At 45.9% G+C, this 103,148-nt stretch overlaps 3 protein-coding genes and 1 long non-coding RNA gene across 12 annotated transcripts; 3 read left to right on the top strand and 1 right to left on the bottom strand.

The window, feature by feature from the left end:
- The first annotated feature begins 14,936 nt into the window (after positions 1-14,936).
- On the top strand, positions 14,937-56,273 carry glceb (glucuronic acid epimerase b). Of its 2 annotated transcripts, none has more exons than XM_018752512.2 (5): positions 14,937-15,000; positions 38,210-38,323; positions 44,692-45,194; positions 49,371-49,610; positions 51,396-56,273. In XM_018752512.2, the coding sequence occupies exons 3-5, from the start codon at positions 44,705-44,707 to the stop codon at positions 52,418-52,420; spliced, it is 1,755 nt and encodes a 584-aa protein (XP_018608028.1). In that variant the 5' UTR covers positions 14,937-15,000; positions 38,210-38,323; positions 44,692-44,704; the 3' UTR covers positions 52,421-56,273. The 2 variants fall into 2 exon arrangements, with proteins under 2 accessions (XP_018608028.1, XP_018608027.1); XM_018752511.2 differs by lacking the exon at positions 14,937-15,000 and adding an exon at positions 15,828-15,980.
- Positions 56,274-62,277: 6,004 nt separating this feature from the next.
- LOC108934587 (membrane progestin receptor gamma-B-like) lies at positions 62,278-70,979 on the top strand. Of its 4 annotated transcripts, XM_018752515.2 has the most exons (9): positions 62,278-63,015; positions 63,859-64,122; positions 64,311-64,438; positions 66,592-66,797; positions 67,050-67,176; positions 67,590-67,634; positions 69,143-69,239; positions 69,543-69,687; positions 69,777-70,979. In XM_018752515.2, the coding sequence occupies exons 2-9, from the start codon at positions 64,069-64,071 to the stop codon at positions 70,088-70,090; spliced, it is 1,116 nt and encodes a 371-aa protein (XP_018608031.1). In that variant the 5' UTR covers positions 62,278-63,015; positions 63,859-64,068; the 3' UTR covers positions 70,091-70,979. The 4 variants fall into 4 exon arrangements, with proteins under 4 accessions (XP_018608031.1, XP_018608033.1, XP_018608032.1 ...); XM_018752517.2 differs by lacking the exon at positions 67,590-67,634; XM_018752516.1 differs by lacking the exon at positions 62,278-63,015 and having other exon boundaries at positions 63,294-64,122.
- A 1,974-nt stretch (positions 70,980-72,953) lies between these two features.
- kif23 (kinesin family member 23) lies at positions 72,954-85,754 on the top strand. 5 transcript variants are annotated; one of them, XM_018752502.2, is made up of 23 exons: positions 72,954-73,406; positions 74,118-74,184; positions 74,405-74,533; positions 74,636-74,741; positions 74,825-74,961; positions 75,038-75,150; positions 75,343-75,513; positions 75,795-75,836; positions 76,196-76,308; positions 76,387-76,508; positions 77,181-77,283; positions 77,372-77,451; positions 77,617-77,736; positions 78,375-78,534; positions 78,719-78,880; positions 79,275-79,441; positions 79,515-79,688; positions 79,794-79,979; positions 81,811-82,044; positions 82,916-83,004; positions 83,157-83,235; positions 83,474-83,544; positions 83,703-85,751. In XM_018752502.2, exons 1-23 carry the CDS (start codon positions 73,393-73,395, stop codon positions 83,716-83,718), a joined length of 2,655 nt encoding a protein of 884 aa, XP_018608018.1. In that variant the 5' UTR covers positions 72,954-73,392; the 3' UTR covers positions 83,719-85,751. The 5 variants fall into 5 exon arrangements, with proteins under 5 accessions (XP_018608018.1, XP_018608020.1, XP_018608016.1 ...); XM_018752504.2 differs by lacking the exon at positions 75,795-75,836; XM_018752500.2 differs by having other exon boundaries at positions 76,196-76,508.
- Positions 85,755-86,060: 306 nt separating this feature from the next.
- LOC114911938 (uncharacterized) lies at positions 86,061-90,855 on the bottom strand. The gene is made up of 3 exons (XR_003798008.1): positions 89,628-90,855; positions 89,417-89,508; positions 86,061-88,790 (listed from the first exon to the last, which is right to left on the bottom strand). It is a non-coding gene; the product is annotated as an uncharacterized LOC114911938 (long non-coding RNA).
- Between the last annotated feature and the right edge of the window lie 12,293 nt (positions 90,856-103,148).

The raw sequence follows: 103,148 nt of genomic DNA, 5'->3' as shown, positions 1-103,148 counted from the left end.
AGGTGAAATGGCCCCAGAAATCCTAGTTTGTGCCCTGCGGCATAGATGCTGGTCATATCATCTGAATATTACAATAATAATATTTTCAGGCATTATTCCTTTTAATATTCCTGCAATCTGACAGCGGACCATCAGATTTGGTTTTCATTTATTCAACACTTTTCTCCAAAGAAACTTGAAATTCTTTTCTATTTATGCAGCTGGATGACTTTTTATTGGCGCAATGTAGGGTAAGCAACCAGTTCAAGGGTACTAAAGCAGTAGGTGAGCTCTGAACCTGCAACTTTCAACACTAACAGCATTATCCACGATACCATCACGCTGCAGATGTGTTTATTTTGGGGAGACACGGCCCTTGGCTCCCACCGATCTCCATCCCTTAGCAACGAATGAAACTGTAGAACAAAAAGGGAGCAGCAGGTAGCGCATCGGTTGGAGTCATTGTCTTAACAGTGGACTGATCCAGATTCGAGTTCCTGATCCTGCCTTAGTACCTCTGAACAAGGTACTCTACTTACCTGCTCCAGTAAAAAAATTACCCAGCTGATTGAATTGGGTTATTAAAAGTAAGTAGCTTACTGTACAAACTAAATTCTGAAAGACGCCTTGGAGAGAAAAGGAAAAAGAAGTAAAATACCTCTTCGGATACTTCTGACGGATCGTGCACCCGGCACCCTCGCTTCCGCTGGGGAGGCGACACGTGGACACAAGAAACTATGGAGTTTGACAGATGGTCATTAGATCAGTCACCAGTTACCCAGTTTCTTGGAGGCTGTGTTGTCTTCTCCCTGTGCTGCCGCAGACAGCGTGTGCGCGCCATTCCTGTGTTAATATTCACTTTTATTCACTTAGCTGACACTTTTCTCCAGAATGATGTACATGTGAGAGAACAATACAGAGAGAAGTGTGTTATATCAACAGAAGGAGAAGGAGGGATTTGAATGCAGACGCATGATTCTAGAGCTCACTCCATTTGTTAAATACCGTTGTATTTACCAGTTTAAATTACATGCACATGAGCAGCTGCCTATAGACTCTTTTTAAATTATTAAACAGACAAAATGGATCCATCTTAAATGTACAGAGATTCAGCAGTTCCGAGTGACAGCGGGAGGCCATTCCACCACATCGGAGCCACAATCAAAAACCTTTGTGTTTTTGGTTTTCCACTGCTTGCGTGTGGGAATATCAAGCATTCGGAGGTAGAGGAGCGTGTCGGTCTGGCTGGGATGTAGCGGCGATAGGGTTGACGAGATATCAGGGAGCAGATCCGTTGATGGTTTTATATGTCGTAACCAGAGTCTTGATTTTGACGTGGGCAGCTACAGGAAGCCAGCGGAGAGAGACGAGGGGGGAGGACATGTGAAAACGCTTCGGTAGGTCAAATACAACTTGTGTAGCGGCATTCTGTATCAGCTGGAGAGGTCTGATGGCAGAGGCCACAAGGCCAGACAGGAGAGAGTTGCAATAGCCCAGGCAGGATATCACCACGGCCTGAAACACAAGTTGCATAGAGTTTGTAGTGAGATAAGGGCGGATCCTGCACATGTTACGCAAGATGTATCTGCAGCACTGGGTTGTGCCTTCAACATCCCGAGAGAAAGACAGACTTGATTAGATCATTCCTCACGGGCTTTTAGCCGATGAGGGAGGTGAAATAAGCGAGGTGTCCAGCTTGACAGAGAGATCATGACGATCTGTGGACACTCAGTAGTCTTGGATATACAGTATCTGGAATGAAGAGGGAATGCTGGGAATCTGGAACAAACTTGTGACACTGTGGCCGAAGGCAGAGTGCTGGGGAGGATTTATGGAACCAGGTGTGCTTTTGGGAAGCAGATAAAGCAGAAAAGTAACCAGACATATGACTTGAAAGCTGCTGGACCCTGGTAACTGCTGATGCTGCTGTTGTACCTCTGAGCGAAGCGTCCAGCTTGAAATGCTTTGGCAGGCATCCGGCATCCGGCTGTATAAATAAGTCAGCCGGTTACAAAGCGAGCTTGAAGGTGCGGCCACTGGTCTCCCGGGCTCTGGACAGAGTATCTATCTGCATCCCAAACATCCGCCGGCACACGTGTGAAAGGGCCTTTGAGAGGAATGTGGCAAATGAACAAAACATTTTTAATTTTTAATTTCAAAACTGGGGGTGCGGTGACGCAGCGGGTTTGGCCGGGTCCTGCTCTCTGGCGCGTTCGGGGTTCGATTCCCGCTTGGGGTGCCTTGCGATGGACTGGCGCCCCGTCCTGGGTGTGTCGCCTCCCCCTCCAGCCTTGCGCTCTGTGTTGCCAGGTTAGGCTCCGGTTCACCGTGACCGCACTCAGGACAGGTGTGTGTGTGTGTGTGAAAGTTTTAGGGGGTTGGAGACACATATCACTTTGTTATGTTATGCAGGCATCTCCAGTACTGCAAAAAATGTTTCATACTCCCCACCCCCTCCCTCTCTTAGATTCTGAATACACGGAAGCTATTTACCTCCTTTTTTCTAACAGCCGGTTCTGACGTGCGTGCGTCCAGGGCACGTCAGAGAGACGGGGAGACGGTGCGACTGGTAGCCTCCTGCGGTGATCTGGGCCTCCATCCATTATTCATGTTAATTGATTCTGGCAGTTTTAAGGACAGAGCCCTGCAATTCAACACCCGTGGAGAGCGAGGACTTCAGCCTGCTGGACCTCATCCTTTCTGCAATAGCTGCCTTGTTCAGTGGAGATATAATCATGAGAAATACAGAGGGTCTGTTTACAGCCGAGCGCAGAAGAACGCTGAGAACAAAGGAATCAAGTTCGAAAGGTCCCCTGCCGCCCCGCAAATAACAGCTCTAATTTCGAAACAATACATCTGGTGAATATGGTTCACTCTGGCCCACAGCGAACCCTCTAGTGGCCTTTTCCCCCATCATTTGTACGGGAGGTGAAATAAACTTTTGAATCATACGCAGACCTAATTTCGCCAAAGTAAGAAACGCGTATGTAGGGCATCAGTAGGAGGCGTGGTTCAATTAATGAATGATGCAAATGGACAACATTTTCTGTGCGAGTAATTGGGAGCGCGCAGCGAAATCTCCAGAACTACGTCAACTCTGACCGGGTTCATCGTAACGAGGGTACGGATCATTCTAATGAAAGCGGGTTCTGCTGTCTTCTCTCATCTGCCTGGTCCCGGGGATCGTCGCAGAGAACAAAGATTTCACACCCCTCCGAATCCTCGCCAGTGGAGACACAGCGGTCCCCTTCTTCTCCGCCTCCTATGGTTATATAAGAACTGCAGGAGATTATTGATGCCTGTTGTTTGATCTTCTCAGCTCAGGGAAGGCAGGCCTGTTAAAGCACACGCCGTGCGCCATATATCGCAAGGAGGCATCAGGCTGCAAACTTTGGCTGCTCAGTGCTTGACTCGCTGTGCCTGGCAAAGACCTGGTACCGCAGCGCAGATCACGTCTCAGGTCAGGATGACTATTCCATGCGCCCGGTTAAGGTGGACCTGCGAGACGTCACCGAGGCCGGATCTCACGGGTCTCCAAGGAGGTGTGGGAGAAACGCAGCAAAGAGTCCCACATTGGACCCATCAAACATTTTGCACGGAAGATGAACATCGTGGGCTGCGCCTTGGCAAGGGTTGAGGAGCCGGAGCAGGGGACGATGACTAGAGCGGCCCATCTGAAAGTGAAGGAGAGGAAAGGAGAGGAGAGGAGAGGAGAAAAGGAGGAGAGGAGAGAAGAAAAGAAGAGGAGAGGAGAGGAGAAGGAGGAGGAGAGGAGAAGAGGAGAAGGAGGAGGAGAGGAGAGGAGAGGAGAAGAGGAGAAAGAGGAGGAGAAAAGGAGAGGAGAGGAGGAGAGGAGAGGAGGAGAGGAGAGGAGGAGAGGAGCTACCATGTCACCAGCAACATGATGAACACGGCGCCTCCCTCAGCCAGAGCCTACTTCAAACATTAATGAAAGTTTCACATCTCCTAGTCTTGCTCTTCTTCACTCCCTGCAGCTCCACGCTACATGTTCCAGGTTCATTATGCAGGTTTTCTAAGCTATTGAACTAAAATGCTGTTCCTAATCAGGAATATTAGCCTGCCAAGGTTGAGCAGTCATCCTGGGTAGCGGAGCTTTACGTAGAGAAGGTAATTACCGCCTGCACGCCTCTGATTCCGGTATGGTGTGCATAAGCTCCTTTAAAACCAAAAAAAGTGCTGAATTGCTACGGTCCTCCTTGAAGCCTGTCTTCCTTTACTTTAGAGCGACAGATGAGCTGCAGAGCTACAGATGACACAACTCCAGACACTGGCTACGAATAACAGGCAGCAAAAAAAGAAAGTTCAATTTGCATCCACAGCATGACGGAGGTTTGAGAAAACTCTTTGGTGGAGATGCCCACGGAGGTGACTGCGGATCGCGACCCAGCGGTCCGTGACGCATCCTCACGGGTCGTGACGCAAACCTCGTACACGGCACGGTGTTCACAGCGCCGCCCGTGTCCCGTCGTAACGGCCAATTCTCCGTCCGCGCCGCTCGGAGAAATGACACAACAACTGGCACTGAAAACGCAGAAAAGGAGAGGGAGCCGCAAATGTGGGCAGCGTCTTTGGCCGACGTTGACGGCAAACTGGCCCATCGATCCCTGGATGAAAAAACTGGAGAAGCCGAGAAATGCGAATGGGCTTAATGTAATAAATGCTTTAATACTTCTCCCGCAACAAGGGACGTGCAAATACAAGAGGAATGCAACGTCTATCAACGTAATGAGTCCAGGGGTCACAAACTCCCACGGTAGCCAGTAACAGGGTCATTTTTGTTGCTTTACTGTGTTTGAATTAACTGCGATCCCCGTTTTCTGACACGAGGGTCATTGGAGGGGGGAGATGAACAAAGTTTGCGAGAAGTCCGGGTCAAAGATCGGACTGAGGCCCGCGAAGGAATTCTGGGAATTCTGGGAGCCCAGCACCGTAGCGTGACCCTGCTGCTGGGTCACAGTCAGTGTAAACTGTGGACGGAGGGACGCCGTGGCATTAAAAGGATCCTTTTGGTTTTCCTAGTGCTGCAGTTCGTTGAGCGAAAAAAATCCAGTTTTTCCAAGGGCACGGACACCGCGTCGGTGCACGGTATCAGCTTCGTTTAATTTAATTCCACCTGAATGATTCTCTTTTAAAATCAAACATGGTAGGGGGTACAGTTTATACCGAGTTGTACAAAGTGAGACTGGATGAAGAACATCATGTACTTTTGTACATCACGGTTTCAAAGGAAAGGAATTAAGCTCGCGGATAGTGCTGCCTCCTTTCAGCTCCATTTCTTTGCGGGGTTACTTCACGTCCTTCAAGTCCCCCCCTAAACTCCAAGTACAGGTGCAATCAGCTAGACTGACGTCTCTGAATTTGTGTGTGACCGTGTGGGATCACGGATGCTCAACAACGCGTGTGCCCAGCGATAGACTTCTATCTGCTTCGAGGGCTGCTTCCTGCAGCAAGCCTTAGTTGGAAAAGCTGTTATTGAAAAGGGGTCGATGGACTGACTTGCATCAAATAAATCTGATCACTGTGCGCTTCATACTGTATCGTTATTGAGAATAAATCAGCAGGAACACACCCAGTGCCTCTGGAAGGAATATAAGTAAAACAGCTCCTTAACGATTATTGTATATGTTTAAAAATGTATCCGGATGTGGAGTTTAACCGCGGTTGCGTTACAGGGCTTCACTTTTTAAAACGGCATGTGGTATTTATTGATTTCGGTATTTGTCACCTTCTAGAAGGCCACCGCGACCCTAGAGGGACAAGCGGGCAAGAAAATGGATGGATGGATGGATGGACGGACGGATGGATGGATGGAGAATTTTTCACTGTTTCAATATTTGTCACTACGTTCTACTCTCGGTTCATTCATTCCAGTTGAGTTTAGCTTTGGGTAACGTGAAACAAAATGTAGACGCAGAGCGATGGTCTGCGGATTGACGAGGCCGTTCTCCAAACTACACGGAACCCGAGCAGACAGCTGAGCAAACGCTCGATCGAACACCTGATCCGTCACACGTCCGCACCGCCGTTTACCCGACCGCAAACGGAGAGGGCCGCCGGGCCATCTCCAGGTAACAGATCGCTCCCGCGTCTAATGATCGCGTTCATTAACTTTGCCGAGATCCCCTCGCGCTTTCCCTGTCCGCCCGGAGCGCACCGATCCCTCACGGCTCCACCTCCACACGCGGTCCGCACGCTGCAGACACGAGTCTCAAAACCGGCCTCCCTGGCAGACGGAGACGCATCTCCAGAAAGCGCGGCTCACTGTACCATTGGCAGACGACGCCACGCTGAGAATATCCCCTTTCCCACTAATCCCGTTCGAATCCGTAGAGCGCCGTAATTCATTCCGGTTCCAGCTTTGAGTGCCACGCTGCAGCACTTTGCTCTGTTGTGCAGTTATGAAGCCGGGGTTAGCTCTAGCAGTAGTGTGGCTCTGAGATTGTGAGACACCATTGTGAGACACCATTGTGAGACACCATTGTGATTCCAACGCCACCAGCACCAGTGGCACAGGGGTGAGGCTTCTGGCTTCAAAACTAACCTCTTCACCAACCAGACTGCTGTCTGCCTCGTGCACTTCTGCTTCCCCGCCTATTAGCGTAGAACCATCCTACAATGTCGTGAGCAATCGCAATTTGAATTCTGAAATATTAACAGGTTATTTGTATTTGCATAGCTTGCTTTGCTTTATTTTCATAACCAGTGTTAATTTGCATAATTATATTATCCTATGAGATTAGCTAGAGCGTACAGCATCCACATTACTTTGTTCGGTTTAATGGCTTAACCTCACAGGGCAGATCTTAAGGCGCATAAACTCCTAGTATGAATATTGCTTAATTAAGAATAAAGTTAGACTCCGCATCGTTTCGGAAGAGCGAGTGCCGCTCGCCGTCCTGTTAACGCGGGAGAGTCGACGGAGACCTGCCAAGGCTGCTCGCCGAATGTAAAAAAGGCGAACGGCCAGGCTGTCGGGGCTTCGGAGAGGGATTCCGCCGCGTTTCTTCCGAATCCTGAGCCGAACTGAATAAAACAGCTAATGTCGAACTTGATTATTATATTATTAAACACCTGATGTTAAACTTTGATTATTATATACTTCCCGAGGCACTGCGGCAACGGGATCCCGGTGTCCTGGTTACTCTCTACATCATGGAAAGCTGCACTTACATTCTTCTCATTTATGAGCCTCTGGCTGTTTTATAGAAGTCCCTCAAGCTTTGTGTACTTCATCACAGGTAATAAACACCGTTTGGTCATAATGGCACAGGAACCAGTATGATATGGGGGCATATCAAGTGATAATCATGCAGATCAATTTCACACTCCATAGGTTATTGCTCAGTGGTTCTCTGGGCCCCATCTCATTTTTCAGTTTTGCTCCTTTCTTTTGAAATTTTGCAAAGAGAGTGCGGCGTACGTTCAAGACGAGGCGCCCTATGGAAAGAAGAGAGGGATTATTTTCATCGTCAGCTGACTGCAAAGCTCATTCCATCTGGGGGGCATTTCTCTTTCGATTCTTTAATTTCCCGCCTTCATACCGATGGCTCCGGAGGATCGCGTTACGGGGTTATTTCTCCGGCTTTATTGCTGCAAGGCTCATAGCTCGCTAATCAGCATGCTGCTTTCTCATGTCCAGATGTTACAGCTGCACTAGTTAAAATCAAAGGGGAGCAAAAGACGGCATTAAACCGGCAGAGCTGTGAAGAGACCGCAGATTCCTCGCAGACCTTCAGCTCTGGTAAAATGCAACAAACCTAATTAGCACGCCTCCGGGCGATTTCTTATTTCTCCTTAGGTTGGAAAAAGATAATTTATAGCTTTCAAAGATTTTTAAATATTCGACAATTGTGCTTTAATCATATTTGATTTGATTGTTTCATCTCTTTCTCTCGGAAAATATGTGAAATATGAAGCGGTGTGAAAGCAATCTTTCTGCAACTATGTTTTTCACAGAAAATGATACCTTGGTTTCATGGGAGAAAAGCCTTCCTTATGATGAATAAATGGAAAATAAAGCACCGAAAGTACATTTTAAAAAGTCAATTTTTCAATGGACTGTGTCCCATCCAGGGCATTCCCTCTCTCGTAGCCTGTGCTTCTAGGATAGACTCTGGACTATCACGAGCCTGCATCAGAAAAGCACTTACTCATGATGGATGGATGGATGGATGGATGGATGGAAGGATGGATGGATGGATGATTTACATGTGATCCAAGCACTTATCTTCATTATTTTAATTTGCCTCTGCACACTTGACTCTGCTGCCAACAGCAACAACGTGAAGCTTGAATAAAAGAGTAAACCGAACAAAACATCTGCGAGAAAGAGTCGTTTTGTTGTTCCTTTGAGCAGCAGAAAGCCGCTGTCTGGCGGACGGGCGGCCCGCCGTTTGCCTTAAAAGACACCGGTGCTGCCGTGTTGCGCGAGTCCCCCTCCGCCGCGCAGCGCTCCGTCTCACTTTGGCGAGGAGCGCCGGGGCCGTGCCTCCGGAAGAGAGCAGGAACATTTTGTTCGCTCCTACCAACAGTGGCTACGTTCAGGGTTCCGGCGTTCTCGCTTGAGTTTCTGGGCACCGTGAATGACGCATACATATATTTGAAGGCGAGACGGTGCGTGCCGGGGTACGTAGCTTCAGTATATCACCAGGTTTTTCCCACTCTTTGCTGCTTGCCCGTGCAGACGCTTCCAGCCTGTGTAGGTAGGTCTTTACTTACAGCTCAAAGACACCATTAGAGACGCCGGCACATTATCGCACATTACATGGGGATTTATTGTTCCTCCTCTCCTCACCTTTCCTCCTGTGTTTTCCATTCATTTTCCTCCCATCAGACTGTGAGCTTGTTTTGCAGGGACGCTGTTTTTCCAGGCTGGCGGGGCATTCTGGGGGAAAGCAGGAGAGGAGCATTGTAAATATTGATAAAGGCCGCGTGGCTCTGCTCTTCGCTCCCACGCCGCTCGGGCTAAAGTACATTAACAAACAGCATGGGCTCCCGTGCATGAATCTTTCATGACCTCGGAGGCCGGAGGAAATAAAAGACAGCAGCAGACAACGGGAGAAAGTGGTGGAGGGTAGCACCGGGCGCGCTCCGCACACATTCACGCTTGCGCGCTCGCGGCAGGAGTCGATCGGCTGTCAGTTCCTGCAGGTGGCCCCGCTCCCCGCCAGCCCAAGGAAGGAGCCAAGAAGCTCGGTTGACTCCTGCCGTAGATCCTTCGCCCCCTCCGGCTTTCCTGGAGGGTGGCTAAAGCGGAGCGGCAACGGAGAGGAGAGAAAGCCCGCCGACCGGCAGCGGAGGGGGCGCATCCTGAAACGCACCGCTTCCAAGCCTGCACACCCCAGCTTCAGGCTTCTGATAGCTCAAGCCTTTTTCTCAGGAGAATCTTTGACATTGTCACACCAGCGCAACAGATGCATGACACAATGTGACAAACATCAAACGTCCACTTCCTTGGGATGTAGGTGCGCAATGTCCTGTGTTTTATGTTATTTGCGCACCAGCTGCATGTAATGTAATATAATTGTACACTGCTTTCAAGATACAATTCCATTTCTGTGTTTTACGTGTGCAGTACAGCGTGTTAATTTTGCGTTTCCTGATTTCTGTTTCCACGGTCATTTGTTTTAGACATAATTCGGCAAAATGACTTAAACTGACCTTAAGCCAGTCACCGATCATTGCGGTAGTGAAAATCACACAATGTGGTAAACATTCCACTGCTGTTGTTTGCTTAACTGCATCAGTTATTAAAACGCAGCATATGTAAATACGCTGCCTTCCTTAAAGAAGCAGTGAAAGTGCCCCGTAACTTTAGCTCTGGATTGCTAGTTTCCCTATCAGAAAGAAAAAAATCCTTTTTTCTCAGCACAGTAAATATGTAAGAACTGTCAGAGCTGCTGTTCCACATTCGTTAGAAGGCTGCCCTGACATTGCTAACGTGGTGTGCAGAAGATGCAATGCCATGCAGTTTTTATACTTCCCAAGACAGCCAACTCTAATGGCCAAACCGGTTGTTTGAGAAAGAGTCTCTTCCTTCCCTCGCCAATCCTTTCCGCTAACTCCCCGGTTCCCCGGCGCTCTCACACCGCTAACTGATCTGGGTACTCGTCGCCAACTGGGGAGAGAGTTGTCAAGGATAGATCAATAGCTCTACTTGGGTGTCAGGAAGTAAGCTCTTTAATAAGTTTGGATCAAATCGATCTCAGATGCAACTTAAAGTTGCGGCAACATACTCGGGGAGTCCAAGAGCGGTGATTTTGGTGCTGTGAAACCTTCAGCCTAACAAACGGTGCTTGCAGATGCACTGGGTCCGGCGCGTTCGGGTTAGTATTCACCTACGTTCGGATACGGGCCGAAAACAGCCCCCTGCATAATAATGCTCGCAGCGCGATATGCACGAGAATACTACGTTGCGCTCATTGTGTGTCGCTTCGGGGGAGAAAGGTCTGCTAAATTAATACGCGTAAATGCATCTCGTGACTGTCCTCTTAACAGAAACGATCTTAAGCAAGCCAGTTTTTTGTACTGGACTTGTACGTTTGCCTTCCATCGGTTCTCCTGTTGTAGCTGCACGTGGGGACCATGCCGCAACTCTCCAGCTACGCCCTTTGCTCCGTCCTGTTTAATAATCCACCCAAGACCATTCACGCTTCTGGCTCCCAGAAATCTTTGTATTGCAGTCCTTGGCGTGTGTGATTATCTGCCCTTGTTATGTTTTGTTACGGTGTGCAGCCGTACCACGGTTACTTAAAACTGACTTAAAATCCGTGTAATGTGCTCTGCGAAGCAAAGAGGGAGGCTAACAAGTGAAGATACTGCGCAAAGGCATTTTTATCTTTGTGTGTGGACTCAAAACATGTCAGAAGAAAAAATAAAAACTGCAAGCATATGCATGACAAGATAAGAAGCCCAACGTTGCGTTCGGTTTGCTTTAATGCAGGACACTAATGGAGTCTTAAGGTTTATAGGAGAAAACCGGTTTTTTCTTAATGTCGCTATCTAACGCGAGGCCTTACATTCCCTCCTCCGTCTCGACACCGTCTGTTTCGGACGACGGCTAATATCAGATAGCGATACGGAGAGGGGCGAAATTAAATCGGTGCGCCTCATCCGTTTCCGTGGCGCGAAGATGAGAAGCCACAACGGAATACAAATCGTGGATCAAAGGAGCGTTTGGCGGCGATCAACGCATTATCTCTCGCAGTCAGTCATTGTTGGCGTGGAACAGCTACAAAGGCTAGGAGAGCGGTGCTGCCTGGGCCTCGCCCCATCAGCCTTGGGCTTATGCATGCGCGCGCACACACACACACACACACACACACACACACACACACACACACACGCTCTGTCTGCGTCTCTGTAAAGAACACCTCCCAACAACCATCCCCCACACGTAATTAATCTCTGGTTAAAGGCGTGGAAAATGCTGGGGCCTGTATCTTCCTCTGGAACAGTTCTTCAAGCTTTGGAACAAATAAGTATAGATTTTTAGCACAATTATTCCACATCGATTTTTTTTTTTTTTTTTATGCGTAAACCATCATCAGACTTTAAACGCATATTGATAGAATTATTCTTAATGGCTGCTTTTTTCAATTTTGCGTATCATTTTTACTATTTTTTTTCTAGAAGGTTACAGAAGGGACAGACCATCCTAGATACGGTGTGAACTGTAGTGAAGTGAACTCAGTGTTTACCAGTGCTTGAAAACAGTACAGTTGTTTGCAGTATTATGCTGTCCATCTGGACAGCTTCGTAGTGGCAGTGTACATGGCCCCATGTTTAGTCTTTGTCTCGAGTTCCTACCCAGCGTCCACCTCCATCATCACACGAAGAGGTCGAGTCACCACCCCAAATAGGGTTTACGTGGGATTCCAGTAATGGACTAGACATCACTCCGAAGATTAGATTCCTTTTCGTTGCTTGCTTCAGTTTTAGTTCCAGAGGCATGCTGAGACCCTGTCCTAAGCGGATTGCAAAAAATTGATGAAAGGATCAATGTGGCAAGAAATACCGACTGATTCAAGGTGATGAGTTTTGGCTGGAATAACATTGCACTTACCCCAGCGCTTAAATATATGTCTGACTGTGATGAGCTTCACGGTTACAGATAAAGCTGCTGAAAAAAAAAGTTTCTTGGACATGAACAGAACCCACATCCATCGATCAAAGGAATCATGCTGTTCTGGAGAGACGCAGATGTGTACAGCACCAGGACATGAGGAGGACTTATTCCAGCTGCAGCTGCAGCTCCAGACTTTCTTAACAATCATTCCAACACTTTCGAAAAAGTTATGCTAGTATTTATGTGATTACATTCTAAAATGTTATTTCATGCTTATCAGCCTTACACTAATCTCTTCATACAGCACCTATTTTATTTATCATGTCTTCATTTCCTTTTCACCCCCAAACTCTGCTATTGGTTTCAGATTCCACTGTGCGGTGTGTGAGAAACGAAAGGAACATCTCAACCTTGTCACAGGAGACCATCTGTCAGTCAAATGCTCACATTTAATTGTTGCCACATATAGTCCCAGCTCCAAATACTGTCTTGGTTCTGTCATATCTACACACTGGTGCATCAGCGAAAGTACATTTCATGGAATCTCCAGAACATTTCTGACCAGTTTGCTTGGGAAAACACTGGATAGTCAGGCAGATTGTTTGCTAATTAGCTGGATCGCTAGACAAACACACAGACGGATGGTGTAGCAAATGTAGACACCACTACTCCCGGGCTTCTTCTCACAGATCCGCTAAGGTTTCCCCACCTACCCTGGGGAACAGGGCAGGCTGTTGACCTCGCCTGCACAGAGACTACACTGTCCTTTCTTGCCCACTGAGCTCATTACCCAAGATGTAAGGCTGTGCGGAAAGGAGCCGGCCCGTAGGGGTCAGGGTCCCTCTTCCAGCAGGAGGGCTTGCCTAGCTGGGGCCCGGTTCTGGCAAATTGGCTTAATAATGCATGGTTTCCAGCAAAAGAGCTGCACTAATGTCCTTACTTTTGCTTAATAGGTAGTGGTAGGCTGAAGGAGGTCCAAAAAGACAATGGCTTTAGAAATAAATATTCGTCACAACTCGGAGAGGCTTTTTTTTTTTTAAGCTTAGCAGTGACCCTTCTCTCCTCAGGCGTTCAGCTTTCTGCCAGGTTGCTCTGAAAAAGCTGTCCTGGCAGAAACTGCTCTCTCCATGAATCTTTTAAACATTTACTATGAGAAGGTTTACATCGAAATAGTTAATGTTTGCCTTATATAATGGACATGGATATTTGTATTTCGGAATTGGATAGAAAGCAAAATGGTACAACTGGCTTGATGTCTTTGCTAGTGCATTGAATTGCACTCTTTTCCGTAAACGAAAAAGCGTGCCAGCATAAAATACATACCCTTGATAGTATTACATTATATAATGAGACTCAGGCCAGTAAGATTGATTTCTCTGCCACACTTGTAATTCTCTGGCTGAGAACTATAGATTTAATAGTGATCAATGGAACACAATATTTAGCTTGCATAATTATTTTGACTCCAGTTAACTAGACGTTCAGCGCTACGCCGTTAAAAGGCAAATAACGCTTACAAGTTATGATGCCATTTGCTCAGTACAATCAACAGGAGACTTATGGTAATGAATTTTGACACTTGCCCTGATTCTGCTTGAATAGTGCACACAGGGCTTTGGTTTATTTTTTTCACCTTAATCCAAATCTGCACAAGGACTTGAAAACCAGGCATCCTTTAAAACAACAGTCTGTCTGGGCCAGGGAGACAAAGGGAGTCATACAGTCACCCATGAAATTGAAAAGCCCCAGGGTCTATTGTTTAAGTTTTCTTTTTCCTCTCAAGTGGCCCCGTCCTTGAATTCTTCCATCTCGCCTCTTTAAAAACATTGCCTTTAGATGACACTAGTATAGCTGGAGACCACAATAGAGTCAGTTTATTAGCGAGCTGAATGTCTGTTGCAAATAGCCATGCACAGCCTCGCGCTCTCCTCTTTAAGGTGAAAGGAGGCAGACAGGAATGCTATTCTTCTTGTGGTAGCCATATGTTGGAATTGCGCTGCAACACTACACCCACGTGAAGAACGAGTGAAGAAAAGGCACGGACGCCGCAACTTTTTTCCCCATGTGCCAAATGATTAATAATGGGTTTAAACTTGAAGCAGTCTTGGGATTTCAAACTTGTAACCTTGCTGTAACCTCAGGTAAAGTACTTGACGCGAATTGGCTCAGCAGACTTTAATCTGTGTACGTTTTGATTGGTGGTAAGACCAATACAAGCGTGACCAAGCTTAACAATTTGCAGTTTGCCTGCGATCGCTTCTCTTGCTTGTGAAGTGTTTGTTTTTCAGGACCTTTACTTTGTCATTCTGTTCGCCGGGAAGATGCTCATCCAGGTCAGCGTCCGTGGCCAAAGCTGGAAAAACTCAACGGGGGCAAGTATCCAGGGACATAGCCCAGTCCTTGTAAGCAATCGTTCGAGCCTCTTCCCTGAGGTTTTGACATTAAGCTTCACGCTCAAGGTTGCTCCACCAGCACAAAACAGAACGCCGGCTTTGGTTCCAGGGGATGAGCTCCTCAAATGCCCTGCTCTGCTCACCAGCTATATTTAGATTCATTAGAAATCAAGAGGCTATGCATATTCATTATTCATAAGCCCCTTCTTTTGTTTTGCTGTTTACTGGGTTTGTTGCGTTTAAATTATTTGTCTGCTTTCCCTCGACTGTGACTTGCTTCAGACAGTCCATGTGCAAATATTAAGAATTCCAGGGCGTGCTTCTACACATCCCTGCACATTTCATACCTGTTGTTCTCCTCCTCCTCCTCCTCCTCACCAACCAGATGAAGCGTTCCCCTGAATTCCTGTCGCAAACATGTACGCGTGATTGCTGTATGGATTCTCAGCGGATTATTAATAATTAAGACCCCTCCCTCAAGTGCATTGTGCTTATTCCCGATTCTAATAAAGAACTCTGGAGGCGGCCGTGATGCATGAGGTAAGAGGGCTACGAACCAGGGCGGCTACGACACCATCGTGACTGATTGCGATCTGGCTAATGGGGCGCATCGTTAAGCTGGTGCGATTGTGTAGCAATCAGCAGCTGTGTTGGGAGCTCAGACTGCAAAATCTGGATTGTGGGGAGGTGGGAGGTGGAGTCTCTCTCTGGTGGCTTCCCAGTGCCATCATATTCGGCCTCTGCTTCTGATACAGCCGAACAAATAATCAGAGAACAGGACAGAAACAAACAAACCTGTCACTGGGCCTAACTTTTGACCTGCAGCAGAAACTGATTACTTTTTGTTGAAATGAAGACAAATTTAAAACGTTCTGGAAATGAAGGCTATTTGATAAATACTGGGGACAGGCACACATACTATACACATACATAACAGGTATATAATAATTTATCAAAAATTCAGTGTGTTTGTACAATATTTACTGTTTATGGTCAATGAGAGCTCCTCAGACAGAGGACACCACTTAAGAAATAAGACAAGTACTAATACAATTCAACTATAAGACTAAAAACAAACGCCTAACAATTTTTACGAAGCCCTAAAGGTGAAATCATCCTTTCAACTTCGTGTTCAGGTTGACTCGCAGCGAACCGTTGATTGGCTGATTTTCCTGTCGGTCACCGAGCTCTGCGGGAAGGGGGGGGGGGAAATGGGTAAGCTGAAGGCTGATTGGAGACCGCTCTCTGCACCGAGCGTTTTAACTGGTTTCGCTCGTTCTCCGCCAAGCCCATCATACTGGCGGAGCGCCTCATTTCTCGCGTTGTCTCGCGTTACTTGCGCGAGGTCTGCCCCTCAGGCTGCAAGGAGCCACTGGCTGCCGCCACAATGTTGTGGGTCCGCCAGACTAGAACCTCTTTTATCGAGCGAGCTGCGTGAGGCGACAGCGCGCTCTGCTATCGAGGCCGCGCGGCGTCCTCCGTCGGTCCCGGTCGTGGAAGAGGACACGTTGTACGAGCGGGTAAGCGGTTCGTCTTCCTGCGTGTGTAATATGCATGTTAATAATTTTGGGTCTTTAGTTTATAATTACGGCGGTCGGGCTGTGTGACCGGCGGCGGAGGAGCAGATCAGAGAGGTGGGAGTGCGGTGCGGTGCAGCAGCAGCCTGGCAAAATGCAATTGATTCCACGCAGCCCTCCGCTGTCCAGTCACTCCATGATCGGGAGGCAGGCAGACAGAGCTGAGGAGCCCGCGAGTGCACATCCGCTAGCCGCCGGCCGGGTGCTTAGCCGCTGCCAGGCGGGCTCGTAACCCCCAAGTTCGGCGCTCACTCAGCGAGTCGTTCTCATACCGAGACTAGTATGATTACTATGTATGTAACCTGGAGCGCCGTTGAAACCCTACTATTATCCCTTTCCGAGCTTCGTGAAGGCTATTTCGGAATGAAGTTCTCCAGCAGCAGCAAGAACCGCCAGGGGAACCGAAACAGGGAAGAGCACTGGGTGTGTGGCAAGTTGCACTGTTGTTTTAATACGTGGACTCTTCATCATCGTCGTCGTCGGCGGGCTTCGTTTTTTAGCGCGTCAGTATCTAAAATAAAATCATGGTTGGCAGCGTTCTTCTGGTAGATCTAGATACTAGTAGATTTGCGCTGTAGAGAGCAGCAGGTTGAGGCGTCGAGCTGAAGACACGGCGCGGGGGGCTGCTACTAGTTTAGTGGCCGCCAGTGTTCGTTAGCAGAGAGACTGAGGGAGGAGTTGGTTGGTTGGGTGAGTCGGTCACTTTTCGCAGGCAGGGACTGACTGACACTGAGTCGCGGAGCCCTGCAGAGCTGTGTGTCGCTCGCTGTGCTCCTCGGAACCGGCTCGTCACAGGAATCGTACGTCGGAGAATCGGCATGAATGAAGGACGCGACGCAGTGTCTCGTCTCTCTGTCTGTCAGTGAGTGACACACCAGCCTGGCTGAATGACCTCGGTCCCCGACTCGGTCTCACCCTAAAGCACGTCCTCCTTTGTCTACTTTTTCTAGTTATTAGCGCTAGGAGTAAGATCTTGGTTGGTGTGTGTGGTTTTTTCTTAAATGTTTTTAAAAATTATAGTACCGATTGATTCATTAATGCTACATTTTATGTCTGTACACTTGCAATACTGTAAATAATGTCATTGATTAGCCTTAATTCACCTTAGTTAAAGGTAATCTCTTCCTTAAAAAAAAAAAAAAAAAAACCCTCTGTAAGGTGAATTCTCATAACTCGAAGGCAGTTGGTACCAAAAGTTTTCAGTGGTAAACATTCTATCCTGAGCCCTAAAATTGACACCTATATTGGCAAAATATCGCCGAAGCCATAAAATGGGATTGATTACTGTATATAATGCAATGTTCCGAGGCACCTTCTCTTCATGTACTCTGTCTTACCTACCACTATGCGACTGTCTGCCTGCACTTGACACACGAACAAAGCATGAACCTTTAATGCAAAAGACAGAAATCAATGAAAACAATACCAGTGAGTTGACAGGCAGCGAACAAGTTGATGTGGCGTCTCGTAGAACCTAGACCGTACAATTGGACGTAGATTCGATCTCCCCTCGAAAAGTCGAAAAGATATATTTCAGGGGAACTGGTGTCTCAAAATTTTGCTGCGTATGCGACGTTGCTCTGGTTTGTACAGGCAAATGATTCTAGGCAGTTTAGGTAAAGGTTTCAGTTAAACATGAGCCAATAATCATGTCACCTTGGAGAAAAGCACTTGCTAAATCTAAATAAATGTCATTTGTCCCGTGGTGCTCAGCTGGGTGGCGTGCAAAACTTAAATTGTTTTTGTAATTCAAAGATACGCCTCGTAAGCCAAACTTGGGATATTAACTGAAACTCCTCGTAAAGTCTTGTTACTTGAACCAGCGTCTTGGGGTATGACTATATATCGATTGTGTGATCACGTATCCATCATCCTTATTGTGATGAATGAGATTGTTTTGTGATAAACAAACCCATTAATGAACTTGTTTGTAAGGTGACATGGTTCTGGTCCCTCCATAGTTATAACATTGTAATTAAAACTTTAATTGCAGAGGGGAAAAACCCTTAACGTTAATTATTTTAATATGTAAAATTGTTTCTCTTAAGATCTCTCTGCAGCCTAAGAGTTATTCTAATTGTGAAATTGCCCCTTCTTTGCAAAAGAGACGTTGTTGTACTTTCCACACTAAACGGTAGTAAAACGGTCAAGTATGTTTCCATTGAAACATAAAATTCTTCTGAAAAGTTCTTAATGAAAGTTCTGTTATTAGGGAATAGTTTTTTTTTTTTTTTTTTTTAAAGAGTGGGAACTATGTACCTTCTATGCTTTAATTTTAGCAGCCACTTTCATGCATACAGGACAGGATGGACCTTTAATTTACTTATCCTTGGAAGCAAATGGTTGTAATTTGCAGGAAAGTAATCCACTTGTTTAAGGGAGGAATAAAGCAGAGAATATGTTGGTCAAATCCTGGAAGTGCAGAAATGGGTCTCACTTTGTTCTTCCTTCATAGTTTATAATGTGTAAATACTGTATGAAGTACCACATATAATCGCGTAGCTTCGACAACAGTTTTAATTTTTGTGTGTTAAAGTGCTCTAGTGATGTTTGCATGCCATAGCTGGTTGCTTCTTGAATTTTTTTTTATGATTTACTTAAATAACCCTGCTAGAAGGTATTGCTGTTCTGTTTTCTGAGACTGGAAAAAGGTTACACCTCTATCTGCTGTGTGCAAATGACTTAGCAGATACCCCTGAGGCTCCATCAATCCATGTCTCAAACATCCATGACTGGGTCTATAGTTCTACCCTTTTCCGCAAGTTCCAACCATCTGTCATGTCAGTTCCAGTTTGGCAATCTAACAGTTCCATAATGCTAATGTTTCGGCTCAAACTGACAGCATGAATGGTTATTATTTAGCTGACACCTTTGTCACTGACACCTTTGTGACTTAGAGGTTTACATAACTTTACAATGATTTGCCCATGTATACAGCAGGGTACTTCTACATTATCAATGTAGGCCAAGTACCTTGATCAAAGGCACTACAGCAGTCTTTACAGAATCTTCAGATTGGAAAGTGATGGCTCCAAGTTTTTGTTATATAAGAGCATCAGTTCCCCTTAAAATTTACCTATCAGCTTATTCCTGTGCTGTTTGATATGCTCAGACTCTTCACAAATGTAGCAGTTCAACTTTGTATCATAAAGCTTTATTTGCTCTGTTGCATTTTTTTAATCTATTTTAAGAGTGGTCTAATTTATTGTAGAGCCATTTAAATTTTGTCTTCTGCTAGAATTTTAATTTTTGACCTTTCAGAATTTTTGGAATTCTTTTGTTTTCAGCATTGATTTAAGGATGTTTACTGAGCACCTTTAAGTCCTCTGCAGTGGCCTTTCAAAAAATGAGGATTTCAATACAGATGAATTCCTATGGCGGGTGGTCTTGAGTCTTTTCAAGATCACGTATTAAACAACAAAAAATAGTGGCCACTGACTTGTGTATCTCGATTATACTGGATGACTGAGTTATTAATTTAGATTATTTTCTCCAAAACATCTTAATGTTAAGGTATTTACAATGACTAACATATTTATTCAGCAGAGCAAACGCGCACCCAGCAGATCCGTGCTATTGTTGGAGCGGGATGCAAAGCTGGCTCTGTCAAGGGTAAGATGGCAGCTCTGACCACTATGCCACCAGCTGCCCCCCAACAGGTTAAATTCTGAAGTGAAAGGTTATTGAAGCAACATACCTACAGGAGCTGTTGCATGGTGTGTGTTGTTGAGTTTCAGATAGATCTGGCCCTCAAACTGATGAATAGTGTGCCTTGGTGTTCCGTAACCTATGAGTAATATGTCACTAGCTTCGTAAACCAGGAAATTACAAGCCGACTCAGATGTTAGTAACCACCCAAGAAACCAGTGCTAATGAGCTGCTGGTGCATTCAATACAAAGCTGTTTTTCTGAGGTTTAGTCTGAATCTGCTCTGCTCATTATATTTCAGGATCCTAACAAGGAGGCGTTCAGTCTTGCCTTATGCTGATGGAATAATCCATGGCTGCCCTTTTACCACTGAGAAGAGTCACATCTGGGTAGCAGCTGGATGACATTGAGCACAAAACCGTGCATCATTTAAATATTTTCATTTACTTATGTCAGGTGCATTTCTGCTATTATGTTTGGTTGTTCTAATTGGCTCTACGAGGTTTTGTATTTTTCTTGGATAGGATTTGTATTTTACCTCTTTCTTTGGCTGTTCCTGTGGAAATAGATGAGACTAAATAGTCCCTCCAAGTCTTCCAACTGCAGCGTGTTTGTATTTCAGTTTTGGATCTTTTTATTTTTTTTTGAATTGTTTCACGACTTAAGATTTGGAGTTGAATAACGTTGAATAAGGGCATTTTGCAGCCTGTTGTTGCTAAGCGGCAGGCTTACCGCCAGCCCATATGTGTGTGCTCATTTTTGTCTACCTGAACCCTGCAGGGAGGTTCTGTGTGATGTAAAGCCCTTTTTTTGTTATGGTCTGTGAATCCTTTTTTGTTACCCTCCCATGCAGTGTTGCGTGACAGTCTTGGAAGTGGTTACACTGAGCGCAGGAGAGATTGAATCAGTCTGTCTACTCACCTGCAGATGTTGGCTACAGCATGGTGCTGGCACTGTTTTCATGGCGCATCGTCTGTAGTAGTAACACTGCTATAAACAGTACTTTTTTTTAAACAAATTGCCTAATTGCCGATACAGCGGTCTATTTGTCATATGGCAATGTAGCCTGCATTGATAAGACTGGTGGATGTTTCCTATTAACTCTATGCAAGATGCCTGTAGTTGCTCACATTTGTGAGCTCCTGGCTCCTTGGTTTTTTTGTACACTGTAATATCACGTATCTAACATACTCAAGTGTTGCTGCTGTGTACTGTATTCTGGTGTGTTGGCGATTGATATTTTTTCCTGTATCAGATTAAACCTCTCAGTTGGTTTTGATTCATGTAATTATATATAGATTATTTAAATGATTGAGTTTATAGTTTGGTTAGGAAAAAGTATGTAAAACATAAGTGGTTATTCGAGCTTGAAAGTCCATTTTGAAATGCACTGATTTTCATTCTGCTCACATGGCTTGGTAACAGTCATATTTTTGTGTCTTCTTTTAAATGTTTCATGGTTCGTAAATGTGACATTTCTCTAATTGCAGGGGATCAGAGCTGGCTTTTGAGCTAAGAATGTTAATTGAAAGGCGAACAAGCAAGCGTGCATTGGGAAGGCAGTGATTTTACGCTTTATGCAGTATGATGGTCTGGTGTGAGACTATTTTTATTTATTTATTTTTTTAAAACTGCATTGGATTTGGAGAGAGCACCAGCAGGCAGCTCTGCTCTATCGCTGGAGGCATGGGACTGTGGGTGATGTCCAATTAAAGAACTTCTGGGATCTCTTCCTGTGCTTTGTAATGGCTAGCGACATTTGTGGTTCAGTATCGTTAGGATATTAATGCAGAAGAAATATGGCAGCAGGATGTCTGTAGTTTTCCAGGTCCCTAGCGATATATCCAACTCGCTCAACTCTCAGCAAACCGCCTGACTCGATTGAGTACGTCTTTTTGCTGGTCTCACTCGGAATGACGGGCATGTAAAAGCAGGTCGGTTTGCTCTAATGCTGTCGGATTGACTGAGCTTTGTGTAGGTCAGTCACTGGCGGATGTGGGGGCAGCTTGGTACCACCGAGGGGATTACTGGAGGTGAGGTGGCTCTGGCTGGTGGTGAGGGGATTGGACGCAGATGGTGTGAGCACCAGTTCCCATCTGTGACTGCTCATCCCCTGCTCAAGCCTACCAGGAAATCTACTTTAAATTGCTTTATTTAAATGGACTGCTGACCATGGTCTGGCAGTATGCGTGCTTGGCGCACATTGTTCGGTCTCTTTTGCATGCTGACCTCACACCCCAAGTATGTTGCATCTGACTTGTTTGCTCATGCTTAGTGAGAGCATTGGAGAAGTGGACAGGATTCCTGTGTGTGCTCATTCTGACCCTTGAGAGAAAACAATTTGGGCAGGAATGAATCCACTTGGAGGGCTTCAGGGTCTCTACTGCTTCACAGACTAGGAGAAAGGCATAGCAGTTTGAAGATGTTCTTAGTGTTGCCACCACCAACTATTGTGGTGTTTGTAGTGGTCTGATAGCACTGGAATTATGACTTGGGAGGGCAACCAGTTGAAATCCTGGAAGGGGAGTACTGGGGCTCATTCTGTACCCCTCAGCAAGGTACTTAACCACAATTTGGTACTTTATTAAAAAAAAAAAAAAAAAAACCCAGTTGCCTGTAAAATTGCAAGTGGTATCTGTCACTTAGGATAAATGTGACTGCTGTGCAACGACTAAATCCAAGAACTAAATCACAATCAAATCTCCGAACCATGAAATGTCTTTCTTTGGGGTCAAAAAAAATAACATATTATTGCAAAACACTGAACTGCTCACCTGCAGTGTGCACATTTTTAATAATTTTTGTGTCCTCTTTGTAATGCCAACTGTTCTCTAGGAAAGATTTTGGAGGGTAGCTTAGAAGTCATTTTGGATTAATCACCTGCACCGCTCTGCTGATTCTTTTGAAGTTCTGTGTTTTTATCTGTTTTTTTAAGGAACGATAAGGACCACATTGTACTCTGAAGATGATTCAGCAGTTTTGCATCTGCCATCAGAAACTTTCAAGTGCTTGTGAAGGATTTTATTTGGTGAAGGTTGTATGGGAAATCTCTTCTGCGAACAGCCTCTTTGAGATATCGCTTCATGAGATCGGTTAATTCCCCATCCTTGGACGCAAATGCCAGCAATAACGAATCCGAATTCCAATAAAACACTTTAAGCGCGCAGGACGGAGGCTGTAAAATCATGACTAAGCACTCAGCGCTAATGAGAAATCTTTCACCTGCATTGCATTTTAAAGTTGTGCTGCTTTTCCCTTCTTCCGTCCTCTTTTCATATCAACTTTGTTAACTTTTGTTGAGGCACCGGGGACTCTGCCAAGGCCTTCGGAGTGCTTTAATTAAGAAGTGGATGATACTCCTGCACGCTAATTACAGAGGAGGGGGTTCGGGTGCCAGGGGAGTCGGTGTGATTTGAGCCATGGAGGCATTGAGAGAGCAGTGAGAGCCATTGGGCTCGGGTTTCCGTGGAAAAAGGCCTAGCCTTGAGTCTACCTGGTGATGATGGAGACTTTTTAATACCGCCGCGCGGCACTTCTTTAATGAGGGTCTTTGTGCTCGTTAGGAGAGAAGTATTAAGAAGGATGGAAAAGAGCTCTCACATTCACTTGAATATTAAGTCGTTCAGGATTAAAGCCAGCAAGACTCATCTGGTCACAAGGCTCTCGGGAGTAAGGTAGAATGCAGCATGGTTGTGCGGTATCTCCAAACAGGCCGTTTTGTGTGGTTAAATACACAATCTGTACGCTGGATTTGGATTCCGAGTTACATTTATTTATTAATTTAGTTGATGCTTTTCTCTGAAGCTGTTTTGCCGCAGTTTCGTCATTTTATTGGGGGGGTAGTGACTTTTATTAGCAATTCAGGGTAGGTACCTTCTTCAAGGGTATTTCATCATGGGGAGGGATTAGAACCTGCAACCTTTTAGTCCAAAGGCAGCAGCTCTAATCCCTATGGTATGTGCTGGCCCGGTTTCCTGTTTGATTGGTTTTTGAGGATAGAGTGGATGTACTCTTACAGTGACCCGAAGATGGTGTCTGAAGCAAGGTTTTCACCATTGATTATGAAAAGTGGCTGGCCCTGGAAGACAGGCTGCGGCAGATGGGTCTCTCTAGGATGTGCCATTGAGTAACGTAGTCGTTAAAGCTGTTGTCTTGCACTGAAAGACTTGGCTTCAAAATCCTGCTTCTGCTGTAGTACTTTTTTTCTCTCTACTCCCACTCCAAGATGATAACCCTAGACTACTTCTCTAGTTAAAATCACTGTTGTACATGGGTGATTCAAGCTAGCTTAGTGTACAAATTCAGCATTGCATTTCGCTTTAGAGACAAGTGTCAGCTAAAATTAATTCATGGAACATAATATGCAACATTTCCCTGATGACTTCCATTTGTGAACGTCTGCACCAGGCATGAGCAGGTTGTGGGCAAAGCAGGCGTCTCTTCCTTGAAGGCTGCATTCAGTATCGGGAGCAATCCAGAGCACTTCAGTATGTATGCGTTTTAGTCGTGAAGCCTGTTTACATCCAGCTTTTTTTTATTTATTTATTTATTTATTTATTTATTTATTTTTCCCCCTTGCCTTGGGGTTTCAACCTCACCCTTCTGTGGGCTTTCTGCCCATCAGCAATCTTTGTGTGCCTGGCTCTCATCTTGCCCCAGGGTGGCCTCCGTCATGCTTTTGTCTCAGGCACCTGGAGTGTGGCGCCAAGGCCAGGGTCCCGCGGTGCCTGACAGACCCGGCCGGAGCTCTCAGCTGGACGTGCCCTAAAGCGCCCCAGTGCTCCAGTAAAAGCAAAGCCTCTGATTGACTCGGCCCACCGTGCAGCTGCTCGTCTGGCCCATTAGCAGCAGTGCACCTCCCTCATCGTGCTTCTGTCTGAACAGCAAAAATGTGATAGGTTGCTATATTTTAGCCCCAACTCAAAGGGGGCTATGAATATAAAACCCTTTAATGGATTGAAGGCATATGAGATCAATAAAACCTGTAGCCAGAGAAAGTTTACAGGGCTCTTGGAATCAATGCGATGGTGTGGGGGAGGAGCTTGTCTATGCGGCATGCGTAATTTTAAAGATGCAAAAAACTTCCATTCAGACTCCAGGGGGGTTCTGTAATGTAGTTAAAGTGATGCAGTTCAAAGTGAGCTGAAGTAGTCTGCAAAGTTTTCTGCGTGTCTCTGAAGAAATTGGTGGAATTCTCCGTGGCACACTGAGTAGTTTCTGGAAGCCATTTCTTTTGGAGTTCACGTGTGCTTCCATTAGTTTACCGTTTGCAAGATGTGTTGTGACAGCTTTGTCACTGCCTCAGTGCCAGAGTTGCTCTCCTGTCTGTAGAGCCAAATTTTGCACAGAGATGTTATTGAGCACCGGAGGGGAAAACACAAGTTATCTGTCTCCTGCTCATGTTATAAAAAGAGAATTCTTCTCTCCACATCTAGTGAGTCCTGTTGAGACGGTTCAAAGGTCCTCCCGAGTCTGCGGAAGATTCCCGATCGCCTCACTTCGCTGCACGGAAAAGACCTGCTTTCCTACAACGTTTGAATGGTGGTACGTTGATAACCCAGGTCGTATGGTTACTGCGTGCGTCTTCCGCCTTGTATAGCTTCTGATCCTTCAAGACTTTGTGTCCCCATCTAGAAATAACAGAAGAAGCCACTTTCATTTCTGGTCCTTTTCACTGTGTGCTGTTCAGAATGATCATAGGTTATTTAAAGCTTGTTCCTCAGAACATTGTGACCATATTGGACTTGGTAAAAAGATATTTTCTTTTTAAGGTCAGACAGGCATTAAGGGTTAGATTAAGAGCTGTGGTTCAATTTACAGTACCAGTCAAAAGTTTTGAATACACAAGGGCAGCCAGGGCAGTACTTGTACAGGATGGACTGGACTGAAGAGTGAAAGCAAAGCAACCTACAAGTGTCGTGCATCTCTTGGAATGAGACGTGGCTCATTGCCTGATCAGACTTGTTAACCAAAGGTAGTCTTGGTGCTGTGCATTTGGACTGATCTCTCAAACTTATTTTTAAAATTTCCTTCAAATATTAAACTTTTATTCATGTGCCCTTTACCCTTTGATATGCATACCTCTCTAAATATGTCATATAAAAATCAGCTAATGAAATGTACTGACTGACTTATTATTTTTAAAGAGTATGGATTTTTGTTCCTTGAGTTTCCATTAATGCACTGTTGGCTAGCTGTCAGACTTCCATTCTCACAAGGATGCTTTTTAATGTTTCTGTGAAAATGGAACAGGACTGAAACACTGATTGATGCGTTTGTCACCCTCAACACAAAAGCAGGCCACAGTATTCTGTATGGTGTTTAAAGTGTCACATCCTTGCGCTTGTGACACAAGTGAGTATTGGCTTGGACCCTAATTCAGCCCTACTGTGTGTCCTCCTCAGAGAACCTCTCCTAACACCACAATTCAGACAGTGCCCAGATAACACTAATTCTCCTAGGCATGGTGTCCTGACCCCCCCCACTGCCCTCATAGAGAGCCAGCTTCTCAGGCTAGCTTGATATAGTGGATCAGGACTAACAGATGCGTAATTCCTTTTCCGTTATTCACTGTATGTCATCCTCCTTTGGTCTCTCAAACAAGTGCTTTTAAAAAGTGTGTGTAATGTGGAGATGGGCATGTTGGCCTGACTCTCCTGCACATAGCAGCAGTGATGGAACAGCAAGGTTGGATGATCTGTACAAAGGAGTGGGTCTTCATCATGAGGGGCTTGTTGCTGGTGCTGGTGCTGCTGCTGCTGCTGCTGCTGCTGTGTGGTTCTTTGATCACCTTTGACCGTCTCCCCAACAAACAGCCTGAAGTGATGGGCTTTAACCTGACTTGTGGTACTGCAGTTGTTGATGCACTAGGCATGTTATCTGAGGTTCTTGGGGGTCAGGGCTGATGCAGTGTGTTGAGTTGATGTCTGTCACAGGTGTGGACTTCTGCTGTCGTCATTGCCCTGTGCAGGGCAATAGTATTACTCTTCTTCTATAAACCCTCTTCTCCACTTCTGTTTCTCTGTCCTGCAGCTGTTTTAACTTCCAGTTCAGATCAGTTGTCATCGGGATACCGCCCTGTCTCCCTGGTGGATTTTGCATTTGTTTGGGAAGAAGCTCATGCCTGTCAGCTGCTGTGAGCTGCTCTGATTTCAGAGAGTGTACAGCGAATTATTACACTGGAAAAAAACAACAAATGGACATTTTTGTTGTAGGCTTATGAGACCCTATTAATTTTATTGAATGTCTTGTCTTTTTCCCAATCATTTCTCATTCTCTTTGGTGCCAGCTGATCGAGACGAGCTGTGCCAACACTGGTCCAGTAGGCTTTTGCATTAGTGCAGCTCTTAATTGCTTTATTGAGCTAGTGTTCCAGGTGTAAATCAGGTGTTAAAGCATTTTCTCTGAAAGCTGCTGCATTGCAGTGCATGCTTCCTTTCCTGCTCAGTCATCAGCTGAAACCGTATGGGTTTTGTAACCGACTTACTGTAGTACATACTTTTGACAGCTGGTTTCATTGGTTCGTGAAGTTCTTTAATGAAACCGTCTGTCCCTGTTTCAAGGGTTCTCATTGCAAAGTCCCCCTCCCCTGCACACACTTCCCTTTCCACAGTCTTCCCAGCTGAATTCAATGTCCTTCTTCCAAAAGAAGTGTAACTGTCACTGATTAAACGTTAGCCAGGAGCATTCATAACTTTTACTAGTTGACATCTTTGTACAAGGAGGTTTGCAATGTTTGAATGCTAGTGTTTACAATTAAGTAGACATTTATACAGCTGGGTGTGTGTCTGTGTGTGAGAAATTGCCCTGCAATGGACAGGCAACCAGTATAGGGCATACCCTACCTAGCCCCATGCCTTACACCCTGCGATACTCCAGCCCTGACTTGGATGAGTCTTAACATGATGAAACAGCTTGAAGTTGGGAGGTCTGGGTTTTGTCCCTTGAGCTGGTCCCAGATGGCAGCGCAATGCTGCCACCCTACTACTCTGTCCTTTGCGATTCCACCCACCAGTTCCCCTTTCAAATGTAAACCCTGGCAGGACCTTGACAGAGGGCTGGCCTGGCATGTGAGAGAGCTGGTCAAGTAGGGGATAAATGGTCTGTTTGATAGGTATCCCAATTTGCTGCAAAAAGAAAATAATTTAGGTATCGCATGTTACGCCTTTTGAAATGCAAATAGGGTGAGCATGTTTCTCATATAGGTGGCTTCAAATGGTGTATTTTTAAGGTCATATTGTACTTCCTTTCTCCCCCACCCCACAAAGCAGACCTGCTGAAGTGCATTTGGAAGTAGGAGGTAAACATTTGTACGTGTTTGTCAAACCCCCCTAGGTGAGTGGATCCACACGCTACCTGAACGTTCTTTGGCTTCTCAACACCAACAGACTGCCCTTGGCGTTGGAAGTGGTGCGTGTGATTTGAGCATGTCTGTCTGCCCTTCACACAGCTCCAATGGAACAAGTGGCCCCTGAGCATGAAGGATAACAATCGCAGGAACATGGTCCTCCCCTCCTGCTGTAGATAAGAAACACCTTGACCATGTGGAAATTAGAGGCTGCTGTAAAAGCTTTTTGGATGGAGCCCTGCGGCTGCTTAAAAACAGGCTGATCGTATATTTGTGGGAGAGTAGATCAAAGACATTGCTAAATGTCTGTTTCAGCATGGTCTAAGCATGGCTGATGTTGTGCTCTACTTTTGGTACTTTTTCTAGTTTTGTTAATGCAGTTTTATAAATTTCCATTATGGAAATCGGGGCCGCGAGTTAAAGTTGTTTTCACCGTTTTCTTGTCGATGTTTCAACGGTTTCATTTAACCCAGATGATGGGACCATAGTTCTGGCTTAGGAAGGGTGTTTATCCTTTGGCTCTCATCCCCATTCTCCACCTGCCTGTGTGTGCTGTGGTGGGCTTGTCCCTCTCCATTGCGTGCCCCTGCACAGCCAACACAGAGGAATGTTCCTTTACAGGGGTCCTCAGGCCCCCATGGTGCTCGTGGGGAGCTGGGTTTGGGGATAAGGCTGCTCAAGATTATTTTCTCTTGTTGGCGTGCCTATGTAGACGTGCCTGTTGTGATTCAACATTCGAAATGGCAGATGTGAGAGGCCAGATTTGATCACGTTTGTTCTATTAACCTCTATCTTGGAGGAGAATGAAGAAGAGCTCTTATCTCCTACCCTGTGTGTGAGTGACAAATGGTGTGACCCTCACTTTCTACATTCTTGGCTTTGCACTAGTGTGAGGGCAGGGGGGGGAAAAAATCTGTGAAACAAGCAGTTTCTGGACCATGTTCCAGTGTTGGTGCTTGCCTTTGTGTAGGTGTTGTACGTGCACCGTTCCTGCCACTCATACTTAGCCTGCGAGGACTGCCGTATGTTGTTTTCACAGCCTGCTTATTGCTTTAAATCAACACTTGATGATGGTTGACAAACTTCAGCCTGTGTTTTTGTGCGGACGATGATTCTTTTAATTTTTGGAATCCTGTTACTGCAAGTGCTATGTGGTTGAAACCCCTGTGAATCGACTGGCATTATTGAAAGCGCATACCTGCGTTCTTTATTCTCCGCAGTAGAAGCAGCTGAGCAAACATCTCACCGGTACAGCCTTAAACATCCCTGGCTCCTTGTCCTTGCCCCGTCTGCCCAGCGACGTCTCATTTGACTGGAGCCGAACAGTCTGGTTATCCTTAAGCTGTCAGGCCGGTAATTTCCAGAGCCGCTGCTGCGAAGGTAGTCAGAACATCGGCCTTTTCAGAGTTGATGTTTGTTCTTTTTTTTTTTGCCTTTTAGCCCCTCCCTGATGGGTTTGAAAGTGAGGAATTTTCCAGAAGACATCTAAATGTTTTAAAGGACAAACTTTAAAAAGCAGTTACGTGCCACTCCTTTCAAAACTGTCTGTGGAAATGGCATTTGACATGCTGAGAGGCGCGGATGTGTCAGTGTGTATAAATGGGGCTAACGACCTGGGCCTCTCTCTCCACCTGAGGCCCGGCGGGTGCCTGCAAAATGGATGTTTGCTCAAGCTGAAGTCGCTCTGCTTTTGCTCGTCTTTCAAACAAACAGTGGGGTTCAAAAGCACTGGGGAGGGCCGGGTGTTACAGAATCGATCCTCCGATCTGTATCGTTACTTAACTCCCCGGAAAGGAGAAGTGCTGTTTGCTGTAGTGAACAATGGTGCGTTTCCTGTCTGTGGTCGTATTGATGTATGATCATTGCTTTCTGAATAGACCTAAAGCTTTCTCAGTACTAACATGCTTATATTTCTTTTGGCTTTCACAGTGTGAATGTTCTATTAAAAGTTCCTAATTATCTTTTTAATTGTCCCACACACACACACACACACAGTCACCATGGAAGAAGAACAGAGGAACCCCCTTCCTCTTGCCCTTGAAGAGGAGGCTCTCATTCCTCTTCCTGCATTCATCCCTTGGCGGGGAGTTGTGCTTGCTTCCTCCTCTCACGTCATTTCTGTTCTCATCTGAAAGACTTTGACCTTTTTCCTCCAGCCCCCCGTTCGCTCGTTCTCGATTGCCTGTCTCTCTTCTGCGTTTTAATGAAGTCTGCCTTATCAAAGCAGCTGTCAGGGGACTGTTAAGTAAAAGAAATATCTCTTTAAGCAGTTTATGTAATTTTTTTTTTCCTCCCCTGATGTGACATTCTGCAGTTTTTATGTAACAAATGATTTCTAGCTCATTGACAATCTCCAAACAATCTTTGCCACTTTGGCACCAGGCTGCTATAGGAGTAGGTGAGCTTTCCAGCCAACTGTCCTTGACCATGTGTGTCGAGAATATGAGATTACCAGCCAGGAGGTCTGAAGAAGTGGAATGCTGGAAACGTTAGACATGTCATTTTGTCATAATCAGTTCATGACCTTTATAACTATCAACTGCATAGAGAAACTCCTCTACATATTTCTCAACTTTTCTAGTTTTTAATCTTCAAATTTTTTCACTTCTTCCTAGGAGTTATGGGACATCATCTTTGTTTTTAGGGATTTGTAATATTTAGTTTATTTCTAAGTATATTTAGTCTTCCTGGCTTAGACTTGTATCATGTTTCACTCTTTGGAAACCGTTTCTTTCTCCTCTCTCTCTCTCTCTCTCTCTCTCTCTCTCTCTCTCTCTCTCAGCAGCCTCCAAGAGAGTGGGTTATATCCTTAGGCTTTTTTTTAAACATTTCTGTCAGAAATCCTGATTTCCCATGCAGCCATTTAATATTTTAAACTAGGGATCCACCATACTGGGAGAAGTGCTGAAGATGAGATGTTCTCATCTGGAGGCGTTTGCGTCCAGCTCCCTCCTTTTCATGCTGGCTGTTGCACTGTGGACCGAGGTTCTGTTGTCTTTGCTGTCACCCATTGGGCAAGCACAACACAGCACGGGAGAGGGCGGGGGATGCGCGTCCTCGGTGGAGGGGGCCTTCTGAGCAAAACATCTGCCTGGGAAACTTGTCCGGAGACTATGGGGGGGGAGTCTCTCCAGGTCAGGGAAGATGATGAAAGTTGCTGTTTTGTTGGCCTTCCTCTGCGTGCGTGTACACTTCAAAAACAATCCCTGTTCAGCTCTGCTATAACTGGGGTTTTGGATTGGCTCATCTTTGCTCTTGGAAGTAAGAGATGCGTTTTTGTGCTTGTGAAGGCATTTGCTGTCCTCGGCAGCAGTGCCTGGGTCGGCACTGGTAGGCAGTGGGTTTTGCGGGGCCTCCATGGACAGTTCAAGGTGCCCCTGGGAGCCTCTGTTTTTGAATGTGTGGAAGTTCATCTGTCAGATTTTCACTCATTCATGTTCCTCCACTAGAGTTACAGCTGGGCATGTTAATTATATTTGGTTGTGAGCTTTGAGGGCACAAGTCTTGCACAGAGCTCCATCCTGGCTGCTACTGAAGTCCTTGAGCATCCCTTTGGATGGTGGGGGTGCAGCCAATGCAGTCTGGGGCCCTAATCCTGCAAGGATGGCAGGGAGACAACCTTAGCAATCTGCATTCTGGGGGAAGCGGGGTACAGGCGCCCAAATGTATGCAAAGCCTGCGAGAGAACCGTCAGGATTTACTAACTATATTCCTGAGCGCTCTCGACAGGCGCGACGCATCTCTGAATGCGTGATGGGGGACGATTAAAGGCCTCTTTGTTCATTAAATAGAACATCCTGCAAGCAGATTACTCACAGTCGTAAATGCTGCGGGGACTCGGGAGACGGGTGTGAGGCAACTCTGAGTGGCTGCGCCATCCTCCCGGGACACTTTCCCCAAGCACACAATGTGGCCCAGGGTTAATGGGCTTCTCTTAGCCCTAAATTACACTGGGGCTGAAAGGCGAGCGAAACTGAAGCAAATGAGCGAGAAGCCTTCAAAGGCCCCATTGTGGCAGAGGAAGGTGAGCTGCGCTGCGGACAGATGTAGCATACCTTATAACCTTGCATCTTGCATGCACTCGTACCGCATGTTTATTCACTCCCTTCCTTATTCGTGCATTTATTGAACTTCCAAGTGCAGGAGCGACATGAAGGTAGGTGAAATATGTCCTGGTGTTTTGGTTGTTGCATTGAAGGCAATGTCACGTGTAGCCATGGTCCAGCTTTGCGGCAGTCAGACCTACTGGCGCCTAGATGGGCGTTGAAGACTGTGAAAGCTAATCTAACGGTGAAAGTTTCAAAGCCTAGACTTCATAATCCAATCTGTCTCCTCTTTGCCTCTCTTTTTCTTTGTACAGCTCCGAAAGGGGTGTGTGCATGTTTGAGAGCTGAGGAGAGCAATTTCAACAGCTTTGAATTGGACGTTGCCTCCAATTACTTTGTGATGGGGAATTAAGTGAGTCAGAATAAGTGTAATGGCCTTCAAACTAATGTTGTATTTTAGTGGGAAATGCAGACTAAGTACAAAGACAAAGTGGAAGAAACCACACTGCTGAACTCATTTACCTTTCAGCAGTGTAAAGGTTTTTTTTTTTTTTTATTTTTATTTTTTAAAAGAAAAAAAAAAAACTCTGATCATTCGGCATGTCATGCCAAACTACCCTAATCTGATGCAACCGCTCGCGGTGTTGCTCATTTTTGTAATGTTCAAACTGTGTGTCTCCATCAGTAATGATTATTCCCTTTATGACTGTGTTATGAGGAGGAAGGTTCACGCACGGACATTGTACGGAGCCCTGTGTGCTAATCCCAGGTTTGCTGTCAGACTTTGGCTACATGTGGCTCGGCAAAATTCAAAATGCTGTTTGATGGCAGCAAATGAGGGAGAAAAGTAAGGTTTCTGGGACTTTATGGACTTGATCCCTGAACAAGTTAGCTGACTTTCATGCATTTCCACTGGCTTGTACATTTGCTTATATACATTTCCTTCCCCCCCACCCTTATGTATCTGTGTATTGGAATGTAAGGATGGATGGATTGGTGTGGCTTAGACACATGACCAATTGTTCATATCACAAGTGAAGTATTTTATTTGTGGGTGTATTAAAGTTCCCGTACTTAATTTAGAATAAAAATCATGCCAAATGGAGGTGCCTCTTTTCTACCTTCATCTTTTGCCAGGTTTAAACAGTGAAAAATGTGGTTTCGATGTACCACAAAGAAGAACTCCTGAAGCCAACAATAAACTCGTGTGGCGGTGACCCTCACCCACTGAAGTTTAGGCAGGAGTTCAATTTATCTCCCTTAAGGCTTGTTTGTTCTTCACGTGCCATAAAATGCAGACAAAGTACGTTGTGAAGCGGTTATTGCACGCACAATGTGGAGCACTTTGGAAAGTGATCAGGTTTGTTGAAAGACTCTGAAAAGGGGGAGATGTGGATAATTACATTCGAAATGATTGCGTTTAATCCGTGCTCCATTAGAAAAGCCTGAAAGCTGCTCTCTCCAACTCCCCCCCCCCCCCCCCGTTACCCTGATTTCAGTCTCCATGCAGACAGCAGGATGAGAGCCACGCTGCAGCGATCACCGCAGCAACACAGCCTCTCAACCCACACAGCTTCCTGGGCCTCGGTGAAGTTGATTTCCTTAAAAGCTAGAAGGTATGGGGGCAGAGGTGCTGTTCACCTGAGACCTGGTAGTATTCTCTGTGGCAAGGCTGTGGGTGGATCTGTGCTTGCACTGCTTAAGACAATTAAAAACATGAGTTACATCAGCTACATGCCGTGCATCATTCAGTGTTGGCAACAAATTGACTGGGTAACATTTTGGGAGTTGAATGGAACATATACTTAAGAATCTGTAGTGAGGAGGCTTCCTTGGCAGGTCTCAGTGGGACTGAATATGTCATGGCTTGAGGTGTTACCACAGTGCTACCAAGTGAGCATCTGTAGAGCTTCTCATCTCAATGGTGTGTTAGCGGCTGGCCATGTTCTGAGTTCGCAGAGATGATATTAAGGTCTTCAGAAACCTCATGGTTCCATACTGCATACCCTCTGACTTGTTCTCCAGAGAATCTCCATGTCTGGAAGATGAACACATTTACTGTGAGGGCTGTACTTTTGCTGGGATGCTGCAGCATATTCCTCAGCCTATAATTTGTGTTTGGAAGTCCAGCTTACTCAGGTGGTTTGGCTTAAGGGACAGCTGTAATGGCTACAATAAGATACTTGGGTTGTCTTTTTTTGTGGCCTGTTCCTGCTCTGTGATTGCAACTGCTCTGGCTGCGATGGGGCTGTTGGGGTTCTTGGGGCCAATGGTGTCCAGATGGAGCAGCCACAGGAATGTAAATCTGCAGGGCAAATGATATTACTAACAGTGGGAGAGGAGCTCCATTCGATGGCAGTGCCTCTATCTTCCACTCACTGTCAACTCAAGTCTGGTCTTTGCTTTGTCTGGCCTTGTGGGTCCTTCATTATGTGGTACACTTTACTTAGACTTACTCGTACACTTTATTTAGTTCTCATTGTGTCACTGTCATTGTGAACTCATGATTTCTGTAATTCCAGCATTGTTCTTTTAGGGTTGTAGCTTCAGCCTTCACACAGGGTCTGACATCTGTAGATATGAAAGTGTTTTCTGTTGGCTTTGCCAGTTGTTTGACATGGTCCAACAAAAACATTTGGGAAGAGAATTCAAAGGTGCCATTTTCACGAAGCGTACATCTGTTCCCACGCACTTTTTTTTTTTTTTTTTTTTCTTTCCCCCCCCCCCCCCCTCTCCTCCTCCTGCTATGCAGTAATGAGCTGCTGGAGATATCTCTTCTCATGTTTGTCTGTGCTGAGAGCCTCTGCTTGTCTTTTCTTGAACCCACATCTCAACCGTGTCTCAGCCACACCTTGGCTTGGAAACCTGTCCCATTCCCATGAGAGTGGCGCAACTAATTCAGACAAAGCTCTAAGATATATTAAAGGAAGTTGGAGGAGTTGAATTTTTTAAAAAGTTGTTCTGCCAGCCTGTCACACCAGATCCACATACTTTGCTTGGAGTTGTGCTTGTAGAGGTTAATGCAAGTAATTTGATCCTCAAAAAGAATGAGGATGTGAATTTCCAGTGCTAAGCAAGAAGGGAGGCAACATGGAAATCTTTTGAATAAAAGTTTTTGGTATTAAACTATATATCTCAGGCCCCTGAAGCTTGATGACTTAAACGGGATTTTAAAGTGCCTTTAATAAAAGACATTGTGCTATGGCTAGGACCCTCAGATTGTGTTCAGTGGTACCTTGTTCATGCCTTACTCATAATTCCATTTTGTCATATTAAGTCCAGTAACCCCACACATTATCTCGCTGGTTCTTATCTTGTGCAGAGCATTGGTTATTTGGCTGGCGATGACATGGTGTGAAGTTCTCTGCAGTATTTATCCCGGAGAAAAACATGGACCTTAAACTAGCAGCCATCCATGGATTTGTTTTGAGAAGTACTGTGTGGTTCATGTGGGCTTCATTCATGTTTGTGATGACTTGCTTCTGCCGTTATTCTGGCGATGTGTTGTCCTTCAGGTCTGCTGTGTAAACTGTCCCAAGTATGAGGGATTCTGGTGCCTGGGACACGGTGACTGTGAAGTTGCCGAAATGTACAAGTCCTTGCGCGATGCCCAAAAACACTCGGTTTCTCAACCCTCCCCGCCACCTCATCATTATCAGCATCCGCTTCCATCTGCTGCTCGGCTGACGTCCGAAAGGGTCACCTCGACGGCACCGTTTGCTTTCGGCACTGGTCCTACACGCCGTGGCACCGGTGGGTGCTGGTGTTTTGATGAAAGGGTGAAACATTGTAACGCCTAATTCAACAGCTTTGTCGATAAGCCTGTTTCTAAGGAGATCAATATTCCCTTTTGGTACCGATGCGTCGGTGCAGTCTTTAACTCCAACAGCCCTGTATGCCGTAGCTGCTGGAGTGTTTGTTATACGGTGTAGATTAATGGCAGGGTGAGCGGACCCTGCCACTTCCCTTGCATTTCTGCTGACAGATTGTCAGTACATTAATGGCTTTGCTGTTAAAGGCGTGTAAATTCATCATGGCTGCAATTACAAATATGTATTTGTTTCTTCGGCATCAGTTATAGGCCGTTTTGAGCTAGGAAATCAATGGGCATCGACGTAAAATATGATTTACTCCTGGTCAAAGCCATTGTGGCAGTTTTTATTTCACACACAAAATTTTTTTTATATTGGCACGTCGCTCTGTCAAGAAGAAGCATAGATCAGAATTTGCCGGGGGAAACGCTAAGCCTAATTAAGCGTTGCATTTTTTTTAAAGCCTCTGACAAACTTTGGTGACATTTTACAGGCTGCCTGACATCCGATCAGCACTCAGTGGCGGGTGCCATTAGCACCAGGCGTTTTAATTGCTGCACCAGTGAAACATGCCCCGATGACGGCTTGGCGAGAACGAATTAGCCTTTGTTGTTAGAGCTGCCGTGCGTTCTCTACTTAATAACTTTTAGTGGGGATCGAGCCACTGACCCTAAAAATGAAACGTGTCCCTTTTAAGAGGAATGAGAAATGACAGGAGAGAAGCATTTTCAGGCATTGGCGATGGAAACAGTGTTCACCGCAGCTGACAATTCTAAGGGGGGGGGGGGACTGTTCTTGACCTCTGACTGACTGCAATGTTAAGAGGAGTGAGAATGCATTTAATTAAGCAGACTCATAAGACGATCGTATTTGTTTATACACGACGTTCCACATTCATTTCCAGTGCCTCCCAGCTGCACTTTCAGCCTTACTTCCTTTTTGTGTCTGTGGCCAGCGTGTGATGTGCTTCCACTTCCGCAGCTGCGTTAGATCTTTTCTTTCCTTTTTGTGTGTGTGGAGTGACTATGGTAGAGAAGCAGAAGTGTGTGTGATAGAGATGTGTTTTGACGAGTACAGCTTTTCTGTGGAGTTGTGTGTCAAAATGAAAGTACATACAGCTCCCATTTTTGCGTTTGATGCATCTTCCCCAAATGAGCACACGCTTCATTTATAGGCAACAGCCGAGTGCAGGCGAGGGTCTCGGCAGACCGACAGCTATTAGCGGCCATGAGGGCTGGAACCAGCGCTGCTCACGCCACCGCCGCCGAGTCGAGCTCATTAGTATGAGTACAAAAGGAGACGGGTCACTTTGATCCATAAACTGTAAATTAAATCGATGGTGAGGAGAATGTTTGATGGGCCGCCATCAGGGAGTGGGTCTTTTTATGTGGTCTGCTTTGCCAGGGAATAGGGGCTTCTTCCTGGCATGGTGACGTCAAAGTGCTGGGAAGCCGTCTCCTGGAAGGAAACTCCCCTTGTTCCCTAGCAACGCCCGCCAGGTCTGAAACGCCCACACAGCTGGACATTGGTTCCGATAGCCAAGTTCCTACATGTACACTTAAGCATGCATATGCGTGCGTGCACACACACCTTCCTCCATCTCTGTACATCAATAACTGGTTCATTATTAGGACTTTGCTGCCACCTTTAAATAGGGTTGAGTTCCTATGCCCACCCCTCCCTACTGGCTGTTCCTCGGAGAGAAAGTTCTACATCTTTTGCTCTGCAGGGCAATTTGAGTTATCAGGAGTAAGATACACCTGGGAGATGTGGAAGTGTCGTCGTCGTCGTCGTCCCCCCCCCCCATGTATGAGTAACAACAACTTGTTTTTTAGCAGTGGGGAGGAGGGATTTTTGGTGCTTCTTGGCCATGGTTAGACTTTATTCATGCTTCCATGAGGAATCTCAGTCATGAGACTGAGACCGATGCCTGTTGTTCCAGGATGGAGTGGGACCCATAAACTTCAGGAACTCCTTGAGGCAGAAAGTGCACCTGATGACTGGCAGGGTGGAAAGCAGAAGATCTGTGTGTGTACAATGTGTTGCACATGGTCTTAGCATCAGTCAGCCAGCTGAACATGAGGAAAGGTCAGCTGTGGTTTAACAGCTGAAATTTGTATTAAGGGTTATGGGATGGAAATCTGCTGTGTTGTGTAGATGCAGATACAATGTGTCTGGTGGGGAAAACTACTTATTCATGGATGTATTTCCCCCCCCAAAAATAACTGACCCTCTTGTGCCTCTCCGGGATGGTGCGGATTTGGCTGAAAACACTAATTATTACTATACTAAACATAATGTATAAATGGTATCTTTCAGGTATGAAATAAGTGCTGGGGGAAACGACTGCCAGAGGATTTAACGCTGGAAAAGAACTGGCTGTATTGGCCGTGATGAGCTTTCTGTGAAGACGGCCTATGGTGAATGCTCAGGGTGAGTGTCATCCTTGCTCGGCCACGGTTTTTATTAATTTTTTTTTATTTTATTTTATTTTATTTTAAAAATGGTGGCAATTTTCCTTTTCATCTCATGCCGCTCTGTTATTGTCTGTGTGAAGGTGATAAAGTTGACCCCCCCCCCGTTCTTTAGTTTCCAACTGATTGTAAGAAGGTTTAATCTCCCACAAGGCGTGTGAGGCAGAAGCTGTTTCAGTAACGACCTGCCCCCATCCCTTGTGCCCATCGTGACATAAATGAATGCTGCTTTTGCCCTAAAATGCTCTTCTCATCTAGAAAAGATGGAAAAATGCAATGCAGCTCAGTTAATTTTTTGACATTTCTCAGCTTGGTGATGTGGACTTCCAAATTGGAAAGGGAAAGGGGTTGGACTTTTTGCATAGAAGCTGGGAGAGGGTCCTTTCATATCTGAGATTAATATTAATGATTATACATTTTGTATTTTTGTTTGACTAACTTTATCTACACGCACACTGGCTGACACTGCTTGTTCCGAGTGGGCACGTGGCAAACCGGAGCCTAACCCGGCAACACAGGACACAAGGCTGGAGGGGGAGGGGGCGCACCAGGACGGGTCGCCAGTCCGTCCCAAGGCACCCCAAGCAGGACTTGAAACCAGGACCCAACCAAACCCGCTGCACCACCGCACCCCCCTTGCCTTTATCTTTTTTGTCATTGCCTTTACAACTAAACTTAATTTTTCACATTTACAGCTGTTTCTTATAATGGAGCAATTTAGGATAAGCATCTTGCTCAAGGGTATCACAACTGGACACTTCCTGAGGTTTTGGGCCAGCAATCTCCTGTGTTCTCTAAGATGAGGATCTATGTGTTAATGGGTTGTTTTAGTTACTTGCTCTGAGTAGGTCAGCAGCTGAATAGATACAGTGGTGAACTGGACTGTTACCTGGAGGGTTACCAGTTAAAGTCCCTGGAGGGGCCCAGATGTTGTACACTTAAATACAGCCGTCTGTCCTGCCTGGCTCCAGTAGATCTATGTATTCAGCTGTGTATACGCACAGAATGTGAAACGGAAAGAGTAACGTTTCGTCAGTAAGTGTGCCAGGCGACAAAGTTAATTGAAATTCTTTGTTGAGAACACAGGACATTTCAGACTTCCCCGCGGTTGCCTATGCTTCTCACACCGTGGCAGCTGTAGACATCCACTGGCCACTCCGTCATTGCTGAGACACAGAGCCTTGTGTCTTTCTCCTACGGCGGCTTTTTTCTTTGTGCAAGGTGCACTGATTGCCTGCTGCCGGCCACCTAGCTTTGCCATGAGGACCAACCCAAGCGCATCTCTCTTCAGCAGTATCTCCTTTCTGCTTTGCGCTGACTCTGTGATGGTGCCTTTTCTTCTCCGCCGGCTGACATCACCCTCCAGAGAATTCTGTGACATGTATAACAATTTCTGCAGCAGTCGTCACAGAATGCCTGTCAAACTGACACCGGCAATTAGAGGCAGTTCAAAGTCACCAAAGACGCCGCCGTCTCGGGTTCCTTTGTAGGGACTCATGGCTCTGGCTGCAGGCTCTGCTTTTAATGTGTGCTGCCCAGGCACCGCACTGACTTCTACACACACACACACACATACACACACGGTACCTCTGCCTCTTCATCTGTATGTTTATACTGCATGTGTCGGTTTCTGCTTGCCTCTGTGTATGGTAACTGCATACTTCTCTCAGATGCTTCCTGTCCTCTTTACTCGTGTTTAAATGCATCTCAATTTAAATACTGGGTAACTTGGCAACTTCTGTGATTGGCACATCCTGCTTTAATGTTCTGCGTTCTCTGCTTTTACTACATGTTCTTTGTAATGCGAATGCTGTGGCGTCCTGCTGGGGAGCATTTTTGTGGATGACGTGCCCTGATTTTAGGCTCTCTTCAGCGGGGCTGCCTTCCACTTGCAGAGACAGCGGTTCCGTGCAACGCACACGAGGGCGTCTGTGACTCGCAGTGCCCTGCCTCCAGCGCTGTTATTAGGAGCAGTTTGGCGCTTACATTGATAACCTTTTAAATATTCATGCCTACATTTCCAGCTCCACTCGCTCCATCAGGCCTTTAAGCGGGTCTCCCTTGAGCTCCAGTTCTACGCATTTGGAGACTGCAGGAATCACTCTTCTTGCAGCGCAGGCTATTCAAATCCCCTGCAGCCTGTTGAGGCAGTCAGCCGACGTCCGGGGTTAGCGATGCAGCTGAGCCACAGCAGGGGAGGCGGCAATGAGGCGATGGTCTAGGGCTGCCTCTCCCACCTGCGGGCACCCAGGGGAGGCTGTAAGTGGAGCATTGGGCCACCGGCCGCAGCAGCTCCAACTGAGCACCGGCAGAACACCAGACAGACCCAGCCAGGAGGAAAAAGGCAGAACGCACCTTGAGAAGAAGCATCTCAGCTCAGCCATCTGCCTCCTTGTTTCCCTGAACGACAGCAGGCCTTCATTGTGCTCACGCTTGGCTTGCTCTGTCTCCGTTGTGCTCCTTTTTTTTTTTTCTCCTTTTTCCCCCCTTTTCTCCCCCCCTCCCCTCTAGTTAAATAAATTTTTTAGCAGCAGCAGACACAGGAGGAAGAGCTGTTTTGCAGTTCCAGCCAGCATGGCCTGGTTCTGGGACAGAGAAGCTTGTGTGCCACACTGAACCTGTTTGTGGGCACAGGAGCGCCAGCTGCTGTTCCCATCTAGACCTAAATTGTTTCAGCTTTTATTTTGAAACTGTGTAATTGTGCGCAAGAACTTGAAATGGAAGTCAATGTACTGATAAAGTAACTATTTAGGTTTTTCTCAATTGTAGTAAAGACTCCTCTTTGTTGCATTGAAGGCATGTGGAGCAGAGACCTGATCCTCTTTGTAAAATTTCAATTGTTTTACATCAGCAGGAGCCTTGTTTTCTAGTATTTGTTTTGAAAGTCCTTATAGAGTTTTTTTTTTTTTTTTTTTTTTTTTTTTTTCCCCCACTTGTCATTTCTCTTTTGATCAACATCTATATTCCTTAGTGACTTCTATCAATCAGTGTATCACACCAGCTACAACACTACACTGTCGTTATATAAACACTGAGATTAATCCAGAGGCTGTTAACTTTTCTAGGCCACAGCTCCCTTTAAGAATCTGATGAAAGCTAAAGATCAATTTTTTAGAAAGAAAATATTGCATTCAATTTACATAACAGAAAACTGGCTTGTCTCACGTTATGGACAGTACTATCAGGTTAACATTAACTTATTTTCACATGAGCCTTTTCTAGAGCCTTGAAGCTCATCCCTGCACTCATGGTTAAACTCCACTGCCTCTTTCCTGTTCCACAATTTCCCATGAATCAGTTCTGCATTGGAAGAGTAAATGATGGGAAAGTTTATCATGGTCTTTATGACTTGGAACCGACTTGCAGCGACTGCCAATTGTTTTACCTGTGAAATGTGTTTAACAAGCTAGAGCAGGGATACACTTCTGATTTCCCTTTAAAAACACACATATATGGCTTTATGAAGAATGACGGCTGTAATATTTTGTTTGAAGTTAGCTGCACTAAATAAATTTAGTTCCCTCATCAAACCAGGCTCCACTTAAGCACATGGAGTTGTCATTTCCTTTGTGAGCCAGAGCCTTTAGATGGCAACAAATGTTTTTTAAAACCGAAAAAATAAATAGCCAAAGGCATTATTCAGGTGTCAGGACTCCTGCATGAAGCCATTTGACCCCTGGGTGTGTTGCCCTTTCATGGTTCCCTTGAGACCGTGCTTCATCTTTCTGTAAGGACGTTCCCGCAATATGTAGTAGTGTAAGACTGGAATAGAGATGGCACACAGGGACCAGGTTGTTTACCGCAGAGGGACACCACTTTCTTTATGTAGCTGCTGGGAAACGGGACCGCATGTCGCTCCAGCTGCATGAAAACGGCCAGACAGGCCAGCAGGCAGCAGCTAGTAGCGGTCGGAGCAAGAAAGTGGCTCTGGAGGAGTCTACCTGTGTGGAGAGTCATGCTGCAGCTGAGCTAAGTCCTGTGAGTTTGAAAACTAGAGACGTGTGGTCTAGTCCAGCTCTAGGCAGACGTGTGTGTGTGAGAGTGAGTGAGAAAGAGACCCAAAACAGCTTCACACACCCCCTGAGGTGGTAATCAGTGCACAAAACCCTCCGAACACCCCACATTATTAAACACTTAGTCCCCCACTGCGTTGCATTTCACATTTTATGTTTTGCAGAAAGAATTTAAGAAAAGCATTTGCTTTTAACATTGAAATGTTTTTTTTTTTTTTAAAAGTTATTTTTTCCTTTTCTTCTCTGACAGGCATTAAAATCATCTTCATTCCCAACTACTTTGCTCTCTGTTTTGCAGGCTATGCGCTCTTGTCAGGGTGGTGGCGGGATTCAGTGTCCCAATGTCTGGTCAGCGAGTCACCAGTTGCTGCACCTCTCCAACTGGAGAAGAGTGGGGGGCAATTATTTATAGTTGGGTCAAACGAGGCAGGCAACTTATCTTTCAACACACAGTAGCTCTTCGTCCTTTTGGCCTGGCCCACGTTGTCAGGAGAGTCGTCTCCGCAATCTTTCATCTCCCCTCAATGCGCAGTCTTCCCCTAATATCAGCGATGCTGCTTTTTATGAAGCAATATTTCAAGATATCGGGAGCTGCCGAAGCAGAGTTTCGGCAGCAGACAGCGCTCCGGGTCTGTGGCGCAGAAGGCAGAGGGGAGTCTCAGCTGCCCGTCTCTCTCCCCCTCCCGACAAATTCTTTGTTATATATGCATTGTTAACGCAGCCCTCTGCCAGTTTCGTGATCACTCATCCTGAGATCATCACACGTTTTAATCAGACCCACAGCAGGCAGCCGCCACTTTGGGCGGCTGATAAACGATGAGTACGTTGCAGGAGCCGACGGTAGGTTTTGGCTGCGGGATGGCAAAGAGGAGGACCAAGAATCAGCAGCTGCACATCTATCCATCCTGGTGATAGCCACCCAAGCTGGAGGAAGCAGTCAGACTTTCACTGTGCTGCACCATAGTATTAATACGTATGTAATGGTTAAAGTCATCGCCTTCTAAATTTTACGACCTGGGTTCCGATCCCCTTCCCTCTGTATCGCCCTCGATCAAGGCACGCATCCTGAATCGCTCCACTGAAATGACCGAGTTGTATAAACGGGTAAATAACCGTAAGCAGTATAGGTTTGTGCATTAATGTTGCTAGTCACTATGAACAGAGGAGTGATCTTAATGGAGTAAATGTAATTTAAATGTATTTTGTATGAAGTTTATGATTTCTCATGTTCTTTTCTTATAACAGGACCAGACACTAGCAGGCGTTGTTCAGTTTTGTCTAAACAGTATCTCTTTTAGCTGTGAGTTTGTGTCTGCTGCGTCTGGCCCTGTTGAAGTAAGATTATTTGTTTCGTTCCCTCAGTCATGTCTTTTGCTGCTCAATACGTTGGCAAAGTAGCATATTGGGAAATTAATTCACCTTTTCAGTAATGTCCTGGCAGGTGTAAACCGTGATGCTAAAATGAACTTAGTGGTAATGATTTTTCCCCACTTTCCCCGAGGGCTGCGTTTCTGTCTTTTCGGTGTGTGCCCCCTGAGCTGTAATTAGCAGGGGTGGAAGTCGGTCCTTGTTTGCGTATCGATTCTTCTTTTTTCTTTGTGGTTGCATTAAATGCCAGAGGAACAGGACTGCGTGGGCCGCTGGCCGTGATGACTGGCACCGTCGGCTGGCTGAGCAGCTCCCGGTGCTCCCTTGACGGCCTAGACCGCCGAGCCGTGTCTCGTCTGGCCCGAGGAAGCGGAACCTCCTCTACTTTCCGGCTGGGGCTGCGGAGACGGCCTAGCACCCCCGAGCCTCAGGACTCAGACAGCTGTGGCGTTCGCGCAAAGCCTACGCGTGGAGGCTGTCTGACAGACAGGCCTTTAATTACAGCTCTAACGTGTGCTTCCTGCCTCAACCCCCAGGTGGTGCGGCCCACGGAGGCTGGGCCAGTGGCACCTATATAAGGAGAGCGGATACAGGCAGGAACCCTAACTCGCGTACGGCTCGTCGGCAGCACTGCGTTTTGGGGATATCGCCGCTCGCCATATTGTTGACATTCATTACCGTGGTTTTATTTTATCCTTGTGTATTGGCAGCTATTCATTAATCATAACTGTCTTGCTTGTCCAGTGTGTCTGAATGTTTGATATTGTACAGCGAGTTTCCCCTTTTGTCATTTCCATGACACAGGATGTGAAATTGCATTCTGCTGCTGTCAGTCATCCTCTCATCGGTCCTCCTGTTTTCCAGGGATGATATTAGACATGATGCTTGGCAGCGTGACAGGAAGGGGATGGGGTTGACCTGTGTCTTGTGGCTCTCTTCTCTGTAGGTTTTCTACAAAGATGCGTTGCCTGGCAGCCCGAGTCAACTACAAGACCCTGATTGTGATCTGCACGCTCTTCACCCTCCTCACGGTGCTGCTGTGGAACCGCTGCTCGAGCGATACCACCCTGCGATTTCCTCCCAGGCCTCAGCCGCCGGCCACCCCCAAGGGAGAGCGCAACCCCCAGCAGCCGCAGCCTCCCGAGCCTCCGCCTGTGGTGGGCGGGCTCAGGTACGAGGAGATCGACTGCTTGATCAATGACGAGACGACCGTAAAAGGACGGCGCGAGGGCAACGAGGTGTACCTGCCCTTCAGCTGGCTGGAGAAGTACTTTGAGGTGTACGGCAAGGTGGCACAGTACGACGGCTACGACCGCTTCGAGTTCTCCCACAGTTACTCCAAGGTTTACGCACAGCGGGAGCCCTACCACCCCGATGGCGTGTTCATGTCCTTTGAGGGCTACAATGTCGAGGTGCGTGACCGTGTCAAGTGCATCAGCGGCGTGGAAGGTGAGTCTCCTCTCGATGGATCCTCACATTTGCTCCTTCGGCCAAGTCATTAGTCACGATGAAGGGCCATTAAGCATCCAAACGAGCTTTTAAATCTAGGAGTGCTGCCGCTCTCTCCTTGCTCCCTTGTGAGAATATTGTAATTCCCTTGCTTGTGGTCTATACCTGAGCGCAGATCGCGTCTGTGCAACGCTCAATGGTCGTGCCTGGAATATAAGGCCTGTTTTTAATGCAGACGGTTAGTGGCCATTAATAGCAATTTGGCTGGACTGTCTGAAGGAGAATTTTCCAGGAAACCGGACTTAAGTAATCCGCCCCCTGGCCTCGGTGAGTAATGCGCTATCAATTGACATACATTAAACAAATGAAAATGGGATTGATTCTGGAGATTACAAGACTTGATTGTGGTGACCCAAAACTTAATGGAACACCATTTTGGACTTGTAGCGACATGCATCATCGTTTGGACGATTTGAGGCCGGTCCGCTAATGTCCGTGTCTGCGGGGGTGTCCAGAGCTGCCGCGTCAACGCTGATGTGCTCTCTCAGGCGGCCCTGTCAGCTCTTGCCCAGCCGCAGTCACCGGACTCGGGCGCCTGGCTACCAAATTTAAGAAGGACCACTGTGCTGGAAATTAGTCTTTACCCAGCTGTGCCCTGTGGTTTTCATTTGTGACCAACATGGTTCTGAGTGACAGGACCATCACACACCTTTGAGAGGTACAGCAGACTTTACCGTTTCTCCCGTTTGCATCTTATCTACTTTTATAGCGTCTCCTGATCAAAGAATGCGATCAAGGGTGGAGCTCTCGCATTGTTATGATTAGTAACAGTTACTGAGCTGACGTCTTCGTCCGAAACAATTTACCATGTTAGATAATCAAATTTACAATGATTTACCATTTATACAAATGTACATGGTACCTTGCTGATTTAGGGTTCATGAAGAGTACTACAGCAGGAGCAGGGATTTCCCGTAGTTACTTAGACTCCTGGTACAAAGTAAGGTCTGTTGAAGGAATATTCCTTGACGCACCACGTGCACCGTAGACCTAAGGACACCTTCTCGGCTACTCCTAAATTTCAACACTTGTAAAGCTCGACTTGGTGATGCTTAGGTCTTTGGTAGCTGCCAGGTTTGTTCTTTGTTAGAAATAGAGAGGGATTTAGAACCGAAACGGGGCTTAGATCGTGAAGGACAACAAGCCTTTGGTTTTATTTTGTTTTGACATTGAGACTTTGGAGTGCAGTTAATATTGAATTTCTTTTGATGGGAAAAGGAAAAAACCAAGATGCACTTCCACTACCGGTTTAATGCAATGAGAATCGGTCTCTAATAAACTCATCACTTATTGGAGCACTATTAAAGTGCAAGTGCTCTAAAATCAATATCTTATTTCTGAGTATTGCCCCCCTCCCCATTACATCATTAGCCAGTTATCACTGCTGGAGCCTCTCCAGTCCTGCTTAGCAAATTGCTGTCTGAGATTTGACATGAGTTGCCCCTAATAGACATGTATTATGCTCTCATTTCCCGTGATTGGCATCTGGAACAGCTCTTTCTTCCCACACAACCATTAAAATCAAAGGCAGCATTGACTTACGAGGGCTGCCATTCTGATGATGTCACAATGCGGTGACCAGTCAGTGCAGGAGGTGGTAGGTTTCTTTCTGGACTTTGGTACCTCATGAATACCCCCTCCAGAGCCACATGACAATCAGTCTTATGGTAGCAAACGCCAGACCGTCGTAGCGTTTCAAAATCACAGTAAAAATGTCGTTTACTGATCACAGGTTGCACACCCCCATCCACCCCGATTGCTACACGTTACATTACATACGTCCTCCAAAAATCACCTGCGGACATCAATCCTTAGATGTGGCCCATTATTTTGTGTAGGGGCAGTAACAATTGCTTGTCATTTCTTTACACCATTTGCCTGTATTCTCCATATGGTTCTTTGTTTTTCACAGGACTTTTCACAGAACGGTTTTCTTGAGATTGGCTCTATTTTCAGCTCATCTTCCCTGTGCTCTACATGTGTAAGGTTTAAAAGGCTGGAGAACTCTTCTTTATTAAAGAGTTGATGAGAAATGGAAAAAAGCACCATGATGCTGTGTGCAGCGTAGTGAATATTCTGCCCTCCATCTTGTATTCAAAGGATCCGGGTTCAAATCCCTGGGGCTGTGGTTCTCTTGATCAAGGTGCTTACCTGAGTTGATCCAGTAAAAATTACTCAGTTGTATAAGTGGGCAAATAATTGTAAGTAGTCTTGCATAAAAACTGTAAGTTGCTTTGGAATGAGCTGTCAGTTAATATAAATAAATGATAATTATTTCAGGTTCACCATGAATTATTGTAATAGGCTTGATAATGTCCACATATTCTGTCATTTGTCTAATATATCCACGTTTTCAGAAAAAAAAAAAAAAAAAAATCACCTCTAACCTATAGGTCCATGCTGATGAAAATTGATTCGGACTGAGTTTCATCTTCTCAATCATCATCTCAGCTGTTCTCCCAACTCGGCAAAGAGACGTCTTTGGAATGAGAGAATGTCATATTCGACAGGTCCCTGGTCCTCAGTGAGGTTCAGAACCCTTCTCCCTAAACTCCCGTTTAAGCGTGGAAAAATGGTTTATCTTTATCAAAGCTCTTAGACTGGATAAATGAAATATGAGGGAGCTTAATGTTTGTTTCATACTTAATCCCTGCGGAGAAATAAAACATGCGGCCCGGGCTCTCTCCGAGATCCTCGTAAGATGCACAGAGCTTATGAGTGTTTACTTTCTCGAGAACAATGAAATCACATTATGTAAGTGTCAGAATGAGAAGAAAAAAACAAATTGCTGAGATTTTGCACTGTTACTAAGCCGAATTGGCTGGGAAAGTAAGAAATGTTGCGATTTCGCAGTTTCTGTGTTCCCAAATTTCTGTTTCATAAACCCAGTATTTTGGATTTATTGTACCATGCGTATGTATCATGAGAAATGTTCCCTGAAAGTTCTTGTGTCGAGCACTACTTTTGAACAGGCTTCCGTCTGCTGACGTTTAGGGGTCGGGTAGCAGTAGAAGGGCTGAGCTGCTTCTCCTCTGTTTTCATCTTGGGATGCAGTTGAAGCACAGCGACCCTCCAGCAGCAGAGGGTAATGGCCCATTTCCGCTGGTCCCAAGCAAGCCGTTTTGAAGCACCCCGTCGAACAAGGAAATCGGAGGCATCGTGAGGCTCCAGACTCCTCCTCTGCCGCACGTTTCCCTTTCTGCTGAGCGCGGAGCTAGATGAGTGCGGTAGCAGGGTAGGGTTCCTCTGCATTTACCATGATGGATAGCACTTCTCAGCTGGCAAACTGGAGATCAGTAAATAAAATGTGGGGCGGGAGGCGGCATCCCGCTCCTGACAGCGCTGCAGCTCACAGCGGCAGTGGTTCGCCACCGTGTCTGGCACAACACGGCCTGCATGCACGCGGTCCCGTCTCCGCTGTGGATCGCTGGCGTGCTTGTGGAACGGTTAACATTGTAATGAGCGGGATGATGCAACAAGCCTCCTTCAACTGGAAACCCTTTGTCTAGACGGCATCTTGAAGTTGGACCCTTTTTATGATAAGTAGAAGTGATGGGGGTTGGAGGGAGTTTCTGATTAGGCCCCAGTGTGCTCTTATCTCACAGGCAATAAAATGTTTGCCTTGGAGAGCTGGGCAGTGCAGTCAAGGACGTCTCAATAATTGCATTTTGGTCTTTGTTCGGAAGAGAGACGAAGTTGCGCGCCGCTGTCAGCGTGGATCTGTTTGCCTGCCTCGGAGATCACTGCAGGGCGTTGTTAGTGCGCCGGACTCGGGAATCGCACAGCACGCATCGCGCTAGCGGACAGGAGTTAATGCCGTCGGACTTCCTCTCTGAAGGGCGGCTCATAAAGGGGATTATTCTGCTGACAAAAAGTGCAGAATCGGCACGGCGAAGCCTTGATTCATCGTTGTCTTGAGGGAGCGCTGACTTTATTAGACCTGTTTGTACGGGTTCTTGCCTCTGGTGCTGTTACAGCCTGTGATGGTTTGAAGTTGTTACCCCAGCATCCTTATCCTGGAGTTATTTGTGTTTTTTTTTTTTTTTTTTTTCTTCTCTTTTCTTTTCCCCCCGCTGAGTCCTAAGAGCATCTCGACTGTGTTCTTCCCCGTTCCAGGAGTACCCTTGTCCACACAGTGGGGCCCTCAGGGCTACTTCTACGCGATTCAGATTGCACAGTACGGTCTGAGCCACTACAGCAAGAACCTGACCGAGAAGCCGCCCCACGTGGAAGTGTACGACGCGGCAGAGGAGCGTGACAGCCGGCCGGCCGCCTGGAATGTGCCCAGGGGCTGCTCTCTCACGAGGGTCTACGACAAGGCTCGCGCCAGCAGCGTACGCCAATTCAGCGCACCAGGTACCTGGATACTTTCCTGGTGGGATTATTGATGTTCATGATGAACAGTGGACTTTGGAACATTAACATTCTTCTCTGCATTTTTTTTATTCTTAATCTTACATTTAAAATGTTTTCCCCCCATAATTTTAATTTTCCAGTTTCCTTTTTTTTTTTTTTTCCTTTTCCTTTTAACATCCCTAGCACTTCACCCCTCCATTTGCCATGGGCTCTTTACCAGAACATGAGCAATTTCTGGAGTCAAGTGTATTAAGACTAGTATGGGAGAATGACGTTCTGACCTTGGCATCAGCGTGTATCTTGTTGTTAATGACCCAGCTGATCAATACGCATTAGTATTAGCAGACTGGTTCCCGAGGAAGCTGCCAGAGCCGTTTCTGTCACCACTAAAGCCGGCGATCACCGTGGAGCGCACGGCCGAGAGTTTCCCCTTCTTTGTATTGCTGATAAGTAGTAAAGAGAAGATGGGATCTCTTATGTATTCCCTACTCATCCTTTATTGATGGCAGAGTAATCACAGGGCCACGGTACAAATCCACTTACCCACAAGATTGCCTTAAGTAATGGATTTATGAGTGCATTAAACAGCAGTAGGAAAGAGATGCCAGGTTGTCTTCTGCAGGCTCGCTCGCTCATGCCTTCCACTTTCTTTATTTCTTTTTCCAAGAAATTGACCAGCAGCATGTTTTTTTTCTTTTTCTCCTCCTCTCTCCGCCTGTTCTCTTGCACATAAGAAACCTCCCTCATAAGTGTTGGGACTGAGCAGGGGGCAGCAGGTAGTGTACTGCTTAGAGACTGCACTTAGGACCAGGGTTCAAATCCCACCTCCTGCTGTACTAGTGCTGATCAAGGCATTTCCCCTTAATTGATGCAGTAAAAATCACCCCAGCTGCATAAATGGCTAAATCACTGTAAAGACTGTAAGTTGCTGAACAGTGTAAATTGCTTTGGAGAGAGGCATCTGCTAAAAATAAAAGTAAGCGCTGTGTTTATATGTAGTCAGTCAGAACCTCTTCCGCAGTGTGTGTGTGAGCTGGCTAAATTTTTTTTTCCCTTTTTTTGTTTTTTAATGTATCTCTGTGTGTGGACAAAGAGTGAACAACTGTTAGTATGCAGTTGAAAAGGTTGTTTCTTCTCCAGAGCAGAATTGCACACCATGTATTTCTCTTGGTTGGAGACTGGGTGTGGGGGGTGAGGACTTTTCATGTATGTCTTTGTCTGGTGGAAACACATGGATTACATGGGTTGCCAAGATCCAAGGATCTGTGGGGTTGTTTTTACATATATCATATATATATGTGTACATACTGTATATAAAATATTTCTCGCCAAGATTCCAGCCAAGAAAACGACTCTTTCCCACAGACGAGTGCTTCCCTCTAATTAGCTACAGTGAACAGTGACACACGTGAACTGGCTTCCCGCAGGAGCTCAGGCTTTTGGAAGCAGGCAGATTTATTAAGTCCTGCTGAATTGCATCCATGAGCAGCAGTGTCGTCATCAGAACAAGAAATGAGCCCTGATGAGGAGAAATAGTCAAGCTGATCAAAAATATGCCTCCGCATTTTCCTGTTTTTCTATTACTATTTAATTACTTTGCCAAAGTAGTCTTCAGAAACGGGAGGTTTTTTCTATTTATTTGGCTGAATGTTTACTGAAGCAGTTTCAGTTAAAAACTTTGTTCAGAAGTGCAACGATGAAGCCCTCCAGGTTACAAGTCAGAGTCCTTAACCACTGCGCTGACTACTGCCCTGTTTGACAGCCCTGTTTTCTTATGTCTCACAGAGAATTCAGAGGGGATCTCACTGCCTCTGGGGAACTCGAAGGACTTTATCATCTCCTTTGACCTCAAGTTTGTGTCCAATGGGAGCATCTCAGTGGTGCTGGAGACCACTGAAAAGAACCCTCCATTCGTCATCCATTACGTCACTACATCTCAGCTCATCGCTTTCAAGGACCGCGACATCACGTATGGGTTGGGAGCACGCACCACCTGGAGCACGGTCACGCGGGACCTGCTGACAGACCTACGCAAGGGTGTGGGCCTGTCCAATACCAAGGCTGTGAAGGCCACCAAAATCATGCCAAGGCGTGTGGTCAGACTGGTGCTGCGTGGTCGTGGCTTCATCGATAACGTCACCATCTCCACCACGGCCCACATGGCCGCGTTCTTTGCCGCCAGCGACTGGCTATTACGCAACCAGGATGAGCGCGGCGGTTGGCCCATCATGGTGACACGTAAGTTGGGTGATGGCTTTCGCTCGCTGGACCCTGGCTGGTACTCTGCCATGGCCCAGGGGCAGGCCATGTCCACGCTGGTGCGTGCCTACCTCCTCACTAAGGAGCCGGCATACCTCAACGCCGCGTTGCGTGCTATCGGCCCGTACAAGCTGCCCTCAGGGCAGCATGGGGTCAAGGCTGTCTTCATGGACCGATATGACTGGTATGAGGAGTACCCGACGACGCCGAGTTCCTTCGTGCTCAACGGCTTCATCTATTCTCTTATCGGCCTGTACGACCTGGCCGAGACTGCCGGGGATGAGCGGGGCCGTGACGCAAGGCTGCTCTTCAGTAAGGGCATGGAGTCCCTGAAAGCTATGCTGCCCCTGTATGACACTGGGTCCGGCACGATCTACGACCTGCGCCACTTCATGCTGGGCTCGGCACCCAACCTGGCACGCTGGGACTACCACACTACGCACATTAACCAGCTGCAGCTGTTGGCCTCCATTGACGATGCCCCCATCTTCAAAGACTTCGTCAAGCGCTGGAAAAGCTACCTGAAAGGCGGCAGGGCCAAGCACAATTAGAGCTGCCCAGCGAGACCCAACTTAAAGCCTAGCTCGAGCGTTTGTCCGTTTCGGTTTCCCAGCACCGAGAAGGCGGTTCGCTCCATCGCGCTCCTCAGGCACATCTTTGAGGCTGTAATGGAGAATGCGTTCCGTCTTCTCTGGGCTGGCAATTGTAATTCACTACTAATGTGGCTTCAGGGAGTATGTATGTACATGCTGTATGGAAGGGAGTAGAAGTTGTTTTCCTCACTTGTCTGTTATGAGTTGAATCCTGGTGTCTGCAGGACACGAAGAAGAAACTGGCTACATGGAAGTAAGAAGAATCAGGTTCAGGGTTAAAATTGAGGAGGGTTGGTGCCTGACCCTGCACTGCTTTATCGTTTCTTCCGGTATCTTAAATTTTTTTTTCCCCCCCACACCTTCCTTTAAATTGTGTCATCAAAATGTCTCTGAAATGAGTAACTGCTATGGTGGAGCCATACGTATTGGAGAAATGGTGAAGTGGTAGACGATAGACGACACGGGTCACTGGAAACATTTCTCAACCCAAAGATTAGAATTTTTAAGATGCAGGCTTTCATGGTACATCGCTTATTTACATGACTAAACATTTTATTCCTGCTCCTGCCGTCACACTTGCATCTGTGTTGACAGCGGATTTCCTCTCGACCCCACACCCTAGGGCCTTTGTCATGTCACAGCGATGCTGGGTCACATGCCTCTCTTGCACATTCAGATCACTTTTCAACAAGATCTTCCCAAACGAGGCTGCTTAAATTCAGGGCGTGAGGTATTGAAAGAAATAGAAAGGTGGTAATCTGGCTTCTCAAAGATCAAACTCCATCTTGCGTCTTCCCCTGACCTGAGAAAACAGCTTCCCGGGCTTGTTCCTTGGGTTCCTCCATTGCGTTGAATTCGCCCCTTGTCTTACTTTGCTTCGCTTCACCCTGCATATTTAAGCTCTGAAAGGGTCAGTCTTGTGCAGATCCACGTCCAGGATCCCACCTCCTGCCCCACCGCTGCCACACTTTACTTCCACTTCCCTCTGTTTAAATGAACACTGCCTATAGCAGAGGCAGAGTCTGCACAGGGCTCTCGCTCGCCTCTGATTCCGTGAGCCACGCCTCATTTCAGTGGTTACAGGCAGTGCGGTCTCTTATCAACCTCCGGAGCTAGAGGTACCACCCTGGAGGAAGTCCCAGGTCCCATGTCGGTGCTGATCCCCCACGGGCATCCCGGTATTATCTGCAGAGTCCTTCAGCGTTCCCGGGTCAGGAAAGGGCTGATAAGCAGTTGTGCCGCAGTCCCGCCACCACAGATGTGGAATTTGCCATTTTATATTAGAACACAAGATGAGCTGGGGAGGGGCCGATTTCACGGCGGCCTGCGGCACTACAGGAGCGGAGCTGCGAACGGCGTTACTGCAGCTGAATTACCGTTTACTGGTTACTGTGTACTTGAGAGGAGCCCGGTGTCAGGTAGACGGGAGGCTACTGCCAACATCTAGAGCTGCTCAACGACATTGACCACGTTTGCAGCGTACCTTTGGGTTTAACTAAACCAACAATTAGACGTAGCAGCACCTCGCTTCATTACCGAAATGGAACGTGATAATCCAGATAATCAAGACCCTCATAAGAGTGCGGTTGTGGCTGTTGTAACGTTTTATAAAAATGACGCAAGAGTGACGGGCGCGTCTCCCTGTCCCGCCATCTTTGAGCACCGGGTGAAAATAAGGGGAAGCTTCGACAGACTTTTCTCTGACCTGCTGAATCTGTGTGAAAAAGGATCGTTGCGGCTTGAGGAAATATTCGATGTTTTCTTTCCGCTTTGTTCGGTGCAGTACAAGTTTGACATCCAGCCCTGCTTCGTTTTCGAAAGTCGAAAGTCAAAAGTCACACCACACAGAGCGCTGGAATCTTTCCCAGCTTACTCGCCCGAGCAAGTTTTCGTCCCATCTTCACCAGAGTAAGATGTGTTTAGTCTGCACGCGCGCTTGCGTGTGTGGGATCGGGGCTGCGTGGGAGCCGTTTTTCTTGTGGAAAGGGCACAAGGAAAACATCCTCAGCTGCTTAACAAGAACACCGCCAGCAGGTTCTTAGTGTTGATATGAATCCTGGCACAGTTTGCAGCCACAGCTAATGAGCGCTCCCCTCCCATATCAGCTGTTCGTGTGGGCTAAACCTAATTAATCTTTCGCCTCTCTTATTGACAGATGACTGAATGAGGAGGGAGCCCTTGGAGGTTCTTTTAATTGCTTTGGTTAATACACTTAAAGTCTTGATTTCGGGGGCGGAGCCGTCCGCAGAGGCGCGAGGTCAACGTTTTCCTCTCGGTGCAGCACGAGCTCATGTCTGCTCACCAGAAATGCGTATGAAAACACAAATAATGAAACGATAAGCTATATTGTGACGATCTGCGCTCCGCTGTGTTGTTCCCAGGTGAAAAAATCCTAAGCAGGCGACGGCAGCAGCGCTTGCAGTGAAAGTCGCTCATTTAATGGCGTGTTGTTTTGTAGCTCAGGGTTTAAGGAATCGTGTCGCTCGGTGGGTTGCTGGAGTAACGGTGATGGGGGTGGGGCCGAGCGCTCCTCGGGGCCAGTTTGTGTAGGATGTGCCGCGGTAACAAGACGGAGTCGAGTTCCACCGGATGACGGCAATCGGCACTGACCCCCCGCGGCTTGGGCCTCATTGGCACTCTGTTGGAGCTCCGCTGTCCTCCGTAGGGCTGCAGGCCTTTCCAGCAGGGCCTCAGTCGTGGTCCGCACAGAAAACGTCCAGCCGGGGGGTGAATGGACGACTGTCGTGCGGAGGTCAGCGGAGGCTTCCGTGTGAAATGATGGCGCGGTCCTGCATCTTATTACTTTTTCCGTCATGAATTACTACTATGCACATTTCATATTTGCCACTTTGTTGGGCCGAGACAGTAGCGTGTTCCTAAAGGGGAAAAGTTGTCTTTCCTGGGTTCGACCGGACGTGGAGCTCGCGCGCTGTTCATACCAAAGTCTCTAAGGACCAGGTTGTTGACCAGAGGGTTGTTGATCTCACTTCAAAGATAATGACATGTAGTTGCAATGTGTTGTCTAGTACTGATTTCCATGAAATGTTTTACTATATCTATTGCTTTGGAAATGTCATATTTCCTGATAAATGGGAAGACGGTGGCCGAGTCGTCCGTCCGTCCTCTGAAGAGGGAAAGCAAACGGTTTGCAATTGTAGTCAGATTCAGATTTTATAGTGTAGAGTTTGAACTATGACAAACAGGAGTCAAGAAGATGTAATTTCTGCAGTCCAGGGGATGTGTGCAAATGTTCAACTGTTGTCAAGAACTGATAATGTTTCAAAGGGAAAACCGGCTCTTAAACAGCAGTAAATCCCCGTAAGGGTTTGCTTTTTTTTAAAAAAAAAAAAATTTTATTTTTTTTTTTTATTAATTCATTTGCTTGGGGTAAACTGTCTGTCAGAGCACAAAAGCACAACCCTAGAGTCATTGGTTGATTTTACTCTCTCCGGTGTATCCCCCCCCCCTCCCCGGACAATGTGCAAGGCCTTCCCTTGAAAGCTGCTATTGTTTCTCATGGTGTAACTGACGACATCGTGTTCCTCTCTCCTCCTTTTGTTTTCCCCCACTGTCCTGTAAATTGACATGTGCAGCCCCAGTCACATGTGACATATGCAATAAAGTGTTTACTGTGTTTCCTGTTCCCGGAGACATCCAGAGAGGTTGTATAGACTTTGCAATTCAAGCACAATGTGCACATGCTACCATTTTTTTATGCAGAAAAGTGTTTATATGAAATAGTCAAACTCTTTGTGCTCGGAATTTGCTTTTTAAAGTTGTAAAATAAAGGCGTTCTTTCTTATATGGCTGTCTGGTGGGATTCTGTCTCTTCACAGCACAGACTGGAAACCTGCCCATGTGCTGAGAAAAGCGGCTTTTTCTTCTGCAGGAAGAAAGATGAAAAGGACCTTTTTCTTTCTCTTTACTTGAGTTACAGCAGTCAAATCTTCTCTGAAAAAAATTATCGAGCTTTCATCTTTTTTTTTTTTTTCCTGTGGCCGCCCCCCCCCAACCTTCTATACATTTATACACACACATGCACATACACACAAGCTCAGAGCATCTGACCACGTGAAAGAAAGCTGGTTACTATAAAGCCGGTGGAGCATCCTGACCTGCACATCGGTCATCTCTGACCATTATAGAGTCCAGCGGGTTCCTGTCCGTTCCAGCCTAATGACATTACCGTGCTCCTTGACAGTCAGTTTGTCTCCCTCCTAATCGGACACGCCGGTTCTGGGATTCGCCAATTTGCTGGGTGACCTTGCATTGCCCCACCCCCACCCCAATGTAGATGCCTGTGATAGCATTAGAGGGATTCATGGGCACAGTAAAGACAGGTTGCGGGCAGGGCGGTGCTTCTTGCGATGCACAGATGATCTGATTACTGGGCAGATGTCCATCCTGAGCCTTCCTTGAGGAGCAGTCTGCCTGCACGGGTCACAAGGGGGCCTGCGTGAGTGGTATCGTGGATGGATCAACAACTGACTGATTACTGCAGGCATCGAGTGTTGTGCGCTGCACCAATTCTCGATGCCTTGACGGAAGAGTCGGACCTCTGTTGGTGTCTTGGTTGTTAGACAAAAAGGGCAACGTTTCACTGCTCCGTCTCTGCTGAGGTTTCCCTCAGTCCTGAGCAGGTATTGAATGAAAGCTGCAAATGTCACGATTCCCCACGAACCGCTGATGCCGACTGTCACCGCGTCTCCAGGCATAAGCTCCATCATGAGCAGCAGTGAGAGGCAGATGTGCTAAAGTACTGATGTCAGCTGGATGTGGTGTTATTTTTCCAATCTCACCTTTACTCAGACTAAACACACAAGCCAAACTAGGACACAAGAACTGTATATGTACAGTGTCGGTCAAAAGTTTGAGTACGCATGGGAATGAGTTGAGTTGGTGACTCGTGTGTGTGTGTGTGTGTGTGTGTGTGTAGTGGAGTGCCTGCAACAGCTCCTCTGTGGAGAAGCCCAATGCAGCTGTGTGATACCACTAGGAGCAAGCTCCAAGGGGCTGTCATGAGGATGGGAGGGGAAAAATGGATCTGGGACATGCGCTGATGCAAGCTGACTTGGTCTTGAACACAGCAACACATTTGCATGCTGGGAAGGAGGCAAGTATGACATTTCTGATCAAGCCTTTGATTGAACTGACGCTGCAGTACGGCTGAATTCTCGTAGGGGAACCGAACAGAGAAAACACCTTTGTGAGGTGTGTAGTTTCATTCCTCCTCTGCAAAGGACTGCGTGCATACACATCTGCATATCAGAACATGTTTTCCATCAGGATGGTTTGCTGCCGTTTAAACCGCAGCAGCCGGCAGAGCTGCGAACGTTATTTATTTTAAAACACTGTCATCTTGTGGTGAAATAGGGGAAAAAACCCAGTATCGTTCTGCCTGCCCTGTACTTCACATTGTCAAGATCATGTTTTTATCGGCGTGAATTTGCGGAACAACCAAAGCCAAAAAATTTAGATGTAAAGCAGTGTTTTTACAAAGTCAAGTCATCTGAACAACTTCAAAACCTGAGTCGGTGCCATTAGTCAGCCTACGGCTAGAGTAGCACTTTGGGTTGTCGCCTTATAATCTGAAGGAGCTGGGTTTGAATCCCTGCCCCTGCTCTACTACTCCCGCTCATCAAAGTACTTAGCCTGCACTGATGCATTAAGAATACCCTCCAGTATAAATGAGTCAATCATTGCCTGTCTTGCACTGAAATTAGCGGTCTGAAGCTCATTCCCATCGAGACCAGCAAGCAGTATGTTTGAAAGCTGTGGAGTGAACCCAAGAAAAAAGGTATAGATTGACATGTACTTACTTAGGGTTGGGGTACTAAGGGTACTGCAGCAAGAAATGGAATTTGAACCTGTCTCCTTGGAGCGCAAGGCAGCTGCTCTAAGCACCATGTTACCTGCTGCCCCGTAGGAGCAGCACAGGCTGCGGTCCGGTTATATAACCCTTGGTACAGAACCTTTAGCAGCAGCATAACAAGAATTTGCAGCAGCCACACGATTTCTGGGGCTTCCTGGGGTTTTCTAGGAAAACCACATGGGGAAAAAAATCTCTTCTCTAAGTTGCTTGCTGTAGGCAGACAAATGCAAGAAATAAAATGTTCTCCCCCTATTTTGTACTGAACTTGGATTATGATTGCATCTGTGTGATCCCTACCCACCTTCCTCCTCCCACCCCATTAAAGCTGTATCTGTGTGGCACAGCAGTTTAGGACATGAACATGTAAAGCAAAGGTTATCATTCCAGTCAGTGTTGCTTCCTGCTGCTGCTGCTTCTCCTGGAAAATACTGAGCTATAAATGGCTCAAACACTGCCAGCTGATCTTACAGTAATAAAAGTGTCAGCAAAAATATAAGCATAAAATGATTTATCCTCTAACATATTCAATTTTTCATCATCATCTGCACTAGACCTCTACAAGCTGGTCTAAAATGTTGTACTGTAGCCTTGCCTTCAGTAATATGTTGAAGTGGTTGCTAGGAGTCAACATTGGCTCAACAGCACTTAGCAACCACGACAATGTGTCGGTGATCCTACTTGTTAATTTTTTTAAATTTCAAGTCTTTTCTTGCAAATTCCTTTTCTCGCTTAGGACCTTAGTGTGTGGCTGCTGTCTTAAAAAGCACAAGTGTATTATAGCAGCCTCGACGCTGCCGGTCTTTTCACAAAGGTGTCAGCGAAATAAAGGGAAATAAGTCATAACAACACAATGAAATGTATTTCTCACTGAAACGACACAGTAAACACATGTAGATTTCAAATAGCCCATAATGTACAGGGTTGTGTTCGTATTAAATCTGCGCAGATCCAGCGATTCATAAATACTTGTACAACATGGCGTTACCGTGGCCCTGTTACGTGTGGGCAGTGCGAGTGTGTGATTAACGTGTGTGTGTGTGTGTACTTAAAAAGCAGTTACACGGTATTTGCTCTGTTCGGCTGTGTGCAGTACAGAGCTGTTATCCCTGGGGACTCTCCCCTTGTACCTTGGCGTGATCCTCTCTGCACTGCAGGTACAGTAACTGTGTCTGGGGAATAAAAGTGTGTGTGCGTGTGTGTCGGCGTCCCAAGATAATATAGGTTTACAATTATAGTACATTTATTCATTTAGCTGTGCCTTTTCTCCAGAGTGACTCGCAGTGTTAGGCTACTTACTATTATTTATCCATTTCAACAGCTGGTCTGGTACTGAGGGCTTTACTCTGCTTTACTGCATTTCTGTTCCTGACATTTCATGTATTTTCATCTCTCGCCTGAAATCTCACAAAACGCAGATTTTGTCATATGGAAGGAATAGATGGATAGGTGAATAATTTGCCGCGTGTCTCAAACGCTATAGGATTTCATAAGCTGAAAGACCAGTTAAGCCTAGTGCCATGTAAACTCGACATTTGTTAGAATAGTCATGTTCAAGGAAATTGCTGGATAATCGAGCAGCTGGTTGTGTCGTGCGGTTAGAGCTGCTGCTTTTGGACCCGAAGGTTACAGGTCTGAATCCCACCTCTAGCCGTCGTACCCTTGAGCCAAGGTGCTTACCCTAAATTGTTCCAGTAAAAATGACCCAGCTGTGTAAATGGGTAAATTGTTGTACGTAGCTTAACATTATGAATAATTTCAGTTGTATTTGTCAATGTGAGCAACCCCTTCCCTCCGGGAAGTGTCGTTTCAACTCTTTCCCTCGTGTCCACAAGGCTGGCAACATGAGAAGGGCTGTGGGAGTGTAAAACGGGAGTGTAAATGGGAGTGTAAAATGCCCTTGGTAGCCGTGACTCGGGGGAACTCGACTTACCCAACTGCTCCTTATCCCCAACATTCAACGTGCACTTTATTAATGTTTTAGCAGCCGTTTCGGTGGAAGCGGAGCGACCTCGTGACGAGTTTTGGTGGCAAAATGACCCGAGTTGACAGTGTGAAATCGGCACTTAGAGTTTTCAGCACAGTGTAAGCAATGAATAGCCTACAGCAGCACCTTCTGTTGTTGTTATTATTTCCTTCATGGCTGTTTTTCTTGACATTTTAGTTGTTGACTACATTTGGTTGTTACTTGAAACTACTATAAATTAAAGTTGTATTTCAGTCTCAGTTTGCAGTTTTCAAGTCTGCGTTAATCATGCTGCTGCCGCTTGTTGATGTAAAAGTGTTTCAGGCCGCTTTCACATTGCTGCATTATAGCTAGGGAAAGACCCAGAGAAAGATCTAGAAAGTAGCTTCCCGCCCAGCTTGCTCGTTCCACTTGAAAGATTTACTCATTTACATTTAGCAGACGCCTTTCTCCAAAGCGACGAACATCTGTCATCTCGTGGAAAATACAACGTGTTCATTAGCAGAAAGAGAGAGACACTTGGATTCTTAAGTGCACTTAGTTTCTTTCCTTCACGGGATGCACCGACGTTCATCGCACAAGTAGTTGCGTAAAAGGTTACCAGAATATCTCCGATTCCCGATCGCCTTCCCACTAGTTTTTTTTGGACATACGTAAACGTTTGCCGTTTATGACATCAACACGCATGTACACGTGGATGAGCGACTCATCACAAATAGGAGACTGAAGTAGAATTTTTAGCGACTGAGGCGTACGGTCTGTTCCAGGCTCAGCTACACACACACACACACACACACACACACACACACCGAGCTTTCCTTCCTCTATTGCAGGAGGGCTCTGTCCTCCTTTCGCTCTGACCTTTTCCAAGTATGAGGATGTTTAGTGTAAATATGTTTACGCTTGTGTGGAACTCATGAGTTTTGTGTATTTCTGTACCACGTTTTATAGTTTCATACTTGACGGACTCAACGGTGCCACCATTTCCTCATCATGATGAAACAAGTTTTAATCCACCTTTTTTTTTTTCTTTTTAAATTTATTCGAAACATGCGGAAGGAGCGACATCAGTTAAATATCAAGTGTGCTTTCTAGAATGAGTCGTTTCGACTGCGTGAATACCGGTTTAGCACATCTAGAGAGCCACGTAAAAATGTTGGAACGACATCGCCGTAGATCGGTGAATGAGCGACACCATTGCAGCAGGCGCTCTTCGGTGCACATGCGAGGCGAGCTTGACTCACCTATCGTAGGCTGCACTTACTCTTACGTAATGAGTGTGCGGAAGCAGCGTGCGATACAACGAGGCCCCCCATGCCTCGACTCTACCTGACTGACCTGTAATACTTGACCGCACTGGTCTCGGGCCTCGGGCCTCTCGTCGTGCTCTACGCACGCGCGTCTCTCGCGCCCTCTACCTCCGGTCCGTTCCGCGACACACCGTAACTGTAAGAAATTGCTTCGGGTGATTATAGCGCGAGATGCAGATTTCCAGGGAGTCGGAGTGTTCTTATCGTTCAGTATGACGGCTCCCTGGGTGGGGAGAGCCCGCGTTACCGCGCTTTGCCGTCACGGAGTGTATATATATAGTTCTCTCCCCGAGAGCAAAGTCATCTTTTACAAGGATGAATTCATTTAAGGGAGAAAGACTCTTATTAGATGATCAACGTACGAACACAAAACACCGGGGGGAAGCGAGCAAGGTGACTTTGACTCTGGGTCTGAGGCTCTAAGCCGCACGCATCTATTTGTCCCGGTGGAGCCGCGTAGCGATACGGTCCCTGTGCGCGGAGGGAGCGAAGCCCCAGGGCAGCAAAAGTGCGCAGGACACGTTGAGTCCCATTACGCTCGACAGGACAAATTTACCGCCGCCGCCTGCGTACCGTAACCGTGAACGCCAAACACTGGTGAACGTAAAGCGTTTGATTGGGAGAGGAGGCGCGAGCGACTCTGGGGTAGTATTAATGTTCGCCGATGCCGCGTCCGTGTTTTTCCAGCCGGGGACGGATCATGCAGTCGTCCATCAGCAACAATTATTTATTGCTCTTCAATTATTCATCGGACCTCCACGCGTTTTCCCTACTCGGACCTGTATTTGAGTTACCTTTGCGTTGGGCGGCTACAAAGCGGGTTGAAAATTAACTCTGTAAGAAGGCAACTGTTGAGCGTCCTTTAAAGGTTCGGGTTAGATTTGTGTTCCAGAGACGCACTATGGCTACTAGGGCTCGTATTTCAACTATTTATTAACACCGTGTGTTTAAGAAATTGCCTCAGGTGAAAAATGGCCCCATTAATTAAAGCACTAAAACGGCACTTGGCTTTAGCACATGCTTGATATATGATTCGTTTGCAGTGTGCTGCTGGGCTGGATGGGGTTCATTATTAACTCAACCTCACCTTTCTCTCTTTAGAGAAGGGAATTAATGAGTAATGGCCCTATTTTCTCTGTAATGTCAGCTAGGTGAGAATTGTTCGCACCTGGCTGACACACGTTGGAACGCGCCACAAGGTTCGTCGCTCCCGAACGGCCTCTAGGTGCCCTCTCGACTCGAGGCCGCTCGAAGCAAGCGCCCGGACTCTCCCCGGCAGAGCACCGCCGTCTTTGTCCCTCGGTGGGAATTTGATGCCGAGTTACCCGAGGGCGCGGACGCCACGCCGGGGTTGCGTCGCCGCGAAGCCGGAATGAAAGGGTTTCTGTCTCTGCCGCGTGAAACTCAGGTAACGCTTCGCCCAGGTGAAGGACGTTGTGGCCCGCCGTGCCGGAAACGGGCCGGGCCGCTTTCCGGTAGAAGCATCTAGAGAAAGCCTTGGAAGATTCTAGATGGCAATTTTTCTGGAATCTGCTTCGCTTTGTTACGAGGTCTGAGTGATGCTCGGTCGTTGTAACGGGCCAGTGTCGTGGGCCCTGTGTGAGCTCCACGCAATCTGTGGCTCTGCAGAAGAAATTAACTTACAGGGGAAGGTCCCCCCCCCCCTTTTTATTTTTTTTAAAAAAAAAAAGGTTGGTGAAGAGTTCAGGTCACTGGGGTGCTGTGAGGTACACTTCCACGGGTTCTCTGGCTCCCAGGCATCGATGGCAGCTGCATCGTGAGCCGGCACCTGGGGATCCTTACTAATCTCGTACTACCTGTTTCGGGAGCCTCGTCTTCATAGTTTCGCTTACGAATGAAGTCAAACCAAGTGCAGCAGTTGGCTGTTTCTCAGCCGCTGGGGCTTCTGAGTGCGCGTCCGAAGAGAATGCGTGCGAGAAGATCTTGCGAGCCAAGCCCTTTGGACTGGTACGGGTGCGGACTTCCAAGTGTATAAACGGCGTTTATCTTCACGAGGCCTGTTTAAAGTGTTTACGAGATCCAAGGAAGCGGTCCACTCCACGTCCCGTACGCCGTGTGTTTAGTACACAGTCAGTGAGATACGCACTGCTGTTCTGTGTGTTTTTAACTTTTCCTCTTTTATCATGTGTTGACTGCTCTGTTTTGAGATGTGAGTTGCTTACAGGGTGTGTGTGTGTGTGTGTGTGTGAGAGAGGGAGACTGACAATCCCCCTCCCTTCTCCACTCCCAGGACTCCATTAGCCTGCTGCGGTTAAGGCTCTAGCAGGACCTGTGGGTGTGGGGCAAGCCCTGCTCCGGGTGTTCTCCCCGAGTAGGTGTGTAGCAGGGCGAGGGCCTCCGGCATTGGTTCAGGTGTAAAAAGAGTTCCGCCCCCCCCCCCTTGTGGCTGCCTGGCTGCTTGCTTGTCTGCCTCAGAGGTCCATTCACTCTCCTTGCCATCATGTTCAGCTTGATCAGGCTGCCCCGCATTTTCACCGTCCACCAAGTGCCCAAAGTAAGTGCTTGTTTCCATTCCTTTCATTTTATGCAAAGCGGCGTTTTTAAACGCGACAAAATATAGCGTGCGCGCGCACGAACCGTTTATTCGGCCGTCTCTTTGAGTAATTTCTCTGTACTTTTGCGAACGTGCCGCACTTTGTCATGACTGTTGTGTAGTAGATGTTTCTCTGATGCCCGACGCAGGCATTCCAAGAGGACAGCATCATCTCTGGGTACCGGCATCCCAGGAGTTCTGCCACAGACTGCATCCTCAGCCTCTTCCAGCTCACCAATGAGACGCTCAACATCTGGACTCACTTCTTACCCACATGGTACCGCTCCGGCTCGGCTCCAGAGCAGCAAGCCCGTTAGATCTGAATGTGTCACCCGAATATATCTTCTGGCTCTGGTTGAATGGAGATGGAGGAAGGCAGACAGCCAGAGTGGAAGTTCTTCTCGGAAGTCTGTTTCTGCATATAGAAGTCTGGTTTTGCTCGTATTTATTCCATTGCCATCCTGTGATTGCAGGGTAGTCTTCCGTTGAGCCATTAGATCGCTGCCAGTTGAGTTTAACAGAAGCTCCATTGAGCTACACTACAGAAAGTTCGCAATGCCCTGGGTGCCGCTAAGCGGTAGAACTTCACCGACACCCAGCAGGTCTTGTCGTCTTCTCATCTGACCCTGCGCTGAAACATGCTTGTTCTCGCTGTGCTGGAAACCCGCTGCGGACCTGCCGGTCGTGTTTTTCTGGTTAGAGATCATCGAGACGTGCTGCCGGTGCCAACTCACCTCTCGCTCGGAGGTCACGGTTCAGCGTAACTTGTCTCTTCTCGGTTCCTCGCGTGGAGAAGCAGCCCGGCTTTACCAGAACGTTGCATAATCTGTGTGGGCGGGGGCACGGCATTTTAATGATTCCTCAAATTCCTGTTGATCTTTAAATAAAGCAGCCTAGAAACTTCCATCGTTATACCGGCGTGGCGTTTCATTTAACTCGCATTCCACATTCTTTGGATGTCAGTCTTTCATTTTTATCTTGACAGCGCTGTATATACGGCGCAAAGTCTAAACGTTATAAAGAGCCGCGTGTGGGGGGGGGGGTACCCGCACCGATTCCATGGCAACGAGCGCGTGTGTGTTCTCGGTGAAATGCAGCGGATGTGTTCGAATGTTTAGCGGTACACATTAACATTTCCAGTGAGTGTCAGCCAGCTGGGACTGGGGCTGAGGCAGGTCAGCTGCCCTATTGCATTGTGGGATAGACAGGAATGCCGGCCTTGTGGTCATTATTAAGTGGCGCTCCACATCAAAGGCCTCTGATACATTTAGCAGTAATTATAGTATTTTGGGCACAGAAAAGGCCATGTGATTTTTTTAAAGGCACACAAAATACACACACGCTGGCTGAAACCGCTTGTCCCGAGCAGGGTCGCGGGGAGCCGGAGCCTAACACGGGGCGTAAAGCTGGAGGCGGAGGGGACGCACGCAGGACGGGATGCCAGTCTGTCACAAGGCACCCCAAGCGGGACCCGGCCAAACTGCCCCCCACGCACGCAAAATTGTAATTTTTTTTTTTTTTTTTTCTTATTGTAATTAAGAATTGGAAAATTGGCGCACCTGAAATGTCTGTCCAAAACCAAGAAACGAGGACAGTAAGCCAACATGCGTGGTAACGAAGTAATTTCAGGTACTCCGGCATGCCAATATTTGTATTTAAAGGAGCAAGAATGAGAAGGAAATCTATTCGGGGAAGGTAGCGCTTGCTTGTTACGTTACAGACGTGGGGTACAGATAATGGCACAGACAGCGGAGCTCTTTAAAGCCAAGCGGGTAACACGTAATTGACAACATATAATCCCAATTTGCCGAGCAGCTGTCATCCTGTGCGCCGGAGGCAAGATTTTGGTGAAGCGGGACAAGCTGTCAGCCCGAGTGCAGGTCTCTGAATTTCCAAAAGTGAGGGAAGAGGACCAGCCGTAGATGCGTCGTCCTGTTTGCGCAAAGAACTTTATGTAAGTTGTTGAGTTTCCGTGACGCGGTTACCGTCTTGTTCTAGTCATCAGGGGAATAGTTTTCAGCCTTCTCCACAAGGGCAGTTTGGATATTTTTGTTTCCCGATGGCTTGGTGCGGTTCCTGCTTTTCCGAAGCACAGTAAATGAAACAAAATTCAAGAAGCGATTCCGTTTCTGCATTTTGTTTTTTTGTTTTGAGCTGAACTTTGAGAATCCGATGGAAGTCACTTGGGAAGAACAACGCGTTTTTAACTCATTTTCCTGAAAATAACGGTGGGCTCCACTCTAAACGCAGCCCAACAGTGTGTGTGGGGGGGGGGGGGGTTTAATTAACAAGCTAGTCACTTTGAGACGAATGGTACGGCCCGTGTACTCGGCCTGCACGAGAGTGGGATTAATCGGGATTCGGTGCGATGAAGCCGCCGCCCCCTTACCACCCTGCCCTTTCCTCACTTCTGCTGGTGTCTCTGGACAGGTATTTCCTGTGGAAGCTGCTGACAGTGGTGCTGACGCATAACGTACGGCACGACGCCTTCATCTGGCCCCTGCTGGTCTTCCTGGCGTCGTGCTGCGTGTACCCGTTCACGTCCAGCTGCGCGCACACCTTCAGCACCATGTCCGCTCGAGCCAGACACGTCTGCTTCTTCTTCGACTACGCAGCACTCAGCTTCTACAGCCTGGGTGGGTGAACCTGCCGGCGGCACCGGCAAGGACCCGCTGCACTGCCTGGAAAAACCTCGCAGGCGCACGTTCGGATGACAGCTACCAACATCCGCCACATTTCCTTTGGAAATTACATTGGTCATCTGCAAATCTGGTTCCTTTCCCATTTACTCTACCGATGCTTCTTGTCATATTTGTAATTCTTTACGTTGAGTTGCGCGCAATTGCTTGTTGCGTCGACCCTAAATGCGTGTGTGTTTTGTGCTCCAGCTTCAGCCATCACGTACTCGGCGTACGTCGTTCCAGATGTCTGGGTGGGCAGCGCCTTCCACCAGTATTACGTCGCCGTTGCTGTATTGAACACGGCCATCTGCACCGGCCTGGCTTGTTACTCGAGGTAAAGAGGCGTGATTCATGCAAACCCTTTTCAGCCTGTTGCCACTGTGAGGTTGTGTGGGTCTTTGAGAACTTGCAGATGATCAGCCAAAGCGTTGGAGAATGAAAAAGCATTTATTGTTTATCGCAGCCTTAGTGCTGAGGCTTACGGCTCTCTAGGGCACACATTTCTGGCACTTCTCTCTGAATGCTGCTAACAATGACACTTTTTTTTTTTTTTTTTTTTTTTTTTTCTCCCCCCCTCCAAAAGTGAGTTATCAACTTGTTTAAGTCACAGACTGAATACTGTGAAACGGCTCACTTTGGTTTGTGGACTTTTGTCGATGACTTGCTTGAAGTTGTACATCTTTCAGCACGTTTACTTACCCCTCGCCGTTTACTAATTGCTCTCTTGTCTCAATTGCTCCCCTCAAGGCTTGGCTTACCTTTCCTTCAATATAACCATGGCTTCGTGAAAAGGTAAAAATTGAATTTACTTAGAAAAAAATGCTTCTGCCATTGCTTTGTGTGTTTTTGAGAGATTCGGGCCTCGCTGACTCCGCCTCACCTCGCTGTGCTATAACGGCGCTCTTGGCACACGTTCTCCTTACGCAGAATAAAACGTTAAAGTTCCATTTCAGAAATGTTTCTGTGATCTGTACAAACTACTGTGTTTCATACCAGCTCTTCTTTTTTGTCATTGTTATAGTGACAAAATGACAACCCATTGATGTTTACAAGTGTAACAAAAATGGAATGAGGCAAGAAGCCACAAGGTTGTACATTCATTTATACATATAATGTTTACATAATTATATCTCCAAAGGGAATAAAGGTATTTCATTTGTAGTTTCACACAGTTGCACAACTCATAAATGTAACATCGTCAGTAATATGACGAGCAGCCGTAACACTGACTATTCTTAACGCCGAGCTGTGAAACGGTAACATTTGAAATGAACTGTTACACTACACATTACTCAGTATTACAAAACTGAGTAGTTGGGTTTTTCCTCAATTTCACTGTCAAAACCTCAGTTATGAGAATACTCTGACTCTTGAAAGGAGATCCACGCCTACATCCATAATAATCGATCGCCAATTGTTCACTGCTTTCTGTGCTAATTGTGACAACGCACAGTTCTGCTACTTCCAAGTTACTTTGTCCGTATGGAAGAAGTTCATCAGTCAACCCAAGTGTATGTGGATAATTTTTTTTTTTTTTTTTTTTTTTTTTTCTTCCCCCCCATTAATCAACAGAACATTCAACACATTATTCATGCTGTAAATCTGAGGGGAGATAACATTGTTCTTCTTAGGCTGCACTAAGGCCAACAAAAGCAAAGTACTGTATTTACTCTAATGTACATTAGAGTCAGAAGGGCGGGGAAACTCTACTCTGTTATACAAGAAGCAGAACTATGCCGATATGACCTAAGAAGGAAGATTTGCTGGAACTGGAAATTCTCTGATGGGTCAAGGTTGCTTGCATGCCAGTGGTACTGGTAAAAGTGAAATAGAACATTGTTTTAGTTAAATGCTTTAAAATATTTCTCACTTGCTTTCTTGCATTTATTTAGCAGACACTTCTCTCCAAAGCGATTTGCAACGGATACTATGTAGTGTTACTAGCCCATGCACCTTATTCACCGCGGTGACTTGCACTGCTAGATACGCTACTTACACCGGCTCACTCATCCGTACATCAGTGGAACACACTGTCACTCACATACTTTCTTATACTACATTTGTTCTAAATAACTATAGACATTTCCCAGATGAGTAGCTTAAAAAAAAAAAGATCCAGTTAAATAATGTACTATTTTTAGTCAACAATTTGAGGTATGAATGTGATTATTTGATCATCTTTAGTTTCCCTAATGAGTTTATGTGGCCTTTTTTTGGCCCTGATTACATAGATGAAAGAAAGCCTCAGAGTAAAGACAGATGAGATTTGAACACTTTTTTTTTTTTTTTCCTCCTCGCAGGTTCTCAGAGTGCCAAAGTCCAAAGCTGGGCAAAATACTGCGCGTTGCAGCCTTTGCATATCCATACCTGTTTGACAACATTCCCCTCTTTTACAGAGTAAGTTTAACCTTAATGGTCTGTTATTTCACTGAAGTGTAATGCATGCTTCCCACAACAGACAGCACTGCCTGTGTAGTTCGAATGGTTCTCGTCTCAATTAATACACAATGGGGTTCAAATAAACAGTAGGCGAGACAAAATATAGAATGGAGAATTTGCACAGGCCACAAGTTCCTTGTGTACGGCTTAATTTTTCCGTAATTTCAAAAGCAGTTTATTTTGATAAGAAAGAATGTGAGTGGTGTTTTACTTGCTTTGTAGCAGTGACCCCAGTTAGAAATCACCGTGTCCTTCCTGCAGATATTTGTATGCGCTGGTGAAGGCTGCACAGACAATGAAACCAATTCCCTGCACTACTGCCACACGGCCCTGGCCTTCCTCACCGTCGTCCTCTTCATCACGCACCTACCTGAGCGCCTGGCGCCCGGATGCTTCGACTACTTTGGTGCGAGTCACAGTATCGGGGTGGAGTTCAAGAAATGTTGCTGGGGATTCATGTTTTTCGTGCTGATTGTGCTTTCGTCGCTTCTGCAGGTCACAGCCATCAGCTGTTCCACATATGTGGCATCATTGGCACCCACTTCCAAATGGAGGCCGTTCAGCTGGACATGAATGTGCGGCGGCAGTGGCTCCTGGCCCACGCGCCACCCATCACCTTCAGCAACACGTTTGGGGCAGCGCTGCTCTCCGTGGCCCTCAGCCTGATTATCATCTCCGTCTTCAGTAAAGCCCTCTTTTTGACAACCAGCAGGAAGAATGAATCCAAAAGGACAATGAAGACATGTCCTCCAAAGCTGAGCTCTTCCAGCAGAAGTAGGAAAGAGCTGCTCTTACCACATCAGAACTGAGGTTTTGGACCAAACGCGAATCACAGGTACTATGTGAGAAGATAAGCTATGAATCCACTGTGCTGGATCCATGTCGTTGTAACTCCTGGAGGTTCAGCCTTCGCTTTTTTGGCTGAATCTTTTGCAGTGCTAGCTGTCTAGGGTGATATTTATTTACTTTTTATTTTTGAAATAAAATGAAGACTTTTAAACATGTCATTGTATTATACTTATATTTTTAAAACCGTGCAGTGCCTTAAAAGAACAGTTTTATGTTTTAAGGGCCATTCCTTCCAGCAAATATTTAATAATTACATGGTTTACAATGTTTATTACTCTGATTGTAAGGTTTTGAATGTCACTGCTCGTTTCTTGTACTGACATTTAGAAAAACTGTTCTTAAACCAGCTTAAAATGTGACAACTTATGCCTTATGAAACTCTAGGACCTAGCTAGATATGAAGGCCCAGCAGACAATTTTACACATCTTATTTGTACTGTATTGACAATGATTTGAAATGGCACTGGATGCATGAAATGTCCTGTGCTTTAACATCCTCTACTTTGTTGAGAGCATATGAGAGCACCTTTATCTGGTGTATGCATTTAAGAATTTATGGAAGTGATACCATGTTTTTTAGTCAGCTACTGTTAATGAACATCCTTTTTATGTCTGGCATTTGCTGATTGAATATAAACGTTGCGTTGAATTTTTTTTTTTCCTTTTTGATAGAACCATGTGAGATTCAGGGACCGCATCAAAAAATGTACACTACAGTCAATATATTTTAACCAAATATGTGTCATGTGGTTCTATCACCACTTTGCACTGCTTTCATGTTATCAGGGATGTATGTGGTGATTTGTACAAAAATAAAACTGCATCTGGACTCTTCAAGTATAGATTAATGTGGAAATGGTGATCTGTGATTAGTGAAGCTGTTTCTGATGTGCTTTAATTGATTAGTTGGCATGTATTTAATACAATAACGGTAACGAGCTACTTGGTGTTGACGATGGCATAATACCTGAAAGTGCACTTTATTGCTGGGTACAAGAGTATTTTTAAGAATTCTTAATGCTTCTTAAGGATTGTTGTCATCTTTCATTGTACATGGTAAGAGTACCTATCCTCCTATCAAAAGTATCCATAAATGGAAAAGGGGGGGGGAGGAGGAGATGATTTTCATTTTACCCTTCAAAAGTGTGCAGAATCTCAAGACAGATTTTTGTAATGTAACCAGTGTCCATTTTTCATATTTAAGAGAAAACAAAGATGTATTTCTGGCCTATTGCGGAGGATTAAGAGTTAGCATTTACACACAAGACCGAAATGGGGGAAAAAAAACACTTTCGTGTGCCGGCAGCATTAAAACAACATCCATCGGATACAACCAATCTCTTTCCTAAGGGGCTACATTTGATTTGTGAAATCATCCCTTGGCCTCAAAATTCCCCTGGCGAGGGATAGGACATTGAAATTTTACTTTGTGTTTATTATGTACATAATCCCAGCATACTACATAAAATTTTACATATATGCTTGTTTTACTAATTTTTAAATATATGAACATTTCCAGGTTTATTTGCCAATCTATTTTCTAAAATGCTGCTGCGACTGCGGTCTACGGCTCCTTTTCCGCTTGAAAATACACTGGAAGGGAATAAGATCTCAAGCTGGCAGGTGAAATGGTTGAAGTGGGGAGGGTAAAGGGACAATCACATGTGCAACGTGCAGTTTCTCTGAACAACTGGTGGGACAAGTTTTAAAAATTATTGCTACATCTAGAAACTATTATGCTATTTTGGCTGCAAATCATGGTAAGAAAGCTGCAAAGCAGATGCCAGCAAACATTTCTACGTATAGTGGCTTTCTCACTCTTGGCCAGTTTTGTTAGTCTGCCGTGTGGTACGTGGCTGGCATTTCAGGTGAAATATTTGTTAATACGTTAATACGTCCTCCATCATCATGTTGCAATTTGCTGTCCTTTGTTTCGGAAAACAGACCTCGGCACCACGGTGACGCTGGACGTGTAATGCGGAACTCGGCGCTGAAGCTTGTGGAAATGAGCTATTTTTCAACTTTAATGTTGCTTCGTGTTCATAAAATGAAGTAAAATAAACTGTTGTCCCACCCATGATGATAGCGTATCCTGTCTTACACCCCATGATGATGTTTGCAGTTTCGTGGTACACCGAGTGATACCGCATTGCGTAAACTGTTGATGAAAATAGAATAAAGTGTAGAAAGGAAAAAAAAGAGGGGCAGAACCCTACAAGTTGTTTTTAATCCTTTAAATTACATGTAAAAGCCTACGTGCACGTAATTTCAGACCGTAAAAGCATGAAAGCGAGGCATATCTAAGTTTGTTTACCACCTTGCCATGACTTGTTTAGTCATTTTCGTAATGTGTATTTGTGCTGTAATATGTACCCCTGATGTTCTTCGGAATCTTATATCTGCTCGTTTCCATCATCGCGTTCCGAGTTCGTGCTCTTTCTTGCTTAAAAGAGTAATAATTGACGGGAAAACAGCGCCATCTAGCCTCATATTAAAATGACACACGTCACATTGAAACGCGTCTAAAGTATTATTTACTGATTAGCGGACGTCGTCTTTTCTCCAAGCGGATTTACTATGCTAGCTTCGTTAGTATGTTAAGCCACTGCAATATGTATTTCCACTAAGCTGTACAACTTTGCACAGCAGCAAGTCAGAGTAAGTTCAGTAGTGTAAACTAAAGTAAGCTGTTAACAACCTCATTCACTAGAGTACTGTACTGTGGTAAAGTGAGGAGGTTCTTTCCAGTTCTTTCGAGTGCTGCCTGCTGCGAGGCTGAGCTCTCGTCTCGTCTCGTCTCGTCTCGTCCTGTTGGCTGGCAGTTATACTTGACCTCTGTAGCAACACTCACTGCCGACTTTGACATAACCGGTATCTATGTGTTCAATAGTCCTTTTTTTTCAAAACTTAAAGGAGCAGCACAGCTGGGTCACTGACGATATTCGATGCGGGAAACAAGGGCACGTTAAACCTGTATTAGAACACTTTTTAAAACCGGGCACTCGTGTCTCTTTGTGTTAAAATACCGCGTACCGCATTATATTCAACTTCCAGTTGTCACTGAAACTGACGGACAAAAACACCGCTCCACTTCCGGCGAACCTGGGTCGGACATCCGGTGCGTGTATTGAAAGCTGATTGGTGGATTTGAAAAAGACGTTATGCCAGAGGCGGAGGGAAAATTCGAACAGAAGCAGAAGGGACGCGTCGGCAGCACAGACGTTGAAACTGTGTGAAGTAGTAAAAACGCAGTATTTTCACAATGATCAGGCCTCTGTGAGTATGCGCGTTTTGATGAAATAATCAGAACTGGAGTCTCTTCGACTACGGGTTTCCGCTGTTCTGTTCACAACGTTCCGTTCTGTGTCGTGTCGTGACGTGACGTGTGTTCGCTGTTTCCTAAATGGCGAAACTCAAGCGGGTCTTGACTTGAACATCATCATACATAGGATAGTGTTTATGTATTTCACTATTAATGTAAAAAAAAAAAAAAAAAAAAAAAAAAAAAAAAACGGTAATGACAAAGTAAATGAATGAAAGCAATGCAAATGGGTTTACGACGTACAGCAAGCTGTGTATGAATAGTTTTTGGGGTGGCTCAGTCTGTGTGTGTGTGTGTGTTACCTTGAATGACTAGGGAATTTACTATGTCTGCCACTGTAAGTAACCTTGGGTAAAGGTGTCACAGCTACATGGTAACATGCCATTCAATCACTGTACACAGGATTGACGAAGTGTCTACTGAGAGAATAAGTGTAAATATGTCATGGTGCTCTGCTTTCTAGACATGCAGGAAGTACCAAATTTAGTCCTTGTACACACGATACAAAAAAAACACCTTGTAAGCTGAAAAAGGGATAATAAACTGCTTATAAAGATGAACTGTTGTAATACTAATGGGATTATTTCAGAGTAGGCTCATGTTATGTACTATTTTTTTTTTTCCCCCATTCATTAAGCATATTGTTTAATATAATATTCCAACAGCAAAGGCAAAACTCCCCGCAGACCTGCACCAAAGAAACCATCAAGCAACCAAAAAGATCCAGTTGGTGTGAGTCAATGTTGATTAATACATACATGTATGTGTAATTAAATGATGTCTGTGGGTTACAATTAAAATATGAGCAACTCATTTATTTCTCCTGATCTATAGAACTGCTTAACTGAAAATCAGTGCAGCCACTGAATTTGCTTTTCTTGGATAGTTCCTTGTCACATGCATGTTATTAGTTTGAGCCCTTGCTGAGGTATCCCAGGCTTGTCTTGTACAGGTGTACTGCCGAGTGCGCCCACTGAGTAACGAGGATGAGGAATCCTGTATAGAGGTGATCAGCAACACCACCATTCAGCTGCATGCTCCGGATGGAATCAAAGCCAATAGGAATGGCGAGTTTAAGGAGGTTTGTGTGCATATTAAACTGGTTTTCTTATGCATTTTGTCTTATCTGTGCTAAAAGTGTTAATGTAATTCTTTCTTTTTTTTTTTTTCTTTTTTTAAATAGACTCAATATTCTTTCAAGAAAGTGTTTGGCATTAAGACGTCTCAGAGGGAGCTGTTTGACGATGTTGCTAAACCACTTGTAGAAGATCTCATTCATGGTAAAAATGGTAAGTAAATTCAGACATTGCAACTGCTTTAAGATGATGATCCTAGTGTTCAAAATGTGTACCTAAATTTGAATGTGTTCTAGGTTTGCTTTTCACTTATGGTGTTACGGGGAGTGGGAAAACTTACACCATGACAGGATCAGCCGGACAAGGTGGCCTCCTTCCTCGCTCTTTAGACATGATCTTCAACAGCATAGGCCCATATCAGGCCAAAAGATTTGTAAGGCAATCTTCTTTTCCCATTTGCAAAATGTTTGATCTTGCCAAATGTCTAAATGCTTTCTGCTGGACTGTAGGTATTCAAGACCGACGACAAGAATGGCATGGAGATTCAAAATCAAGTTGATGCTTTACTGGAGAGGCAGAAAAGAGACAGTCAGCAGTCTTTGCTAAAAACTCCATCATCCAAGTAAGTATTATGTTAAGGTTGCTCATAAAATTGTGATTCCTTTCTGAATCAGTGTCATGTTTGACTGAATGGCAACATGCAGAGCTGAAGTGACACACTGATCTTTGTAAATTTTGATATGCACAAATTAAACTTTACATCAGCACAATTGAAAGCATTTGGGTTTTTTTTCTTCTCCCCCCCCCCCCTCAGGCTAAGAACTGATCCAGAATTTTCAGAAATGATCAACCCTGGAGAAACCTGCAAAGCAGAGGGAGTAGATGAGGACAGCAGCTACAGTGTTTTTGTTTCCTACATAGAAATATACAATAACTACATCTACGACCTTTTGGAAGAAGGACCGATAGATCCAATTAAACCAAAGTACGTATGTTTGTTTTACATACAACCGTTTACAGCAGAGAAAATGCAGGTCATAGGTGTTTGCGAGACTTCCATGTTGAGAGATTAAATCGTGATTCGCTCAACACAGAATCCTTTTACAGGGGACTTGGGTACATTGTGAAAGGAACATAATCTTACTGTATCTGTTTCAAAGCTGTCTTATGTAAGGTCCTTCTTGTTATATGGTTATCTTCTCTTTGGGCTTGGACCAGTTATCTCCTTGTTGTGCTCACGGCATAAAGTTTCTTTTGCCTTGTTAGGTGGAACATTGGAGGCACACCTCTGCGGAACACTGAGTTCATGTATGTGGCCAGTGTATGCCTACTAGTAAATTTAGTCTGCTATTCTTTTCAGTTAGCACCTCTTCTTTCCTGATATTCATTTAGGGGAAAAAAAAAGATTTCCTACATGAACATTTCGATTTCCAAAAGCATTTGCTGCCTCCCCCCCCCCCCCCCTCCATCTAATTAGATGCTTGAGCTTTCTGGAATGTTTAATATTATCAATGTTCATGTGCTGTGTCTCACTGAGCTTGAACTCATTCTTTTGGCTGCTGTTTTGGCACTTAATTTGTGTGTAGTAGCTTTAATATCTGTCAAAAGTCTTAATGTTTGTATGAAAACTGAACTGTTTGTTACCTTATAACCGAATGTCATTGCAGACCACCTCAATCTAAAATTCTGCGAGAAGATCAGAATCACAATATGTATGTGGCTGGGTGTACAGAGGTTGAAGTGAAATCCACAGAGGAAGCCTTTGAGGTGTTCTGGAAAGGTATGTTTCAGAGCAGGAACAATAGTGCTAACATCACTTCACCTTCTGTAGCTTCTTTAAATATTTGCTTGTCTCCAGGGCAGAAGAGAAGGAGGATTGCAAACACCCAGTTGAATCGAGAGTCTAGCCGCTCTCACAGTGTGTTCATTGTCAAACTGGCCCAGGCCCCTTTGGATGCTGATGGAGACAATGTTCTTCAGGTAAGTTGTTCTGAAACTTAAAAAGATGCTAATTTTTTTTTTTTTTTTTTTTTTTTTTTTTTTTTTGGGAGTGAAGTCACTGGTGAATTACCATAGTGACAAGGTCAAATGGACTGGGCCCTGGGAAGTTGGAGAAATTTTTGCTTCTCAGAAAAAAATTACTCCATTTTGTTTGTGTTGCATTTCTTTAATTTGTATTTTTTGATTGTTATGGGGCAAATGTCATCTGTGTGTCCGTGTTCAATGATTGGACATGGACGCACAGATGACATCTCATGGATCCACTTCTCCCCTGATCAAGTACCTTTGTATTGCCTCTGTTTTGTTAAGAGCACCCAAAGAGTTTGTTTCCACTGGATATTCTTGTAACCAGAAAAAGTGACCAGTTGATATTAAGAGTCATTTTGAATGTAACCTGAAGTCTTTTAATTGACAAAAACAGTCCTGCAATGCATTTTTATTGTAGCTATATCAAAACCTTTACAGACCCCAGTAAGGGAGGCAGAACTCTTGGGTTTGAGACATCAGATGTATACATCTGTCCCTTACAACATCTGTGGAAGAAGGTGGTGTTATTACTGCCACCTTTAACTTCAGAGGTCAAACACTGTTGGTGTAGAAAGATGTAGTGCATGCTAAATAAGTGTTTTTTTTTTATTATTTAAAATAAAGGATAAGAACCAAATCGCTGTAAGCCAGCTGTGTCTGGTGGACTTAGCAGGAAGCGAGCGTACCAGCAGGACCCGAGCCGAAGGAAATCGGCTGAGGGAAGCAGGTGAGGTACCATGTTAGTGGATTGGCGATACTTTCATTGAGTATCTTTGAGGATGTATAACCTTTGACTGGTTACTTTTCCATTCTAGGAAACATCAATCAGTCCTTGATGACACTGCGCACATGCATTGAAGTTCTTCGTGAAAATCAAATGTGCGGTACAAACAAGGTTGGTTACGAGTTTATTGCAATAAACTCCTTTATTGTGTGTGTGTGTGTGTGTGTGTATTGATTGGATTAAAGTACAGTACTGACCTGTCACAAGGAATCTTTTTTTAGACATGCTTCATATTTCTGGTGACACCAAAATGCTATGCATTTTCTTTTTTTGTAGATGGTGCCATACAGAGACTCTAAAATAACACATCTTTTTAAAAACTATTTTGATGGAGAAGGAAAAGTCAGAATGGTTGTTTGTGTCAACCCTAATGCAGAGGATTATGAGGAAACTATGGTAAGTAACTTGTTTAAAACTTGGTTAGGTAGATTTAGGAATGGTGTGTTTGCCCATGTATTTGGGGAGGGGGAATGTAAATTTAAAGTTTATTTTTGCAATCAAATATTTATGTGCTGCAGTTCATATCCTCACTCTTGGGGACCCTTGAATGAGGTGTTTACTATGGATTGCTCTAGTAAAAATTACTCAATTTGTATTTACAGTGCAAGTAGAATGTTTATAATACTGAGCTTTCTTTGGACAAAGGCATCAGTTAAATAACCTTGAGTTACATGAAAGCTAATTTAAAATGACTGAAAAATCTTTGGTTTCCACAAACTCCTATTAAATGTTGACTGGACCATTTTGTTCTGATAAAAGTGCAATGTTTTTTCATGAATACCAGATGTGAGTGTTGAATGTAGGTAGTCCCACACTCCGCTTGGGTCTCTAAATGCAGGTTGTCTGCTTTGTTACTGACAAAAGAAAATGAAAACTGGAAAATGTTTGTTTGTGTTACAAATGTTTAAAATTCAGTGAGCTAATGTAGTTACCTTAACTTTGTAGTTGTATAATTTTTAAACGATAACTGATGCTTTTGACCGTAGCATCTTGGATCAATGATCCATATTGGTACGTCTTGATGTCTTTGGCAGCTGGTTATGCGGTTTGCAGAGATGACACAGGAAGTAGAGGTGGCACGTCCAGTGGACAGGCCAATCTGTGCTTTCGCTGCCGGGCGTCGGCAGAGAAACCAGGCCTTCAAGGAAGAGCTCACCCGTCGACTAGAAGAACGTGGAGGACCCGTTAATGGAGGTAGTTTACGCCAAAGTGGGCCATAACTGCTTGGAGGAAAGTGTCCTGTAGTTTAGTGTGTGTGTGTGTGTGTGTGTGTGTGTGTGTGTGTGTGTGTGTGTGTGTGTGTGTGCTTTTTTTTTTTTTTTTTTTTTTTTTTTTTTTTGTAATATTTAAAAATGATTTTTGTGTGTATGCAATCTAGAGACTCCATTTGTGATGAATCAGCTCCTGCAGAGTTTCCCACCACTGCCCCCTTGTGAAATCACTGATCCCTCTGATGACCACACCCTGCCCAGACTCATTGAGGTGTTGGAAAAGCGGCACAGGATCAGGCAAATGATGACTGAAGAGTACAGTAAAACTGGTACGAAACCATGGTCTACTTGAGCAATTTTTTTTTTTTTGACAACTTCTTTAGCATTTACATTTACTTATTTAACAGATGCTTTTCTCCAAAGCAACTTCCAATGAACTCCATGTAGTGTTATCAGCCCACACACCTTATTCACCAAGGTGACTTACACTGCTAGGTACACTACTTACACTGGGTCACTCATCCATATGTCAGTGGAACACACACCCACACTATGGGTGAACCTGAACAGAATGTCTTGACTGGGAGAAAACCCACACAGACACGGGGAGAACATGTGAATTTTACACCAACTGAGTGGGGATTGAACTCGTCCTCTCGCACCACCCAGGTGCCGCACCGTGCCCCCCTATGATCTAATGTTAATTTTTTTTCTCACTTCTAGCCAACATGCTGAAATCCATGCTTCAGGAGTTTGATAGTAACCTCATGGCTAAAGAGAATTTTATCCATGAACAGAGGGGAAAGTTGGGAGAAAAGGATAAAATGATTCAAAGCCAAAAGACTGAAATTGATCGGTTGGAGAAGAAGTCAAAAATGCTTGAATATAAGGTAAAATTAAATCCTCCTCCTAATCTTCCCTAGACTATTTTTTTTGTTTTTAATTGCAACCTTTTGTATGCAGATTGACATTTTACAAAAAACTACAAATATTTATGAAGAAGACAAGCGCTCCTTGCAGCATGAACTGGAAAATAGAGAACAGAAGCTCCAGAGGGAGCTCTCAGAAAAGAAACGCATGGAAGCCCGCATGCAGGGAATGGTCACTGACACCAAACTGAAATGGGAGAAAGAGTGTGTGAGTGTCCTAGGCTGCTATGACACATCAGCGTTGCTTATTTACAGTTTGGGGTTTTCTCCATGTCTTGGTGCAGCCTGACCTTGTGATCCTCGTATTGCACAGGAGAGGCGTGTCCAGGCCAAGCAGCTGGAGATGCAGAACAAGCTGTGGGTGAAGGATGAGAAATTGAAGCAGCTGAAGGCCATAGTGACGGAGAGTAAAACGGAGCGGCCAGAGAAGCCCCAGCGTCCAAGCCGTGAGAAAGACAGGGTCCCGATTAAGCGCTCTGCTTCGCCTTCACCAGTGCCTGTAGGTTACAAAGACTTGATTTTCTAGATCTTTGCCTTCTGTCCGTTCTACCGCAGCACGTGTTTCTGCATGCTGTAGAAGAATTGAATAGCAAGTTTCTTGGATGTGGCTAGGAAGATAAGTTCATAGCAAACTGCACTTTTACTGTACTTCTAATGTGCTTATTTGGTTACTGTGTGAGAGATAATTCAAGTCCTTAAACATTTCATTTCAACTTTCCCTCACTGTGTTATGTAAGATAGCTGGAAACTTAAGGCATTACCCTTCAATGCTCCTAGTATTGTCTACTTCCACCATCCCTGTGTAAGAAACGACTCCAGGGATCAGATAGGACTGAGTGGTAGGTAGATCCTTAACTGGAGATGACAAAGTCCCAGTCTAGGCCTGTGAAACACACACTGAGGAATTTGATCAGACAGTTAGTGCTCCTTATTGTAATTTTGAGATACACTTATTGACATGATGTTTTAAAAGCTTTTGGATTTTATAAACTAGAAATGTATTTCAATTAGGTCTGAGGTGCAACTTCAAGGCCTGAATCTTAGCTGGTTCAAGTTTTATCATATGAGGGTACATTGTCTCCTTGAAAATGTTATCTACATCCTATCCTTTTTTTAAATTAAAGTGTTTTGTTGGTAAATCTAAGCACAGACCAGTGAATTTTGAAAATATTGCTTTAGCTTAACACTTAGTCCTACACTTTCATTCAGTTTTGAAAGGGAAAAATGCCCACCTGGGAGGTTTTGTATGTGACAACAAATTCCTCTGCCATGGAGACAATGGGTGCATTAGAGCTTATCAAATTGTTTGCGTAGGTGTGCAAATTTGCTTTTGAAATCGTAGAGGAATTAAATTGATTAGGGAACACGGTTAAGCTATGAGAAACTCCAGCTGCTTTTTGGCTACTTCCTCTAATCATTTCTTGCTGTATTTCAAACCTGCATGGTAAAGGGTGCATGCTGTTAGGGGGGGAAACCTCTTCAGTAACTAGTAACTCCACATTCATTGTTACATACTTAGCTGATTTAAAGATGACTGCTGGTTACACACCCATACTATACCTTCTTAAACTGTACACCTCCAATTCTTAAAGGTAATGGTTCCTAGGCTTGACTGGTTATGGGTATGAATTTGGTGTTTGCATCTGTAATTTTATATAAATGTTGGCTCAGTACAATAGTCAGTAGGTTTCATGCTCTGTTCACTGGTGCCTTGTGTGAGCATGTCTGCTTAAATCTAGCCAAATATACAGTGGTAGTTACATAGATGTATTCATCTGTACAGCATTACATTTGAAACTAAAAATGCTGTAAACTATAATACTGGAATGAATTGCCTAAATGTATTTATATCTGAAATTATTATAGCAGTTAAGATATGGGATTATTTGGTGGTGAACCAAATACACATGGTCCCATGGTCAGGTATCAGACATCAGGATTGCAGGATCTGTTCCTTAAGTTTCCTAACTGGACATGAATTTGTAGAACTTGATCTCTGAACAGAATCCTCCAGCTGCCAAACTCCCATGGATGGCAACTAGTCCACTGCTTTCAGAATTGTCACCTCATCTAGTGAGTAACTTGGCTGACACTCATGCCATGCATGCTGCTTTCCAAGTATAAATGAGTAGCCAATAAAAAATGGAAAATCCTTAATTGTTTTTGTTCCATTTGACCCTTCTGCATCACTGGCACGGTTGAAGAAATATAAGGTGTAACACAGTAGCCAACATTTGTGTAAGTTACATTGAGACATTTGAACTGGTGAAATTTTAATTTATTGAATGATTAAACTGCTGCTTTTTTGCTTTGCTGTTTTAATTGACTAGACTGCCCCGCCGGTTCGGCCCCCCCACAGACGCTCAAACTCAGCGGGTGGGGAGAGATGGGTAGATCACAAACCAGCTTCTAATTTGGAGTTAGACACTGTAATGCAGCCAAACATACCCAATGCAATCAAGGTTTCTGCACCCAACGAGAAAGCGTTGTCTAAATGCGACAAGTATGTGCTGACTCACCAGGAGGTTGCATCTGATGGAGAAATTCAGACCAAACTAATCAAGGTAATATTGCTTTTCAGAATGCTACAGTGGGATCAAAATGACCCAGTGATAATTTTTAGGGTATCTTAAAGTAATTTTGTCATTCCAGAAGTGCACAGTACTTTTTCAAAATGTTTCCACAGAGTGAATGTTTCATGTAGTGTTTATGCTCTATAAATGGACTGTTTTGTGATGCTGGTTCAGGGTAATTGTGAACCCACTAAACGCGAAGCAATGTGTGTTTAACTCAGAAAAATGTCAAAATTCTATGCTTATTAGAATTGCCTCTCAAATGCTCAACACGGGTCAAACTTGTTTTTGTTATGCTAATGAGTCTCGTTTATGGTACTACACACAGTTGATGCAGCTTTGACTTTTGTAAAAAGTAATTCTAGCAGTACATATCTGTTGGACTTCATCAAATTAATTTTGACATATGAAAACTCCCTCTACTATGCCTCAATTTGCTAAACTAGTATTCCAGAAAAGTGTGTATTGAATTTTCTGATGCTGAGACCCTCCAGCCTTTCCAAAACAGCTTCTCCAAGTACCACTAATAGTGTGAAACATCTATATAATATTGGGATAAGCAGTTCTTTAAGTCCTTTTAAAGGGTTGCCTGTTCAGCTATATGCAGACATAAGGGAATTATGGGAAAGGCACCGCTCCTCCACTAGTGCTGCAGTAACTTAACCCCAAAATTTCAGCATGCAATGAAACACCATGATGGGTATCTTCCCCCCCTTGTTGTAAGGGTAATCCTAAAAAGCATAACTTTTTTTTTTTTGCATCTCATTTAAGCTGCTGCTTTTGGGGTTTAAAAAATATCAATCTGAAGATGTTTTGGACGGTACTTTTGTGTAATGTTCTGACCTGTGTTTTGGTTCTGAAGGGAGAAGTGTTTAAAACCAGAGGTGGGGGTCAGGCTGTTCAGTTCACAGACATCGAGACTCTGAAACAGGAATGTCCTGTGGCTCCCAGGTTAGTATCTGCTGGTTGACCTATTTGCTGTGAGAATGTGTTGCAGCACTGAACTCTTATGTCAAACCTTTGTGGGTATTATAAGTGGAACCTAAGATGTCAACCAGTAGCTTTTTGAGTTAATTGCAATGTGGTGGTTTTGTTTGCTGTAGTCGTAAGAGGAGATCTTCTGGCAATGACCCCCCACAAACTGAAGCTATGGATGGTGACTGGACAGATGTGGAAACAAGGGTAAGATTACAAGTAGCTCCTCCTTGTCATTGTTTTGCCAGGAGATGTTTTCCAAAGTAGACACACGACCTAGTGCATTTCAGCTATTGCTTGTACCTTTTGTGGTTGGTCTTGGCTCTGTATGGTGCAAAATGACCTTTTAGCTATTAAAAAAAGGAAAAAACCCTAAGAGTAATGTTGATGCTGATAGCGGCTCTATGCTGAATTATTTAGCATCCTGATGCATGTTGTTCCATAGTGCTCTGTGGCTGTCGAAATGAGAGCTGGCTCAAACCTGGGCCCTGGATACCAGCATCATGGAAATCAAAAGTAAGCTTTCCTGTACTTCATTCAATGCATCTTTAGTCCCTGGTAAGAGATTAGTTCTTTTGTTCTAGAGCTGACAGGGGCATGCCTTTAACAGCACACAAAAGCAGAAATGTTTTGAACTGTACAGATTCACAAGGTTTTTTTCCCCCCCCCAACAGACGCAGAAAACCATGACCTGCATGTTCATCAGCAACAAAGTCACTTATTTCTCACTGTGCTTAAGTGCAATAACTTTCACTTTACACTATGTTTGGAAAAATGTAAATATTCTGCAACATTTTAATGTATACAGTGGCTACATCTACAAATCATTTGATTTGCACTTGTGATGCTCTCTGACATGCTGTCTGGGGTTTTGTAATACTACTGTTACTCTTTGCTATTTATGCAATTTTTTTGGGGTTTAAGCATGTTAGCTGTAGATCATTTGTTTGTAACCTTTTTAAACCAAATCTTCCTATTACCTGCCCCAAACAATGTTATACATATTGCTTACCCTATCCTTTCTCAAAAAGGCTGTTTAGAAAAGGTATGCAAGAAGGTGACAGTTCAATCATACTCTGTATTAAAATTATTTGCCCTTGTCCTAATTGCATACCAATTGATGTAGTACTGATGGCCAATATTAAAGGCAGTTAGACAACCGCACTATGTATGGCTATTCATTCAAGGTCAGAGTTAAAACAGGCCCCTGCTCATAATAAAAATGGAACAAATCCTTGGTTGTACTACTCTGTGATCCTCAAGGACCTGTAAAGGCTTCTCATGAACCTGAAATTTTTATATTAAGTCCCCAACTGTCACACTTGCTTTACTGATGTTGAATTAAAATTTCTGTTCCAATGTTTGAGGAAAACATGAGCTAAACCAGTATAAAACACTAGTGATATCAGACATTACATGAAATGGAAACCCTCACCCCCCATTGGATGAGGCTTCTCCTGTTCCATCAGTATCACACAACAGCACCTGATTGCAGAAAACTCTTGTCTTGGGGCTTACCATCATCATGATCCCCTGCAGTGGAAAAGTGTTCTGAAGCTGAAATGATAAAGGAAAGCCAGCATCCTTACAAATGAGGTACTGTGATTTGATTTATCATAATGGTTCACATGGAGCTCAGCAAAGAGGGGTTACAAGAATTACCTAACTTGGCACTGTTCTAATACAGGTTCTTTATACGGGTGGTTCCCAATTTCGAGGGGGTTACATTCCCCGAAACCCATAAGTCAAATGCATTTAATACACAATGCAGATGGGGAGATCCAGAGCACTGTTACTCTCATGAGGCTGGGTAGCATCACTTGCTGATGAAAAAAATCTTAAATTTGAAGTACGGTTTCTACTGAATGTCTTACCAGCTCACCATTGTAAATCAGGGACCTCCTGTATAGCACATTGAAAAGCAGCTTGTCAAAGCACTTTACACTACCCCCCATATTGTCCCCCATTCTCTTACCACCTACCATCTCACTCATCACTGTAGCCTCTTCACAACGGACAGCTCACGCACTATAGTAACTTCATGAACAGTCATGGATTTTAAGCCGCCGGACATCAAATGCAGGCTCCTTCTAGAAGACCCTGTTCAGTGGATTAAGGAGGAGTTTCTCAAAATGTTCCTTCAACCACTAAACAGCCTCCCCAGGAAAAGTCAGTAGTTCCACACTCTTGCTGAGCAGAGCCTGGGCTGGATCATGATGGACCGCTCCACTAACAGACCATCACCTTGGCGTGGTAGTAGGACTTGTCTCGCTGAATCTCAGCACTTTGACATGTGAAGCATTGTCCTTTTAGTAGGGTCTGCTGTGGTGAACAGGTCTGAGAGGAGAGTCTAGAAAAAGTAGCCTGCAAAGATTTCCACGAGTACAACTAAAAACTAAGTGAATCCTGCCTAGGCTACAGTTACTGGGACCCTCTCCTAGAACAAGACAAGATGCACTGGGTGTCACCCACGTAACCTTCTCAATCTAAAAAATTAAAATGACAAGAAAACTAAGTGAACAGCTTTTAAAAATTACAACAAAAGCATTACCTACAGCCAATATCAAAAACCAGGTATGAGCCAAGGTAAACCACCAATCGCAAGAACAAACGCACACAACGCGTTCACCTGCCCATAAACACAGACACCAATTCACCTGAACAGATGTCTTTGGACTGTGCAAGAAAATCCCTTAGAGCAAAGGGAAAACATTCAAACTCCACACCCACAGCTGAGTTTAAACCCACAACCTACTTTGCTATCCAAGAATGGCAGAATGAAACACACACACACACACACACACACACACACACACACACACACCTTCAGAACCGCTTGTCCCTTACGGGGTCACAGGGAACCGGAGCCTACCCGGTAACACAGGGCGTAAGGCCAGAGGGGGAAGGGGACACACCCAGGACGGGACGCCAGTCCGCCGCAAGGCACCCCAAGCAGGACTTGAACCCCAGACCCACCGGAGAGCAGGACTGCGGTCCAACCCACTGCGCCACCGCACCCCCTCCAGAATGAAACAGCAAAATAAAACAGTAAGAAGAGTAAGATAAACATGAAAAAAAAACAACAAAAAAAGGGTCAATGTGTTATAAGAGATTTTGAACGTGTGGGGTTAAGCAGTACTGATATTCTGGCCTGAGTTCTGAACAAGATCTTCTCAAAGATAAAACAAGGATTTTGCATGCTTGACAAAAAATAGGTACATTTCTGCGGTAAATTTGAATTGATGGTAATCAGGGTTCTTTTTATGAGAATTCTACTTCCAAGCAGGTCTGCACTAACAAACATGTTGTACTTGCTTGGCGAGATAAGCCTGCATTTCCAAATGAATTGGACATGGTGTCACTGTCAGTACTTGTATAGCCTTTTCAAAGCACTTTCACTGTTTTATTCATTTAAAGCTGTGCCCTTATCCAGTCATGTTTGCTCAGTGACAGAGCAGCAGGTTTGTTTTATATGGAAACATTTTTTTAAGACTCAGGTGCAGTTTTCTGCGGGTGCTGGTGTTTACTCTGGCCTCAGTGCGGGCACAGACAGTAACAAACAAAAGTGTGTGCTGAAAAGTCGAGTTTTTCCCATGTTACTGGCAGCATGTAGAGAAGAAAAACTTTTTGTGCTTTACCTTCTACTTACGGCTAAGTTTCATTTTACCGCTGTATGTGATACTCCGGATTCTTTGCATTGGTACACTTACTCAGTGATGATACATTATCCAGTCTGAAAAATAGTTCAAAGTTCAAATTTATATTTGGCTTTGTCCCAAAAATCACTGCTGGTCGCTTCAAAAATATTCAATCACACTTGAGTATTTTTGAAGTGAACAGCAGTGATTTTTTGCATCAACGCCATATACGCTTGAGCTTTGTGCTAAGCTACTTTTCTTTTCCACTTCTCGCGCTTGAGTGAGCATTTTCGAATGCCTCTTTTGCACTATAAACATAATGAAACATGTTCATCAATGTGGTGGTAACATGGTGCTGCCAGCAGATGAAGTGTTTGCAGTGAGTAAACTTCTCCATCACTAGACAGTACGAACCTGCCTATAACACGGTGTTTCGCCGCTAGGTGGCAGCAGCGCGCTGCCAGGAGGCGCAGCATTAATGCACATGCTTAAAAGGGGAGCAATAAAAAGGTTTGAAAATTATTAATGCGCCATTTAAGCAACACCTTTATCACAGCAACTTATCCTTGTGTACCAGTTTATTCAGGCAACTAGAGTAGGAGAGGGATTCAAACCAAGGACTGTCAGCATTAAGGCTGAAATCCTTAACCACTGTGCTACCTCCTGCCCCTTTTGGTATAATTTTCTGGGCTGCCATATTTGGTAAGACTTACGTTTTCATTAATTGGTTTAGCAGATGCTTTTCTACCAGGTGCTTTTCTCAGAGAAAAATACAATGAGTTCATTACACCAAGACCGCTAAGTTGGCTTAACATCACAAAGAAACATGGCGCTATAACTGCCCTGGTGGGTACGTGCGTAAATATTCCATTTATTATTGAATATAACATGCGAGAGATCTCCCAGCACGCTGTCAGATGCGAGTGAGAGTCAACGCGAATCAAAATGCAACTTGTACGCTTATCTGTTTGACAGCCAAAAGTGCTTAGGCCTCAAGCAGATTCCTTAAGAGAATTTCGTTCTCTCACAAACTGTCAAAACCAATTATAAATAAGATCCACCTTCTTTGTTCTAGACCTGCCCTTTGGGGGAGTTCTGCTTTGGAGACATAATTACCTGCTTAAGGAAATATAGATGTTCTTGCAGCGAACGATCAAACGCTTCATTTTCCCACTGATTTACCCTGGTCATTACCACTACCGTGCTACTAAGCGTAATTAAGCAGTTCGAGGTTCGACAACCTTGCGCCGGGAAGAGCCGGCGGTTTTATCCGCAGCAGCGTTCACGGCCATTCCGCAGTTTTGAATCTCTGCATATTCATAAATACACGTTGTTCAGTTACAATTGTTAGAGCCCGTCACCCTGTGTGTAAGGAAGTATTTGGCGTGTTTGCCCTGAGAACACGGGCTCTGAAAGGGGGCAGAGGAACCGCTTTCAGGCGGCCTGCAGCTCCGCCGGCGCTCGTTCCAGCGCTGCCTGTGAAAATATTGACCTTCCCTTCCGTCTTTGTTCCGTTTAAGCAGGCGGCCTTTAAGCGCCGTTTGAACAAACATCACGTGGGCTTGTGGCTTTCTAAACAGCCTTTCTCCCTCACATTTGCTAATGGCTGCATTAATACCCTCTTATCTGGGCGTCGTGTTTGCATAAGAGCATTGCATTCTGTCGGCGAACCAAACCGTGGCGATAAATACGGAGCACTTTTATTTTGTTCCTTCACACGTTCATGCCCCGGCGAAGAAAGTCAAACATCCTTTGTGCGAAGTACAACGCGGCGTGCAACGGGGATTCACCGGGTGCCCGGGCGGCGCTCCTTGTTATTGCCGCCCGTTATTTCAAGGCCGCGCTCTCGTTTACGTACGCGGCTTACCTGCGGGACGGCCGAGCGACCGATGGTCGCGCTCTCCTCGCCCGTCCGTCAGCGGCCGTCGGCGGGGGTCAGGACTTGTTCGGCGACCCCGAAACGGCTCGGTTACCGGCGGAGCGAATCAAACGGCTCCTGCGGCACACCGAAACGCAGAGGAAGGGGCCGGTTACGTCCACTTGTCTTTCTCGCGCTCTCAGCTCTCTTCCCTGGACACGGCTGGCTTCCGTATGTTGGGAACATTTTCACTTATGGCGAGAACACTAAAAAAAAAAAAAAAAAAAAAGCAGCACTTGGCTCTAAACAACGACGTACGACCACTTGAACTTTTGGATAAACTCACAAATTATTATGCAAATGGGCCAGGAATAATTTCGTTTGCATTGTCAATTTTCATACAGCTGCTTCGTGTTGCCGTCTGTCATAGGGACTGGCGGGATCATGTGGTTTTCTTATGGGATCTTAACTCCTTTTTTGGTCAAGTCTTCCTCTCGCCCCTGATCACCACTGGCACCGCAGTAAATTTCCAGCAGCCTGTCGGACCCGCATTCCCACACGACCCATTTGGTCCTCTCTTTTGCGCACATCCACGCGTTCGCGGTGGTCACTGCCTCACCATGTGGCGTTCCGTTTGCCACACACACTGTGCGCGAAGGGAAGTAGGAGGGTCAGGACTTCCCCCCCTGTGTACACAGCTCTCCCGCCGCAAGACACACATTCTCTTGAGCTTTTGTGGAAAACACACAAGTCTTTCTGTCCGCACCCCCCACCCGCCTTCAACGCACCGTGTTTACTCAGCCGTCAAGAGCGCTAAAAGTACACAATGAGGTTTCTGACTGCGTGGAGCTCACTTTTTTCCCCCGTTTCCTCATTTCAAAGTTGCAGTTACCTGTTAAAGGCCCCCCAGGAGGTCTGCGTGTTTCCTTTAACTGAATGACTCCATATGTCATCTGCCTGTGGCGTCGGGTTCCTTCTGGAAGGCTGTGGGAAAACCGCGGGCTTCGTGAATAAATAACGCGGCGGTTTAAAGAGAACAATCTGGAATTACCTGTAGCCTTCACCGTAGGGAAAAGATACACGGATTGCGTGGCGTGACTCACGCGGTCAGCGATTCAGCTGAAGAAAATCCTGCTCGTTCACACGGAAGCGGGTTCGCGAAGGCGATGCTTTCGGCTCTCGACTCCGAGGTACGAGCGGCGGAGCAAAGCGCTTCCGTTTGCTTCGGTTCGGCGGCGGTCGAGCTCTGCCAGTTCTGCGAGTTCTGCGTCACGGCTGCCTGGATCACGTCGTCACGCAAAGGGCAGGGGTCACGGCGAGCGCGGGTCGCGCACGGTCACCGCGCAACGCGCCTCTTCGAGGTGCCCCGCCGTTTCCGCACCGAAAATAAATAAAATAATTCAAGGCCGAGGGCAAATATTTCACCGACGCCGAGCTCGCGAGCTCTAATCATCCGCGGATCACATTACCTGTGTCACCGTTGTTTACCTGCGTCGTATAACCTATTTGTCTAGTTCAATGTTTGACTTGTCGCCCACAATGGAAGTGTACTGCCCTGTGTAAACACACACATTAACGACTCTGTTAATGCCCGCTGTTTGCGACACTTCGTGTAACGTTGACTTTTCTCTTTCACCTTCGTGTAAAACAGTGCGCTCGGAACACGGATTACTGCGCTACGCTTTGTTGGAGCAAAATTAAAGCTCACCTCCTTGAGGGGTAAAAAAACATTTGCAGGCCTTCGCCGTACCTGTTCCGTTCCTCACAGGCCTGTTATCTCATAAAAGCCACAAAACTCTGACCAGAACTTGTGAAACTCTTGCAGCGATGCTCATGTTCTCCTGCCTGTCACTTTCTGGGGGTCCGAATTGTGAATATTCGGCAAGAGGACCAAGAGGCACCCATTTCTGATGATGTGCTTGGAAAGAGATGCCTTAACCGCTCTCAACGGCTGAAGGAAGTGTCGCTCCGCCCTTGCGCTTTCCCGAGCGCGCGATTCTCCTCCGAACACGGGGAGGTTTTGCTCAACGACACAGACCTGACCTCCCGCGGGACCGTGCGACTCGCCCCTACCGACGACGTTACCGAAGGCCGTCCTTCCGCGCGCTAACTCCGCGTGGGTTCGACACGCTTTCCTCCTTAGGGTTAGGGATGGTCTGAGCCAAGAGCCACGAACACCTGCAGAGGAAGAGAGCAGCACTAAGCAACACAGTTCGGATCCAGATCTGTAATGGACCTCTTCTCTGTCGCTTCTCAAACGCTCAGTCTACGGAGAACGCTAACTGACGTCCGTCACTCTATTAGTACGCGTCTCTGTCCGCATTTAAAGCGCAAAAAAGAGAGCTTTGACGGATATAAGGCCTGCAAACGCCCAAGTTGGAGACGGTAAAAGGAAAACCGCTTAGGAAACGGATCTTCGAAGAAACGAGCATAGAGAATAGTGTCCCACAAAGCACCGCGGGCTAAATGAAAGAAAATGAAAAGGTGAAAAGTGCTGGATCAGTAGCGATAGGAGACTGTAGGAAAGCAGACGGAGACCAAGACACACTTGATACGCAGCATATCCCATCGTCCTCCAGACTCTGGAACAGAGCTTTCGACGAGCCCGCTTCCGCTCAAGGGCCTGTTTTTCTGTAAGGAAAGGATGCGTTTTAAAAAAACGCTTCTAAGCGGAACGACGCTCTTTAATTGACAGTTTTCCTTCCGTTTACGTTTCTGACGTCGTAGGTGTTTTGTTTTGCCTCATAAAATACTGTTTGGCTTGTAGGGAAAAATGCTGATATTTCTGGGAGATCGTAGCCAGCGAAAACGCCACCTGGAAGAGACGCCGGGAGCGCGGATGCTACCGCTGCCGCTGCCGCTGCTCTCGGTCCCGGCCGTGCGCTGCAACGCCGTGCGCGGCCATCGGGTGTCACTGTGGCCCAAAGAGTGGCGCTCTGAGAGACCCGCTGGCTTCCTCCCCCTAATAGGAAACACATGGGACCTTTGCTGTGGGCAGCCACAAAATGTAGCAAATTCTCATTACATAGTCTGCAGCTGACTCTGTTTATTTTCACATAGGCAGCTAAAGCTGGCTGCCCTGCGACCACCACTTGTAATGACATACATTTGATGTTGGTTGTTACGCATAATTCTGTTTGCTGATTGCTGGATATTTAGTGTCTTTGCCGTAATGGGAAACAGACATGTCGTCCCCCCCTCCGAGTAAATGATCTTGTTGTACAAACCCACATCCTTGTTATTTTCGCTGCTATTGTAGGACCTCGGAGCGGGGGACGGACGGCCCGTGAAAACCCTGCGGTTTTCGGGGCTGACCGAAGCGAGGCGGGCCACCGAAGAGGCGGTGCGCGTTAGTCACGCGACGGCGGCCGCGTCGCCGAGCTCGGGGGAAACGCGCCCCTTCGCCCGGCCCGCTCGAGCGCGCGCGACGCACGCCTATCTCCGGCCCTGCGGCGGCCCGGGAAAGGGCGTCCGAGAGCAACGAGGGCAGCGTCGGTCCGAACGTCTTTAGGCTTCCCAGGAGAAGAAGAACTCGGCGCTAATTAATGCTTCTGACACGTAGGATAGTTAAGCGGCGTCAGGCTGTGTGTCTGCAGTGTTGAGAGACCCATAAAGCCACTCGCTGTTGCCTTCCCCTCGCAGTGGTGCCCAGACCTGCAGCGAACGAACACCTGTCTCTTGCCAAAAAAAATAAATACTACGTTTATACACACGTTATACTGTATTTTATCAGGCATGTATGCACATAAATATGTTTATATCTATATACGTATGTGCAAACATGCCTGATGTGTGTATGTGCATATTATACACAGACACGCACCCGTATATATTTTGACATCATATACTGGCAGTGGTTTCATGTTCTCTCAGTTTTCCCTGTTAACGCAAGAATCGTTAATGAACAACTGAAAAACTACTGAAAATCCCGAGCTGTCGGAAAAACGTCCGATTTTGCCGGTGGCACATTCGAGCTGACGGTACTTATTTGCGAAACAAAAACGCATCTTTTTCCCTGGAGGGAATGTACAAACAATGCCAGACAAAGGAATACATTATTTTAACAAACAGATAAATCTTGACAAAACAAATATACTGCAGATGAGATGCTAACTGGTTTATGGTGCTCTTTATGGTTATCTGCACCGAGTTCTCCTGGTGTTCGTTGTCAATTTAGCTGATGTTTTTCTCCACGGTGGCTCGCAGCGTTATGCTACTCGCAATTACTTACCCGTATATGTAGCTGGTCATTTTTTAACTGGAAAAATCATCACGGTAATCATCAAATCATCGTGGTGCCAACGCTGGTCAATGTGCACAAAATTCAGGGCAAGTGCCTTTCTCGAGGGTAGTAGTACAACAGGCAGGTGGGATTCGAACCCAGGTCCACTGAGTCTGAAGGAAGCAGCTCGAATCACTATGCCACCTCCCGCTTCGTTTTCCTCTCAAAATGTTAATATTATGAATCAATTAACTGACGACGACTTTTTTCTTTTTCTGAATTGTCATCTTCATGGATGTCCTACCTGTAGTTTGCTTAGCTGACCTCTTGCCTTTGGCACATAAACATCTCCCTCATGGAAATGACTGCAACAGACAGCATGCGAAAGCCATCACGGCCCCACTCTATTGCAGGGCTAACACTGGTCAACGTGCACAAAGCGCGTTAATGCTCGCTTAAGTGAGCAACGCAGGCGAAACAGTTGATTTGCCCACACGCCGTGACTTTGCAAACCAAAGTCTCTGCTTTCCAGGTTAGCTAACGTGTCCGGAGCGACCGACCGCGGACTTCGCCGGTGCCACGGACCGTCCGAGCTCGGCGACGCAAGCGTTCATCGGCACGTTACTTAAACCACTGTATCTTAAGCTGTGCTACGTGCTCATGCCGCCCGTCTACCAAACAGGTGAACGGATTATAAATTAAATACTTGTGTAATTTTCAATCTCGCGTCACACCAATATTTCATTCCGCACAAAAGGCCTATATGCAGCGGAATTTGAAATCCTTTTTTTTAACCGAGAATATTAAATAGTTATTAAATTAATCTGTGCTCAGCGGTGCGTGTTATTGCAGCGGACAGATTTGCAGCGAATGAAGCTGTTAGGCTGCGGTTAAGCGGATTTATTAAGGGTGCCAGGAATCAGAAAATAAACCTGATAACCTGTTTTATTTTGCAAAAATAAAGTGAACACTTACTGGCAGTCGAAATCCTCTTAAATGCTTTTCTATTCTCTTTTTCTCCTCGTTCCTGTTTTTGCTGAGACCGAACAATACAGATTGGACTCGGAGGTCACGCGGGTGGCCTGAGCCCCGTTTTATTAGCCGCACATATCTCTAGAGAAAATGCTTTATTGGAGTCGGTCTTTAGGAGATTTGAGAAGTTTGAGAGGACCGTTCCGTCCACGTGCCCTCGTTCGCCTTCTCCGTTCTGCTTCCTAAAGGATCGAATCGAGGGAAACGGGGGGGCGCAGGTCGAGCCGGGCGGGTAACGGAGCCGGCGAGGGACGCGCCGATCCCGAGACTGCCCTTCGGAGAGCAACTTCACCTCCCTTCGTCAAAGTGCCCGTCAGCACAGTAAATATTTAATCCGGCGCCAGATTCTCAGACCCCCTCTGGATCAACAGTTTAGCTCTTATTTTTTGTTATAAACAGAGTCTGCTTTCAATTACCTCTGTGAAATTGCTTTACTGGTCCATGCATGATTAAATATTCATTATGTTAAACTAGGCACTTTCTTTGTATATAAATCCATATTAAACGTAGCTGGCTGGCAGCCCGAAGCTGCGTGAGATGGATTCCTGGTGTAAGGCCACACTCCTTAGCAGCTCCTCTTTCGCACGGGGGGGTTGTTTGTTTTTGGCGGCACGTAAATGATGGCTGGATATTGCGGCCGTCGCCCCGCCCCACCCCGCTCGGTCCGTTCGCTCCGGCACACACGGGACCGAAAAGGTCCGCGGCGACCATGGGAAAAACAAACAGTTGCGCCGTCGGCGCAGCGGCACGCATCTCCTTAACCGAGGGCCATTCGCGAGGGAGGGGCAACCTTGCTCTCTCGAATAAGGCGACTTCCCCCGAAACATCCAGCAAATATCCTTTCCGATCCGAAGATGCACACAAAATTAATTTCGGAGCCTTTGAAACCCTTCCCGCCCGTAGCAGCCTTAGCCACCGTTTATTTGCGGAGTAACCAGAGGAGGGAAAGGGGTCATGTTGACAAAGAGGCCATAGATGGCTTTTTCTACTCGGGACGCGAGGAGGTGCTCCTCTTTCGGGCGGCCAGAGGGCAGAAAACTTAAAACAGCTGTGCTGCCTCACGAAGAAAGGAAAGAGAGAACGTGGTGCTTCGTATCTGTCGGCCCGCCAAGGAAAACGCCGAATAATTTGCTACCGTGTTTTTATGAGGCCGGACCGACGTTTGCGCAGCAGATGCGGCGGAAGACGTTCCTCCCCGAGCGCCGCTACCCGAAGACACAAAGGACTCAAAGACGGCGTCGAGCTGAGGACGCAGAGGCCCCATTCAAGCGCCGCGGCACACGGCGGTCTAGAGAACGCTCTGCCCCGTAACCGGCGTCACCTCCCAACGAGAGCAAGCGGTAACCAAATCCACGTTCGAACGCCATCTTTATCCCATTATTTTAAGCGAGACAGACGACTGAGAGCACACTTTCCTACCTATGAGCCAGCGAACTGTTACAGGAACGTACTGCGTGTATTAACATGGCAGAGAGAGAGAGAGAGAGAGAGAGAGAGGGTTGCGCAGGACATTCGGTTAGAATTTGCGATAAAAACAAATGTCTATGTGCAGCAGTTCCTTTGCTGGAATAGCGGTTCACAGAGATACATGTACTGTATTCTGAAGCAAACACCTCGTCACGCTGAAACCAGGTAGAGGTATGAAAATAGGTGTATTTCATCCATCCATCCATCATCAATATCCCTTTATCCTGTGCAGGGTTATGGTGGTCCAGAGGACACCAACCACACGCTTTTTCACTCATTCTCACACACACACACAGTAAGCAATTTACAGTCACGACTGCGACAGAAACACACATCTTTGTACTGTGGGAAGAAACCAGAGCACCTGGAGGAGAACAAGGGAGAAAATGGCCACTCCGCGCAGACTGAGCCGGATCCAAACCTCCAACCGAATCCGCGGCCTAGGATTGCGAGGCACCAGTGTAACCCGCTGTGCCGCCATGCAGCACAGGGTGTATCTGAGTGAAACTCTGATTTATTTATGATAAATTTATACCGTAGGGAACCGCCTGCGCCATGCCGCCAACCGTGACGTTACACGCCCGACATTAGTCCCACGCTAGACCGCTCACAGCTACAGGAGGTCCAACACCTCCAACCCGGTAAACCCACAGTTCCTTTTCGCACCTGCGCACATTTCTCAGCGAAGCGCATCTCACACGAGCTCAGATGGAAAGAAAAGGCGACCCGGAGCAGGAAGGTGACAGAGAAGCGACGAACAAGCCAGCGGGTTTACAGGCACGCTCGCGCTCAAACGCACGCTGTTCCCGTCACTTACGCAACCTGGCCGATGGCTCTTTCTTCATTACGGCCCCGAGAGCCGTAACAAAGGGATCTTTGTCCGATTCGGCGAAATGCGCCGCAAGAGCTTTTTCCGATGGCTGTGGGCGCTGTCGGTTGCTTACTCTTCCCCAGAGAACTGACAAGCAAAACAATTGTGATATAATATAGCGTCATGGATAATATCCTCAATTTTTCTGTGAATGATAAGTTAATAGTTAGTACTTACATGTAAGCACTAATTAAAATATCAGCGGAAACTGTAGTTCAATAGCAAGCGAAAAGAAATATGCAGTTTATCCGGCAGAAGACCGGAAACGGAGTTTTAAACATCATTTCGTCACGTCACGATTATTTTGTAAATTTCTGACCGTGTGGCGTCTCCTTGTTGGGAGGCCAACCTCCGCGTTAGAGGGCGAGAGGGGTGCGCCTCTTCCTTGGACAGACCCCGCGAGTGCCCCCCACATAGATTGCCCCCCCCCCCCTCCCGGCCCCGGGATCCAAAGAGCGGGCCGCGCCGGAGACGAGACACTCTGCCGGGACCAGGCCTCAAATTGGATATGAAGAACAATGGAGGTACAAGGGCTTTTCCATTATGTGAATTAATCTAATCGTGCCGCAGAGTGGGTTATGTTAATGGTGCTCGTACAGTCAATTATCTAAATTGCTCCATTTACAGAACCTGAAAATGTTTGAGATGCTGGGAGTGGAACTTGAGAGATGAGCTCAATCAATCCCCATAATTATAATTGTTGATCTAGTTGCTAATGAGGAGTGGGGATGATGGGGGTCCGCAAGAGTAATTACGGGTTATCTGCCGAGACGTGAGCGACGGATGGGTGGTCTGTGTGGGTCGGACACGCCCCTGGGTCCCCACCGGTGGAAGGAGAGCGTTTCAAAGCGATTCAGAGAGGTAGCGTGTCGGGGAAGGAAGCCGGTGCTGCAGAGGATCGCCATCCCTAGTCGAGCGGAGTCCGCAGGCCCGGGGCCCTCAGTTCCTCGCAAAGGCCTTTGCGTTCGTGCTGGCGTGACCCTGCTGTGGCGACCGGTCTGCCAACGTCCCTGCTGTTATTATTACCATTCAACAAAAATCAAAAAACTAGTTGCGGCAGGATTTTCTGTAATTGATATTCTTAAATTTGCTCAAACGAAGCATCACTTCGAGGGGTTTCAATCGGAAAAGACTATTCAAAGCGACACTTTAAATGAAAAAACGCATTTTACATGGGAAATACCAAAACAAATACTGTGTTAATTCTGTGACGCAAAACGACACGTTAACTACGTACCGAATGAACACACTGACTTCAATGACGACGCCAATGAAATTAACCCTAACTTGATAACTACGAAGAAGTATGTTGACATGCGAACCCGCGACTGCCGGAGCTGTGCGTTGCGTAGGGGTCGGTGAGCGACGCACGCACGGGGAAGCCAAGTGCCACTCCTCAGGTGACTTTTTTACACCGGGGTACTAATCTGGTCGGCTGCCGGCGGCGGCGGGGATAACAGACGTGCGATAGACGCTCCCTTGCGGTTCCTGAGCGGTTTACTTAGAGAGCCCCGGGCTCAGCAGGTGGGAGGAAAACAGTCCGCCTCGTTTTGTTCTGTTTCAGCTGGAAATTGCCGGAGAGTGACTAACAGAGGGGCCCTCTGAGAAGGTCAAGGACTCGGTGCACTGAGCAGCCATTACACTCACTTGTGTGAGATATGGAGTGCTCCCTTTTTGACCGTGTAGTGTTTGATGAGCCACACTACAATATAATCACTTGCTCTCTGCGCTGGGGGCTTGATAAGGGGGCGAGAGGATGGGAACATGGGAACATTATAGAACTCCATAAAAATAAAAAATAAAAAAAAAAAAAAAAAAAAAAAAAGCCTCGCCAAGAAGAGACAGTCAGGGCCCCAATTCCAGGCAAGAGAAATGGAGAGAGCGATAGAGTGAGAGGGAGAGGAGGTGGTGTGAATTAGAGGCATGAGAGAGAGAGAGAGAGAGAGAGAGCATATAATACACTTAATCAGACATTTATCGAAGGATTTTTTGCTTAAAAAAAAAAGTTAAAAAACCTGTCTGCACTAGTAAAGGAAAAACATGTCCATTGACGCAGGCAGAGAAGCGCTGGTATGTAGGAAGTCAGCGACATGTAGGGGTTAAGACTGGGATGGGTTAAGGTTATGGATTTTAGCTATTTTCACACAACTGCCTGTACTTCATTTCACTCACCGACCCTTCTAACACAAAACAATTCCATCGTCCCCATTCATTTTTGAATAAAACCTAAAATAAAGTTCCATTAAATCACTATAAGGCGGTCAGGTAGAAACAAGAACAACTGCGCAGAAAAAAGATAAGTTGGATCTTTGAGGAGAAAGGAAATGCTGATTATTATTGGCGCCAAAGCAATTCTCTATATGAGCTATTAACCTGGCATGTGCACATCGATGCAATTAAACTTGTCGGCGGAATACCGACTTTCTGCTTCAATTCACAATGTTAATTAGTCAGTCTGGATTTTTAAAATAAATTATTGCTTTGCTTTATCTGCTGTCTGGGTGAGCGACTCTCATAAAGACTTGGGCTTCCTCCCTTCCTATCTGCGGGCTGGGGAGGGGTGGACGTGCTGAATAATTCCAACTAAGTGCGGCGCTAATGAGCTCCACAGAGCAGCGGCACACAATATCTGGCCGTTTAAAATGCAAATTCCCGCATGTTTATGGAGGGCATATTAAAATCAGTGTGCAGAACCCATGTCTTTTCCTCCAATAATATTTGTTTACTTTTTCAATTACTTCTAATTATCTCGCCCTTTCTTTATTCTGCCGACACAATAGCAACGGGAGATCTTGCCGTATACGGGGGCCCGTCGACACCTGCTTCGCGCGCTTGTCCGTGGGCCGGGAGACGACCTTAAGAATCGTGCCAGCTTTTGTCAGGTTGCTTCAGCAACACCCCGAAAGACTCGCAAACGCCATATGAGAGAGCACCATGTCTCCGGGCACGTGGGCTGGAATCTACACGAGTGCGAGAAAGCTTCAGCACCAGTCTGCGATAGACCGCTGCATTTGAGCTCATCCACATGTAATAAGTTACCTGATGCTTTTCTTTCCAAAAAGACTTACAATGTCAGGGTACCTACGACTCTTTAGCCTGGGTAATTTTACTGGGCAATTTAGGGTAAGTACCTCGCATATGGGAACTACAGCCCTCGGACCCAAAGGCAGCAGCTCTACCCAGTTCTACCCAGTGCGCTACATCAGCGTATTGAGAGGGTTTGCAAACTGCTCCGCCTTCCATTAACCGGCTTGCGTGTCGTCATTCTTCTTTTATGCTTTGCGTTTCCGGGTCTTACATTTATATTTCCAAAGCGGCGCACGACTCGGAGAAAACAAAACCGCACTTTGTCAAGAGATGGAGAGACGTCGCCGGAGACATGCGATTCTTGAGGTGCAGTCAGTTTGTGTGACGTTGATCAAACCAGTGCGCATCACATGGCTATAGAACTGGCACTGAGTGCAGAAGCTTAGAACAGATAACATTAGCGGTAACATCATACGGGTAGCCATGTGTAGAGAGGAGATGCGGAAGGACGCGAGTCTGAAAGAGGTGTGGGTCGATTCCTCTGCTGTGCACTGACAGGGACTCTTCGCGCACCACTTTGCCGGGTAGGTGCGGACCTCGGTTCGTCCATCGGAGTCCGCTGTTACGAGGGACAGGAAAGCGACCCTACAGGTCTTTCTCCGACCGTGACCGGTGCAGTTTTCTGAACTCCGTCCCCGTTTGCCCGATGTTGCTGCTGACCTTCGCTGGAGCGCACCGCAAGCTATCATTTTTCACATTCTAAACTTTCCCTGCTCGGTCAAACGTGCACAGGAGAGCAGTCGCTCGCATTAAAACTCAATTAGCGGGCAACTTCCTAAATAATGCATGAACAAAAGTGCATTACTGACAAACAGATGCCCAGAGCATTACATCTCAATATGTCAGCTGTGCGGCTGTGCAGGAGCTAAAGTGCGGGGAGACGAAGGTCCCGCTATGCCAACGAGCGCTCCGAACAGGCAACCGTCGCTCGCTGCTGCGCCTTGTCCTCGCCACCGTGGCACTTCTCAGGGGGTGGCGAGGGGGCACTTATGAGCACTTCCACTACGGTTTCTCTAAACGTAAAAACACCAAGAACGGCACAGCGGGGGGTGTTGCTGCCTGGAAGGGCTCAGATTTGAATTTCTGTGGATTTACCATAAGGTGACCCACGTCGGACTTTCGGTCCCGCGCACTTTGCTCCGAGCCGCTCCTTTCACGGTGTCCGCATTCCGAGAGGGGAAGGGGCCACGCCGCCACCGTGCCGTCTCCTCCAACCACATATGCTCCGTTACACTTTCGCTCAGCATAGGGCGCCTTTTGGGCCTGCGTGAAAAATCCAGAAGTTCATTTCCTGACAACAGCACAGAGCCAGCGGGATCAGGAAGTTCATTTGAGCTGTCAGCGGAGTGCTCAGGGATTCTCTCTGGGCCTCAGTGTGACTGATCGCTAATTGAACGCCACCAAAAAAACCCTTCCAGGAGCGGTGCTACGGAAGCATCCAGACGGACCCGTCGGTTCAGCGGGCGTCACAGCACAAACGCCGCAAAGGCGTTAACCTTACCTCAGCTCCACGTAAAGAGGTGACGGCGTACGGGAGGCAAAGGGACCGAAACGCTTCCGCTGTCAGCAACGTCTGATGTGCACGCCAAGGACGCTTAAAACACAGTGTCGTAAAGGCGGGTACCCGGGAATAAAGGTTCCCGCGTTAGCTGCAAACACAGCACAGCGGCGTCTCGAGCCCTGAAAAGAAACACGTTTCCAGTCACTGCAGCTACACTTATTACTCACGCAGCACAGCAACTGTCTGACTGGCCTCCGACCAAAGCAATAAAGCCTTGTTTTCAAAGAAATAATTGGAAATTATTGTTGTGGTTCACAGTCAGAATGCTCAAAGCGGGCAAACCTCTTTGCTGCTGCGATACCACCCTGACTCTGCAGTTCTGCTCTGTGTTCCAGCAGGACGTGATGTTCACAAAGCAACTTGACAAATTCAGACTCTATTCTAGCTTTCTGTCCTTTTGGATGCTACACGCCTTTCTGAAGCATCTAGGTAACTGATGAGTTGACAAGGAGGAATGAAATGACTGCATTTACATTTATTCATTTGTGAGATGCTTTTCTCCAGAGTAACTTACAATGTTTCTATGTAGTATTTACCCGACACCTTCATCCAAGGTGACTTACAATACTAGATACGCTACATTAAACTCCCTACAATCATTCATCAATCAATACACTGAGGCATTGAGACATACACGCACTGGAGCAACATGTTATGTAAGGACACTTACGCTGAAACAGAAGGCATGTTCCTCCCAGACTGGAAACTACAGCCAATCAAGATCTCGGTACACAGTAAGCTCAGTTCACTTATACCGAGAGCATAAATCATCAGTTCTCTACCACTAGTCATAACCTCGACGGCAGCTTTGAAGTTCGACAGACAAAAGTGCACTGAGGACACACCTAGAACAAACGCTGTCTCCCGTCATCTGAGATTAGACGGAAGTCACAGTACGCTGGTTTTCCTCCGCGATCTTTGTGCATCCTTGGAGAAGAAAGCTGTGTGTTCGGGGCGCAGTGGGTGGAGCAGCTGAGTAGGGGGTACGGCCCTCAGCACCCCCACCCTTGGGGAGGGAGAACATGTGGTGCAAGTGAAACCTTGAGTGCTTTGAAGCTCCTCCAGGCCCTGGATGCTGACTTATTATACACACGCACACACACTTTGAGGCTGTAAATCCCTTGCAGATTCGGTTTGCACCAGATATTGACAGCCGGCCAGATATTGACCTTGCAAACTGTTTATTTTGATTCCTGATCCCAAAAATAACAGTGCAGAATCCCCCTGAAAATGTTTTGACTGCATGAGGGACTTATTTGTCTAACTGAAACAGGGGATCATTTTTTGTGGCTGTGAGTGTTTGAGATGATGCTAACATGAATTCACACTCACCCCACACTGCTTGTTGCAGGTCTGGTTGATTTTGCACTTGATAATGTCAGTTTAAGAGCAGGCCGCGGTTTCCTAAAGAAACCTTTAGCGCTCGACAATCCGCACAGTAGGGTACCAGTCTTAAAGGCCATTAAATAACATTGTTTTACTCTTTTGCGCTACACACGTACAAGTTTTTGTCTCTCGGAGGCTGGGCCTCGCTGTTGGGCGATGTTAGGGTGAACGAGTCTTCTGTAAAACAGATGTTTAGTCTTCTACTTTTGCTTAAAATGCTGATCCATTTTTACAAAATGAAACAAAACAGATAAAGAGATAAATAAAAACCTGGACCATATGGTTTTTGTATGAGGGGCACAAATCTGACAGGTTAGGGAACTTAGAGGTGACAGCACACAGATTGCTACAAACATCATAAATAACAGAGCACCACACTCATGCTGGCAGGACCCCTTTTGCAGCTTAGCATGGCCTTTCGTTAACATTATTGCAACTGTACCAGACTTTTCCACCTTACATGCAAGGTCCCTGTGGTTGTTTCTCACACTTTCCTGAATGTTGCAGTGTCCTCCTCCTTCCTATTGGCTCACAAAAGTCTTCCAAGTGGCTCTGTGGGTCACGGGCGCTGGCATTACCCATCAATTCATCATCATCATCATCAGCATAGGGCTGCAGCAGCCTGCTCTTACTGACATTAATCTTTAACTAACTTCACACACACACCAGAAACAACGGCAATGGCAAAGACTCTATTGGGAGAGGCGAGACGTGTGTACGCACGTGTGTGTTTATCCTCGCTTGTTTTGTGCTGGTGTGTCAGTCTGCTGTAATTTAATCGCCCGGGTAAATGAGAGAGCACGCCAAGTGTGACGAGACACACTTCAGAACAGCAAAACCGAGACCGTGTAACCCAGCGGGGCTGTGCTCGTATTACAACAAATTTGTTTCATTTCACATATTACTGTAATGCATGATTTCTTCATAGTTTGCATCATGATGAAAACATGCATACTGGTCTTGTATGAACTGTATTTGCTCACTCTGTGAGTCACACA

Source organism: Scleropages formosus, chromosome 11 (assembly GCF_900964775.1).
Source record: "Scleropages formosus chromosome 11, fSclFor1.1, whole genome shotgun sequence".
NCBI classification, from domain to species: Eukaryota; Metazoa; Chordata; class Actinopteri; order Osteoglossiformes; family Osteoglossidae; genus Scleropages; species Scleropages formosus.
Note: the sequence above shows the minus strand (reverse complement) of the source record. Positions and strands in the feature narration are given on the sequence as shown.

Coding starts and splice junctions, on each gene's coding strand:
- glceb (XM_018752512.2), top strand. CDS start 44,705: ATGCGTTGCCTGGCAGCCCGAGTCAACTACAAGACCCTGATTGTGATC. Junction 45,195..49,370: donor GTGCATCAGCGGCGTGGAAG/GTGAGTCTCCTC, acceptor TCCCCGTTCCAG/GAGTACCCTTGTCCACACAG. Junction 49,611..51,395: donor ACGCCAATTCAGCGCACCAG/GTACCTGGATAC, acceptor TATGTCTCACAG/AGAATTCAGAGGGGATCTCA.
- LOC108934587 (XM_018752515.2), top strand. CDS start 64,069: ATGTTCAGCTTGATCAGGCTGCCCCGCATTTTCACCGTCCACCAAGTG. Junction 69,240..69,542: donor ACATTCCCCTCTTTTACAGA/GTAAGTTTAACC, acceptor TCCTTCCTGCAG/ATATTTGTATGCGCTGGTGA. Junction 69,688..69,776: donor CGGATGCTTCGACTACTTTG/GTGCGAGTCACA, acceptor TCGCTTCTGCAG/GTCACAGCCATCAGCTGTTC.
- kif23 (XM_018752500.2), top strand. Junction 75,837..76,195: donor CTGCGGAACACTGAGTTCAT/GTATGTGGCCAG, acceptor ATGTCATTGCAG/ACCACCTCAATCTAAAATTC. Junction 78,881..79,274: donor TGAAGAGTACAGTAAAACTG/GTACGAAACCAT, acceptor TCTCACTTCTAG/CCAACATGCTGAAATCCATG.